The 144,179-nt window shown below is 44.4% G+C and overlaps 1 protein-coding gene across 1 annotated transcript; it reads right to left on the bottom strand.

Annotated features, from left to right (window-relative positions):
* Positions 1–46,036: 46,036 nt before the first annotated feature.
* LOC144683222 (uncharacterized) lies at positions 46,037–121,612 on the bottom strand. Its single transcript, XM_078546178.1, has 19 exons — positions 121,467–121,612; positions 121,126–121,247; positions 112,355–112,432; positions 92,780–92,881; positions 83,435–83,500; positions 81,273–81,335; positions 80,977–81,030; positions 79,950–80,021; positions 78,994–79,047; positions 71,682–71,732; positions 66,741–66,791; positions 62,657–62,722; positions 60,820–60,858; positions 59,708–59,773; positions 57,165–57,203; positions 56,052–56,117; positions 53,534–53,572; positions 52,418–52,483; positions 46,037–46,137 (listed from the first exon to the last, which is right to left on the bottom strand). The coding sequence occupies exons 1-19, from the start codon at positions 121,610–121,612 to the stop codon at positions 46,052–46,054; spliced, it is 1,326 nt and encodes a 441-aa protein (XP_078402304.1). The 3' UTR covers positions 46,037–46,051.
* Between the last annotated feature and the right edge of the window lie 22,567 nt (positions 121,613–144,179).

Raw genomic sequence — 144,179 nt, 5'->3', positions numbered from 1 at the left:
TACAATTATGGATGGGCAATAAATGCTGGCCTAGCCAGCAGAGCCCAGCAGCCCATGAATGAAAAATAAAGCTGCTTCATCAACGGCTTTCCCTCAGAAGTGAGTATGTTCGCTAATGTTGCACAGTGTCCAGTACCATTCACGACTCTCAGATACTTAAGCAGTCTGTGTCCATATGTAGCATGACCTAAACAACATTCAGGTTTGAGCTGGTAAACAACAAGTAACATAGGTGGCACACAAGTGCCAATGAATGATCATGTCCCCTTGACATTCAACCACGTTACCACTGCTGAATCCCTTACTATCAGCATTGACCAGAAACAGAAGTGGACCAGCCATATAAATACTGTGGCTACAAGGGCAGCTCAGAGGCTTGGAATTCTGTGGTGAGGAACTCCCCACCTTGACTCCCCAAAGCATGTCCACCATTTAGGAGGCACAAGTCAGAAGTGTGATGGAATAGTCTCTATTTGCCTGGATGAGTGCAGCTCCAACAACACTCAAGAAGTTTATAAGAACATTAAAAATAGGAACAGAAATAGACCCATTCAGCCCCATAAGCCTGCTCCGCCATTCAATAAGATCATGGTTGATTTTCTTGTGTTTCAATATCCACATTGCCCTCCAACCCCAATAACCTTTGATTCCCTTGCTTAACAAGAATCTATCTAACTCTGCCTTAAAAATATTCAATGACCCCACTTCCACCACCTTCTGAGGCAGAGAGTTCCAAAGTCACACAACCCACTGAGAGGAAAAAATTCTCCTCATCTCTGTCCTAAAAGGGCAACCCCTAATTTTAAAATAGTGCTGCTAGTTCTGGACTCACCCACAAGAGGAAACATCCTTTCCCATCCACCTTGTCAAGGCTGTTCAAGACCTTGTATACTTCAATCAAATCACCCCTCACTCTTCTAAACTCCAGTGGAAACAAGCCCAGTCTGTCCAACCTTTCCTAATGAGACAACCCACTCATTTCAGGTATCAATCTAGTAAACCTCCTTTCAACCACGTCCAATGCATTTACATCCTTTCTTAAATAAGGAGACCAAAACTGCACACAGTATTCGAGGTACAGTCTCACCAATGCCCAGTATAATCAAAGCATAACATCCTTACTATTATGTTCAATGCCTCTTGTAAAAAAGGATAGCATTCCATTGGCCTTCTTAATTACTTGCTGTACCTGCATACTAACCTTTTGTGACTCGTACTAGAACACCTAGATCCCTCTGCACCTCAGAATTACGCAGCCGTTCTCAATTTAACTGCTTTTTAGTTCTTCCTGCCAAAGTGAACAACTTCACATTTTCTCACATTAAACTTCATTTGCCAGATCTTTGCCCACTCACTCAACTTATCTATATCCATCAACAACCTCCTCATGTCCTCTTCACAACATACTTTCCTACCTATCTTTGTGTCATATGCAAATTTAGCTACCATGTCTTCACTCCCCTCATCTAAGACATTGATGTAAATCATAAAAAGTTGAGGCCCCAGCACAGACCCCTGTGGGACTCCACTCATCACATCTGCCAATCTGAAAAAGACCCATTTATGCATACTCTCTGCTTTCTGCCAGCCAGCCAATCTTCTATCCATGCTAGTATGTTGCCCCCTACACCATGCGCTTTTATTTTCCATTATAACCTTTGATATGGCACCTTATCAAATGTGGCACCTTGAAAATCCAAGCTCAGTACGTCTACAGATTTCCCATTTATCCACTGTGCATGTTACTCCTTCAAAAAACTCAAATAAATTGGTTAAACATGATTTTCCTTTCACAAAACCATGCTGACTCTTTCCAATTGCCTTGAGCTCTTCTAAGTGCCCAGCTTGACACCATCCAGGGCAAAGCAGCCCACCTGATTGAAACCCAATCCACCAGTTTTAATATTCACTCCCTCCACCACTGGCACACAGTGGCAACAGTGTGCACCAACTGCAGGATGCATGGCATCAACTCACCAGCTTTCTTTGATAGTACCTCCTATACCCACGACTTCTACCACCTAGAAAGACAAATACAGCAGGCACATGGGAACCCTCTCACCTGAAAGTTCCCTCCAAGTCATACACCATCCTGACTTGGAACCAAGTCCCCGTTCCTTCACTGCCACTAGGTCAAAAAACCTGGAACTTCCTCCCTAATAGCACTGCAGCTGTACCCACACCACATGGACTGAAGCAAACATACGAACATACAAATTAGGAGTAGGCGTAGGTTATTTGGCCTCTCAAGCCTGCTCTGCCATTCAATAAGAACATGGCTAATCTGATTATGGCTTCAACTCCACATTCTGCCTACCCCAATAGCCTTTGACTCCCATGTTCATCAAAAATCTATCTACCCCTTCCTTAAAAATATTCATTGACCCTGCCCCCACTGCTCTCGAGGGAAGTGAGTTCCAAAGCTTCACAATTCTCAGAGAATTTCTCTTCATCTCCATCTTAAATGGGAGACCCCTTATTTTTAAACTGGTTCTAGGCTCTCCCACACTAAAAACATCCTTTCAGAATCCACCTGGTCAAGTCCCTTCAGGATCTTATATATTTCAATGAGATGACCACTCAATCTTCTAAATTTCAACGGGAACAGACCCAGCCTGTCCAACCTTTCCTGCAAGATAGCGTCCCTATTCCAGGCATCAGTCGAGTGAACCTTCTCTGAACTGCCTCTAAAGCCCTATATCCTTTCTTAAATAAGGAGACCAAATCTGTACATACTAGAAACAGGAAGGGCGGCTACTGAACAGAGTCACAGGAGTCAGCTGATGAACTTTAACAAAGGAGTAAAACATTTATTAAAAAAGGAAAGATGAACTATGTTACAATACTCCTTCACCCACTACTATACCTTTACAGGTATATTCAGATTTGTACAGATAACACAAGTTACAAAAGCTATCTTATACTCTAATGTTCACACTAGCTACACAGTCCAACCAATAGGTGGCCTGTGGTCAGACACACAACATTCTGAAACCAAATTTGAGATGCCACCCCAAACAGATGCTGTGGATCCCCCATCAATTCCCCCCAGACGCTTGTCACACCATGAGCCAACCGGTCTCGCTGAACTCCGTCTTTCACATGAGAGTTTCCACTCTCAAAAAACCCGCTTTGGAAACTTCTCCCAAAGGATGCTTTCTCTCAGATGCCTGAGACAAGGGTCCACCTCTAGAGTTTCAAACTCTCCTTCTGATGTTCCTCTCCCCTGGATTGCATGTGCATTCAAGCTTCCTTCTAAGCACTCCCTCTCAGGTACTCAGCCATGCCAACAGAACACCACCGCTTCACATGCTCACAGTAAGGAGTCACCAACCTTTGGCTGTCTCCTCGGATCTTCTGGCTTTTCACAAGCCCACGTTGCCTTGATTCTGCTCCCCGTAGCTTTCTCTCTTTAATTTGGAGCCTTTTACTCTGTTCCTCACTTTAATTTCCACTGAACAGGATTTGTTCCAGAATCCTTTCTTGTCCTTTGACTTAACTATCCTCTTGGGACCTTTCCTGTTCCATTCCCTTGCTTTGGGGACTTTCTTATTTGCTCTTTGAAGCCTGTCTCCTGCAGTTCTCTCTCCTGTGTTCAGCTTCTCCTGGCACCTGCTTCCATCTAAACTAAAATTCCTTTCCTGTTTCTTTCTGTAGGTCTCGTGTTGCTAGGCAACAACACAGGTTTCTCAACTTTGTTTTAACTTCCCTTCAAGAGTCATGAAACCTCATCAGTTTGCAGGCATCTCTTAAAGTGAAACCAAAACTCAAGTTCCCTCCCCCTTTCTTAACACACCAATACAGAAACACAAATCAAACTTAAACTTAAATCTAAAACTCGTTCCTAACACCCAAAAATATAAATATAACTTACTTAAACTACTTCTAGTTCCTAACACCAGGAATGTCCATGTTCTGTAGTCGCAACACATCACCTGACCTGCCATCTTCACAAAAATCACAGAATGGTGGAGGCCATTCGGCCCATCATGTTTGCACCAGGTCTCCAAATGAGCATCTTCATTACGTATTAATAAATTTATTCTTAATTAATTTATAATTAATAAGAACTTCTAATCCCAATAACCGTTACTGCTGATAGAAAACCTTACAATGACTGATTAAACTTTACAACTACTAATAAATTACGAGTATGGAAGATAAACAAGCAAACTTTTCACCATTCAATCACTTATCTGTTTTCCTGTGATGTCACACTGTGATTTCTCTCACAGTGTGGCTGCTCTGGAGCTGCAGGTTTAAGAAGGCATCTCACCACCACCTTCTCAAGGTCAATTGGGGATAGGCACTAAGTGTTAGCCCAGCTAGTGAAGCGCACATCCCGTGAATGAATAAAAGAAATAAGAAACAGAGCATCATGAGCTCCTCTCTCCTGTATAAAGAGCATCTGTCACTTCTCTGATGCAGCAGTGGATGATGAACCGGGAGCCGTTCCACATTTCACCTGCTGCGATCTGAATGGATCATGACATGAAGAAACTCAGGATCGTGGTTCCCTTCACAGTCACTGACAGCACCGACCTTACCCTGCTCTGAGGCTGCAGGTCTGGTTCCAATAGGTGGCAGAGTTCTGTGAACACCTCCTTCATAAAGAGCAAATGATGCACATCCTGCACAAAAACAAAATTACCTGGAAAAACTCAGCAGGTCTGGCAGCATCGGCGGAGAAGAAAAGAGTTGATATTTCGAGTCCTCACGACCCTTCAACAGAACTGAATATAGTTAGGAGAGGGGTGAAATATAAGCTGGTTTAAGGTTGGGGGGAGGAGATAGAAGTTGAGGGTGGCGGTGGGGGGGTTGTTGTAGGGACAAGCAAGCAGTGATAGGAGCAGATAATCAAAAGATGTCACAGACAAAAGGATCAAAGAGGTGTTGAAGGTGGTGATATTATCTAAGAAAATGTGCTAATTAAGAATGGATGGCAGGACACTCAAGGTACAGCTCTAATGGGGGTGGGGTGGAAAGACTGACAAGGTATTAGTTGTAGATTTAAAAATAATGGAAATAGGTGGGAAAAGAAAAATCTATATAAATTATTGAAAAAAACAAAAGGGAGGGGGAAGAAACGGGGTGGGGATGGGGGAGGGAGTTTAAGATCTAAAGTTGTTGAATTCAATATTCAGCCAGGAAGGCTGTAAAGTGCCTAGTCGGAAGATGAGGTGCTGTTCCTCCAGTTTGCATTGGGCTTCACTGGAACAATGCAGCAAGCCAAGGACAGACATGTGGGCAAGAGAGCAGGGTGGAGTGTTAAAATGGCAAGCGACAGGGAGGTTTGGGTCTTTCTTGCGGACAGACCGCAGGTGTTCTGCAAAGCGGTCGCCCAGTTTGCGTTTGGTCTCTCCAATGTAGAGGAGACCGCATTGGCAGAAACGAATGCAGTAGACTAAGTTAGGGGAAATGCAAGTGAAATGCTGCTTCACTTGAAAGGAGTGTTTGGGCCCTTGGACGGTGAGGAGAGAGGAAGTAAAGGGGCAGGTGTTGCATCTTCTGCGTGGGCATGGGGAGGTGCCGTGGTTGGGGTTGAGGAGTAGGGGGTGATGGAGGAGTGGACATGGGTGTCCTGGAGGGAACGATCCCTACGGAATGCCGCCGGGGGGGTGAAGGGAAGATGTGTTTGGTGGTGGCATCATGCTGCAGTTGGCGGAAATGGCGGAGGATGATCCTTTGAATGCGGAGGCTGGTGGGGTGATAAGTGAGGACAAGGGGGACCCTATCATGTTTCTGGGAGGGAGGAGAAGGCGTGAGGGCGGATGCGCGGGAGATGGGCCGGACACGGTTGAGGGCCCTGTCAACGACCGTGGGTGGAAAACCTCGGTTAAGGAAGAAGGAGGACATGTCAGAGGAACTATTTTTGAAGATAGCGTCATCAGAACAGATGCGACGGAGGTGAAGGAACTGAGAGAATGGGATGGAGTCCTTACAGGAAGCGGGGTGTGAGGAGCTGTAGTCGAGGTAGCTGTGGGAGTCGGAAGGCTTGTAATGGTTATTGGTGGACAGTCTATCATCAGAAATTGAGACATGAGAAATTGCTGGCTTTTTTATCTCAACCAATCAACTTCACCGGTGATTACCAATGGATCGGTGGAGAGAGCTGAGTGTAGGACGGGAGGGGGTCATTGGAGAGCAGGGTGGAAACAAGAGCAGGAGGTTGGCTTCCTGAAGGGCTTCCCCACCAACTCTGCCCCCTTCATTTGTGATGCCAGGATCCTCTATTGGGCGCAGAGTGCCCAGAAACTCTGTAAGTCACTGGCATATCTGAACAGGTTTGCTGAATGCTGAGACCTCGTCTGCCGCTGGCAGCAGAATGAGGTCCTTGAGTGTGTCAATTGGCCTCGAGGTGGGAAAACTGCCACAAGACTTCCTGCCCTGGTCTTCATTGCTGGGAGGCAGGAGGGTGGTGGGAATTACAGCCCGCATCATCACACACCACCTCTTTCAGCCTCACCCAGGTGGGTTGAGGTGGGAGGCAGCCATTAAATCCTGCCAACTCTTTCTGATACTCTGAAGCCTGTATTTCCCAACAAGGGGAGCAACAATTCTATCTCTCTCCAGCTGAATAAAACCCCTCCCAAAAATAATCTCCATGGAATTCGCAACGCTCTCCGCAAAGTCTGGACTGAAGAGCATCCTTCCTACAACACCCCCGCTCCACACCACACCACACCAATCGCCAGCCCCCTAGTTAACCAGACAATTGGCCCCTAGGAATTAAACTTTCTCCATCCTCCTCACTGAGCAGCAATTCCAAGGTACTGAAAGTTTTCCTCATCCCCAACTCCCCATTAAAGAGGAAACTGGGCCCTGGGACTAAGAGAGAAGATTTGTACCAGAAGTGAAAATCAAAGAATAAACATCGCTCAACACAATCCCGAGTTTTTCCTGCCGCTTCCATTTACCCACCCCACCCCTACTTTCGCTCCACCAATCAACACATCCATATCCCATGTCCCCTCTGTCCATCTTTCTTGCCCATCCATTAGCTCCCTCTTCTCTCCTGTCCTCCTCCCATTTGATCCTTCCTGCCCCTCACTCTTCCTCTCCTGGGCCCAGTTCTCCCTTCACCTTCTCATCCTGCTGCATCTGGGTACAGCACAGTCCCTGCAGCTCTGCAACTTACTTATAATTATTTCTTAACGCAATTGCATTTATACATTGAAAGTAAAATGCAAATGAATCAACAGAAGATATTATACAATTCAAATCAGCAGATTGGCAAAAGCAGTGACATTGTCCCGTATGTTTACCTGGCATTACTTTTTCATTTGGCTTTTTTACCTCAACCAATTCTGCACGGACATAAGAAAAATATCTTGTTGAACAAAACCGTCTGCTGTCAGAATAATTTTTACAAATTACAACTGTTGGGTTGAAGTTACCAGCCCTCAGGGGACAGGCTGGGAGCCGGGAACGGGGTGCTGGTGGGGTGCTGAGCGTGCTGTGAAATGGCGAGGTAAGGGTCGGGGGTGGGTGGGGGGGTGAATTGCCCACCGTCTTCCTGTCGCCATGCCACTTTGCCAGTGGTGTAGAAGGAGGTGGACTATCCTTCCGCCCAAAGCCAACTGAAATAATGAACAGGCTTATTAAGGCCTTTACCCACCACTATAGGCATTTTACCAGCAACTGGGTGAACCTTCTGCCTCAAGGGGTGATAGCCATTGGTGAATCCTGGCAGGCTCCCTCCTTAGTGATGGTGGGGGTGGGGGAGGGGCCTCCGATTCTTCAGCAAGCTGCACAGCCCCATCTCACAGCTTCTGCCAAACTGCCTGCTATTCAACTATGACAGCCATATCACCTAAGTATAGTGCTCCACACTCACTGACATATTTCAATCTCTGTTGCACAACAAGGTGATGCACAACTGGAGGCAGCAGGAGCGAGTAGTAGGGGGACAGACAAATCTGCATGTTCTCACTTCCATGGGTGAGACAGCAGTCACTAGAATTGGAGTCGCTGGTGCTGAGGCCGTGGTCAGTGGTGGGGTTTAGACCATAGAAGATGACGGGGCACTCTCATTTCTCTCATCCCCTTCCTCCTCATCCCATAATCACTTCTGATCCCCAAGCTGCAGATGCTGTGAGCCTGCATCTCTTACTCAGTCCCTTCCCCCACCACAACCCAATCCCTAGTTTTAAATTCACTTCTGGAACGTGAGCATTGCTGAAAAGGCCAGCGTTTGGTGCCCATTCCTAATTGCCCCTGATCAGGTGGTGGTGAACTGCCTTCTTCAACTGCTGCAGTCCATGTGGTGTAGGTATGCCCAGAATGACTTGACCAAGTACTGACTGCGTGTGGTATCAAGGAGCCTTAGCAAACTTGAAGTCAATGGGAATCAGGAGAAGCTCTCCACTATTTGGAGTCCTATCTAGTACAAAGGAAGATGGTTCTGTTGTTGCAGTCCAATCATCCCAGGACATTGCTGCAGGAGTTCCTCAGGGCAGTGTCTTAGGCTCAACCATCTTCAGCTGCTGCATCAATGACTTTGCCCCTAACATAAGATCAGAAGTGAGATGTTCAGTAATGTTGCACAATGCTTAGTATCATTTGCAACTCCTCATATACAACAAGACCTGGACAGTATCCAGGCTGGGGCTGACAAATGGCAAGTAACATTTGTGCCACACAAGTGCCAGGCAATGACCATCTCCAAGATGACAGAATCTAACCATCGCCCCTTGACATTCAATGACATTACCATCACTGAATCCCCTACTACCAACACCCTGGCCATTACCATTGACCAGAAACTGAACTGGACTAGCCATATAAATCCGTGGCTACAAGAGCAGGTCAGAGGCTGGGAATCCTGCGGCAAGTAACTCACCTCCTGACTCCCCAAAGCCTGTCCACCATCTACAAGGCACAAGTCAGGAGTGTGATGGAACACTCCCCACTTGCCTGGATGAGTGCAGCTCCAACAACACTCAAAAAGCTTGTGAAGCTCGATGACAAAGCAGCCCAAGTAATCGAAACCAAATCCACTAGTTTAAATATTCTCCCTCCGCCACTGGCTCACAGTGGCAGCAGTGTGCACCGACTGCAGGATGCACTGCAACAACTCACCAAGCCTTCTTTGATAGCACCTCCTGTACCCACGACTTCTACCACCTAGAAAGACAAATACAGCAGGCACATGGGAACAATACCACCTGTAAGCTCCCTCCAAGTCACACACCATCCTGACTTGGAATTAGATTGCCTTTCCTTCATCGGAACTGGGTTGTAATCCTGCAACTCCCTCCCTTACAGAACTCTGGGTGTATCTACACCACATTCACTGAAGTGGTTCACCTTCTCAAGGGCAATAAGGGATCGGCAATAAATGCAGGCCTAACCAGCAGCATTCACATCACTTGAATGAACAAAAGAAATAAGAAAGAGAACACTATGAGCTCTTCTCTCCTGGTACAAAGAGCATCTGTCACTTCTCTGATGCAGCAGTGGATGATGAACTGGGAGCTGTTCCACATGTCACCTGCTGCGGCCTGAGTGGATCACGACATGAAGACATTCAGGGTCATGGTTCCCTTCACAGTCACTGACAGCATCGACCTTACTCTGCTTTGAGGCTGCAGGTCTGGTTCCAATAGGTGGCAGAGTTCTGTGAACGCCTCCTTCATAAAGAGCAGATGATGGACAGGCTGCTCCTGGTTTAGGTGGAGGTAAGTGAAATGCTCTCGGAAGACCCTGGGGAGATAATGCCTTATCTGTGATCGCTACCCCCATTCGTCCTCCCACACCCTCTACAAACAGGTTCTCCTCTTCTCTGCTGCCTCTGCTCCATCTCCCTCATTCTGCAGCCCAAGGGGAATTGTGAAGGTAACACCCAAGGCTGGGAGTGAGGGCTGCACCCAGAACCCTTGCAAGCACAATGAACCCCTTCTCCACAGGCAGCACTGCTTCCCTGAAGACCTCAGCAACTGACACATTTCCTCCACACCCAGCACTTCCACCAACTCAAACAGAACCTGTAGAAAGTAGTGAACAACTAACCTGCAAAATTTGATCACTTAAAATAAAACTGGTGGGCATGGGTGGGAGGTGGGGGTGGTCCTTCCTGCAGCTGAACACGTGTGCAGCTGTGTGGCTAAGAGTGGCTAAGAGAACGCAAGGTTGAAAATGGCAGTGCTGCTATCAAATCAGTGTCAGATGCTGAATGACATCACAATCTGCCAACTCTGCCTGCTTCCAGCCCACACTCTTAACAGTCACATTAATACCCTCATCAAGACGGCGTCCAACACACATCCTGCCGATCATGTGCATGAGACATGGGCACCAAGGCGGCATGAAGAGCAGCAAAACCACAGGAGCAACGGAGCCCAATATTGCAGTAACTATGCTTTTAGATAACAATGTAGTTTTTACACCCGCTCTTTAGATAAATCTGGTACAAGATCAATGTAATTGTAAATTTCTGGGACAGGAATTAATATACATCAGCTCCAAAACAATGACTGGGATTAATGTGAGTGATGGAGGTCTAGTCCAGTATTTGGAGAACCGGTGGGAGCTCTGTGTCGCTCTTCCTGGGGAGGCCCGATGCAATTTCATTCCCATCAGCCACTTACCTAGATAGCTCTCCAGTACCGCCAGCGCCTCTGGGGGGTGGAGGGTGCTGCTGGGATGACAGTGGGAATTTCACCAGGGATTACTAATAGATCATTGGAGAGATATGTGTGGGGGGTGGGGGGAAGGGGGTCACTGGTGGGGGAAAACAAGAGATGGGGGTGGCTTCCTGAAGGTTCCCCTCCTTCCTGAGGCCATGATCCTTGATTGGGCAGAGCGCCCCTTGTAGACCACTGGCAAATGCAACTGTGTTTGCTGGTGGAATCTCCAGATTGCAAGACCCCGCCTGTGAACGATGGTGGGATGAGGCCCTTAAGTATCCATTTAACGGTGTCAATTGACCTCCAGGCGGGAAGGCTGTCCAAAAGCCTTCCCCTCCTGGTCTTGGCTGCTGGGAGATGGGAGGGTGGCGGTACGATCACACATCCCCAAACTCATGCTTTCGAACACGCCCTGGGGCTCGGTTGCCATTCATTTCCATTGACTTTTTCAGATGTTCTGAAGGTTGCATTTCCCAGCAGAGCAAGTAGTTCCAACTCCCTCCAGCTGAGTAAAGCTCATCCCAAAAATAATCTCTCTCTCCAACTCAGCATAAAGTCTGGACCGAAAAGTACTCACCCCTCCACAGCACCCCATTCACCACCACTCACTCCACCACGAGCTAAACAGGCAATTGGCCTCTAGGAATCAAACATTCACCACCCTCCCCAGTGAGCAGCAATTCCAAAGCTCTGGCATCAGGAAAATTTTCCTCAATCCCAACTCCCCATTAAACAGGAAATTAGTTCCTGGGAATATGAGACTATTTTTCACAGAAGTGAAAATCACAGAGCGAAACATCACTCAACACAATCCCTATGAGTTTTTTCTGCCACTTCCATTTACCCACCCATTTCGCCCATGACACCGACCTTCCACGCTCCCAATGAACACTTCCAGACCCCATGTTGCCTCTGTCCATCTTCCCTGTGCTCCCCAGTTCTCCTTCTCCTCTCCTGTCCTCCTCCCATTAAATCCTTCCTGCCACCTCAATCCTTCCCTTCTTCACGTGGGCCCAATTCTCCCTTTCCCTTCTCATCCTGCTTCATCTGGGGACAACACAATCGCTGCAGCTCTGCAACTTACTTTTAATTATTTATTAACACAATTGCATTTAAACATTGAAAATAAAATGCAAATGAATCAACAGAAGTCATTATACATTCCAAATCAGTGGTTAGCAAAACCAACGACATGGTGCAGGATCTTTTCCTGGTATTTCATTTTCTTTTTGCTTTTTTAACTTGACGACTCCTGCTTGGATGTAAGAAAAATATCTTGGTAAAGAAAGTCATCTGCTGTTATAGTAAATTTTACAAATTACAAATGTTGGGCTGTTCTCTTTTCTGCTCCCTCTGATTCTGCAGCCCAAGGGGAATTGTGAATATAACACCCATGGCTGGGAGTGAGGGCTGCACCCAGAACCCTTGGAGTCACAATAAACCCCTTCTCCACATGCAGCACTGCTCCCTGCAGACTTCACCAACTCCTCCAAACACCCAGCACTTCCTCCAACAAAAACAAAACCTGTAAAGTAATCAGCAACTAACCTACAAATTGTTGTTGGTCACCAAATAATAATTTTTGGCATGAGGCAGTCCTTCCGGCAGCTGAACACCTGATCAGGTGTATCAGCTTAAGAGAGGCCAATAGCTAGAGCAGTGAGTTTGAAAATAACAATGCTGCCATCAAATTAGTGTCTCACTCTGATTGAAGTCACAATCTGTCTGCTCCGCCTGCTTCCCATCCACACAACTAATACCTGCGTTAATGCCCTCATCAAGATGGCATCTGTGATACGTTGTTATGGTCATATGCGCTTACACCTGTAGTTTTGCTGCTATGAGCAGCAAAGCTACAGGTGCCATGGAGCCCAATTTTTGCAGCAACATCAGTTCTAGATAATAATGTAGTCTTTCAATCCGCTCTTTCAGGTATCTCTGATACAAGTTCAATGTAATTGTAAATTAGGAATTAAAATACATCAACTTCCAAAACCGTGGTGGAGGTTTGATATGGGCAATGGAGGTATTGCCCAGCAGTTGGAGAACCGGTGGGAACCCTGTGTCGCTTTTCTCCGGGAGGCCCTTCACAGTTACATTCCAATCGGGTGCTTACCTAGGCAGCACTCCAGGACCAGCAGTGCCACTGGGAGTGGTGGACACTGCCGGTATTACAGTGACAACTTCACCAGGGATTACCAATGGATCCATGGAGAGAGGTGAGTGTTGGATGGGAGGGCATCACCAGTAAAGGGTTGGAAACAAGAGCAGGAGGGTGGCTTCCTGCAGGGCTATCCTCCTGCCCTTCCTGATGCCGAGATCTTTGGTTGGCACAGAGTGCCTATGAACGATGGACAACCCCTTGTAGGCCCGGTAAATCTGACAAAATTTGCTGGGTGGCCTCTGCAGATGGCAAGGCTCTGCCTGCCACTGGTATTTAACCAATGGCAGCAGGACGAGGCTTTAAGTGGCCTATAAGTAGCCATTTAAAGTGTCATTAGCCTGTGGGTGGGCAGGTTGCCCACAAGCCTTCCTACCCTGGGCCTGGTTGCTGAGAGGCAGGAGGGTGACAGGATCGCCTCCCACACGATCGCACACCACCCAACCTCACGCTTTTGAATACGCCAGAGGGAGTGGTGGGAGGGGGTGGGAGTGGTGGGAGGGGGTGGGAGTGGGGATGGTGGCGGCCATTAAGTTCTGTCCACTCTTTCTGGTGCTCTGAACCTTGTATTTCCCAGCAGAGAGAACAATTACAACTGCCCCCAGGGTGAGTAAAACTCATCCCAAAAATAATCTCCTTGAATTCCCACCATTCTCAACCCTTAGCACAAAATCTGGATTGAAAGACACCAACCCGCCCATCCCCATCCTCGGCACCCCATCCACCGCCCACCCCCCTCCACGGCACCCCATCCACCGCCCACCCCCCCTCCACGGCACCCCATTCACCGCCCACCCCCCTCCACGGCACCCCATCCACCGCCCACCCCCCTCCACGGCACCCCATCCACCGCCCACTCCCCTCCACGGCACCCCATCCACCGCCCACCCCCCTCCACGGCACCCCATCCACCGCCCACCCCCCTCCACGGCACCCCATTCACCACCCACCCCCCTCCACGGCACCCCATCCACCGCCCACCCCCCTCCACGGCACCCCATCCACCGCCCACCCCCCTCCACGGCACCCCATCCACCGCCCACCCCCCTCCACGGCACCCCATCCACCGCCCACCCCCCTCCACAGCACCCCATTCACCACCCCTCCCCCACCCCGCTCCACACCACCCCATTCACCACCCACTCTCTACAGCACCCCATTCACCACCCACCAAACCCCCACCCCCCTCTACAGCACCCCATTCACCACCCCTCCCCCACCCCGCTCCACACCACCCCATTTACCACCCACCAACCTCCCAACGCCACCCCATTCACCACCCCTCCCCCCACAATCCACACCACCACATTCATCACTCCTCCCCCAACCCACTCCACACCACCCTTTTCACCATCACCACCCCAGCTAACCAGACAACTGGCCTCCAAGAATCAAATATTTCCCACTGAGCAGAAATTCCAAAGCCCTGGAGTATAAAAAATGTTCCTCCACATTCAACAGAAAATTGGCCCTGGGAATATGAGAGACTTTCTAATGGAAGAAATCACAGGAAGGAAACATCACTCAACACAATCACCCCAATAAACTTATCAACTGCTTCCATTTACTCAGCCCATTTCCCCCCTGCCATCTACGTTCCCTGTTCCTAGTCACCACTTTCAGACCCCACCACCCCTCTCTCTGTCTATCTTCCCTGTCCTGCTCCCATTTAATCCTTTCTGCACCTTCACTCCTTCCCCTCCTCACCCGAGTCCAATTACCCCTTCACCTTCTCCACCTGCTTCATCTAGGTACAGTCACTAACTTACTTATAATTATTTCTTAACACAGTTGCATTTAAACGTTGAAAATAAAATGCAAATGAATCAACAGAAGTGATTATACATTCTGAAACAGGTTAGCAAAAACAACAACCTTGTGATCGATGTTTACCTGTTTTTGCTTTCTCTTTCGGCTTTTTTACTTCAACCAATTCTGCATGGACATAGGAAAGATACCTTGGTTAAAATCATCTGCTGTTATAATAATTTGTACAAATTACAAATGTTGGGCTGTTTCTCTTCTCTGCTCCCTTTGATTCAGCAGCCCAGGGGGAATTGTGACTATAACACCCATGGCAGGGAGTGAGGGCTGCACCCAGAATCCTTGGAGACACAACAAACCTCTTCTCCACATCCCTGCAGGCTTCACCAACTTAAGCAACTCCTCCAAACTCCCAGCACTTCCACCAACCCAAACAGAGCCTGCAGAAATTAATCAGCAGCCAACCTGCAAATTGTTGATTGCTTTAAATAACACTGGTGGGTGTATGTGGGGGATCCTTCTTGTGCTGAACTTGTGATCAGCTGTGTGTGGTTGAGAGAGGCCAATAGCTAGAATGCGAGTTGAAAATGGTAGTCCTTCCATCAAATTAGTGTCACACGCAGACTAACATCATAATCTGTCTACGATGCCTGCTTCCACCCCACACTCCTAACACCGGTGTTCATGCCCTCACCAAAATGGCATCTGGGGTATGTAGTATAAGGGTGTTTGGCATGGCAAGGGTTAATGTGGGACTGGAGAACAGTACCGCCCACAAGTATGATGTAGAGAGTCACATAACAGTAGATAGGAGACAGAGTTGTATGGAGAGATTGCTGAAAAAAGACATTTTGTCAAAGCTTTTCGTCTTGCACTCATCAGGACAATCACAAGAATACCAATGTTAGGGGAAGCAACAGCTTTATACTGTATGAGAAGAGAGTGCTGATTGGTTGGGAAGTGGACTTTGATTGGTAGATTAGTTGGTGTGATCAATAAACACTGCTGTTCTACCTTACAAGCCTCTGAACCACTTTGTGAGACCTGCTGAACAAACCCTTACAACAGGGCGCACTGTGCCGGCCATTCATGCCTGAAATGGGCAGCAAAGTGACACTCATTGCGACAAAGCCAGGGCACTACAGTGCCCAATTTTGCAGCAACGGAGTTTTGAGATAACAATGAAGTCTTTTGAGTATCTTTGGCGGAAGATCAATGTAATTCTAAATTCCTCAGACCAGAATTGATGTGCATCAACTTCCAAAACCTTGGAGGGGTTTTGATATGGATGATGGAGGTCTCACCCAGTGGTTGGAGAGCCAATGGAAGCTCTGTGTAACTTTTCTCCATGAGGCCTGATGCTACCACATTCTAGTCAGTCATTGACCTGGGCAGCACCGGGTCTCCCATCTGATTAAACATCAGTAGGGTGCAAATCCTGCCCTCCAGAACTGACAGCTAACCAGAGCGGTGGCCACTGCTAGTATTAAAGGGGGGCCTTGACTGGGGATCACCGCTGGATTCCTGGAGAGAGGTGAGTGAGGGCAGAATGGGATGTGGGGAGGGGATCGCCAATGAGTGTGGCTGGAGTTTTTTTTGTTCGTTCATGGGATGTGGGTGGCGCTGGCTAGGCCAGCATTTATTACCCATCCCTAATTGCCCTTGAGAAGGTGGTGGTGAGCTGCCTTCTTGAACCACTGCAGTCCATGTGGTATAGGTACACTCATAGTGCGGTGAGGGAGGGAGTTCCAGGATTTTGGTCCAGCGACTGTTAAGGAACATATATTTCCAAGACAGGATGTGTGTGATTTGGAGGGGAACTTCCAGGTGGTGGTGTTTCCATGTATCTGCTGCTCTTGTCCTTCTAGATGGCAGTGGTCATGGGTTTGGAAGGTGCTGTCTGAGGAACCTTGGTGAATTCCTGCAGTGCATCTTGTAGATGGTACACACTGCTGCCACTGTGCGTTGGTGGTCGAGGGAGTGAATGTTTGTGGATGTGGTGCCAATCAAGCGGCTGCTTTGTCCTGGATGGTGTTGAGCTTCTTGAGTGTTGTTGGAACTGCACTCATCCAGGCAAGTGGGGGGGCATTCCATCACACTCCTAACTTGTGCCTGTAGATGGTGGACAGGCTTTGGCGGGGGGGGGGGGGGGGTTTCAGGGGGCGAGTTACTCATTGCAGGATTCTAGTCTTTGACCTGCTCTTGTAGCCACAGTATTTCTATGGCTAGACCAGTTTTTGGTCAATGGTAAACCCCAGGATGTTGATAGCGGGGAATTCAGTGAAGATAATGCCATTGAACATCAAGGGGAGGTAGTTGTTTACTCTCTTGTTGGAGATGGTCATTGCCAGGCACTTGTGTGGCATGAATGTGGGTTGGAAGGCTCAGGGCAGTAGCTTCCTGTGGGCTCCACCACCTTCCTGATGCTGGGTCCATCAATGGGGCAAAGAGTGCCCATGAATGAGGGACACACCTGGTATGCCGCTGGCAAACCTGGCCAGGTTAGAAGGGCAGACTCCCCGGATGGCAAGTTACCTGCCTGCCATTGGTAATTGTTCTGACACAGCAGTTGGTAAAGGCTGAGTTGTTTAAATCCCAGAGGGAAACTTGAGCAACTGTCAGAACCTATATTTTCAATTGGTATGTTTGAGATGCAGCTCTGAATTCAGGAATAAGACCACCGAGCCTCCAGAGGTTTTTTATATAAAATTAAATTAAACATTTATTAATTTAACAACAGATTAAACACATACACATGTCTACAAATTACTACCATAATAACTGTTAAACAAATCCCCAAATTAGTCACTCCCAGGTAAATCTCCAAAAAGGCAACAGTAATCAATAGACTTTAAACAGACACCAGGCAAAGCACATTTGACCTTATGAGTTCAAAATGAGGTTCCTTGCAATTTGGTTCCTTTGCAGACAGTTGTACAGGCTGGTTAGATCTCAAATGCCTCTGCCTTACAGACACAAACTCCTTTCTGTTTATACGTAGCTTCCCCTTTGAATGTAAATTTTCCATTGTATCACCAGGCTGTTAAGGTTACATATCCTAACAATAATATCCTTTCATTCCACTAATTTTATTAGCAATATACACACATTGCTTGGCGTCTTCTAACTAGGTGCAACATTTTACTCCCACTCTTGAATGCTTTCTTCAACAAATGCAAATTTACACTTTACCTTCTATCCTGCTTACTGTTTAGCCAATTATCATCTCAAACTACTATGCATCAAAGCACCCAGACTAGCTGCCTTTAATCCAATTAAGACACACACTGTCAAACACATAGACACAGACCTGACTACAATTCCATTTAAAAAATAATTTCCAATAACATTATAGACATTAATATCGCTTCATGAGAGTAATCAACTGGCCGCTCAAGGGCCTCAATTGACCTCTGGGTGTGAAGGCTGCCTGAAAATTGTCCCAACACAGCCATGATTGGAGGAAGGGTGGATCTCCAACCAGCATGATCACCTGGCACCAAACGCCCACCCCCCCCAGCTTTCGAACTTGCCCAGGAGGGAGCAGATTACATTAATTTCTGCCCATCATTTCTGATACTTAGCAGATTGTAGTTCCCACCATAGAAAGAGATTCCAATTCCCTCCAGCCCAGAAAAACACATCCCAAAATAATCTCAGAACACCTCCACCCTCGGCATAAAGTCTGAACTGAAAAGAAACCCCCCATGCCCACTCCACGCTGCCCCATTTGCCACCTTCAGCTAATCAGGCAATTGGCCCCCAGGAATCAAACCTTCCCCTGCCTCCTCATCGAGCAAGAATTCCAAAGCCCTGGGCCAGGAATTTTCCCTTGCCGGGCGAGCTTGGCGGGGGCGGGCGGGAGCCAATTAAGGCCCGCCCGGCGTGAAATGCGTGCTTCAGCGCTCAGTGCTGCCTCTGTAGAAGGGGGGGGAAGGAGGCCGAGTGCGCAACTTCACGCATGTGTGCAGGTGCGTGCTGGAAAAGCTCCGAGGCACATAGCTACCTCAGGGAGATGAAGTGTTTAAGAATTAAAAATAAACAATTTTGAATTGTTAAAAAAACATGTCCCCTCATGTGACTCTGTCACATGTTCTTAGGGACATGTTCTTAACGAAATGTTAACATTTATATTTTATTTTTAATTGCTGCTGGAAACCTCATCCCACCCGTGGATGAGATTTCCTAAAAAGTGCAAAGGCCGCTTTGCCTTTTCGCCTGCCCGCCATTCATAAGGTTGGATGGTCAGCGAAGAATAACATTTAATTAAATCTTTAATGGCCTTAGTAGACCTTACAATTGTCGGCGGGCGTGTTGCCGATATCTGCGCACGCCCGCCAACCGAAACATCGCACGAGCGCACAATGACATCAGGACGCTCACCCAACGTTATTGTGCATCATTTTACGCTCGAGCGGGTCGGGCATGCGCCCGCCTGCTCAGCGAAAAATCCTGCCCCTGGAGTGGGGAAACGTTCCTCATCACCACCTCCCCAGGAAACTGGCCCCTCAGAATATGAGACACGATTTCTCACAGGGGAGAAAATCACAGAGTGAATCATCACTTAACAAAATCACCCTGAGTTTTTTCTGCCAATCCCATTTAGCCACACCATTCCCCCCTTGCCAGCTATCTTTCCTGCTCCTAATGATCACACCCATACTGCAGGACTCCTCTCTCTGTCCATCTTCCCTGTCCTCCCCATTCCTTCCATTTCTCGCCTGTGCTCCTCCCATTTAAACCTTTCTGTCCCCTTACCCCTTACCCTCATCACCAGGGCCCAACCCTCCCTTCACTTTCTCATCCTGCTTCATCTGGGTACAGCACAGTCCCTGCAGCTCTGCAACTTACTTTTAATTATTCCTTAATGCAGTTGCATTTAAACATTGAAAATAAAACGCAAATGAATCCACAGAAGTCATTATAGATTCCAAATCAGCAGGTTAGCAAAACCAACAATGTCGCCCTAGACCTTTACCTGGAATTAATCTTTTTCCTGGATATTTTATTTCAATCAAAGCTGCATGGACACAAGAAAAATATATTGGTTACTGCCTGGTGTTGTTAAGTTTTCTACTTTAAGTTTTCCAACTTGTTCCGAGTTGACTTGTCTCGCTGTCAATTCGCTTGTCAAGTTTGAGCCTGAATTCCTTACCCATCCCCTCATCACTTGGGCTCAATTAACCCTTCGCCTTCTCATCCTGCTGCATCTGGGTACAACACAATCGCTGCAGCTCTGCAACTTACTTTTAATTATTTCTTAACGCAGTTGCATTTAAACATTGAAAATAAAACGCAAAAGAATCGACAGAAGTCATTATACATTCCAAATCAGCAGATTAGCAAAACCAACAATATTGTCCTAGATGTTTACTAGGCATTCCTTTTTTTGCTGGCTTTTTTATCTCAACCAATTCTGCATGGACATAAGAAAAATATCTTGGTTAAGAAAATCATCTGCTCTAATAATATGGGGAGGTGTGATGTAGTGGTATTGTCACTGGACTAGTAATCCAGAAACCCAGGGTAATGTTCTGGGGACCAGAGGTTTAATCCCACCACAGCAGATGGTGGAAGTAAAAGTCTGAGATGACCATGGTCGATTGTCATAAAAACCCATCTGGTTGACTAATGTCCTTTAAGGGAAGGAAGTCTACCAACATGTAACTCCAGATCCACAGCATTGTGGTTAACTGTTAAATGCCCTCTGAAGCCACTCAGTTCTCAAGGGCAATTCAGGATGGGAAATAAATACTGGCCTAGCCAGCGATGCCCACCATCCCATGAATGAATAAAAAAAAGTTATTTTTTCTATCTTTCTCACCCTGTAGGATTTGGTTCTTGCTCTAATACAGGTGAGGATCTGGTTAGTGGGTGAGTTCTATTCTATCCCTAAGGTTTAAAATAATACACAAATTGGTGGTAAAGTTAATATATAAAAAAGCAACACAAATAAATGATTAATATAATTAAATAATTATTTAAAACACATTAAGGATGGGAGTACAGATGATGTGTCAAGGCTGCAGCATGTGGGAGCTCCTGGATAACATTGTGATCCAGGGTAAACACGTCTGCAGTAAGTGTTTGCAGCTTGAGGAACTTCGCCTCAGAGTCATTGAGTTGGAGGCTGAGCTGCAGACACTGTGACACATCAGGGAGGGGGAAAGTTACCTGGATGCTTGATACCAGGAGGCAGTCACACCTCTTAGGATAGGGTCTTCTGATTTGATCAGTGGTCAGGGACAGGAGGGTGCAACTGCAAGTGAGGCAGGTAAGGGGATGAAGAGGGCAGGAGTGCAGGAGTATCAGCCTCTTCAATTGTCCAATAGGTTTGAGGTTCTCTCAGTTTGTTTGGTTGAGAGTGGGGGATAAGCAAACTGACCATGGTGCAGTGGTACAGATAGGCATTCAAGTTGGGGAGCAAACAGGAATGTAGTGGTAGGAGGAGACAGTATAGTGAGGGGGATCGACATTATTCTCTGTAGCAAAGAATGAGAGTCCAAATGTTGCCAGGGTTCGGGACATCTGCTCAGGGCTGGAGAGGAACTAGCGGTGGGGGGAGGAGGATCCAGTTGTCATGGTCCATGTAGGTACCAGTGACATAGGTAGAACTAGGAAGGAGGTTTTGTGTGGAGTGTATGAGGAGCTAGGCACTAAATTGAAAAGCAGAAACTCAAAGATTATAATCCCTGGATTATTACCTGAGCAGCGTGCAAATTGGCATAGGGTACATAAAATTAGAGAGATGAATATGTGGCTCAAAGGCTGGTGTGGGAGAAGTGGGCTCCAACTTGTGGGGCACTGGCACCAGAACTGGGGGAAGTGGGGGCTGTACCTTTGGGATGGTCTACACCTGAACTGGGCTGGGACCAGTTTTCTTGCAAACCGCATAACTAGGGAAGTAGAGAGGGTTTTAAACTAAATAGTGGGGACAAGGGACCAAATGTGGAAAGATAAAAACAAAAAGCTAAAAGCTACTGCGGATGCTGGAAATCCAAAACAAAAACAGAATTACCTGGAAAAACTCAGCAGGTCTGGCAGCATCGGTGGAGAAGAAATCAGTTAACGTTTCGAGCCTTCATGGCCCTTCGGCAGAACTGATGTGGTATATCAAAGAGTAGAGACAAGGTAAGAGAGGAAAATAGAAATATGGGAAATGAGGGTCGAAGAATGACAGGAAGGGGCAGAGAGAAAAAACCTAAGGATGCACCAAGAATCAAGACTAGATGTCACAAAGAGAACAAAAAGACTAAAGTAAAGGCTCTGTATCGGAATGTGCGTAGCATTCATAACAAAGTAAATTAATTGATAGCATAGCAAACAAATATGATCTGCTAGCCATTACGGAGACCTGGCTGCAAGATGACAAGGATTGGGTCCTGAATATTGAGGGGTATATGACTTTCAAGAAGGATAGGAAGCTAGGTAAAGGTGGAGGGGTAGCACTGTTAATCAAGGATGGCATTTGTGCAATAGTTAGAGATGCCCTTGGTTCAGGAGATCAGGATGTAGAATCGGTTTGGGTTGAGAGAGGAATAATAGGGGAAATAAGTCACTAGTAAGAGTGGTCTACAGGCCGCCTAACAGTAACCACAATGTATGACAAAGTATACAAAAAGAAATATTGGGTGCTTGTGATAAAGGGATGGCCATAATCATGGGTGACTTCAATCTACATATAAACTGGAAAAATCAGATTGGCAGTATTAGCCTGCATGAGGAGTTCATAGGACGCTTTCAAGATAGTTTCTTAGAGAAGCATGTTCTGGAACCAACCAGAGAGCAGATTATATTAGACTTGGTATTGTGTAATGTGCCGGGATTAATTGGTGGCCTCAGAGTGAAGGCACACCACAATATGATTGAATTTTACATCCAGTTTGAAAGGGAGAAGTGTGAGTCTAAGACTAGTGTTTTAAACTTAAATAAGGGCAACCATGTGGGCATGAAAGCTGAGCTGGCTGAAGTGAACTGGGATACTAGGCTAGGGGATGGATCAATAGAGAAGCAGTAGCAGACATTTAAGGGGATGTTTCCGAATACTCAGAATAAGTATATTCCTACTATAAGGAACAACTCTAAGGGGAGGACACACCATCCGTGGTTAACTAAAGAAGTTAGGGAAAGCATTAAACTTAAGGAGAAGCATATAACTGCACAAAGATGAGTGGCAGGTCAGATGATTGGACAGAATATAAAGAACAGCAGAGAATGACTAAAAGGTTAATCAGGAGAAATAAATTAGAGTATGAAAGGAAGCTAGCTAGAAATGTCAAAACGAATAGCAAGAGTTCTACTGGTATTTAAACAGGAAAAGAGTAAGCAAAGTGAGTGTTGGTCCTCTAGAGTGTGAGAATAGGGTGTTATAGTAGATAATAAGGAAATGGCGGATGAAACGAATAAATATTTTGCTTCTGTCTTCACTATAGAGGATGCAAAAAACATTCCAGTAATAGCTACAAATCAGGAGGTGGAGAGGTGAGAGGGACTTGGTGAAATTACAATCACGAGAGAAGCAGTACTGAGCAAACTGATGGAGCTGCGGGCTGACAAGTCTCCGGGTCCAGATGGAATTCACCCTAGGGTCTTAAAAGAGGTGGCTAACGAGGTAGTGGATGTGTTGGTGTTAATTTTCCAAAATTCCCTAGATTCTGGAAAGGTTCCATCAGACTGCAAAGTAGCAAATATACCCCCTCTATTCAAGAAGGGAGGGAGGCAGAAAATAGGAAACTATAGGCTAGTTAGCTTTACATCTGTCATAGGGAAGGTGTTAGAGTCAATAATTAAAGAGGTTCTAGCAGGGCACTTAGAAAAGCTCAAGGTAATCGGAAAGAGTCAGCACGGTTTTATGAAAGGGAAATCATGTTTAACCAATTTATTAGAGCTCTTTGAAAAAGTAACGTATGCATTGGATAGAGGGGATCCTGCAGATGCACTGTACTTGGATTTCCAGAAAGCATTTGATATGGTGCCACATCAAAGGTATTGCGGAAAATAAAAGCTCAGTGCGGGGAAGTAACATATCAGCATGGATAGAAGATTGACTGGCTGGCTGAAAACAGTATGCATAAAAGGGGCTTTTTCTGGTTGGCAGGATGTGATGAATGGAGTCCTGCAAGGGACTGTGCTGGGGCCTCAACTTTTTACAATTTACATCAATGACTTAGATCAGGGAGTGAAGGCATGGTAGCTAAATTTGCAGATGACACAAAGATGGGTAGGAAAGTATGTTGTGAAGAAGACATGAGGAGGTTGCAGACGGATATAGATAGGTTGAGTGAGTGGGCAAAGATCTGGCAAATGGAGTTTAATGTGGGAAAATGTGAAGTTGTTCACTTTGGCAGAAATAATTAAAAATCAGAGTATTACTTAAATGGAGAATGACTGCAGAATACCGAGGTGCAGAGGGATTTAGTGTTCTAGTACATAAGTCACAAAAAGTTGGTATACATGTATAACAATTAATTAAGAAGGCTAATGGAATGCTATCCTTTACTGTGAGAGGGATTGAACATAAAAGTAAGGATGTTATGCTTCAGTTATACAAGTTATTGGTGAGACCGCATCTCGTGTGCAGTTTTGCTTTACTTATTTAAGGGAGGATGTAAATGCATTGGAGGCGGTTCAGAGGAGGTTTACTAGATTGATACCTGGAATGAGCAGATTGTCTTATGAGGAAAGGTTGGACTGACTGGGCTTGTTTCCACTGGAGTTTAGAACAGTGAGTGGTGATTTGATTGAAATACATAAGATCCTGAACGACCTTGACAAGATGGACGTGGAAAGGATGTTTCCTCTTGTGGGTGAGTCCAGAACTAGGGGGCACTGTTTTAAAATTAAGGGCTGCCATTTTAGGACAGAGATGAGGAGAATTTTTTTCTCTCAGTGGATTGTGCGACTTTGGAACTCTCTGCCTCAGAAGGTGGTGGAGGTGGGGGTCATTGAGTATTTTTAAGGCAGAGGTAGATAGATTCTTGTTAGGCAAGGGTATCAAAGATTATCGGGGGTAGATGGGAATGTGGAATTCAAAACACAAGTACATCAGCCATGATCTTATTGAATGACGGAGCAGGCTCAAGGGGCCTACTCCTGCTCCTATGTTTGTATGTTTATGAATTATAAATGTTGGCCTGGATGTTACCAGTCCCCTGGGATGGGCTGGGAGGTTGGGAGTGTCAGGTGCCATGCTGTAAAATGATGAGGAAAGACATGGGGTGGACAGCCATTTTGCGTTGGCAGGAGACACAGTATACTTTCAATTATTTCTCAACACTGCTGCATTTAAGCAATTAAAATGTAAAGCAAATAGATGAAAAGCAGTCATTATATATTCTGAAGCAGCAGGTTAGTAAAATCAAAGGAGTTGAACTGACTGTTTACCTGGTTCTGCTGCATGTGTTGGCTTTTGTATCTCAAGTAATTCTGCAGGGATGTAAGAATAATAGGAATGGTTATTATAACAACAGATGGTTTTGTTAATTCTCTAACGAGTTACAAAATGTTGGTCTGCCTGACTGGTCCCAGCATCCCCAGACTCCTCTTTCCTTGTTGCAGGATGGCCTGCTCCTGTATTGTCCTCCTCTTCCAGGTACAGTTCCTGCACTGGCCACTAATCCCATTGGCACAGTTGAATTGCCAGCCCTCCAGGTGGTCTGCAGTCCTGGAGGCACATAGCCATCCTTTTAATAGATGGGAGCCCAAAGGCAACTAATTAGTTGCCCGACTGCCACAAAATGCAGCCGGGGGTCTTGCAAATGGCAAAGGCAGGGTCGCCTCTCCCCACCCCCAGCTTTCAGCTCATTGTGTGGGTTGTAACTCTCTACCTGAAATTGCATTGATGGGCTCTGCCAATGGGAAAACTCATTTTAGAAATTCCAACATTTACCTGCAATATCCATTATACCCTGTAGGTGGCAGCATGCTTAGTATTTACTGGGTAAACGTCTGTTACATAACATTAGATGCAAAATCCATCAATGGTACAGTGTTGTGGCAATTAGACTTGGCATAAATCTCCAGTGCATAGCAGAGCCTCCAACATCTCATTCAAAACAAAGCACCAACAATAATGTAGTGCTCCCTCAGTACTGCATTGAGAGTCTCAGCCTAAATGTTGTGCTCAAGTCTCTGAAGTGGGACTTGAACCTTGTGACCCAGAGAAGAGGCTGCCACTCACCAAGCCATAACTGACAGGTCTGATAGCAACAGCAGGTCTTCAAATTACTTTGGGAAGCTGCAAATGACGGTACCAGAACTGAGAGGTTATAATTATCAGGAAAGAGAAAAGGAAAAGCTGAGGAATAACCTAACCAAGATTATTAAGATAATGAAAGAGTTTGATGCAGTAGATATGGAAAAGAAAATGTTGTTACTTGTGCACAAGCTCAAAACTAAAGGTTGTATATAAAAATTAATCACACATAAATCAAATAGGGAAATCAGGAAAAACCTCTTCACCCAAACTGTGGTAAGAAGGTGGAACACATTACCACAGGAGTATTTGAGACAAATAGCATAGATGCATTTAAGGGGACGCTAGATAAACACATAAGGAATAAAGGAGTTTTCCCATTGACAGGAAGATTGCAACCCACCCAAGACTGGCAGTTGATAGGTCTAGAGGAAAAGGAGTGGCAGGAGACACATGTGAAGTGGAGGAGGCTCCATAAATATCCCTATCCTCAATGATGGAGGAGCCCAGCACATCAGTGCAAAAGATAAGGATGAAGCATCTGCAACAATCTTCAGACAGAAGTACCGAATGAATGATCCATCTCGGCCTCCTCCATAGGTCCCCAGCACCACAAATGCCAGTCTTCAGCCAATTCAGTTCACTCCACGTGATATCAATAAATGGTTGAAGGCACTGGATACTGCAAAGGCTATAGGCCCTGATAATATTCTGGCAATAGTGCTTAAGACTTGTGCTCTAGAACTTGCCACGTCCCTAGCCAAGCTGTTCCAGTACAGCTATAACACTGGCATTTACCCGGCTATGTGGAAAATTGCCCAGGAATGTCCTGTACACAAAAAGCAGGGCAAATCCAACCTGGCCAATTACCGCCCCATCAGTCTACTCTCGATCACCAGTAAAGCGATGGCAGGGGTCATCAACAGTGCTATCAAGCGGCACTTGCTTAGCAATAACCTGCTCATTGACACTCAGTTTGGGTTCGGCCAGGATCACTCAGCTCCTGACCTCATTAAAATCTTTTTTCAAACATGGACAAAAGAGTTGTACTCCAGAGGCGAGGTGAGAATGACTGCCCTTGACATCAAGGCAGCATTTGACTGAGTGTGGCATCAAGGAGCCCTACCAAAACTGGAATGAATGGGAATCAGCAAGAAAACTCTCCACGGATTGCACAAAGGAAGATGGTTGTGGTTGTCGAAGGTCAATCACCTTAATCCTAGGACATCACTGCAGGAGTCCCTCAGGGTAGTGTCTTAGGCCCAACCATCTTCAGCAGCTTCATCAATGACCTTCCTTCCATCATAAGGTCAGAAGTGGGGATGTTCGCTGATGATTGCACAATGTTCAGCACCATTTATGACTCCTCAGATACTGAAGCAGTCCATGCCCAAATGTAGCAAGATCGGTATCATATCCAAGCTTGAACTGACAAGTGGCAAGTAACATTCGCGCAACACAAGTGCCAGGCAATGACCACTTCCAAGGGAGAGAATCTAACCATTGCCCCTTGATATTCAATGTCATTACCATCGGTCTATCCCCCACTTTCAACATCCTGGGCATTACCACTGACCAGAAACTGAACTGGACTAGCCATATAAATACTGTGGCTACAAGAGCAGGTCAGGGAATCCTGTGGCGGGTAACTCACCTCCTAACTCCCCAAAGCCTGCCCACCATCTACAAGGCACAGGTTAGGAGTGTGGTGGAATATTCTCCACTTGCCTGGATGAATGCAACTCTAACAACACTCAAGAAGCTCGACACCATCCAGGATAAAGAAGCCCCCTTGATTGGCACCCCATTCACAAACATTCACTCCCTCCACCACTGACGCACAGTAGCAGCGGTGTGTGTCATCTACAAGATGCACTGCAGGAACTCACCAAGGCTCCTTTGACAGCACCTTCCAAACCCATGACCACTACCATCTAGAAGGACAAGGGCAGCAGACACATGGGAACACCACCACCTGGCAGCTCCCCTTCAAGCCCTCACCATCTTGACTTGGGGATATATCGCCGTTCCTTCAATGTCACTGGGTCAAAATCCTGGAAATCCCTCCCTGACAGCACTGGGGGTGTACCCACATCACATAGACTGCAGCGGTTCAAGAAGGCAGCTCACTGCCACCTTTTCAAGGGCAATCTGGTATGGGCAATGAATGCTGGTCTAGCCAGCAATACCCACATCCCATGAACCAATATAAAAAAATAGTATAATCTTTGGCATAGACCTGGTTGACTAAGTAAGCTCTTTCTGTGCTGAAGGCTCACTGTAATTTGATCTTTTTCTGAGCATTTTTTATGTTTAGCTTTGGAAATGAAAGAAAATGAATTAAAATAAATCATTTTGTTGACTGGTTTTACATTATAAAGATGTTGTTTACCTTGTTTTGTCGTCTCTTCAGTCAGGAATTCCTTTTCCGTGACTCTTTCCGGGCTTACTAAAACTAAACCTGCATTGAACAAAATTATCTGCTGTTGGAAAAGGCCATTATAAATTGCTGAATAATAGGCTGCAGCTTTCCATTCATGTCAGTTTCTGACTATCCCAGGAGCATCCTGGAATGCAAAAATAACCCCCAGCTTCTTTTCTCGGCTACAAACCGTCTTCTAAAAACACTCTTCCATGTTCCCTCCACCCTCGCCTCTCACCGATAGGCGTGTAAGGAGCTCGTGGACTTTTTTGTCACTAACATTGAGAGAATCCCATCAGCTGCCTCTGCTTCCCACTAGCCCACCGGGCCAAACTTTCTCTAATGCTCCTCCCACCTGAGCCTTGATTTCACACCTTCTCTAGTTTCTCTCCTATCTTCCTCATGCCGTCTCTGAGCTCATCTTGTTCACAAGACCCACCTCTTGCTCCCTCGATCCTATTCTCACTAAACTGCTGACTACACAGTTTCCCTTCCTGGCTCCCGCTTTAGCCAATATTGTAAATGGCTCTCTCTCTTCAGGTGTTGCCCCTCTCTGCCATCTTCATCCTTCCCCAAAAACCAACCTTTGACCCCCACTATCCCTGCTAACTATCTTCCCATTTCCAACCTCACTTTCCTCTCCATGATCCTTCAATGTGCTGTTGCCTCCCAAATCTGGTCCCTTTTTCCCAAAACACCATTTTTAAATTGAGGAAGGCTCTGAAGAAGGGCCATCCAGACTTGAAACGTTAACTCTGTTTCTCTCTCCACAGATGCTGCCAGGCCTGCTGAGTTTTTCCAGCATTTTCTGTTTACATTTCAGAATTCCAGCATCTGCAGTATTTTGCTTTTACCATTTTTAAATCCCTCCAATCAGGCTTCTGCCCCTGTCACAGTCAGCAAAAAGCCCTTAACAAGGTCATAAATTACATCTGAGGTGACTGTGACAAAGGCAACCTTTCCCTCCTCGTCCTTCTCAGTCTGCCTGCAGCCTTTGACATGCCGGACCACATCATCCCCCTCCAACGCCTCTCCCTTGTTGTCCAGCTGGATGGGACTGGTCTCACCTAGTTCCACTCATATCTATCTAATCATATCGAAAGTATCACTTGCAATGGCTCAATGGCTTCTATTCTGCTCTCACACTGCTATCACTAGTGTTCCCCAAAAATCTATCCTTGGCACCTCCTATTTCTCATCTTTATGCTGTCCGTCAGCGACAACATGCAAAAGAACAGCAACAGTTTAGTTTCATGTGTATGCTGATGATACCCTGCTCTACCTCACCACCACGTTTCTCGACTCCTCCATTGTTGCTACTTATCAGGCTGCTTATCCAACATCCTGTAGTGGATAACCAGAAATTTCCTCCAATTAAACCTTGGAAAGGCTAAAGCCATTGCTTTCGGTATCCGCTTCAAACTCCATTCCCTAGCTACCGACTCCAAACCTCTCCCTGGCAACAGTGTTGAGATTAAGCCAGTCTGTTCACAATCTTGGTGTCACGTTTGACCCTGGGATCAGCTTCTGACCTCATATCGATGCTATCACTAAGACTGCCGATTCTTAACTCTGCAATTTCGCCCAACTACACCCATGTCAGCTCATCTGCCATTGAAACCTTCATTCTTGCCTTCATTACCTCTATACTTGACTATTCCAATGCACTCCTGGCTGGGGTTAGCATTCTACCCTCCGTAAACATGAGGTTCATTCAAAACTCTGCTGCCCATGTTTTAATGTGCACCAGGTCAAATTCACCTATCAGCCTTGTGCTCATTGACCTACAAAGGCTTCTGGTCAATCAATGTCTTGATTTAAAATTCTCAGCCTGGTTTTAAAATCTGTCCATGATCTCACCTCTCCCTATTTTTGTAATCTCCTCCAGCCCCACAACCTTCTGAGGTAACAGCACTCCTCTAATTCTGGTCTTTTGAAAATTCCCGATTTTAATTGTTCCACCACTGGTGGCCGTGCCTTCAGATGCCTCGGCCACAAGCTCTGGAGTTCTCTCCGCCTCTCTACCTCATTTTCCTCCTTAAACCCTGCCTGTTTGACTAAGCTTTTGGCTATTTGATCTAATATCTGATATGTGCTTGGTGTCATATTTTGTTTTATAATGCTTATGTGAGGTGCCTTAGGATGTTTATTAGATTAATAGCACTATATAAATATAATTTGTTAATATTATAAACTCCTTTTAATGATGTCAACATTTACCCGCAGCACCCCTTATGCTCGTAGGTAGCACTATCCTTGACATTTTCAGGGCTTAATGCCTGTTACTTAATCTTGGGTGCAAAAAGGAAAAAAGTGAAAGTCTTGCATTTCTATAGAGCCTTTCATGACCATTGGATGACCCAAAGAACTTTTACAGCCAATGAAGCACTTTTTGAAGTGTAATCAATTTTAATGTTGGAAATACAGCAGTCAATTTGTGCATGGCATGGGTCAGTGCTCTGCTATTCTGCTATTAACACATTCTGCTATCTTACCTTTATGCCACTTTAGTCTTTACCACGACCATTAAAACTCCCTTTGTCTTGTGCCCATGACATCATTGTCAATCTCTCCTTAGCTCCCACCTATCCCTGACCTTCTATCTTGCTCCACCTACTCCAACCTCTCTTAAACAGTATAAAATCCATCACATTTCTACTTCTCTTTAGCTCTGAAGAGTCATATGGTCTCAAAACTTTAATTCTGTTCCTCTCTCTCCACAGATGCTGCCAGACCTGCTGAGTTTTTCTCACATTTTCTGTTTTCATTTCAGATTTCCAGCATCTGCAGTATTTTGCTTTGACCATAAATATGATAGTTACTAATAAATCCAATAGGAAATACAGGAGAAACTTTACCAAAAGTGTGGTAAGAATGTGGAACACATTAACACAAGGAGTAATTGGGACAATTAGCTAGATAAACACATGATACTCTTTCGAGTTATCAACAGTCACAGATTGCATCTCTTTTCGAGTACAATCACAGTTCTTGGTTTCCGGGAGTGGGACATGAACCCACAACCCTCTGATTCAAAGGCAAGGGTGCTATGAACTGAGATAAACACATGATGGAGGAGGGAATAAAAGGACATGTTGATAAGGTGAGATGAAGAGCAGAGGGAGGTGGCTTAGGTTGTGCATAAATGTTGGCATATATCGAACGTATATATCAAATGCACTGTGGCCTTGATTCAACTCAACTTTTTCTGAGCACATTTTGCATTTAGCTTTGAAAATTGCCATTGGTTTCCTGATTTTGCATTAAGTTTGCAAACAAAATGGTGATGTTTACCATGTACTGGTGCACTCGTTGTCCTTGTTCTCCGGACCTTCACCTTCTTTGCGGCCATTTCCGGCTGTACAATAGTTATATCTGCATGAACATGACAAACATGTCGCAACAAAATGGTCTGCTGTTATAATTTACTACAAATTACAAATGTTATATATGTTGCAATTTTCCATTTACAAATTTTACAAAAGTCCCCAAAGTCAGGCTCTGTCAATGGGAAAATTCCTTTTACAAGTGTTAACCGTTACCTGCTGTATATGTAGATAATGCTATGTTTGGCATTTACAGAGTTGCTCCTACTCCTCTAGCACTTTCTCCTCCTTTAAGCATCTCAATTGGTTCCACCCCTCTTACCTTTCATTCAAAATCATCATTCTTCACTGCTCTCCCAAGTATGATAAAAATATTCTCAGGGATACCTTCACTGCTTTCCTCCTCAGCCTCTACACTGAGAATTCTCATCCTCAGTGATTCCAACTCACCATCCTCTCTCTCTCTCTCTCTCTCTCTCTCTCGAGTTGACTGCCCGCTTATCCTCCCTGAATCTCTTCCTCCATGTAAAATCCCCAACCCATGTTCATGGATCACTGCTGTGGCTGTCTTGCCAGCTCCATCATATCAATCACAGAGAAAGCCATCTCTGATCACTTCCTTGCATCACTCTCCACCCGAATCTCCCTTCCATTCCCTAACCCTCCGTCCTTTTGTATCCGTCACTGAAAAAAACCATCCCCCAATTCATTCCGAAAAAATGATCCCCAATTCGTTCCAACTGCATTTTCAAAGTCCCAACTATCCAACCTTTGGCCCATTTGTCACAACATTTCTGCAGCTACTGATTTGTTCAATCACACCCTCAACTTCACCTTTGATGCTCTAGACCCCAATAAAACCATTACTCACTCTCACCCTGGCCATCCCCCTGCCCCTGGCATGGCCCATATTTCTGCTCTCCTACGTCCATGGTAAGCAGAATTGAGGGATATGCCAGACACTTGGCTTAACCACCTGTAGCAGATCTGGCTGGATGACATAAAACACCATCAACTGCTGCTCTCAAGTACTAAAACTGTCCACTATCCCAGAATCATCCTGGGGCACAAACTTTAGCTTGATGTTTGTTGTGGGGAAGGTGTTAGAGTCAATCATTGAAGAGGTTATAGCTGGGCACTTAGAAAAACATAAGGTAATCAGGAAGAGTCAGCATGGTTTTGTGAAAGGGAAATAATGTTTAATTAATTTATTGGAGTTCTTTGAAAGAGTAACATGTGCTATGGATAAAGGGGATCCTGTAAACACACTGTACTTGGATTTCCAGAAGGCATTTGATAAGGTGCCACATCAAAGGAATTGCAGAAAATAAAAGCTGATGGTGTAGAGGGTAACATATTAGACTGGATAGAGGATTGGCTGGCTGGCTGAAAACAGAGTATGCATAAGTGGGTCTTTGCCTGATTAGCAGGATGTGACTAGTGGAGTCCCGCAGGGGTCTGTGCAGAGCCCTCAACCTTTTACAATTTATTTCAATGACGTAGCTAAGGGGACCGAAGGCATGGCAGCTAAATTTGCAGGTGACATAAAGATAGGTCGGGAAAATATGTTGTGAAGAGGACATGAGGTCACAGACGGATATAAATAGGTTGTGTGAGTGGGAAAAAATCTGGCAGATGGAGCATAATGTGGGAAAATGTGAAGTTGTTCGCTTTGGCAGGAAGAATCAAAAAGCAGAGAATTACTTAAACAGAGAATGACTGCAGAATTCCGAGCTGCAGAGGGATCTAGGTGTTCTAGTGCATGAGTCACAAAACTTTAGTATGCAGGAACAGCAAGAGATCAAAAAGGCTAATGCAATGCTATCCTTTATTACGAAAGGAATTAAACACAAAAGTAAGGATGTTATCCTTCAGTTATACAGGGCATTGGTGAGACCGCATCTTGAATACTGTGTGCAGTTTTGGTCTCCTTATTTAAGGAAGGATGTAAATGCATTGGAGGCAATTCAGAAGAGGTTTACTAGATTGATACCTGGAATGAGCGGATTGTCTTATGAGGAAAGGTTGGACAAACTGGGCTTGTTTCCACTGGAGTTTAGAAGAGTGAGGAGTGACTTGATTGAAGTGTACAAGATACTGAATGGTCTTGACAAGGTGGGCGTGGATAGAATGTTTCCTCTTGTGGGTGAATCCAGAACTAGGGGGTACTGTTTTAAAATTAGGGGTCGCCTTTATAGGACAGAGATGAGGAGAAACCTTTTCTCTCAGAGGGTTGTGCGACTTTGGAACTCTCTGCCTCAGGAGGCAATGGAAGCGGGGTCATTGAATATTTTTAGGTGGAGGTAGATTGATTCCCTTACTTAACAAGAATCTAAGGAGATGGGAATGTAGAACCCGAAACACAAACAGATCAGACATGATCTTATTGAATGGTGGAGTGGGCTCGAGGGGCTGAATGGCCTACTTCTGCTCCTATTTCGTATGTTTTCCCTACTACAAACTGTTTTCTTAAACCCCTCTCCCCTATTCCCTCCATGCTCACCTCCAACAATAAGTGCGAGGAGCTCATGGGCTTCTTTGTCACTAAGTTCGAGACCATTTCATCAGCTACCTTTGCTGTGTCCCTCCCTTCCAATAGCTCAGCCAGGCCACAACTTCCACTAACATCCCATCCCTCCCCCCCTGCTCTTTCCCTGTATCCATATCTTTCTCTAGTTTTTCTCCTGTCATTTTTCATGCCCACTCGGTGCTCATCTTGTCCATGAGACACACCTCCTGCTCCCCTTATTAGGAACTGGAGATAGTTTAAGTAAGCTATGTCTGTATTTATGGGTGTTAGGGAGCAGTTTTAGCTTTAAGTTTAATTTGTGTTTATGTATTGGTGTGTTAAGAAAGGGAGGGAAACTTGAGTTTTGGTTTCACTTTCAAAGATGCCTGTACTCTAATGAGGTTTTGTGACTCTTGGAAGGAAGTTAAAACAAACACAAGGTACAAAAAAACTACGCTTTAGCCTAGCAATGGGGGCCCAGAGAGAGGGGCCCACAGAAATAGAGAAAAACAGAAAAGTAGTTTCAGGTCAGTTGAAAGGAGTTTCCAGGAGAAGCAGCATGGGAAGGGGACAGATAGCAAGTCCTAAACTAAAGAAGAAGCCAAAACCAGGGAATGGAACAGGAGAAAGGTCCCAAGAAGACTTTCTAGACAAAGGAAAAGAACAGGAATCTGGGAAAGGTCCTGTTAAGTGAAGTTAAGAGTGAGGAGGAGAGGAAGGTACCAAGCTTAAAGGGAGAAAGCTGCAGGACACAGACTTAAAGTAAAATAGGCTTGCGAGAATCCAGAAGATCCAAGGAGGCAGCCAAAGGTTGGAAACACCTTAATATGGGCATGTACAGCAGCGCTGTTCCATTGGCATGGCTGAGTATCTGAGACAGAGTGCGCAGAAGGCAAAGCTTGAATGCACGTGGCAATCTAGGGGAAAAGAACATTGAAGGAGAGTTCAAAACCCTGGAATGGACCCTTGTGGAAGACGTCCAAGAGAAAGTGTCAGATGGGAGAAGATTCCAAAGTGGGTTATTCGAGAATGGAGATTGGAAACCCTCGTGTGAGAGACGGAGTTCAGTGAGACTGGTTGGCTCTCGGTGTGATAAGCGTCTGGGAGGAGTTGATGAGAGATCCATTGCAGTTGGTTGAGGTGACATCTGTCACTTGATTTCAGAGTGTGGTGTGTCTGACCACATGGTGCCATAGATTTACATGGACTGTGTACCTACTGGGAGCATTAGAGTATAATATCGCTGTTGTAACTTGTGTTATCCTTACAAATTTGTATATATCTATAAAGGTATAGTTGTGGGTGAAGGAGCATTGTAATATAATTCATCTTCTTTTGTTTAATAAATGATTTATTTTTTTGTTAAAAGTTCATCAGCTGACTCCAGTGACTCTGCTCAGGAGCTACTCTCCCCATATCTAAAGAAACAAATAAAAGTTAGGATCTATCCGCTGGGTTCCACTTTGGGATCAAGTTTGTCCAGTGGTAACCTCAGCTGGGATCATAAAGTGGGGGCTCTTGCGGGATTTGAAACATGGACAACGGATGATTGGACACGGAATAATAATTGGTCCAGGATTATCGATTATAAGGTGGTATTGAAAATCCTTGAACATTGGTGGGATCTGTGAATCCTTATAAAAGGAGTACGTGAAGGTACTGAGGTACTGGACATAGGGATTGGAGTTGCTGTGAGGTATTACGCGGGTTGGAATTCGAGCTCCGAAGAGGAGTCGTGCGGACTCGAAACGGTAACTCTGTTTCTCTCTCCACAGACGCTGTCAGACTGCTGAGCTTTTCCAGCATTTTATGTTTTTATTTCATATTTCCAGCATTCACAGTATTTTGCTTTTATCTATGGCTGATATGTAGGGTGGTCAATCGGCATGATGGCAGGTCCATGTAACATGGGAATGGTAGAAGGAGGAAGGACTCTACGGAATGCACTACCAGGAAGAGTAATATTGACAATTAGTATAGATACATTTAATGGGAGGCTAGATAAACACATGAGGAATAAAATTGATAGGGCGAGATGAAAGAGCATAAACAACAGCGTAGGTCAGTAAGGGTGAAATGTTTGGTTCTGTGCTATACGCTTGATTTTAGAAACTGAATCAAAAGAATCCATGTTGTTTCCTGGTTTTACATCAACAGGTTAGCAAATCCAATGGTGGGGCATTTACCTTTTATTGGTGCACTTGTCTCTTTCCTGAACTCCAACTCATTCTTGACCATACCAGGGCTTACAAAGCCTAAATCTGCATGGATATGACAAAAATATCTCAATAAATATATCTGCTGTTGTAATAGTCATTATAAATTACAAATGCTCTATCAGTTGCAATCTTGCATACAAGCATTTAAATTACATTGAAACCCCTTAAGTCACTCAATGAGAAAATTTATTTTAGAAATGTTGGGCAGAATCTTCAGTTGAACAATGCACAGCAGCTCTTCACATTATTTTTCATTTTTTCTTAGCACAGTTGTGTTCAGCATTAACAATGAAAGAAAATGAATTAAAAGCAGCTGGTTTGTATCTTGATTTTGCAGCAATTGGTCAGCAAACTCAAAGATGATGAACTGGATGTTTACCTGGTATTGGGGCCATAGTGGAAGCTTCTGACTTAATATCAGCTAATTCCATTTCAGGGCTTACATAGCCTATATCTGCATGGACATAAATATATCTCTGTTAACAAAACCACCTTCATTGTTCATTGTTCAGCCCTCCACAGACCCTAACCTCATAGCCCCCAACCCCGTACAGCCCGCTTCTACCTCCTCCCCAAAATCCACAAACAGAGCTTTCCTGTTCATTGTTTCAGCCTGTTCCTGCTCAATGGAATTTATTTCTTCCTATCTTGAATCTATTTTTTCCTTCCCTTGTCTAGTCTATTCCTACCTACATTTGTGAATCTTCTGACACCCTATGTTATTTCAGCAATTTACAGTTTCCTGGCCCTAACCGCCTCCTCTTCACTATGGGCATCCAATCCTTCTACACCTCCATCCCCCACCAGGACGTCTGAGGGCTCTTTGTTTCTTTCTTTAATGGAGGCCTGAACAATCCCCATCCACCACCACCCTCCTCTGCCTGGCTGAACTTGTTCTCTCATTGAACAATTTCTCCTTTAATTTGTCACACTTCTTCCAAATAAAAGGGGTGGCTACAGGTACCTGCATGGGCCCTAGTTATGCCTGTCTTTTTGTGGGGTGTGGAAAATACCTTATTCCAGTCCTACTCAGGCTACCTCCCACAACATTTTCCCCGCTACAACGATGACTGTATCGATGCCGCTTCCTGCTTTCATCTGGAACTTGAAAAATTTATCAATTTTGTTTCCAATTTCCACCCTCTCTCACCTTCACGTGGTCCATCTCTGACACTTCCCTTCCTTGACTTCTTTGTCTCCATTTCTGGGTATAAACTGCCAACTTATATTCATTACAAGACCACCGACTCCCACAGCTACCTCGACTACAGTTCTTCATCACTGCTTCCTGTAAGGACTCCATTCCATTCTTCCAGTTCCTCACTCTCCGTTGCATCTATTCTGATGAAGTTACCTTCCACAACAGCTCTCCCGACATGCCTTCCTTTTTCCTCAACTGAGGATTCCCCATCACTGTGGTTGACAGGGCCCACAACTGTGTCCAACCCTTTCCTGAACTTTTGCCCTCATCCCTTCCCAACCCTCCCAGAACCATGATAGAGTTCACCTTGCCCTCACTTTCCACCCACCAGCCTCCGCATTCAAAGCATTATCCTTCACTATTTCCGCCAACTCCAGCATGATGCACCACTAATCACATCATCTTCTTCTCTCCCTTATCAGCATTCTGTATGGACCGTTCCCTCCAGAACGCACTGGTCCTCTCCTCCATCACCCCCAACACCTCATCCCCTTCCCACAGCACCTTCCAATGCAATTGCAGACAGTGTAACACCTGCCCCTTTACCTCCTCACTTCCCAAGGCCCCAAATAATCCATCCAGGTGAAGCAGTGATTTACTTATACTTCCTTCAACTTAGCCTATTGCATTCACGTCTCACAATGTGGTCTCCTCTACATTGAGGAGACTAAATGCAGACTGGGTGACCGCTTTGCAGAGCACCTCTGCTCGGTCACAAGCATGGCCCCGGCCTTCCGGTTGCTTGCCAATTTAATTCACCACTGTGCTCTCATGCTCACATTTCTGACCTCGGCCTGCTGCAACATTCCAGTGAAATTCAAAGCAAGCTTGAGGAACAGCACCTCATCTTCCAATTACGCACTTCACAGCTTTCTGGACTCAACTTCAGGCCTCCGTTTTGTAGTTTTTCCCCTAGTACCAGTCTGTACCTTGCATTTTGTTTACAAACAGCAGTGACCTTTAATCTGCTATTAACCCATTCTGCTCTTTTCAGACAGTGCCAACCTTTATTCTGCTATTAACACCTACACTGGACCAATACTTTGTTCCTTTAGTACTAGCATTCCAACTCTCTTTGCCTTTTGTTCCATGACAAACTTTGACATTTAATCTCCCCATGCCCTCTAACCTATCCCTGACCCACCCCTTTTTTCAACAGCATAAAACCCATAACATTTCTGCCTCTCCAGTTCTGACCAAGAATTGTTTTGGATTTGAAATGTTAACTCTTTTTCCCTCTCCACAGTTGCTACCAGACCTGCTGAGTCTTTTCCAGTACATTTTGTTTTTATTTCACTGTACTTAATTGGCTATAAAGCTTTTTGGATGCCCTCTTGTCATGAAAGGTGCCACATAAATATGAGTCTGAGTCTTTCTTTCTTCCTTTCTGCTGTTGTAATAAACCATTAAAACTTACAAATGTTGTGTGGGTTGCAACTTTCCACCTCAAATTACATTAAAACTCTCCTAAGTCAGACTGTCAGTGGGAAAACTACTTTTAAAAGTGTTGGCATTTACCTCTGGTATCTGTTAGTGGCACTGTGCTTGTTATTTTACAGGGTTAAGTATCTAATGCATAACATTAAGGATAAAGCCCACCAATGGTACAATGTTGCAGCAGGGAGACTTGGCATCAACCTCCAGGGTAAAGACATTGGGCGGGATTTTTCGGGACCCGGCAGGAATGTGGAGGCAGAACCAGAAGCGGCTAGCAAAGGCCCTCCTGTTCCGACCTTTGCTCAGAGCGCGATCTCGTGCTGGCCAGTTAGTTAACAGCTTGCAGGCGGGGTCGCTGAGCACTCAATTTCCGGAGATGGGCCTTTAGGCAGTGGCTGTGTCATCACCTGATGCAAAAGGAAGTGCTGGCATGAGATGGACCTCGATATTCTAGCCAGACCGCAATGAAATCGCAGCTTCAGTGAGTGTTGAAAATGCAGTGTGCTGACGGTGCAGAAAAGCTCTGAAGACACAGGGCTGAGATAGCGTTTGACCTCTGCCGTGGCGGGTCCCCAGAGCATTACCCTGGGTCTCTGAATTACTAGTCCAGCAATAATATCACTATGCCATCATCTCCCCAATATGTCAAGCACAACTGTTGCACACACTCCAAGTGCTATTTTCAGTTCATTTGATGTGCCTAGAGAGATCATTACGGATTATGGTCCACAATTTATTGGTAAGCCATTTCAGATTATGTGAGAAGTGGAGTATCAATTCTCCTCATTACCCAAGATCCAACAGCCTGGCTGAATGTCTCATTCGCATGGTGAAATCCCTAATTCTCAAATGTAGACAGACCAAGCAAGACCTATGTATTGTGATGTTACATCTGAGAGTGACATCTTTAAGTGCTACTATTCCATCGCCGGCAGAGCACATGTTTAGCAAACCAGTGCATACCAATTTACCTACTCTTACCCATTCTACTCTCTAGGAACCTAGAGCTCAACTTTTAAACCTGCAAGAGAAGATGACCAACATGCATGATAAAATTACGGGTACCTAACTGCTAAGTTTACAGTTGGGACAACAAAGTGACATCTAGGATCCCACAGAAGGCAGCCAGCCCAGGTGACAAGTATTTACTCAGAACCAAGGTCCTATGAAGTCATTGCACACAAAACCACAATGGTGAGGCGTAACCAAGGACAAACCAGATCCATTTCAGCTCCTCAACCACCGTACAGTCCTATTCCATCTAGGACAAGGTCCCAAGTGCAATCAGGTACAACATCTAAGAAGGACAATCCCGCGGATCACTGTGAGGAATCAAAGAAACCTGCAGACTAGGTTACCATTACGAGATCTGGGTAGGCCAGCAGATTACCTCTACACTTTAAAGACCCATGGGTCCACCCATCCTATACACTTATGGAATGGTAACTAAAATGAATATGTATTGTAAATAGTTATACTTCCGTGGAAGAGGGAAAGCATCTTTAAAAAGGGCAATGTTGCAATATGTCTTTAAGGGATAGCAGCATACCATTGCTAGAAGGGAAGTGTGCCATGTGATCCACCCTCAGTTTCACTTTGGCCTGTAGCAGAGCACAGCACACACAGCCCTGCCGCTGATGTCTTCAAGCTTTCTATTCATGTATAAATGTTCTCATGTGTCTAGTCTCAATAAATAAACACACGTTTACCCAATCTCTTACGAATGATTGGTGTCTTTACGTCATGATTAAAAACATGACATGTGACCCCTCCAAAGAGCCAGTGGTCTGTAACATCCCAAACAGGCAGCACATGCGACATCCCCTCCACCCTACTCCCCCCAACAGCCAGTAGTCTGCAACTCCCCATGATCCTCACGAGGAAGCCACAGTGGAAACCCGCTGTGGGCATGGCAGAGGTACAATCCCAGGTGGCCCCACCGTTCAGTGATGAGTCCCTGAATGTCCTCCTCCAGGATACTTTGATCAAGGTAGAAGGTCCTTTTCCCCAGGGACATGGGGAAGGAGGGAAGTTTAACCAAGCCAGCCTGGATGGAGAAAACAAAGGAGGTCAGCAGCCATGGAGTCATCTGGAAAACCTGGCAGCAGTGCCGCAAGGTCAACGACCTTCTCAGCTTTGCCAGGATGAGTGGCAAACCTCAGTTCCCTATTTGTGGCTGGTAGGGAGGGTGGGGGCGGGTGGTGGTGTGCAAATGGATAAGTGCTGGTGTGGATACTCAGGAGGGACAGCCCACTATATTGTGGCTATGGATGGAGGCTGCAGCATCTTCTGGGAAAGGAATGACTGTAGCTCATGTAGGATTATGGGGAGTTGCAGACTAATGGCTGTTTGGGGGAGCGGGGTGGGGGGTCACTCCAGGGAGGCCCAGTGCCACATGTATGTCATTTGAAATAGATGCTGCAGCAAGGATGCAAAGTGATTAGGTGTTGTGTTTGCTCTAATGCAAACACTAACATCACTCTCATATTTCCAGCCGGAGAAAAGGGCCCAGAATGTCAGAGAGAGGGCCCTGCTGGTTACAGAGTCTCGATTATCACCATCCTGACTCCCATGGAGGTGGTGGATCTAGAGCTGGCGGGTATCAGGGCGACTGCTCCATCACTGACAGTGAGGCTGGAGGTCAGTCACAGGAGAGCGAGTTGCCTCATGGCCGTGAAGGATGACGTTCATGTGTCCTCCAATGTACAGATGTGAACTGCAGCCAATTCTCCAGATTGAGCTCCAGATTGGAGGGCTGATTATTTGTTTTCTCTCATTGGTCAATCACGGGAACAGAGAGCTGCTATCTCCAGAGGACACCCTTCAACCTCTGAGGAAGAAGGGGCATCAGAGGGTGCAGTGCTACATCACTCCCCCACATCTTTCACCAGTGCAGATACTGTCATAACTTGATACAAGTACAACACACACAACTGGCCAGCTGTCGGATGCTCTGACAGCTGAGACCTCTGAAACTGCTAACAGTTTGGGAAACCAGGCCCAGGCTGATGACGAGCTTCTGGGGGTTGTCCATAAGGTGGCAGATGCTGGATATACAGCTTGAGGTTTGTAAAGATCTGGATGCATTTCCAGAGGGCAAGGAAGTGAAGGAGTCCATCCAGGCCACAAGTGGTCCGATCTCCTCCATCGAGAGATTGGCGATGCTCATAGAGAGCCACATCCAGCAGACCAATCAGTGCATGCTGAAAATATACATAGACCAGCGTGCCATCATCTTGGTAAGGCAAGAGGGGGATGAGGTGCCTGGAGTTTCCACCAGGCTCTCCTCCTTCTCAGGTCAGCAGGGAGGTACAAGTGTGCCTTACAATGGAGGAGGAGTGACCGCCTTTTGCATCTGGGGGGGGCGGTTCTCTCAAGGTGCTCTGAGTGTGAACAGCACTTCCTCAGCCCCTCTGTCAGTGATGCTGGCACCTCAAGTTGCCATGACAACAGAGAAAGATCCTATGCTTGTGCAGGACCCTCAGCATTCCAGGGCCCACCATGCCTTAGGCAGCCAGAGGACAGTAGCCAAGGTCATCCCAGGCAGGACAGCAAGGTCAGCAGCCTGCCTCTAACACAGTTGGCAGTGAAGGAGGAGCATATTTAGCAACACTGGTAAAAGAATTCAGGAAATCCACAAAATGCACTTGGGCCTCGAGGGTGATTGGACAGTTAATGATTCTCTGCTTGTGTGTAATTATTAATGTAATAAATGTCTGATTTTAGTTTATGAAAGCATCCATCCAGTGTTCATCCAGCAGTGTAAGGGTGGCATGCGTCGACCCTGGGGTTGCCCGCAGGCGACCAAGTTGTGTGTGCTCATCATTTGCACATTCTAGAAGCACCAGGGGTCAGTGACCGAAGGGGGTCCGGACTTCCAGCAAGTGAGAGTGGCTTTTGTGTGCTTGGTTTATGGGCGTTTATTTGGCTTATTTGGCTGCAGTGGTAAGGGTCAGCTGACGTGTGTTGGTAAAAGTGCCTCCTCAGCCTAGATCTTGGCACCCCCAAGCAGTCCCTCATGCTTATCAGAATGATCTGGCTCCTCTTTGACTTCACCCTCCTCGCCTGAGGGTGCTTCACAATCCAATGTCTTCACTAGCCAGTGCTCTCCTCCTCATCAGCGCTGGGTTATTAGACCACCATTATCTGGGAGACCCTTGCTGGGTCATATTAAATAACTCCACCCAATCGATCCAAGTACTGGAATCTCATTTGAAGAGACTGATGGTTACTCTAGTCATTGTGTGGCTGATGTTATAGCATTCCTCTGCCTCGGTACTTGGGTTCCTCACTTGTGTCAGCAGCCATCTCTTCAGTGGATATCCCTTGTCACAGAGCATCCATTCCTGGAGGCTGCAAGGGCGTAGGGTGCAGGGTGAGAAGTTGTAGCACCTGGGAGTGTCGGAGAATGTAAGCATTGTGACTGCTCCCAGGAAAGGGAGCACACACTTGCAGGGTGTGTTGGCAGTGGTCACAGACAAGCTAGATGTTGAGGGAATGAAATCCCTTTGAGTTAATGAAGGCCGCTGGCTGGCCTGTGGGAACTTTGATGGCCACATGCATTCAGTCTATGTGACCTTACACCTGGGGGAATCCAGCCATTGAGCTGAATCTTCTGAATCTCTTGGCCTGACCGTCTGGATTCCCCCCGCCCATGCACCCCTCCCAAATAATTAATTGAAAATGTATGCACTGGTTGCCGTTTCTGAAGAGGGCATCTGTCAGGACTTTGATAGAGCTATGTCTGACTGATTAGGACACATCACACAACTCTATTGGGCCTCTGGAATTAACCTTAAGTGTAGAAGTTCAAGGCCGCAGTGACCTTCAGAGCTACTGGTAGTGAATGCCCACCAATACAACCGGAGCTCACCTCCTCCACAATCATGGCACACAGCTTGGTCAGGACAGGTGCAATCTTTGGTGAGGCTGCTCCTCCAACTTCTGGAGGTAGCTCATCCTTTGTGGACCCTGGCTACAGGGTACCTTCATCTCTGCACTGGTGCCTCCTCGCAGTCCCCTCTGTGGTCTTCTGTCGCTTATTCATCACCAGGCTGCCCTGCAGCTTGCTTGGGTGTTGCTGCTGTCTGGATCCATTTGCATTTACAGAATCACAGAATCAGAAGGCTTGAACTCTCTCTTCAAAGTTCTTTTCAACTTTCCCTTCCAGTACTTGTTGACTATCGGTCTCGTGCCAGTATTTAGCCTTAGATGGAGTTCACCACCCACTTTGGGCTGCCCTGCTCTCAGGCTTTCCTCCTCACTTTCTTCTGGAATGTACAATGCCCATGACACCTGGGCACTGTCAGACTGACTGGTAGGTACTGCAACACTGTCAAGCCCCCCTCCACCCCAACCCCTTCTCAAATCCCTCTTCAGTGAGCCTTGTCCAGGAGCCGCAACTCAAATCAATCATCTACTCCTTTCTGGGAAAGTGAGTAAAAAGCCTCACTGCACAGCTCACAAGTACAGCAATAAAAACAGTTACGCCCCATTGCCAACCTTTAAAAGCTACAGAAGCTCTGACTCACTGTGTTCCCCTCTTGCGTTTCAAATTTGTGAGAGGCGTCCCCTCGCGGCTTGTCTTACACTGCTCATAAAATTGTGACTCTCCATCCTAAACACAAAGTCTGAGCTGAGAAGAATCACCCTCTCTTCCTCTGATCAGATAACTGGCCCTTAGGAATAAAACAAGCCCCATCCAGGAGAATTTCACGACTGTGAATTAGTGCACCTGTTCCTCATCCCCAATGCCCCCATTAAGCGGGAGGCTGGGCCCTGGGAATATGAAAATTTATTCCTCAGCGAAAAAGAAATGCAAGCTTCAGGAAGGGAAAGGTGACTCAATGCAATTTCCTCACCAGGAGATTTTTCCATATGCTTCCATGTCCTTGCCATTCCCCAGCCTTCCCTGTTCCCCCTTTTCCAACTATCCGCCACCCTTCCACATCCTAGTCAGACATTCCTTAGGTCCATCTTCTTTTCCATCTTCCTTTCCCCACTCCCTCCCTCTTCCTCTTCCTCTCCTCTCCTGCCTTCCCATTCTCTGTCCCCTCACCCGTCCCCCTCATCACTTGGGTCAATTATTCTCGTTTTCACTATGCTTCACCTGAATTGTGCTCAGTTGCAGCAGATCTGTAACTTATGTTTAATTAGCAAACCCAACAATGCTGAACTATGTGTTTACCTGGTATCGGTTCATGCAATGGTTTTTCCTGGCTTTGTTTTTTAGTTACACTTGTTACAAAGTGTTTTGCTGTATGGACATTAAAAAAAAATCTCAGTTAACAAGGTCATCTTGCTATTATAATAATCCATTTTAAATTACAAATGTTGAGTGGATGGAACTTTCCACCTCAAATTGAATTGATAGTCTCCAAAGTTAGGCTCTGTCTATGGGAAAATTCATTATCTGAAAATTCAGTATCTGTTGTTCACATTAAAGGTATCAACATTTACCCACATTATCTGTTGTATCTACTGGTGGCACTGTTCTTGCCATTTACAGGGTTAAATCCGATACATAATATTTGGTGTAAAGCCCATCAATTGTACCATGCGGTGACAGTGAGATTTGGCATTAAGCTCCAGTGTAAATTTTAGATAAGTGTGCTTTTTCAATCCATTCTTTCAGATAACTCTGATATTGGGAAAGGAGGATGTGATTTTAACTCCCCGACACAGGAACTCAGACATCAGCTTCCAAAATACCACTCCTGATATTTTGAAAGCTGCCATTTCCACTATAGACAGAACTTCTACTTCACTCCAGCCCAATAAATCTCATCCCAAAAATATGATCTCTCCACTACTCTCCATTCTGAGCACAAGAAACAATTCATCACTGAAAAATCCTGGTTTGATAGAGGGAAAGCTAACTCAAGAAAACCCCACCACCCTCCAAGGGAGTTTGCTGCTGTTTCCATGTCCCACCCCATGTCCTTCACATCCCCCCTTCAACGGCCTTTCTTGATCCCCCCATCACAACTTTCATATGCCTTCCTAAAGTTCAATGTCCCTCTTTATCTTCCTTTTCCCTCTCTCCTTTTCCTTCTCTTCTCCCCTGCTCCCCCATTCCCTCCCATTTCACCCTATCTCCCGCTTCACTTGATCCAATTATTTGCTTTGGCTTCTCACTGTGCTTCAATGGAATCATGCTGAATCACACCAGAACTGCAGTTTATGTTTAATTAGCAAACCCAATGTTGTTGAACTGTATGTTTACATTTTGTCACAAGCGTTGGCCGCTCCAAAATCAATTTTATTTCACTGGGTCCTGCAAGAAAATTGCAAAAACATCTCAATGAACAAAATCATCTTCTGTTGTATTAATCAATTATATATTACAGAACCATAGAACCATAGAAAAGTTACAGCACAGGAGGCCATTTGGCCCATCTTGTCCATGCCAGCCCGAGGACACCCAGGTGCCCTTTCTAATCCCACCTTCCTGCACCCGGCCCATAGCCCAGCAGCTTACAGCACTTTAGGTGCAGATCCAGGTACTTTTTAAAAGAGTTTAGAGTTTCTGCCTCTACCGCCAACTTGGGCAGCAAATTCCAGACACCCAATACCCTCTGCGTAAAAAAGTTCTTCCTCATGCCCCCCCCCAACACACCTTCTGCCACTTATCCTGAATCTATGTCCCCTGGTTCTAGAATTCTCCACCAAGGGAAACAATTTTATCCTGTCCACTCTATCTATTCCCCTCATAATTTTGTACACCTCAATCAAGTCACCTCTCAGTCTTCTTTGTTCTAAGGAAAAAATAACCCCAACCTATCCAATCTCTCCTCGTAGTTACACTTTTCTAACCCTGGCAACATTCTTGTAAACCTCCTCTGCACTCTTTCCAGAGCTATTACGTCCTTCCTGTAATGTGGTGACCAGAAGTTCTGAAAGTTGCAACTTCCCATCTCAAATTCTAATGAAACTCTCCTAAGTTTGCTAAGTCTAGTCTTCTTTCTGAAGTGAGTTCAGGAGAATTTTCTAGATCAGTACGTTTCTGGCCCAATGAGGAAGGAGGCAATGCAGGATCTGGTTGTGGGGAATCAACTGGGTCAAGTGGTCAAGTGTCAGTAGAGGAACGTTTAGGGGGCAGTGACCACAGCATTGTAAGGTTTAGATTAGCTATGGAAAAAGACAAGAAGCAAACCAGAGTTAAAAACAATTCACTGGTGGAGGCCAATTTCAGTTAGGTGAGAACAGTCTGGAGCAGATAAATTGGACTCAAAGATTGGCAGGCAAAATTGTAATGGAATAATGGGCTGCCTTTAAAGAGGAGATAGTTCAAATACAGTCAAGGTACATTTAACTAGGGAGAAAAACCACAGCTCTCTGGATGATGAAAGAGGTAGAGGGTACGATGAAGCAGTAAAAGGGTGCATATGATTGTTTTCAGGTTGATAATGTAATTGAAAACCAGGCTAAATGTCCGAAGTTTAGAGGGGAAAGTGGAAAAAGAAATTAGAGAGCAAAGAGAGAACATGAGAAGAGACTCACAGCTTACATAAGCAAGAATCCTAAAGTCCTCAACAGGCATATAAATAGTAAAAAGGTAGTAAAAGGAGGAGTGGGGAAGTTTAGGGATCAAAACAGTGATTTACACATGGAGGCAGAGGGATAGCTGAGGTACGAAAGGAATACTTTGCATCTGACTTCACCAAGGATGAAGAGGAGGTGGTTGAATCAAGGAATGGGCTAAAGATTGATAAATAGGATATAGTACAAAGGCTGGCTGCACTTAAAGTTGATAGATCACTAAGAACAGATGGTGATGTTGCAGAGGATACTGACAGAAGTAAGGGTGGAAAATGCAGAGACACTGGCCATAATTTTCCAATCCTCCTTAGATACAGGGATGGCGCCAGAGGACTAAAGAATAGAAAATGTTACGTCATTGTTCAAAACAGTAAATAAGGACAAACACAGCATTCATTTGAACTTCATTGGTGGGAAACATTTTGAAAAAAGAATCCATCAGAAAGTTAACAGATGATGGTGTATTGGTATTGTCGCTGGACTAATAATCCAGAGATCCAGAGTAATGCCCTGGAGGCTCGGGTTCAAATTCTGGCACAGCAGATGGTGGAATTTGAATTCAATAAAAATCAGGAATTTAAAACTGATGATGACCATGGACCATAAAACCATTGTTGTAAAAACCCATCTGGGTTCACTAATGGCATTTAGGGAAGGAAATCTGTCGTCCTTACTACACGTGACTCCAGACCCACAACAATGTGATTGACTCTTAAATACCCTCTGAAATGGCTGAGCAAACCGCTACAAAGTCACAAACCGGATGGACCACCTAGCATTGACCAAGCGCTGGAACAGGCTCCATCGACTCTGCAAAGTCTTCCTTACTAACATGTGAATCCATCAGAGCTGTCTCACAGACTAGTCAAACAACAGCCTGACATTATCATCCTCACGGAATCATACCTTACAGATAATGTCCTAGACATCACCATCTCTGGGTATATCCTGTCCCACTGGCAGGACAGGCCCAGCAGAGATGGTAGCACAGCGGTATATAGTCTAGAGGCAGTTGCCCCAGGAGTCCTTAACATCGACACCGGGCCCCATGAAGTCTCATGGCATCAGATCAAACATGGGCAAGGAAACCTCCTGCTGATTACCACGTACTGCCCTCCCTCAGCTGATGAATCAGTGCTCCTCCATGTTGAACGCCACTTGGAGGAAGCACTGAGGGCGGCAAGGGTGCAGAATGTACTCTGGGTGGGGGGGCCTCAATGTCCATCAGCAAGAGTGGCTCAGTAGTATCACTACTGACCAGGCTGGCTGAGTCCTAAATGATATAACTGGGTCTGTGGCAGGTGGCGAGGGAACCAACAAGAAGGAAAAACATCCTCACCAATCTGTCTGCTGCAGATGCATCTGTCCATGAAGGTATCAGTAGGAGTGACCACCGCACAGTCCTTTGGGAGATGAAGTCCCACCTTCATATTGAGGATAACCTCCATCATGTTGTGTGGCACTACCAATGTGCTAAATGGGACAGATTTCAAACAGATCTAGCAACTCAAGGCTGGGCATCCATGAGGCACTGTGGGCCATCAGCAGTAGCAGAACTGTACTCGAACACAATCTGTAACCTCATGGAATGGTATATCCCCCACTCTACCATTAGCAACAAGCCAGGGGATCAACCCTCGTTCAATGAAGAGTGCAGGAGGGCATGCCAGGAGCAGCACCAGGCATACCTAAAAATGAGGTGTCAACCTGATGAAGCTACAACACAGGACTACTTGTGTGCCAAACAGCATAAACAACAAGTGACAGACAGGGCTAAGCAATCTCACAACCAATGGATCAGATCTAAGCTCTGCTACATTCAGTCGTCAATGTGGTGGACAATTAAACAACTCACTGGAGCAGGAAGTTCCACAAATATCCCCATCCTCAATGATGGAGGAGCCCAGCACATTAGTGTAAAAGATAAGGCTGAAGCATTTGCGACAATCTTCAGCCAGAAGTGCCAAGTGGATGATCCATCTCGGCCTCCTCCAGAGGTCCCCAGCATCGCAGATGCCAGTCTTCAGCCAATTCAATTCACTCCATGTGATATCAAGAAATGGCTAAAGGCACTGGATGCTACAAAGGATATGGGCCCTGACAATATTCCCACATCAGTACTGAAGACTTGTACTCCAGGGGAAGGTGATGGCGCAGTGGTATTGTCACTGGACTAGTATCCCAGAGGCCCTAGGGGTTCAAATCCCACCACGGCAGATGGTGAAATTTGAATTTTTTTTTTAAAATCTGGAATTAAAAGTCTGATGAAGACCATTGCCGATTGTTATAAAAACCCATCTGGTTCCCTAGTGCCCTTTAGAGAAGGAAATCTGCTGTCCTCACCCTACATGTGACTCCAGACCCACAACAATGTGGTTGACTTTTAAATGCCCTATGAACAAGGGCAACAAGAGCAATTAGGGATAGGCAATAACTAGCCAAAGAGGCCCACATCCCATGAACAAATAAAATTTAAAAACTTGCCTCGCCCCCAGCCAAACTGTTCCAGTACAGCTATAATAACACTGGCGTCTACCCAGCTATGTGGAAAATTGCCCAGGTATGTCCTGTACAAAAATTGCAGGACAAATCCAACCCGGCCAATTACCGCCCCATCAGTCTAGTCTCCATCATCAGTAAGGTCATGGAATGGGTCATCAACAGTGCTATCAAGTGACACTTGCTTAGCAATAACCTGCTCACTCACGCCCAGTTTGGGTTCCGCCAGGGTCACTCAGCTCCTGACCTCATTACAGCCTTGGTTCAAACATGGATGAAAGATCTGAACTCCTGAGGTGAGGTGAGAGGGACTACCCTTGACATTAAGGCGTATTTGACAGAGTCCTGTCTGTCAAGGAGCATCAAGGAGCCTGGCAAAACTGGAGTCGATGGGAATCAGGGGGAAAGCTCTCCACTGGTTGGAGTCATTCCTAGCACAAACGAAGATGGTTGTGGTTGTTGGAGGTCACCAACCATCTTCAGCTGCTTCATCAATGACCTTCCTTCCATCATATGGTCAGAAGTGGGGATGTTCGATGATGATTGCACAATGTTCAGCACCACTCGTGACTCCTCAGATACTGAAGCAGTTCATGTCCAAATGCAGCAAGACCTGGACAATACCCAGGCTTGGGCTGACAAGCGGCAAGTAACATTCGCGCCACACAAGTGTCAGGCAATGACCATCTACAACAAGAGAGAATTTAATCATCGCCCTTTGATGTTCAATGGCATTACCATCACTGAATCCCCCACTATCAACATCCTGGGGATTTACCATTGACCAGAAACTGAAATGCACAAATAAATACTATGGCTACAACAGCAGGTCAGGGGCTAGGAATTGTGTGATGAGTAACTCACCTCCTGACTCCCCAAAGCCTATCCACCATCTACAAGGCACAAGTCAAGAGTGTGGTGGAATACTCCCCACTTGCCTGGATGCATACAGCTCCCACAACACTCAAGAAACTTGACACCATCCAGGACAAAGCAGCCCGCTTGATTGGCACCACATTCACAAATATTCATTCCCTCCACCACCGATGCACACTAGCAGCAGTGTGTACCACCTACAAGATGCACTGCAGGAATTCACCAAGGCTCCTTCGACAGCGCCTTCCAAACCCACGACCACTACCATCTAGAAGGACAACGGCAGAAGACAGATGGGAACACCACCTCCTGGAAGTTCCCTTCCAAGTCACTCACCATCCTGACTTGGAAATATATCACTGTTCCTTCACTGTCGCTGGGTCAAAATCCTGGAACTCCCTTTCTAACAGCACTGTGGGTGTACCTACACCACATGGACTGCAGTGGTTCAAGAAGGCAGCTCACTACCACCTTATCAAGGACAACTAGGGATGGGTAATAAATGCTGGCCCAGTCAGCGAAGCCCACATCCCGTGAATGAATAATAAACAACTTGGACAAATGTAGATTCATTAAGGAAGGCTAACATGGATTTGTTAAATAAAAGCAAAATACAGTGGATACTTGAAATCTGAAATAAAAACAGAAAATGTTGGAAAAACTCAAGGTCTGGCAGCATCTGTGGAGGGAGAAACAGAGTTAATGTTTCGAATCCGTATGACTCTTCAGAGCTAAAGAGACGCCGAAATGTGATGGATATGAAGTTCACTGAGTGACATGAAACAGAATGTTTGTTTCTCAGACTCAAGGACAGTACATAGTCGGGTTCCCTGGGGGTCTATATTAGAACCACTGCCTTTCTTGATCTTTATTAATGGCAGTGCTTGGGTATGCAGAGAAAAATTTCAAAATTTGTAAGCATTGTGAACTACAAGGAGGATAGTGATGGACTCCGAGAGGACATAGACAGGTTGGTGGAATGTAGATAAATGGTAGATGTAATTTGATGCAGAGAAGTGTGAAGTGATTCATTTTAGTTGGAAGAACGATGAGAGACAATATAAAATGAAGGATACAGTTCGAATAGGAGGCTGGAGCAGAGGTACCTGGGTGCGGGGGGGTAGCGGTGGTATGTGCACAAATTGTTGAATATGTCAGGGCATGTTGAGAAAATGTTTAATAAGGCACATGAGAACGTGAGCTTTATAAATGGGGGCGTAGCAGGAATTCGGGCCCTGGGAATATGATAACTTTCTACTAATGAAAAGAAAACCCAGGTTTAACATTGGAACGGTAAGTCTATTCGACCCCGTAGGAAAGTTTGTCACCTGTTTCCCTCTGCCTGTTCCCCATTCACCAACCTTCCATACGATTTCCCATCCGTTTACAATGCCATTCCAGTCTTGGTCACACCTACCTCCCTTTCCCAAAGTTTCAGCTCCCTACTGATCTTCCTTTCTCTCCCTCTTTTTCTCTCTTCTCACCTGCCCTCCCATTCTCTACCCCTCACTCATTCCCCTCTTCACTTGGGCCTATTACTCCCACTTGCCTTCTTGCTTTGCTTCACTGCTGCACAGTTGCAGCAGATCTGTAACTTAGGTTTAAGTAGCAAACTCAATGATATTGAGCTAGATGTTTACCTGGTTTCGATTTACGTGTTGGCTTCTCCTCAACTGGTGGTTTTTTTCGAGTTATAATGCGCATTGCTGCATGGACATAACAAAAATATCTCAATTAACAAAGTCACCTGCTGTTATAATAACCCATTATCGAGTACAAATGTTGTGTGGGTTGCAACTTTCCACCTCAAATTTAATTTAAACCTCTCTTTATGTCAGGCTCTGCTAATGGGAAAATTCATATTGGAAGTGTCAACATCTGCCTGCAGTATCTGTTGTATCTACTGGTGCCACCATTCTTTGCATTTACAGGGATAGTGTTTGACATATAACTTTACATAACTGTGGGAGTGAGACTTGGCATTAGGCTTTGGTCTATATTTGTGTGAGTGCTTTTTCCAATTCATTCTTTACGATTACTCCAATATTGGAGGAAAACAATGTGATTTTAATTTCCCAACACACACACTTCCAAAATACCACTCCTGATGTCCTAAAAGCAGTAGCTGGGATAGACGGAGATTCCATCTCACTCCAGCCCAGTAAATCTCATCCTCAATATAATTATCCCTAACCACTCTCATTCTTAAGTACCAACACAGGAATGATAGGCCATCACCCATCCTCACTTGTCCCACCCCCTGCTAATAGGATATTTGCCTCTAAGAATAAAACACTGAGCAGAAGTCTGGGGCTATGGACATAGGCACCTATTCTAATCACCACCTTTTTCCCATTAAAGAGGAAGCCTGGCCCTGGAAATATCAGAAACAATTCCTCAATGAAAAGAAAATCCTAGTTTAATAGAGGGAAAGCTAACTCAAGGCACAACCCCCCTGCTCCTCCACTACCCCAGAGTTTCTGGCATGTTTTCCTGCCCCAGCACAGCCCATTTCCATTTACCCTTCCCTGTCCCCTGGTCACAACTTCCATATCACTTCCCAACTTCCTTTTCCCTCTCTCCCCTATTCTCTCTTGCCCTCCCATTCCCTGCCCCTTTACCTATCCCCCTCTTCTCTTGGGTCCAGTTACCCACTTTGTCTTCTCATTCTGCTTACCCTGAACTGTGGTCAGTCACAGCAGATCTGCAACTTGCGTTCAATTAGCAAACCCAATGATGTTGAGCTGAATGTTTACCTTTTGCTGTCTTCTCAGTCGTTTGTGTTTCAGAGGTTTCTGCATGAATATCACAAAAATGCCTCATTTAACAAAACATTTACTCTATATGTTTTACAAATGCTGTAAGAGTTGCAACTTTCCATCTCAAATTCCATTAAAACACCTCTAAATTCTCAGTCAACACTTCTTTCTAAATTGTGCTCAGGAGAATTTTCTAATTTAACAACAACAACTTATAGTTATATAGCGCCATTAATGTAATGAAACCTCCCAAAGTGAAAGGAGACACTGTTGGATCTGTTTCTGGAGAATAAGGTAGATCAAGTGGATCAAGTGTCAAGGAGGGGAATATTTAGGAGACAGTGATCATAGTATCAAAACATTTAGATTAACTATGTCAAAGGACAGGAGCAATGCATTGCACAGTCACTACACTGGGAGCAACACATGGGGCAGAGGTAAGAAATACTTCTCCTTGCATTATTTCTTATCAAAGCACCAAGTTCCTCTTCCGCTCCATGCGATTTACAGTTCTCATTTTCCTGTCAGATTCCATTCTCTGAATGCCTGGTAAATGAAGAGCCCTTTGGCATATTATTTCCATATGTTTAAAGGAGCAGCTGTGGTTTGTAGTGGGGTTCCACAGGGGTCAGTGTTGGGAACCTTACTTTTCCTGATATATATTAATGACCTAAACCTTGATGTACAGGGCACAATTTCAAAGTTTGTGGATGAAACAAAACTTGGAAGCATTGTTAGCTGTGAGGAGGATAGTGTAGAAGTTCAGAGGGACATAGTTGGTGGAATAGGAAGACAGGTGGCAGATGAAGATCAATGCAGAGAAGTGTGAGATGATTCATTTTGATAGGAAGTACATGTAGAGACAATGTAAAATAAAGGGTCCAACTGTAAAGGAGGAGCAGAGGTACCTGGGTGTATATGTACGTAAATCACTGAAGGTGGCAGGACAGGTCGAGAGAGCAGTTGATAAAGCATACATTATCCTGGGCTTTATTAATAGAGGCACAGAGTACATGTGCAAGGATGTTATATTGAATGTTTATATGTCACTAGTTCAGCCTCAGCTAGAGGATTGCAGCTAGTTCTGGATGCTGCACTTTAGGAAGGAAGTGAAGGCATTAGAGAGAGTGCAGAAAAGATTCAAGAGAATGGTTCCAAGGAAGAGAAACCTCAGTTATGAAGATAGATTGGAGAAGATAGGATTGTTTTTCTTAGAGATGCTTGAGGGGAGATTTGATGGAGACATTCAATAGTATGAGGGGTCTGTACTGAGTAGATAGGAGGAAACTGTTCCCACTCATGAAAGAATGAAGAACGAGAGTGCACAGACTTGAAGTAATGAGTAACAGAAGCATAGAAATATAGAAACATAGAAAATAGGAGCAGGAGTAGGCCATTCATTATGATCATGGCTGATCATCCAACTCAATAGCCTGCTCCTGCTTTCTCCCCATATCCTTTGATCCCTTTTGTCCCAAGAGCGATATTTAACTCCTTCTTGAAAACATACAATGTTTTGACCTCAACTGCTTTCTGTGGTAGCGAATTCCACAGGCTCACCACTCTCTGGGTGAAGAAATTTCTCCTCATCTCAGTCCTAAATGGTCTACCCCGTATCCTCAGACTGTGACCCCTGGTTCTGGACTCCCCCACCACCGGGAACATCCTTCCTGCATCTACCCTGTCTAGTCCCATTGGTGACATGAGGAAATTTTTTTTCACACAGTAAGTGGCTAGGGTTGGAATGCACTACCTGAGACTGTGGTGAAGGCAGGTTCAATTGAAGCATTCAAAAGAGAATTAGACTGTTATTCAAAAAGGGAGAATCTTTAGGGTTATGGGTAGAAGGCAGCAAATTGGAACTGGATAAGTTGCTCATTTAGAGAGCTGGTGCAGACATGATGCAGACCCTCCTTCTGTGCCATAACAATTGTGTGGAAAAATAAAGACTGGACTGAGAAGGCCCCGTAATTCCCTCTTTATCAGCTTATCAGATAATTGACCCCCAGGAATAAAACAAACAATCATCACAGAGCAGAAACATGGGACTGTGGAGTGGGGTGCATATTCCTCATTATCAACTCACATATTAAGCAGGAATTCGGGCCCTGGGAATATGATAACTTACTACTAATGAAAAGAAAACCCAGGTTTAACATTGGAAAGGTAACTCAATATGACCCCATAGGAAAGTTTGTCACCTGTTTCCCTCTGCCTGTTCCCCATTCACCAACCTTCCATACGATTTCCCATCCATTTACAATGCCATTCCAGTCTTGGTCACACCTACCTCCCTTTCCCAAAGTTTCAGCTCCCTATTGATCTTCCTTTCTCTCTCCCTCTTTTTCTCCCTTCTCACCTGCCCTCCCATTCTCTACCCCTCACTCATTCCCCTCTTCACTTGGGCCTATTACTCCCACTTGCCTTCTTGCTTTGCTTCACTGCTGCACAGTTGCAGCAGATCTGTAACTTAGGTTTAAGTAGCAAACTCAATGATATTGAGCTAGATGTTTACCTGGTTTTGATTCACGTGTTGGCTTCTCCTCAATTGGTATTTTTTTTCGAGTTATAATGCGCATTGCTGCATGGACACAACAAAAATATCTCAATTAACAAAGTCACCTGCTGTTATAATAACCCATTATCGAGTACAAATGTTGTGTGGGTTGCAACTTTCCATCTCAAATTTAATTTAAACCTCTCTTTATGTCAGGCTCTGCTAATGGGAAAATTCATATTGGAAGTGTCAACATCTGCCTGCAGTATCTGTTGTATCTACTGGTGCCACCATTCTTTGCATTTACAGGGATAGTGTTTGACATAACTTTACGTAACTGTGGGAGTGAGACTTGGCATTAGGCTTTGGTCTATATTTATGTGAGTGCTTTTTCCAATTCATTCTTTACGATTACTCCAATATTAGAGGAAAACAATGTGATTTTAATTTCCCAACACACACACTTCCAAAATACCACTCCTGATGTCCTAAAAGCAGTAGCTGAGATAGACGGAGATTCCATCTCACTCCAGCCCAGTAAATCTCATCCTCAATATAATTATCCCTAACCACTCTCATTCTTGAGTACCAACACAGGAATGATAGGCCATCACCCATCCTCACTTGTCCCACCCCCTGCTAATAGGATATTTGCCTCTAAGAATAAAACACTGAGCAGGAGTCTGGGGCTATGGATGTGGGCACCTATTCTAATCACCACATTTTTCCCATTAAAGAGGAAGCCTGGCGCTGGAAATATCAGAAACAGTTCCTCAATGAAAAGAAAATCCTAGTTTAATAGAGGGAAAGCTAACTCAAGGCACAACCCCCCTGCTCCTCCACCACCCCAGAGTTTCCGGCATGTTTTCCTGTCCCAGCACAGCCCATTTCCATTTACCCTTCCCTGTCCCTGGTCACAACTTCCATATCACTTCCCAACTTCCTTTTCCCTCTCTCCCCTATTCTCTCTTGCCCTCCCATTCCCTGCCCCTTTACCTATCCCCCTCTTCACTTGGGTCCAGTTACCCACTTTGTCTTTTCATTCTGCTTACCCTGAACTGTGGTCAGTCACAGCAGATCTGCAACTTGCGTTCAATTAGCAAACCCAATGATGTTGAGCTGAATGTTTACCTTTTGCTGTCTTCTCAGTCGTTTGTGTTTCAGAGGTTTCTGCATGAATATCACAAAAATGCCTCATTTAACAAAACATTTACTCTATTAGATATTACAAATGATGTAAGAGTTGCAACTTTCCATCTCAAATTCCATTAAAACACCTCTAAATTCTCAGTCAACATTTCTTTCTAAATTGTGCTCAGGAGAATTTTCTAATTTAACAACAACAACTTATAGTTATATAGCGCCATTAATGTAATGAAACCTCCCAAGGTTCTTAGTGTATTTCTGGACCAAAGTGAAAGGAGGCACTGTTGGATCTGTTTCTGGGGAATAAGGTAGATCAAGTGGATCAAGTGTCAAGGAGGGGAATATTTAGGAGACAGTGATCATAGTATCAAAACATTTAGAATAACTATGACAAATGACAGGAGCAATGCATTGCACAGTCACCACACCGGGAGCAACGCATGGGGCAGAGGCAAGAAATACCTGTCCCTGCATTATTTCTATCAAAGCACCAAGTTCCTCTTCCGCTCCATGCGATTTACAGTTCTCATTTTCCTGTCAGATTCCATTCTCTGAATGCCTGGTAAATGAAGAGCCCTTTGGCATATTATTTCCATATGTTTAAAGGAGCAGCTGTGGTTTGTAGTGGGGTTCCACAGGGGTCAGTGTTGGGAACCTTACTTTTCCTGATATATATTAATGACCTAAACCTTGATGTACAGGGCACAATTTCAAAGTTTGTGGATGAAACAAAACTTGGAAGCATTGTTAGCTGTGAGGAGGATAGTGTAGAAGTTCAGAGGGACATAGTTGGTGGAATAGGAAGACAGGTGGCAGATGAAGATCAATGCAGAGAAGTGTGAGATGATTCATTTTGATAGGAAGTACATGTAGAGACAATATAAAATAAAGGGTCCAACTGTAAAGGAGGAGCAGAGGTACCTGGGTGTATATGTACGTAAATCACTGAAGGTGGCAGGACAGGTCGAGAGAGCAGTTGATAAAGCATACATTATCCTGGGCTTTATTAATAGAGGCACAGAGTACATGTGCAAGGATGTTATATTGAATGTTTATATGTCACTAGTTCAGCCTCAGCTAGAGGATTGCAGCTAGTTCTGGATGCTGCACTTTAGGAAGGAAGTGAAGGCATTAGAGAGAGTGCAGAAAAGATTCATGACAATGGTTCCAAGGAAGAGAAACCTCAGTTATGAAGATAGATTGGAGAAGATAGGATTGTTTTTCTTAGAGATGGTTGAGGGGAGATTTGATGGAGACATTCAAAAGCATGAGGGGTCTGTACTGAGTAGATAGGAGGAAACTGTTCCCACTCATGAAAGAATGAAAAACGAGAGGGCACAGACTTGAAGTAATGAGTAAGAGAAGCAAAGAAATATAGAAACATAGAAAATAGGAGCAGGAGTAGGCCATTCATTATGATCATGGCTGATCATCCAACTCAATAGCTTGCTGCTGCTTTCTCCCCATATCCTTTGATCCCTTTTGCCCCACGAGCGATATCTAACTCCTTCTTGAAAACATACAATGTTTTGGCCTCAACTGCTTTCTGTGGTAGCGAATTCCACAGGCTCACCACTCTCTGGGTGAAGAGATTTCTCCTCATCTCAGTCCTAAATAGTCTACCCCATGTCCTCAGACTGTGACCCCTGGTTCTGGACTCCCCCACCACCGGGAACATCCTTCCTGCATCTACTCTGTCTAGTCCCATTGGTGATACGAGGAAAATATTTTTCACACAGTAAGTGACTAGGGTTGGAATGCACTACCTGAGACTGTGGTGAAGGCAGGTTCAATTGAAGCATTCAAAAGGGAATTAGACTGTTATTCAAAAAGGGAGAATCTTTAGGGTTATGGGTAGAAGGCAGCAAATTGGAACTGGATAAGTTGCTCATTTAGAGAGCTGGTACAAACATGATGCAGACCCTCCTTCTGTGCCATAACAATTGTGTGGAAAAATAAAGACTGGACTGAGAAGGCCCCGTAATTCCCTCTTTATCAGCTTATCAGATAATTGACCCCCAGGAATAAAACAAACAATCATCACAGAGCAGAAACATGGGACTGTGGAGTGGGGTGCATATTCCTCATTATCAACTCACATATTAAGCAGGAATTCGGGCCCTGGGAATATGATAACTTATTACTAATGAAAAGAAAACCCAGGTTTAACATTGGAAAGGTAACTCAATATGACCCCATAGGAAAGTTTGTCACCTGTTTCCCTCTGCCTGTTCCCCATTCACCAACCTTCCATACGATTTCCCATCCATTTACAATGCCATTCCAGTCTTGGTCACACCTACCTCCCTTTCCCAAAGTTTCAGCTCCCTATTGATCTTCCTTTCTCTCTCCCTCTTTTTCTCCCTTCTCACCTGCCCTCCCATTCTCTCCCCCTCACTCATTCCCCTCTTCACTTGGGCCTATTACTCCCACTTGCCTTCTTGCTTTGCTTCACTGCTGCACAGTTGCAGCAGATCTGTAACTTAGGTTTAAGTAGCAAACTCAATGATATTGAGCTAGATGTTTACCTGGTTTTGATTCACGTGTTGGCTTCTCCTCAATTGGTATTTTTTTTCGAGTTATAATGCGCATTGCTGCATGGACAACAAAAATTTCTCAATTAACAAAGTCACCTGCTGTTATAATAACCCATTATCGAGTACAAATGTTGTGTGGGTTGCAACTTTCCATCTCAAATTTAATTTAAACCTCTCTTTATGTCAGGCTCTGCTAATGGGAAAATTCATATTGGAAGTGTCAACATCTGCCTGCAGTATCTGTTGTATCTACTGGTGCCACCATTCTTTGCATTTACAGGGATAGTGTTTGACATAACTTTACGTAACTGTGGGAGTGAGACTTGGCATTAGGCTTTGGTCTATATTTACGTGAGTGCTTTTTCCAATTCATTCTTTACGATTACTCCAATATTGGAGGAAAACAATGTGATTTTAATTTCCCAACACACCAACTTCCAAAATACCACTCCTGATGTCCTAAAAGCAGTAGCTGGGATAGACGGAGATTCCATCTCACTCCAGCCCAGTAAATCTCATCCTCAATATAATTATCCCTAACCACTCTCATTCTTGAGTACCAACACAGGAATGATAGGCCATCACCCATCCTCACTTGTCCCACCCCCTGCTAATAGGATATTTGCCTCTAAGAATAAAACACTGAGCAGAAGTCTGGGGCTATGGACATAGGCACCTGTTCTAATCACCACCTTTTTCCCATTAAAGAGGAAGCTTGGCCCTGGAAATATCAGAAACAATTCCTCAATGAAAAGAAAATCCTAGTTTAATAGAGGGAAAGCTAACTCAAGGCACAACCCCCCTGCTCCTCCACCACCCCAGAGTTTCCGGCATGTTTTCCTGCCCCAGTACAGCCCATTTCCATTTACCCTTCCCTGTCCCCTGGTCACAACTTCCATATCACTTCCCAAATTCCTTTTCCCTCTCTCCCTTATTCTCTCTTGCCCTCCCATTCCCTGTCCCTTTACCTATCCCCCTCTTCTCTTGGGTCCAGTTACCCACTTTGTCTTTTCATTCTGCTTACCCTGAACTGTGGTCAGTCACAGCAGATCTGCAACTTGCGTTCAATTAGCAAACCCAATGATGTTGAGCTGAATGTTTACCTTTTGTTGTCTTCTCAGTCGTTTGTTTTTCAGAGGTTTCTGCATGAATATCACAAAAATGCCTCATTTAACAAAACATTTACTCTATTATGTTTTACAAATGCTGTAAGAGTTGCAACTTTCCATCTCAAATTCCATTAAAACACCTCTAAATTCTCAGTCAACACTTCTTTCTAAATTGTGCTCAGGAGAATTTTCTAATTCAACAACAACAACTTATATTTATATAGCGCTATTAATGTAATGAAACCTCCCAAGGTTCTTAATGTACTTCTGGACCAAAGTGAAACGAGGCACTGTTGGATCTGTTTCTGGGAAATAAGGTAGATCAAGCGGATCAAGTGTCAAGGAGGGGAATTTTTAGGAGACAGTGATCATAGTATCAAAACATTTAGATTAACTATGACAAAGGACAGGAGCAATCTGGAATAAAAATAATTCCAATTTCAGTGGGGTGAGAACAGATCTAGCCCAGGTAAATTGTAAACAAGGATTCATGGACAAAACTGTAACACAATAAGTGTCTGCCTTTCAAGAGGAGACCATTCAGATCCAGTTGAGGTACATTCCTATGAGGGGGAAATATGGGAGAAACAATGCCAGAGCTCCCTGGATGATGAAAGAGATAGAGAGTAAGATGAAGCATATGACAAGTATCAGGCTGATAATTAGAGGGAAGAAAAAAAAGGAGCAAAGAGAGAGCATGAGAAGCGAGTGGCGGCTAACATAAAAGGGAATCTGAAAGTCTTCTATCGGCATATGAATAATACAAGAGTAGTAAAAGGAGATGTAGGACAATTAGGGATCACAAGAGGGAATTACACACAGAGGCAGAGAGCAAGGTGAGGTACTAAAAGAGTACTTTCATCTGAGTTCACCAAGGAAGAAGATGCTGCCAAAGTTATAGTGGAAAAGGAGATAGTTGAGAGACTGGATGGCTTAAAATTGATAAAGTGGAAGTATCAGGAAGGTTGGCTGTTCTTAAAGTTGATAATTCACCAGGATTAGAAGAGATTCATCCAAGGATGCTGAGGGAAGTAAGGATGGAAATCGCAGGAGCCCTGGCCATAATCTTCCATTCTTCCTTAGATATAGGCGTGGTGCCAGAGAACTGGAAAATTGCAAATGTTACACCCTTGTTCAAAACAGGATGTTAGGAAAGGAAAACAACTACAGAATGGATTTGTTGAAGACAAATTATGTTTGACTAACTTGGTTGAGTTTTTTTCTGAGACAACAAAGATGGTTGATGAGAATAATGCAGTTGATGTGGTGTATATAGACTTTCAAAAAGCATTTTGAATAAGTACCACATAACAGGCTTGTCAGCAATATTAAGACTCATGGAATAAAAGGGACAGTGGCAGCAGGGATATGAAGTTGGCTCAGTGACAAGAAACAATGAGCAGTGGTAGACAGCTGTTTCTAAGACTTGAGGACCGTACAAAGTCGGTTTTCCCAGAGGTCAGAATTAGGATCATGCCTTTCTTGATTTATGTTATTGACTTTGACTTGGGTACATGACTAAGCCCCACCTAAGAAAGACTGTCACGTCATTCCTTCTGCTCATTCTCTTTCACCAACCTTCTATGCTCTGCCTCGTCCATCTACACTGCTCCCCCCACACCCTTAGTCACACCAACTCCACTTTCCCCAGTTCCAGCTCCCAATTGATCTTCCTTTTCTCTCTCTTCCTCTCCTCTGCCCTTCCCATTCCCTATCCCGTCTTCACATGGGTCTATTACTCCCATTCTCACTCTCCTTCACCTGAATTGTGCTCAGTTGCAGAAATGCATGCTTAATTAGCAAACTCAATGATGTTAAGCTATGTGTTTACCTGGTTTTGATTCACGTGTTGGCTTCTCTTTAATTCGTTTTTTTTTAGGGGTTACAAAGTGTGTTGCTGCATGGACATAACAAAAATGCCTCAGTTAACAAAGTCATCTGCTGTTAGAACAATCCATTATAAATTACAAATGTTGAGGAGGTGGGAATTTTCCATCTCAAACTGAATTGATACTCCCCAAAGTCAGATTCTGCCAATGAGAAAATTCATTTTAAAATGGTCAACATTACCTGCAATACCTATTGTATCTGTGTGGCACGGTTCTTGGTAATTACAGAGTTAAATGTCTGATATGAGTCACAGAGTCATTAGAGCAAAGAAGGTGGCCATTTGGCCCCTCGATTTCATGCCAGCTCTCTGTAGAGCAATCCAACCCTGTAGCCCCGTAACTTTATTTTGCTCAAATGCCCATCCTATTTTCTTTTGAAATCATTAATCGTCTCTGCTTCTACCATCCTCTTAGGCAACCAATTCATGGCCTTGACCACTTGCTGCATAAAAAAGTTCTTCCTCACATGCCACTCTTGCTCCAAACATTAAATCTGGGTCACCTAGTTCTTGTTCGTTTATTCATTCGTGTGTGCTCTGCCTGTAGGCAGGGTCTTGGCTCATTGTCTGCTGATGCTTCATCCTGAGCTGTTTTCTTGGCAGTTTTTATCAGTGGTGGCTTGATGTTGCTTTCCACTCTCAGGGACAGGGTGAGAAGACAGATCCCAAGTCCACCCCAGCTAGAATGGGAATCAAACTCATGCTTTTGGCGTTATTCTGAACCACACACTAGCCATCAAGCCATGTGAGCTAACCTCCCTGCTCCGGTCCTAGTGCTTGTAACATCAGTTAATGGGAACAGATTTTCTTTGTCTACCTTACCTAAGCCCGTCATCATTTTGTGCACCTCTATCAAATCCCACCTCAACCTCCTTGGCTAAAAAGTGACTAATCCCAGCTTCTCCAACCTAACCTTTTAGTTAAAATCCCTCATTTACCAGGACCATTCTGGTAAATCTCTGCACCCTCTCAAGAAAGCTCAAATTGTCCTCAAATGTGATGGCCAGAAATGGATGCAATACTCCAGCTGTGGTCTAACCAGAGCTTTCTATAAGACAATAAGACCATAAGACATAGGAGCAGAAATTAGGTCATTCAGCCCGAGTCTGCTCCGCCATTCAATCATGGCTGATAAGTTTCTCAACCCCATTCTCCCGCCTTCTCCCCGTAACCTTTGATCCCCTTACCAATCAAGAACCTATCTATCTCGGTCTTAAATACACTCAATGACCTGGCCTCCACAGCCTTCTGTGGCAATGAATTAATTAATTAATCTACTGGTTCACAGAATCACAGTGCAGAAGAGGCCCTTTGGCCCATCGAGTCTGCACCAATAGGTGAGAAACACCTGACCTACCTACCTACCTAATCCCATTTACCAGCACTTGGCCCATAGCCTTGAATGTTATGACGTGCCAAGTGCTCATCCAGGTACTTTTTAAAGGATGTGAGGCAACCCGCCTCCATCACCCTCCCAGGCAGTGCATTCCAGACCATCACCACCCTCTGGGTATAAAAGTTTTTCCTCACATCCCCCCTAAACTTCCTGCCCCTCACCTTGAACTTATGCCCTCTTGTGACTGACTCTTCAACTAAGGGGAACAGCTGCACCCTATCCACCCTGTCCATGCCCCTCATAATCTTGTAAATCTCGATCAGGTCACCCCTCAGTCTTCTCTGCTCCAACGAAAACAACCCAAGTCTATCCAACCTCTCTTCATAACTTAAATGTTTCATCCCAGGCAACATCCTGGTGAATCTCCTCTGCATCCACTCCAGTGCAATCACATCCTTCCTATAATGTGGCGACCAGAACTGCACACAGTACTCCAGCTGTGGCTTCACCAAGGTTCTTTCCAACTCCAACATGACCTCCCTACTTTTGTAATCTATGCCTCAATTGATAAAGGCAAGTGTCCCATATGCTTTTTTCACCACCCCACTAACATGCCCCACCGCCTTCAGAGATCTATGGACACAGACGCCAAGGTCCCTTTGTTCCTCAGAACTTCCTAGGGCCATGCCGCTCATTGAATACTTCCTCAAATTACTCCTTCCAAAGTGTATCACCTCACACTTTTCAGGGTTAAATTCCATCTGCCACTTATCTGCCCATTATGCGAGTCTACCTATTTTCTGTTGCAGTCGACTAGAATTATCCTCACCATCAGCCACACTTCCAAATTTGGAATATTTAGCAAATTTTGAACTTTTACTCTGTATTCTAATATCCAAGTCATTTATAAATAACAAAAAAGTAATGGTCCTAGCACTGACCCATGGGGAACACGACCATCTACCAGTCTGAAAAACAACCATTTATCATGACTCACTATTTTCTGTCCTTAAGCTTATCCAAGTTGACACTGACCCTCCTATTTCACAGGCCTCAATTTTGTTAACCAGCCTTTTATGTGGCCAAAGGCTTTCTTAAAATCCAAACAGACAACATCCATTACTTTCCCTTCATCAAACTTCTCTGTTACTTCAAAAAATTCAATTAAATTAGTGAAACATAATCTTGCTTTTACAAATCCATGCTGACTCTCCTTAAGTAACTCAAACCTCTCCAAGTATCTGTTGATTGTTTTCCCCAAATTATTTTTTTCTAAAACCTAGCTCTAACCTGCACCATGCCTCAAGCCACACATTGATCCTCCTTATCTACCTGTATTTACTGTCACTAGTGCGTGACACTGGGAGTAATCCAGAAATTACCACCTTCAAGGTCCTACTTTTTAAATTCCTCCCTAGCTCCTGAAAACCTGATTGTGGCATCTCAATATCTGCCACCTCTCTGTCATTGGCACTGACGTGTACCACAAGTTCTGGATCACTCCATGCCCCCTGCAGAATATTTTACACCCTCTCCGAGAGATCCTTTATCTGGGCACCAGGGCAAAATGCACCATGCAGCATTCATGAAGACAATTACAGAAACGTCTATCTGTATCCCTGACTATATAATCTCCTATAATGACTACATTTCTGATCTTTGTTGGTGCTTTGGGCTGGACTGCACTCCTTCAGATGTTGTCAGTCCCAGCAGTCTCCAAAGCTGGATACCGGTTCGAGAGAGGCACACACCCTGAAGACTCCTGTACTTCCTACTCTTCCAGATGGCCACCCACCTACCACCCTGAACTCTCTCTGCTGTGGAGTGACCTACTCCTGGAGCATATGATGCAGGAAACTCTCATCCTCCCATAGTGATGCAGCGTAGTGACACCAGCTTCCCCTCAAACTGGGAAATGCTGAGCTGAAACAGCTGGACACACTTCCTGCACACGTGATCCCCGAGACATGGGAGTGTCCTGAAGTTCCTGCAGGGCCCAGGAATTGTAAACAACGGGTCTCAGGTGTAATGGTATTTTGCTGTGGCAATGACACTTGGCATTAAGCTCCAGTGTAAATTTGATATAATAATGTGTTTTATCAATCCATTCTTTCATGCCAACATTTTAACTTTGTGCAACAGAACCTTAGACATCAACTTCCCAAAATACCATTTCTGATATTCTGAAAGTTGTAATTCCTGCACAGACAGAAATTCCATCTCACGCCAGCACAATGAAGCTCATCAATAAAATTCCATCATATCTCCCTAACACACACCACCCTAAGCACAAAATCAAGACTGACAGGCAACCCACGCACTCCTTCTCCCTTCCCTTGCTATGAAGGTATTTGACCCCAAGGAATAAAAGAACTGGCAGAAACTCAGTGCAATGGAGCAGGGTACATATTCCGATTACCACTTCCTCCTGTTGAGCAGGAATTCCCACCACAGCCCACTTAACCTTGCTCCCCTAGTCACAACTTAAATACTCCTTTCTCAAATTCCCTCTCCTTGTCCATCTTCCTTCTCCTGCTTTCCCATTCCCAGCCTCATTACTCTTCCCCACTTCTCTTGGACCAATTACTCCCTTTCTCTTCTCAATCTGCTATCCTGAATCATGCTCAGTCACAGCGGATCTGCAATGTGTGCTTAATTAGCAAACCCAATGATGTTCAGCTGAATGTTTACCTTTTGTTATATTTGTTGGCTTCTCCACTGCCGACTGTGTTGCATGAGGTTCTGCATGGACATTACAAAAATACCTTGATTAATAAAATAATCTACTGTTGTAATTATCTATTATAAATATGACAGTTGCAACTTTCCATCACAAATTGCATCAAAATTCCTCTAAGTTCTCAAAACTCATTCCTCTTGCTGAATTGTGTTCAGGAGCATTTTCCAGATCAACAACAACAACTTATATTTATAAGTACATTTCTGGCCCAATGAGGAACCATAGAACACTACAGCACAGAAAACAGGCCATTCGGCCCTTCTAGTCTGTGCCGAAATATTATTCCGCTAGTCCCATTGACCTGCACCTAGTCCATAACCCTCCAGACCTCTCCCATCCATGTATCTATCTAATTTATTCTTAAAACTTAAGAGTGAGCCCACATTTACCACGTCAGATGGTAGATTGTTCCACACTCTCACCACTCTCTGAGTGAAGAAGTTCCCCCCAATGTTCCCCCTAAACCTTTCCCCTTTCACCCTAAAGCCATGTCCTCTCGTGTTTATTTCTCCTAATCTAAGTGGAAAGAGCCTACTCGCATTTACTCTGTCTATACCCCTCACAATTTTGTAAACTTCTATCAAATCTACCCTCATTCTTCTACGCTCCAAGGAATAAAGTCCTAACCTGTTTAATCTTTCACTATAACTCAACTCCTTAAGACCCGGCAACATCCTAGTAAATCTTCTCTGCACTCTCTCAATCTTACTGATATCCTTCCTGTAGTTAGGCGACCAGATCTGCACACAATACTCCAAAGTTGGCCTCACCAATGTCTTATACAACCTCACCATAACATTCCAACGCCTATACTCAATACTTTGATTTATGAAGGCCAGTATGCCAAAAGCTTTCTTTACAACCTTGTCTACCTGTGACGCCACTTTCAGGGAATTATGTATTTGAACTCCCAGATCCCTTTGTTCCTCCGCACTCCTCAGTGCCCTACCATTTACTGTGTATGTCCTACCTTGGTTTGACCTTCCAAAATGTAACACCTCACACTTTTCCGCATTAAATTCCATCTGCCATTTTCTGGCCCACTTTTCCAGTTGGTCCAGATCTCCCTGCAGGCTTTGAAAGCCTTCCTCGCTGTCCACAACGCCTCCAATCTTAGTGTCATCAGCAAACCTGCTGATCCAATTCACCACATTATCATCCAAATCATTGATATAGACAACAAACAACAATGGTCCCAGTACAGATCCCTGAGGCACACCACTAGTCACAGACCTCCAGGCTGAGAAGCAATCATCCACTACCACTCTCTGTCTTCTCCCACACAGCCAATTTCGAATCCAGTTTACAACCTCTCCATGGATACCAAGTGTCTGAACCTTCTAAGGAGGCATTGTTGGATTTGGTTCGGCAGAATAAGGTGAGTCATGTGGATCAAGGAAAACATTTAGAGGATAGTGAAAATAGCATCATTAGGTTTACATGAGTTATGTGAAAAGACGCGGAGCAATCAGAGTAAAAAATAATTCATAGGGGCAGACCAGTGTCATTGACAGTGCTGTCAAGCAGCATTTATACAGCAATAATCTGCCCAGTTTGAGTTTTGCTAGAGCCAAACATGGACAAAAGAGCTGAGTTCAAGAGGTGAGGTGAGAGTGACTGCCCTTAATAACAAGGCAGCATTTGACCAAGTGAGGCATCAAAGAGCCCCAGCAAAACTGGTTTCAAACAGGAACAGGAGGAAAACTGTCCACTGGTTGGCATCATAACTAGCACAAAGGAAGGTGGTTTTGGTTGTCAGAGGCCCATCATTTTAACCCCAGGGTACCATTGTAGGAGTTCCTCAGGTTAGCATCCTAGGCCCAACCATCTTCAGCTGCTTCACAAACGATCTTCCCTTGAAAGTATGATCAGAAGTGGGGACGTTCATTGACGATTGCAGTGTTCAGCACCATTTGCAACTCCTCAGATACAGAAGCAGCCCATGTCCATTTGCAACAACAGGATCAAACCATCTCCCCTTCACGTTCAACAACGTTACCACCACTGAATGACCCACCATTAACATTCTGGAGGTTACTACTGACCAGAAACTGAACTGGACTGGCCATATGAACTGGACTGTGGCTACAAGAGCAGGACAGAGGCTAGGAATCCTTCAGAGAGTAACTCACTTCCAACTCCCCAAAGCCTGTCCACCAAGTCAGAAGTGTAATGGAATATTCTCCACTTACCTGGATGACTGCAATTCCAACAACAGTCAGGAAACTCGACAACATACACGACAAAGCAACCCACTTGATCAGCCATCCACTATCTTAAATATTCACTCTCTCCACCACCGGTGCACAGTGGTAGCAGTGTGTATCATATACAAAAGGTCCTGCAGCAACTGGCCAAGTCTTCTGTGACAGCACCTTCCAAACCCACAACCTCTACCACCTAGAATGGCAAAGGCAACAGATGCATGGGAACACCACTACCTGTGAGTTCCCCTCGAAGCTACATCCTGATTTGGAACTATATTGCTGTTCCTTCACTGTCACTGGGTCAAAATCCTGGAACTCCCTCCTCCCTAACAGCACTCTGGGTGTACCTACACCACATGGACTGCAGCAATTCAAGAAGGCGGCTCACCACCACCTTCTCAGGGGCAAATAAGGATGGTCAACAAATGCTGGCCTTGCCAGCAAAACCTACATCCCATGAAAGAACTAAATTCTTCTAGTCATACCTCCCACTTCTTTCTCCAAGTTTTGGTTCCCTATTGATCTTCATTTTCCCACTCCCTCTTTGTCTCTCTCTTCTCTCCTGCCCTCCCATTCCCTGCACGCTCACCCATTCCCCTCTTCACTTGGGTTCATTACTCATATCTGCTTTCTCACTCTGTTCTACCTGAAACATGCTCAGTCGCAGCAGATCTGTAACTGATGTCCAATTAGCGAACCCAACAATGTTGAGCTACATGTCTACCTGGGGTTGACTTACGTGTTGGCTTCTGCTTGATTCGTTTTTTTTTAGGGGTTACAAAATGTATTGCTGTATGGATATAAAAAATAATCTCTGTTACCAAATTCTGTTTATGTCATAATAATCCATTGTAAATTACAAATATTGAGTGGGTGGGAACTTTCTACCTCAAATGGAATTAATACTCCCCTAAGCCAGGCACAGTCAATGGGAAAATGTATTTTAAGAGTCAACATTTACCTCCAGTACCTGCTGTATCCACTGTTTCTCTTGGCATCAACAGCATTAAGTGCCTCATACATAACATTTGGTGTTAAGACCATCAACGGTATTGGGCTGTGAGGCTTTGCATTAAGCTCCAGCGTAAATTTTATATAGCAATGAGCTTTTTCAATCCATTATTTCAAGTTGGAATAGAATAATGTCATTTTAACTTCCTGAAACAGGATCTTGAAGCAGAATCTTGTCGTGGCGTCAGGAGCCTCGCCTGTCAGCTGGAGAGCCGGCGAGAGAGCCCCCGATACCTCTTTTCAGGAAGGCCTGCTGAATCAGAAGTCAATCAGGCAGCGGCGAGATCACCAGTGGGCCTTCCCCTGGAACCAAGAACCGAGAGGCAGAAGTGTCACCGAGCAAGAGTTGTGGGCCAATCAGAGGCAGGGAGCTCTTGTACTCAGCAGTGCCACTGAGAAGGCCGTGACTGCTGCTGGCACCAGAGTCCCAGGATCATGGAGTGACCCAGGCCACAGATAAGTAATGTGGTGGTGGGTGGGAGGGGCTTTTGTGGGGTGGGGATCAGGGAGAGAGGGGTGCAGGGGAGTTGGAAGCAAGGGTAGGGGGTTGGTTCTCAATGCCCCCAATCCCCCTTCTTCCCAATGTTCAGACTCTTGATCAGGCACTGAGTGCCTTTGATTGAGGGACCCCTACTCCCCCGAGGTGACAAAGGGCTTGCACAGTTCAACCTGCTGTGCACACTGCATGGCGACAGGCCCACCTGCTTGCAGATGGGTTAACCCCAGCGGCAGTGGGTTGAGGCCCTTAAGTGGTCATTAATTGGCCACTTAAAGGCTTCAATTGGTGGTCGGGCAGGAAGGTCGATCATGGGCCTTCCTGCCCAGAACTTAATTCTGGTGGAGGCGTGAAGGCAGCGGCATTCGGGAGTGCCACCAACCCATCTCATTACATGTCCTACCCACCTCCAAGCTGGCCACCAGCCAGAGCAGAAGATTCCATCCTTAGGCATCAACTTCGCAAAAATACCATTCCTGATATCCTAAAAGTAGTACTTCCCACACCGACAGAAATTCCATCTCACACCAGTCAAGTAAATCTCATCAAAAAATAATCCCATTTTATCTTCCACTACTCTCCATCCCCCCAGATCAGGAGTGACAGGCCAGCCCACACTGCACACTCCCACCACCACCAACCCCCACCCCACACACCCACAACATTCCCCCTCCCCCACTTGCTAATAAGATATTTGATCCCTAGGAATAAAAAAGCAAGCAGAAATTCAGGTCTATGAAGCAGGGCACATTGGTCCAAACACCTCCTCCTCCCATTCAGCAGGAAGTCGGATACTGCAAATTCAGGAAACAATTCCTCACTGAGGAAAAAGTGCTGGCTTGATAGAAGGAAACCTTCTACCCCGCAAAAGATTTAGCTAAGGGTTCCTTGTCCCACTCCACGCCCTTCCCATTCTCCCTTCAACAACCTTCCCTGTTCTCCAAGTCACAACTTCCATACCCCTTCCTCGTTTCCTCTCCCTCTCTATCTTACTTTTCCCTCTCCCCTTTCCACCCTCTTCTCTCCCATTCCTTGCCCCATTATCCTTCCCCCCTTTCACTTAGACCAATTACTCCCTTTCTCTTCTCACTCTGCTTCCCCTGAATCGTGCTTAGTCACAGCAGATCTACAGCATACATTTAATTCAGAAGATCAATGATGTTGAACTGAATGTTTACCTTTTGATGTGGTTGTTGGATTCTCCGTTGTCGATTCAGTTTTAGTGGGTGCTGTTTGAACATTACAAAAATATTTTAGTTAACAAAATCATCTACTGTTGTGATAATCTATTACAAATTAGAAATATTCTGAAAGTTGCAACTCTCAACCTCAAATCTCAAATTACATTGAAACTGCTCCATGTTCTCTAAATTCACTCTTTTTGCTGAAGTGAGTCCAGGAGAATTATCTAGTTCATCATGTTCCCACCCAATAAGGGAGAAGGCACTGATGTATCTGATTCTGAGGAATGAAGTGGGTCAAGTAAAGTGCTGGTGAGGAGTATTTACAAGACAGTGACCATAGCATCATAAGGTTTAGATTAGCCATGGAAAAAGACAAGGAGCAATCCAGAGTAAAAACAGTTCACTGGGGAAGGGCCAATTTCAGTCGGGTGAGAACAGGTCTGGGCCAGATAGACTGGAATCAAAGGTTGTAACACGATAATGGGCTGCTGTTAAAGAAGAGATAGTTTGGGTGCAGTTGAGATACATTCCCACGAGCGAGAAAGATAGGACAAACAACAGCATTGTTCCCTGGATGATGAAAGAGATAGGGAGTAAGATGAAGCAGAAAAATGGTGACAGATGACAGCTTGATATTACAAATGAGAACCAGGTTAAGTTCAGAGGGGAAGTGAGAAAAGAAATGAAAAATAAAGGAAGAGCATGAGAAGCTACTGGCAGCTAACACAAAAGGGAATCCTAAAGTCTTCTATTGGCATATGAATAGTAAAAAGGTAGTTAAAAGGATTAGGAGCCAAAGAGGGATTTATCCAAGGAGGCAGAGAACATGGCTGAGGTACTAAATAAGTACTTTGCAAATGTCTTTACCAAGGAAGAAGATGCTGCCAGCTCATGAGGAAAGAGGATGTAGTTGAGACACTTAATGGGCTAAGAAATTGACAAACAGGTGTTATTAGATAGGCTGGCTGTACTTAAAGTTGATTATTCATCCAGATAGGTTGCTCTGAGGATACTGAGGGAAATAAGGGTGGAAATTGCAGAGGCACTGGCCACAATCTTCCAATCATCTTTTGATGCAGGGGTGGTGCCAGAGGACTAGAAAATTTCAAATGTTTCCAAACAAGGTGTAAGGATAAACCCAGCAACAACAGTCAATTTAATCTGAGCGATGGGAAAACCTTTAGGAATAATAATCCATGGCAAAATTAACATTTACTTGGACAAGTGCAGATTAAACAAAGCCAACATGAGTTTATTAAAGGCAAATTTTAACTAACTTGATTGAGCATTTTGATGAGCTAACAGAGAAAGTTGATGAGGATAATGCTGTTGATGTCATGTATTTGGACATCCAAAAGGCGCTTGAGAAAGTGCCACATAACAGGCTTGTGAGCAAAGGTGAAGCCCATGGATTGAAAGGCAAAGTAGCAGCATGGATATAAAGTTGGCTGAATTACAGGAAACAGAGAGTAGTAGTGAATGGTTGTTTCTCAGACTGGAGAAGAGTATATAATGGGTTTCCCCAGGGGTCAGTATTAAGATCAGACTTTTCTGGATATACATAAATAATCTTGACTTGGGTGTACAGGGCACAATTTCAAAATTCGTGGCTGACACAAAATGTGGATGTATTATGTATTATGGGCTGTGTGGTGGATAGTTATGGACTTCAAGAGGATATAGGCTGATGGAATGGTCAGACACGCGGTGTATGAAGTTTGATGCAGAGATGTGTGAAATGGTGCATTACGGTGGGAAGAATGAGAAAATGCAAGAAAATATACAATTCTAAATGGGGTGCAGGAACAGTGAGACCTGGGGGTATATGTGCACAAGTTGTTAATGGTGGCAGGGGAGGTTGAGAAAGCAGTTAATCAAACATACAAGATGCTGGGTTTTATAAATAGAGGAATAGGCCAGGTTCTTCTGGTCCTGCCAAAAGTCAATGGACTTTGGCTGGTCCATTGCATCCCCCACGACGGGTTCCACCACGGCAGGGCTGAAAAATCCCGGCCCTGGAGCACAAAAGCAAGGAAGTCATGGTGAACCTTTACAAAACACTGGTTCGGACTCAACTGGAGTAGTGTGTCAAATTTGAGGCACCACACTTTAGGAAGCACGTGAAAGCTTTGGAGAGGGTGCAGGAAAGTTTATTAACAATGGTTCTGGGGATGAGAGGCTTTAGTTCCGTGAATAGATTGCAGAAGCTAGGGCTATTATCCTAAGTGAAGAGAAGGTTGAGAGGAGATTTGATAGAGATTTTCAAAATCTTGAGGGCCTGGACAGAGTAGATAGGGAGAAACTGTTCCTATTAGCGGAAGGGCAGGGACCAGAGGGCACTTATTTAAGGGAAATGGCAAAAGAACCAAAGACGGCATGAGGGTAGCTTTTTACGTTGTAAGTAGTTAGGATCTAAAATGCACTGCCCGAGAATGTAGTGGAGGCTGATTCAATTGTGGTTTTTTTGAAAGGAAATTGGATAATTATCAGAATGGAAAAAAAGTTGCGGTGCTATGGGGGAAAAGGTGGGGTAGTGGGACGAATTGAGTTACTCTTGCAGAGACATGGCAAGGATATGATGGGGTAAATGGCCTGCTTCTGTGCTTTAACCATTCTATGATTCGATGAAGTGAGGCTCTGTTAATGGGATAACTCATTTTAAAAGTTTATACATTTACTTGCAGTACCTGTGCCCTTGCTCCCACCGCCCCTTTAGAATTCTATCTTTTTTTGCATTTTCTTGTTCTTTTACCAAAATAACACAGACATAGAGGCCAAGAGTAATGTATCTAATTTTGCTTATGACACAATGCTAGGTTGGAATGTAAGATGTAACAAGGCACAAAGAGGTTGGAAAGACACTTAGATAGGTTAAGTGAGTGGGCAACAAAGTGACAGATGGAGTATAATGTGGGGCAGTATGAGGTTAATCACTTTGATAGTAAGAAGAGAAAAGCAGAATGGGTAGAATCATACGAGGCGCCAGATTCCCTGCATCCCCCGCCCCAGCTAAAAAGTCAGGGGAGGGGGGGAACCCTACATTGGGGAACATCAGCTTCCATGTTAGGCTGGAACGTGGATTTCCGCCCCTCAGAAACAGGATGTCCTGCCTCAAAGAGCTACCTGCCAATTGGAGGTTGGCATCTCTCCAGAACTTTGGATGGAGGCATGCGGTGCCCTCTGTTGTAGGGTTGTGGGTCTTAATGAAGTCTTCATAGTCTTAAGTCGGTTAACTATGTATTTATTAACGACAAGGACTATGTACATATATACAGTAAAGGGTTCAAGCTAGGAACTGTCTCCATGCTTGCTTGGGCACACAGCTCTGTGCAACACTAAACTGACCCCTAGGTTCAGATTGTGTTCTCTTCGGTCTTGTATCAGTCTTCACTATAGAGGATTCAAATGACATCCCAGAAATAGCTGTAAATCAGGAAATGGAAGGGAGGGAGGAACTCAAGAAAATTACAATCACCAGGGAAGTGGTACTGAGCAAATTGTTGGAGCTGCAGGCTGACGAGTCCCCAGGTCCTGATGGACTTCTTCCTAGGATCTCAAAAGAAGTGGCTAGTGAAATAGTTGATGCATTGGCATCAATTTTCCAAAATTCTCTAGATTAGGAGAAGGACCCATTCAATTGGAAAATAGCTAATGTAACTCGTTTATTCAAAAAGGGAGACAAAAAGCAGGAAGCTACAGGCCAGTTAGCCTAACATCTGTCATAGGGAAAATGTTAGAAGCTGTTATTAAAGATGTTACAGCAGCACACTCAGAAAAATTCAAGGTAATCAGGCAGAGTCAACATGGTTTTGTAACAGGGAAATTGTGTTCAACCAATTTATTGGAGTTCTTTGAAGAAGTAACATGTGCTGTGGATAAAGGGTGAATGCACTGTACTTAGATTTCCAGAAGGCATTTGATTAGGTGCCACATCAAAGGTTATTGAGAAAAATAGAAGCTCATGGTGTAGCAAGTAACATACTGGCATGGATAGAAGATTGGCTAGCTAACAGGAAACAGGGTAGGTATAAATGGGTAATTTTCTGGTTGGCAAGATGTAACAAATGGTGTGCCACAAGGATTAGTGCTGGGGCCTCAATGTTTTACAATTTATATAAATGACTTGGATGAAGGGACCAAAGGTATGGTTGCTAAATTTGCTGATGACACAAAGACAGGTAGGAAAGTAAGTTGCGAACAGGACATAAGGAGGCTACAAATGGATATAGATAGGTTAAGTGATTGGGCAAAGATCTGGTAAATGGAGTATAATGTGGGAAAATGTGAAATTATCCATTTTGGCAGGAAGAATAAAGAAGAAGCATATTATCTAAACGGCGAGGGATTGCAGAGCTCTGACATGCAGAGGGATCTGGCTGTCCTAGAGCATGAACCGTAAAAGGTTAGTATGCAGGTAAAGAGAGTAAGTAGCAAAGCTAGTAGCATGTTATCGTTTATTGTGAGGGGAATTGAACACAAAAGTATGGAGGTTATGTTTTAGTTATACAGGGCATTGGTCAGACCACATCTGCAATACTGTGTACAGTATTGGTCTCCTTATTTAAGGAAGGATGTAAATGCATTGGAAGCAGTTCAGAGAAGGTTTAGTAGACTAATACTTGGAATGGGCAGGTTGTCTTATGAGAAAAAGTTGGACGGGCTAGGCTTGTATCCGCTGGAGTTTAAAAGAGGAAGAGGTGATTTGATTGAAACATAAGAAGATAAGAACTAGGAGCAGGATTAGGCAATTCAGCCCCTCGAGCCTGCCCCGCCATTCAACACGATCATGGCTGATCTCATTTCGGCCTCAACTCCAATTTCCTGCCCTCATACATATAACATAACATATATGATAATATATATAACATATAAGATTCTGCGGGGTGTTGACAGGGTGGATGTGGAAAGAATGTTTCTTCTTATGGGAGAATCTAAAACTGGAGGTCATGTTTAAAAATAAGGGGTTGCCCATTTAAGACAGAGATGAAGAGAATGTTTTTTCCCTCAGAAGGTGGGGAGTCTTTGGAACTCTCTTCCTCAAATGCAGTGGAAGCAGAGTCTTTGAATATTTTTAAGGAATGTGGACAGATTCTTGATAAGCAAGGGGATAAAAGGTTATCGGGGTTGGGCAGAAATATGGAGTTGAGGTTACAATCAGATCAGCCAGGCCCTTATTGAATGGCAGAGCAGGCTCGAGGGGCCGAGTGGCCTACTCCTGCTCCTAATTAGTATGTCCATATGCTCTTACATCACTGTGTGGGCAGTACTGTAGTCAGTCCCACGTTAACCCTATATAATCATTTGGTAGCACAGAACTAGAGTATTGCTGAAAAAAGACATTTTGTCAAAGCTTTTCATGCTGCACTCAGCAGGACATTTTGCAAGAATACAATGTATAGGAAAACAACAAATTTATACTGTATGAGAAGCGAGTGCTGATTGGTTGGCAAGCAAATGGTAGAGGCATTGCCATGGAGAATGCACCGGTTGATGGTTACTGAGAGTTAGCTGCCAAGCATTGTTTGAAATTTAAACTAGGCAGCTTGACTCTGATTGGACAAAGCATTGCCCTGAGGAATAAACCAGCACAATGTGTGTACATATTCTTTCTGTCTGCAAAGAACAGGGCCCTGTGTCTTAATATAAGCAAATGTACACGCAAATGCACACGCAAATGCACCACACTGCAAGCCTGACTAACAATCTTAAATTAGTTGTCAGCATAATTTTTAGCGCACTGAGGATTATTGAGCAAATGTTGTCCAATCGTGGAATAACAACTAATGTTGGACACTGTGTTTTGAGTTTTGTAAGCACGGGCTGGTTGGATATGGTCTGTAACCTGTCCATTGCAAACAGCGGCTGGGACATGCTGTTTGATACGATCTGCCAGCCTTTGGGATGTGCGACCTACATACCTAGCATCACACTGGCACTGAAATTCATACACCACATTACTCATTTGTGTGATTGGCAGAACGTCTTTTGAGTTTGACAGCAGCATCCTGTTAGTGGCGAATACCACTCATGTTGCAACTGCGTAGTAGCAGCGTGAAACAGCTAGCTTCACCTGTTGCTCAAATTTTTGAAATACCTTATCCTTCCAGGGTAACTGAGGTGGACTGGGAATTTTTCAGGGCCAAAAGTGACAGCCTCACGCCATCATGAGTTTGTCCAATATACATCGCAAAATGATTTGATCAGGGTAGCCATTATCCCGCAGGATGTCTTTGATGTGCCCTATTTCAGCATCAAGCTTGCATGGTGAGCAAATGGCTCAGGCCCTATTTACGAGGTTGCCGATAAGGCCAATCTTACAGCGCGTGAAACTGTAAGAATCCCAATACGTATATTGACCAGTGAAGGTAAGGTTGTGGCAGACCATGGTAGAGAATCCCCTGGCAGATTTCTCAATTAGTACGTCAAGGAAAGGGAGTTCATTTGACTGCTCCATTTCAAAAGTGTACTTGAGCGCAGGAGTAATGTGCTAGATGAATTTCAGCACCAGTGTGATGCTAGGTATGTAGGAAATACATCCAAAAGAGTGGCGGTTTGCATAAAACAGCATGTGCCTTCCATGGTTTGCAGCTGGTAAGGTACAGATCATACCCAACTAGCCTGTGCTTGCAAAACACAAAACACAGTGTCCAATATTAGAAGTGATTCTGTGATTGGACAATAGTTGCTAAATAATCCTCAATGTGCTAAAAATTATGCTGTCAATCAATTTAAGATTGTCAGTCAGGTTTGTTGTGTGACGCGTTTCTGTGTACTGGAAGCTATATACATTAATACACAGGGCCCTGTTCTTTGCAGGCAGAAAGAACATGTACACATATTGTACCTGTTTCAGTTAAACAAAATAAGTGACAGGTGGTTCATTCCTCAGGTCAATGCATTGACCTATCAGAGTGAAGCTTCCTGGTTTAAATTTCAAACAATGCTTGGCAGTTAACTGTCAGTCACTGTCAATTTGTGCATTCTTTATGGAAACGTCTCCACCAATCAGAGTCCATTTGCTAACCAATCATCACTCTCTTTTCATACAGTATAAATTTGTTGTTTTCCCTTACATTGTATTCTTGTGAATTGTCCTGATTAGTGCAAGATGAAAAGCTTTGACAAAGTGTCTCTTTTTCAACCCTATACGTGCCAGAACCCTTAAACTACACTCCCTTACCCTTTCCACTCTTTTCTTGGGGCCAATTATTCCCTCCACTTTATTAACCTGAATCATGCACAGTCACAGCAGATCTGCAAATTATATATAATTAGCAAATGCAATTATGAGAAACTGGATGTTTACCTGGTATTGGCCTCTTCTCAATTATTTCTTCTTCAGTGTTTACAAAGTGTTCTTCTGCATGACATTATGAAATTATTTTGTTAACAAAGTCAGATGCTGCTCTAATAATCTATTATAAATTACAAATGCTGTCGATATTGTAATTTTCCATATCAAATTGCACTAAAATCCCCTGGGCAGAATGTTCCCTACGGGCTCCAAGACCCCACTGATACCCTGAATGCTGCATTTTCTCGGCAAAGATCTCCCTCCAGCCCAGTAAAGCTGCCTCTAAAAATAATTCCACAGTTCCAACCTCTCTCCACCCGAAGCACAAAGTCTGGATTCAGAAAACCCCCTAATCCCCCCCACCCCCCCACCACACCCACAACTTATCTAATTGACCCCCAGGGAAACAAACAATCGCCACAGAGCAGAAATCTAAGAACATAAGAACTAAGAGCAGGAGTAGGCAATTCAGCCCCTCGAGCCTGCCCCGCCATTCAATACGATCATGGCTGATCTCATTTCGCCCTCAACTCCAATTTCCCGCCCTCTCCCCATAACCTTTCAACCCGTTACTAATTAAAAATCTATCTATCTCCTCCTTAAATTTATTCAGCGTCCCGGCATCCACTGCACTCTGAGGTAGTGAATTCCACAGATTCACAACCTTTTGAGAAAAGTAATTCCTCCTCATCTCTTATTTAAATCTACCACCCCTTATCAATCTTCCATGCTCTGCCTCATCCATTGGCACCCCCCTTCTTTTCACACCTACCTCTCCTTTCCCCAAGTTTCCTCTCTCCCTTGGTCTCACTTCTCTTTTGACCCATTCCCAGCCTCTATATGGTTTCCCCTCTAGAATCTGAGCCAACTATTCTCTTTACTTTCTCATCCTGCTTCACTTGAATCATGCTCAGTCACAGCAGCTCTGCATAATTAGGTAGCCCAACAATGTTGACCTGGATGTTCACCTGGTACTGTCCCCTTCTCAATCACTGCTATTCCTGGGGGTGTAGAGATTGTAGAGGCTGTAGTGGGTATTCCTGCAAATACATTAGAAAATTTCCCAGTTAATAAAATAATCTGCCATTGTATTTTATCACAAATTACAAATGCTTTGTTGTGTAGCAACTTTCCAACATTAATTGCATTTTAACTTCCTAGCTGGGATTTTCTAACCCCGCCTGCCGCTGGGGTCTTCCCGTCCTGCTGAAAGTCATTGGCTTTTTGCTGGCCCTCTGCATCCCTTGCGCTGGGTCTCGCCACGGTGGGGCCTGAAGACCCTGGCCCCTAACTCAGGTTTTGACGATAGGAAAACTCATTTTAAAAGAATTAGCGGAACACTGCAATATCTATGGTACCAGTACGTGGCACTGTGGGTGGTGTTTAAGTGTCAAAGAATTCATAAAATTCTCACCACTTTCCACCCTAAACACAACGTCTCAAATCGGAACCCTCCCTCCTCTATTAATCAGTTATTTCACCCCTAAGGATAAAACAATTCCCATTCCCCATGGAGCAGAAATGCGGCTTGTGGAGTAGGGCACATGTTCCCATCACCGCCTCCCCCAGTTAAGCAGGAGGTTGGACCTTGGGAATGCAAGAAACAATTCCTCACTGAAAAGATAACAATACAAACCCCAACATGAGTTTGCTGCCTGCTTCCTTCCACCCACCCCATGCTCCTCCCATTCCCCCTTCACCAATCTTCCCTGTTTCCCTTTCTCCACCTACATTCCTCCTTCCACACTCCTGGTCATACCTTCCATGCCCCTTTCCCCAAGTCTCTTCTTCCAGTCCATCTTCCACTTCCCTCTCTCCCTCCCTCTTTTCTCCCACCCTCCTATTCCCTGCCCCCTTATGTGTTCCCCTCTTCACTTGAGCCAATTATCTCTTTTGCCATTTTTTATCCTGCTTCACCTGAATCATGCTCAGTCACAGCCTATCTGTTACGTACGTTTAATTACCAAACCCAATGATGTTGAACTGGTTGTTTACCTGTTACTGGCTTCTTCACAATCACTTCTTTTGCAAAGGTTTTAATGGGTGTTACTGCATAAAGATTACAAAAAAATCTCAGTTAACAAAGTCAGCTGCTGTTTTAATATATTACAAACTTTTTATGGGTTGCAACTTTCCATCTTAATTTGTACTGAACCTCCTTCCCTTGGGTCCAGTTAGAAAAATTACTCCCTTTCTTTTCTCGCTCTTCTTCCCTGAATCATGGTCAGTCATAGCAGAGCTACAACTCGTGTTTAATTAGTAAACCCCATGATGTTCAGCTGGATGTTTACCTTTTGCTGCTTGTGTTGGCTTCTCCTCAATTAAGTTTGTTACAGGGGTTTCAAAGTATATTTCTATATGGACATAAGAAAAATATTTTGGTTAACAAAATAATCTTCTGTTGTATCAATCTATTATAAATTACAAATGTGCGGTTGCAATTTTCCATCTTAAATTGCATTGAAACGCTTCAAGTCAGGCAGAGCCAATGGAAACAGAAGCACAGCAATAATGTGATTTGAATATGATCCAGAGGCCTGGACTAATGTTCTGGAGGCATAAGCTCAAATCCCACCACGGCAGCTAGGGAATTTAAATTCAATTAAATAAATAAGTCCAGGATACAAAGCTGGACCCAGTAATGATGACCATGAGACTATCAGATTATCATAAAAACCCATCAGGTTCACTAATCTCCTTTAGGAAGGAAACCTGCCAGCCCTACTTGGTCTGGCCTAGTTTTGTCTCCAGACCCACAGCAATGTGGCTGACTCATAATTACTCTCTGAAATGGCCTTGCAAACCATTGATGCAATTTCCCTCATCAGAAAAAAATCAAATAAGAATAAAACTGAATGAACCACACACTGGATATGACAAAGGCGTACCCTGCCCAATCGACCCTGCAAATTCCTTACTAACATCGAAGGGCTTGTGCCAAAATTGCATTTCCTTCATCAGCCTTCTCTGTTACCAAGACATTGAATTCGTCAAACACAATCTGCCTTTCACAAATCCCTGTGCTGGCCTTTCTTAATTAACTCAAACCTTTCCAAGTGCTTGTTGATTTTTTCCCCTCATTATTGTTTCTACTGGCCTGTACTTGCTAGGAATGTACCTTCTTTCTTAAAAAAAGGTTGGCACATTTGCCATCCTCCAGTACCCTGGCACCTCCCCGTATCTAGGTAAGATTGGAAGATTATGGCAAGCCCTTCAGCTATCTCTACTCACACTACCTTTAGCAAGCCATCCAGGCCAGGTGACTTATCCAGTCCTAGTATGACCAGCCTTTCCAGTGCATCCTGTTTATCAATTTTCACCCCATCCATTACCTCTGACATCCACTTATTCCACTGATATTTTATCAACATCCTCTTCCTCAGTAAACAGTGGCACAAAGTAATCATTAAATATTCTAGCCTTGTCCTGTGCCATCAAGCATATATCATGAACCTTGTTCCTAATAGGTCCCACCCCACCTTTTACTGTTTATGTTGATAAAAAAATTTTTGGCTCCCCTTTCAGGTTCAGTGCTATTCTATTCTTATACTCTTCCTTTGGCAGAAGTATTTGCCTCTTCATTTCCCTTCCCTATTTATTGTTTTTGGCCTGGTTCTCACTTAAAGAATTTACTTGATATGCAAGATATACCCTCGGTTTCTTTCATCATATTCTGTATCTGCCACTGTCATCCACAGAGCTGTGGTTTGGGTTCCCCTACCTTTTCCCTGTGTTGGGGTATGCCTAGCCTGTACCGGAAACATTTCCTCCTTAAAGATCACCCAATATTCCAGTACCGTTTTCCTATTATTCCTGGGTTCCATTTCACCCTGGCTAGATTCCCTCTCATCCCATTGAAGTTAGCTCTTTTCCAATTTGGAAGTTCTACTTTAGATTGTTCCTTGCTTTTTCCCATTGTCTTATGATACGATAATCACTCTTACTCAAGTGTTCTGCCCCTCCCACCCTTCCCCAGCACCTGATCCAGCAATCCCTTGTTTCTAGTTGGGCCAAGAGCATACTGGTCAAGGAAGCTCTCCTGAACATATTTCAGAAATTCATCCCCCTCCTTACCCTTCACTCTAATATTATTCCAATCAATATTTAGGTAATTAAAGTCCCCCAATATCACCACTCTATAGTTCTTGCAAGCCTTCCATATTCTTCTTTCTCCACCAACCAACCACCTTCCATGTTTCCCATTCACAACTTCTAGAACACCCTCCCAAGTCTCCTCTCCCCAGTCTCCTTTCTTTTCCCTCTTCTTTCCCCCCACCCCGGCCCTTTTCTCCTGTCCTTCCATTCCCTGTCCACTTACCCATTCCCCTCTTCACTCAGATCCTGACATTCCCTTTGCTGTCTCAGCCTGCTTCATCTGAATCATGCTCCACCACAGCAGACCTGTAATTTATATTGAATTAGCAAATCCAATGCTGTTGAACTGGATGTTTACCTAATACTGCTTCAGATGGCTTCGTTTTAATCGATTCTTTTGCAGGATGTACATCAAAGTATAGTCCTGCATGGGAATAGGAAAAATATCTTGGTTAATAAAATCATCTACTGTTATAATAATCTATTACAAATTACAAATGTTTTGTTGGTTTTCAATGAAATTCCTCCGAGTGTGGCCCAGTCAATGGGAAAGCTTCACATTTACAGGGGGAAGTGGCTGGTTATGGAATGGGCTAGAATTTTAGTCAGCAATGAGTGACCATCACTAGCTGTTCGTAGAATCAAAGGGCAGAATTTTTGCCTCGTCAGGCGGGCGCGCACCCAACCCGAACAGGGGGGAAATAGTGCATGATGACGTCAGACGAGCACTCCAATATCATCACGTCTTCGCGTGATATTTCAGTCAGCGGGCGGGCGTGAGAGGCGGCAGCGGGCCCACCAACAATAAGCAACTAATTGAATAGAACTTTTCGCTGCCCGGCCAACCTTACAGTTGGCGGGTGGGCGATTAGGCCAAGCAGTCTTTGTATTTTTGCGAAACCTCATCCACGGCCCCCTCAGGATCTTATATGTTTCAATCAAGTTGCCTTTTACTCTTCTAAACTCCAGAGGATGCAACCTTTCCTCATAGGACAACCCATCCATTCCAGGTATTAGTCTAGTAAACCTTCTCTGAACTGCTTCCAACATATTTACATCCTTCCTTAAATAAAGAGACCAATACTGTACACAATACTCTAAATGTTGTCTCACTGGTGCCCTGTACAACTGAAGCATAACTTCCCTACTTTTGTATTCAATTCCCATCACAATAAACGATGACATTCTACTAGATTTCCTAATTACTTGCTGTACCTGCAAAACAGCTTTTAGTCATTCACGTACTAGGACACCCAGATCCCTCTGCACCTTGGAGCTCTGCAATTTTTCACCATTTAGATAATATGCTTCTCTTTTATTCTTCCTTCCAAAATGGACAATTTCACATTTTCCGATATTATACTCTATTTGCCAGATCTTTGCCCACTCCCTTAACCTATCTATACCTTTTTGTAGCCTATATGTCAGTTAGAATATTTACTTCTAAGTCAAAATGTGTACAGAAAGCAAAACAATGATAGCTTGTATTTATACATGGCTCAACATGTTCCCTCTAGGGTGATAGGAAGGAGTAACAAGCCCAGAGAACCATGGATGACCAGAGGTATTCAGGATACGATGAGAAGGAAAAGAGAGGCTTTTTTTTAAGCAGGTACAAGGGGATCAAATCAGCGGAGGCATTAGTGGAGTACAAAAAGTGCAGGGTGGAGCTTAAGAAAGCAATTAGGAGAGCAAAGAGAGGATATGAGAAAGCTCTGGCTGGTAAAAGTAGGGAAAATCCCAAGATATTCTATAAGTATATCAATGGGAAGAGGATAATCAGGGAAAGAGTAGGGCCCATTAGGGACCAGGGGGCAATCTATGGGGTGGAGCCAGAGGACATCGCTGGAGTGTTGAACTTCACATCCGTCTTCATCCAAGAGAATGAGGATGAAGGTATGGAACTCGGGGAGAGAGACTGTGAGGTTCCTGAGCAAATTGATATAGGGAGTGACAAGGTATTGGAGGTGTTGGCAGGCTTAAAAGTGGACAAATCTCCAGGTCCGGATGATTTGTGTCCAAGGCTGCTGAGGGAGGCAAGGGAGGAGATCGCAGGGGCTCTGATCCAAATTTTTAATTCCTCTCTGGCCACGGGGGAGGTGCCAGATGACTGGAGAACAGCTAATGTGGTTCCGCTATCTAAAAAGGGTTGTAGAGAGAAGCCAGGGAACTACAGGCCAGTGAGTCTCATGTCAGTGGTAGGGAAACTATTGGAGAAAATTCTGAAGGAGAGAATCTATCTCCACTTGGAGAGGCAAGGTTTGATCAGGGATAGTCAGCATGGCTTTGTCAGAGGGAGGTCATGCCTCACAAATTTGATTGAATTTTTTGAGGAGGTGACCAGGTGTGTAGATGAGGGTAGTGCAGTTGATGTAGTTTATATGGATTTCAGCAAAGCCTTTGACAAGGTCCCACATGGGAGACTTATAAAGAAGGCAAATGCACATGGGATACAGGGTAATTTGATAAGGTGGATTCAAAATTGGCTTAGCTGTAGGAGACAGAGGGTAATAACAGAATGATGCCTTAGTGACTGGAAGCCAGTGTCCAGTGGCGTACCACAGGGATCTGTGCTGGGTCCCCTATTATTTGTCATTTATATAAACGACATAGATGACTATGTAGAGGGTAGGATTAGTAAGTTTGCGGATGACACAAAGATTGGCCGGGTGGTTAACAGTGAGGTTGAGTGTCTTGGGCTACAGGAAGATATGGACGGGATGGTCAAATGGGCAGATAAGTAGCAGATGGAATTTAACCCTGAAAAGTGTGAGGTGATACACTTTGGAAGGAGTAATTTGACAAGGAAGTATTCAATGAACGACATGACACTAGGAAGTTCTGAGGAACAAAGGGACCTTGGAGTGTCTGTCAATAGATCTCTGAAGGCAGAGGGGCATGTTAGTGGGGTGGTGAAAAAGGCATATGGGACACTTGCCTTTATCAATCGAGGCATGGATTACAAAAGTAGGGAGGTCATGTTGGAGTTGTATAGAACCTTGGTGAGGCCACAGCTGGAGTACTGTGTGCAGTTCTGGTCGCCACATTTTTGGAAGGGTGTAATTGCACTGGAGGGTGTGCAGAGGAGATTCACCAGGATGTTGCTTCACATCCTTTAAAAAGTACCTGGATGAGCATTTGGCACGTCATAACATTCAAGGCTATGGGCCAAGTGCTGGTAAATGGGATTAGGTAGGTAGGTCAGGTGTTACTCACAAGTTGGTGCAGACTCGATGTGCCAAAGGGCCTCTTCTGCACTGTGTGATTCTGTGAATCTATATATTGCCTTTCACAACCTTGAGATATCCAATAGCTCTTTGCAGAAAATGAAGTGATTCCAAAGTGTAATATAAAGGGAAGCAACAACTACAAGCTCCCGCAAACAGCAATGAAATAAATGACCAAATCATCTGTTTCAGTGATGTTGATCAAGGGATAAATACTGGCCAAGACACCAGGGAGAACTCCCCTGTTCTTCTTTGAATAGTGCCATTGTAGCTTTTTAAAAAAAATTATAGAGTGCTTCTCACAACCACTGGACATCCCAAATCGCTTTACAGCAAATGATATTCAGTGTTGTAGAAACGTGGCAGCCAATTTGCGCACAGAAGCTCCGTCAACCAACAATGTGACGATGACCAGTTATCCAGTTTGTGAGACATTGAGGGATAAACATGCCATGGGGACACATCCGATGCTGCCCCCCTTCCTCCATCTCCCCACCCCCCCCTCTCCCACCCACCACAAACCTGCACAGGGAAACCTACCAGGTTAGCTGCTTGGATGGGTTTTTCCTGCCGCTGGTTAAATCCTGATGGTGAAGGGATGAGGACCTTAAGCGGGCATTAATTGCCCATTTAAGGGCCTCAATTGGCCCTCTAGTTGAGTGGGCACCCAACGCCACCCAGCCGCTCATAAATTGCGGCGGTGGGAGGGGTGGATGGGTAGGTGGCAAACAGGCCACTTGGTGGGTTTTATATACCCCACCCCCTGGCAGGGGTGTATAAAATCCAGCCACTGGACACCATGATCAATTCTGGGGGAAGTGGGGCCTGTACAGGCCGGTTGGATAGCACCTCAACAGGACTGGGATCAATGTCCTCATAGGGCTGTTTTCCAATGCTGTTGGATTGGGTTTAAACTAACTTGGCAGGAGAATGGGAACCAGGATGTAGCATTAGAAAGGAGAAACAAGATGCATGAAGGATTGGGAGGGAAAAATAACACTACAGTAAGACATAGTAAGGTTTTAGATGGGGTTAGAATAACAGGGAATGTAATAAGACATAAATTGAGTTTACTGTGTATATATGTAATCAGACGTGGCAAATAAGATTGGTGAGCTGCAGTTGCAGATACCAACATGGGAATATGATGTCATGGCAATAGCGAAGGCCTGGCTCAAAAGCGGGTGGGACTGGGTATAAAATATTCCTGGATATAACATGTTCAAGAAAGATAGGGAAGAAAAGAATGGAGGAGGGGTAGCAGAATTGATTAAAGAGAATATTACTAGGCTGGAGAGAGATGATGTCCTGGAGGAATCAAGGAATGAATCTACCTGGTTAGAGCTAAGAAACAATCGAAGTGCCATTACATGAATGTGTGTATTCTATAGGCCACCAACTAGTGGGAAAGATATAGAGGAACAAATCTGCAGAGATTTTCAGAAATTACAAGAGGTACAAAAACTAGGTTACTGGTATTGGGCAACATCAATTATCCTAATACAGAGTCAGATAGTAATAGTGCAAAGGGCAGAGATGGGGAATTGTTTCTGAAGCGTGTTTAGGGAAGTTTTCTTGATCGGTTAGGTTTCTGGCCCAACAAGGAAGGAGGCATAGCTGGATCTGTTTGTTTACAGTGAGGCGTGTCAAGTGGATCAAGTGTCAGTTGGTAACATTTATGTAACAGTCACCATAGTATCACAACATTCAGATTAGCTATGGGACAGGCCAAGGAGAAATACAGAATAAAAAGGGTAAACTTCAACTAGGTAAGAACGAATCTGTCCCAGATAAATTAGAATCAAAGATTGGTAAGCAAAACTAATGGAAACAAGTGGCTGCCTTTAACAAGGAGCTAGTTCAGGTGCAGTCCAGTACATTTTCCCCTTGTGGGAATGTACAAGAAACAAAGCCAGAGTTCCCCAGATGACGAAAGAGACAGACAGTTAGATGAAGCTGAAAAAGGCATGACAGATGTCACGCTGATAATACAATTGAGAATTAGTCTGAATATGAAAAGTCCAGTGGGAAAGCGAACATAGGAATAAGAACAGCAAAGAGAGTATGAGAAGAAACTGGCAGCTAACGTAAAAGGGAATCCAGAAGTCTTCTATAGACATATAAGCAGTAAAACGGGTGGGACTGATTAGGTGCCAAAAAAAGAAATCTACCCATGTAGACAAAGGGCATGGCTGAGGTACTAAATGAGTACTTTACATCTGTCTTCACCAAGGAAGAAAATGCTGCTGAAGTCAAAGGTGGCAGATAAGTTCCTGTGCTAAAAATTGATGAAGAGGTGGTATTAGAAAAGCTGGTTGTATTGCAGTTGATAAGTCACTAGGATTGGATGCAATGTAACTGAGGGTGCAGAATGAAGTAAGGAGGGAAATTGTAGAGGCACTGGCCATAATCTTCCAACCTTCCTTAGAAACAGGGGTGGTGCAAGAGGACTGGAAAATTGCAAATGTTATACCCTTGTTCAAAGAATGGTGAGTGTAAATCCAGCAACTAGGGGACAGCCAATTTAACTTTGGTGGTGGGAAAGCTGTTAGAAACGATAATCTAGAGGGAAAAAATAACATCACATGAACAAGTGTGGATTAATTAAGGAAAGACAGCAAAGATTTGTTACAGTGGTAGGGAAGATTGACAAAATAGTTAAAAAAGGTGTATGGGATCCTGGTCTTTGTAAATTGAGAGAAGACTATAAAAGCAAGGAAATTATCACGAATCTTTACAAATCCCTGGTTCCACCGCAAATGGAATATTGTGCCCGAGTCTAGGGGCAGGATTTGCAGCTCGGTGTGGGGGCATACGTACGAGCATGAAATAGCGCACGTTGATGTTGGGAGAGCATCCCAACGTCATTGCGCACTTGCACGATATTTCGGTCGGCAGGTGAGAGGCCTATTAAGGCCCTTAAGCTGGTAATTAAGTTGAATTTTTCGCTGCCCGTCCATCCATATGGCCTGGCGGCCTTTGCGTTTTTTGCAAAACCTCACCCACAGGGGGGGATGAGGTTTCCGTCATTAAATGAAAAAAAAAATGTTTGGGCAGGATTTTAATAATCACCATGTAAAGGTGCATGAGTCCACTGTGCGGACATTTTTTCCGAGTTTTTAACATCTTTAATTTTGTTTGTAAAAATTTTCAGCTCCCTGAGGCAGCCTTCAGGGAGTTTTCAATGAGCGCACCCCTGTGCATGCGCAAACTTCAGCGCTCATGCTCCTCCCGCCCCCAACCTGCCAGTGCTAAAGCTCTCAATGCACATTTCACATTGGCTGGCTGTTAATTGGTCAGCCAGCGGGAAATCAATTTTGTTTAGCGGCCACTCCCGGGCCCGCCCGCCCGATGAGGGGAAAATTGTCTCCTAGGAACATACTTTAGGAAAGATGTGAAGACTTTAGAGAGGGCACAGGAAAGATTTATGAGAATGTTTCCAGGGATGAGGGACTTCAGTTATGTGGCTAGATTGGAGAAGCCCAGAGGAGATTTAATAGAGGCGATCAAAATCATGAGGAGTCTAGGCAGAGTAGATAGAGATAAACTGTTCCCATTGGTCAAGGTGTTGAAAATCAGAGGTAGCAGGTTTAAAGTGTTTGGCAAAGGCATCATGAGGAAAGGCTTTCTTACACAGCATGCAGTTGAGATCTGGAATACACTGCCTGAGAGTGTGGTGGAGGCAGATTCTATCATGGTTTTCAATAGGGAATTGGATAAGACCTGAAAGGGGAAAAATTTGCAGGGCTAGGGAAAGGGTGAGGGAGTGGGACTAATTAGATAACCTTTTTCAAGAGCAGGCACAAGCATTATGGGACCAATGGCTTCCTTTAGTACTGTATCATTCAAAGGTTTTGTTAAAACACCAACAAGACAAATCTGGTAAGCCTATTCAGTCTTTGTACATTAACATTTTCAACAGTATTAATCTCTGTTCCTATTTCACCCAGAAATGCAAAAGAAACATTTTTTTAATCATATCAATGCATATACTTTTATATCTCATGGTCAATATCAACTCTGAATTAGCACATCAATCCAATTTGAAATGTCAAGGCTCTTGGGCAATGTAAATTGGGCAATGGACAACAATATATGATAAAATTCAATAGGCTGAATTTCTTGGAGAACCTGCTTATGGTTAACTACTCTTCTGCTACAAAATGTACTTGCATCAGCAAGGTCTTCAATGCACAACACATGCCAACAATGGAAATATGGGGCAGGATTTTTCCGTCGGTGTGCGGGGGCGGGCCCAACACGCCGACGCGTAAAATGACGCGCGATGACATCGGGCGTGCGTCCCGATGTCATCGCACATAGTTCCGGTCAGCGGGCGTACGCCGGATATGGCTGCGCACCCGCTGATATGTAAACCGTCTATTAAGGCCATTAAGGATCTAATTAAGGTTATTGTCATTGCTGCCCATCCAACCTTAGGGTCGGCGGGCAGACGAAAAGGCCAAGCGGCCATCGCATTTTTTAGGAAACCTCATCCACGAGCGGGATGAGGTTTCTTAAAGCTTTTATTTAAACAAAAATACATTTTCATACAAATAAAAACATGTCCCATCTCCTGTGACACAGTCATGAGCGGACATGTTTAAATAAATTTATAAACCTTTTATTTCATAACTTCAGAAGTCTCTCTGAGGCAGCTCCATGCATGCATGCGAAAGAGTGCTGGCCCAGACTCTCCCTCCACCCCCTGTCCGCACAGGTAGCGCTGAGGGCTACCAGTTGCGTCTTACGCTGGGCGGGCCTTATTTGGCCCGCCCGCGTAAAATGGCGCGGGGCCGATCGCGGGCGGCAATCGGATCTGCACCCGCTCCCACCAAGCCCGCCCGCTATATGGAAAATTCTACCCATAGCTTTTGCAAGAACCCCGGAGGTTGACAGCTGGTGGGGCTTTTCCTATTGTGCCATGGTAACCTCGCAGTGCTTTCAGTGGCACAGCAGAGGTCCCATGGGGAAATTCAGTAATGCTTGAGCCAGTATAAATAACTAGAAAATGTAACATCAATATTTGTATGCATGTGACTATACTGAATCTTTTGAAGGTCTAAATTCCAGGGCAGATTTCTAGTTGTGTAATTTGGCTGCAATTTATCATTTACTTTAAACAGGTGGGCTGGGATTTTTTGGCCCCGCTGCTAGAGCCACTTAAAACTCTGTTGGCTTCGGCAGGTCTGGAAGATCCCACCAGCGGGAGGGTCTGGAAGATCCCACCAGCGGGAGGGTCTGGAAGATCCCACCAGCGGGAGGGTCTGGAAGATCCCACCAGCGGGAGGGTCTGGAAGATCCCACCAGCGGGAGGGTCTGGAAGATCCCACCAGCGGGAGGGTCTGGAAGATCCCACCAGCGGGAGGGTCTGGAAGATCCCACCAGCGGGAGGGTCTGGAAGATCCCACCAGCGGGAGGGTCTGGAAGATCCCACCAGCGGGAGGGTCTGGAAGATCCCACCAGCGGGAGGGTCTGGAAGATCCCACCAGCGGGAGGGTCTGGAAGATCCCACCAGCGGGAGGGTCTGGAAGATCCCACCAGCGGGAGGGTCTGGAAGATCCCACCAGCGGGAGGGTCTGGAAGATCCCACCAGCGGGAGGGTCTGGAAGATCCCACCAGCGGGAGGGTCTGGAAGATCCCACCAGCGGGAGGGTCTGGAAGATCCCACCAGCGGGAGGGTCTGGAAGATCCCACCAGCGGGAGGGTCTGGAAGATCCCACCAGCGGGAGGGTCTGGAAGATCCCACCAGCGGGAGGGTCTGGAAGATCCCACCAGCGGGAGGGTCTGGAAGATCCCACCAGCGGGAGGGTCTGGAAGATCCCACCAGCGGGAGGGTCTGGAAGATCCCACCAGCGGGAGGGTCTGGAAGATCCCACCAGCGGGAGGGTCTGGAAGATCCCACCAGCGGGAGGGTCTGGAAGATCCCACCAGCGGGAGGGTCTGGAAGATCCCACCAGCGGGAGGGTCTGGAAGATCCCACCAGCGGGAGGGTCTGGAAGATCCCACCAGCGGGAGGGTCTGGAAGATCCCACCAGCGGGAGGGTCTGGAAGATCCCACCAGCGGGAGGGTCTGGAAGATCCCACCAGCGGGAGGGTCTGGAAGATCCCACCAGCGGGAGGGTCTGGAAGATCCCACCAGCGGGAGGGTCTGGAAGATCCCACCAGCGGGAGGGTCTGGAAGATCCCACCAGCGGGAGGGTCTGGAAGATCCCACCAGCGGGAGGGTCTGGAAGATCCCACCAGCGGGAGGGTCTGGAAGATCCCACCAGCGGGAGGGTCTGGAAGATCCCACCAGCGGGAGGGTCTGGAAGATCCCACCAGCGGGAGGGTCTGGAAGATCCCACCCCACATAGATTTTTTTTTAAATGATATTTTTGTGAAAATGCTTCCTTTGTGGAGGGCTGACAAAGTTTAATTGCTGTGGAAACACTTTTTTGTGCAAGAAATCAGTTTTATCTTAAAATTGTACTTACGACACTTGTCGTGCAAGTTGTTTATAATATCTTGTAGTTTCTCTACTGTATCATTGCTTTTTAGGTTACTATATACTGTAACGCCCCAATGTTGTTCTTCATCTACACAAGAAAGAGTAACATGTCAAGGTTGTTCTAAAATATTCCAGATAAGTGACATTAATGCCGAGTTCGCAAAGAGTAACGCTAAACGGAGGGTGTAGTAGCTTCTACTCTTATCCAACAACTGCCTCAAATTATTCCACCCTTCCCCTCCCCACTGATTCAACCATAGAGAAAGAAACAGAGTTCATGTTTCAGGGTGGTGGCCCTTCACCGGAACTTTGCTGTTGCAGAAGATATAACTTACCTACGTACACCAGTTTTCACAGAGAGCAGCTGATCAGTTGGGACAAATCAGGTTAACAATTAAAGCTCATCATCAAGTTCCAGGTGTAAGGAAAAGAAGGAAATTTTTAGCCTGACATTCAACGAGCATGCCTTGGGAAGCAATGAAACTGTGCTGATGGACAAAAATTCTTGTTTTTCAATCTTTTAAAATTAAACTTGCTGAGCTGTGGTAAGGCAATGGAAGTAAACAAATGCTATTGGAAAGAACAGATAGTGCGGACAAAGAAGAGACATTGGTATTTGGATAGGCTTTGGAGACTTCCCAAACTAGATAAGAAAGGGCCGTTCAGGAAATGTCCTCTGCTCCCTTTCCAAGGTGGAGAAGAACAGGAGCCAATAAAATTGCTCATAATATTCTTTGGATATTATTCAGACAGCTGTCTAATTTTCCTAACTATCTGCCGTGGAAATAAGGCTCCTGATGTAATGAACACGTAAAAAAATATATAATTTGCAGCAAAATCATTGGCCTTACTCTTCCCAGTTGCATATTCTGTGTTTGAAATACCTCCAATAACCTACTGTCCAGACCACAGCTCTTCTTTCAGAAGCCTGGGACTGGGCTTCATGGAAATTCCTACATCTCCCAATCTGATAGTTGAGTAAAGAGGCTTGCCCAGATGCAGCAGCACTATCTCTAGAATGCAGCATTGTGTCCCCAAGAATGCACCGTTAGCCTCAGAATGGATTAATTTGTCAGTATTATCCCCAAAAAAGCATAAATTTATAAAAATGCACCAATGTTATCCAAGGGGGTGCTTTATTTATCCATTCAATGTATCAGTATTATCTTCTTTTTCCTTTATTCTTTCACAAGATGCACAAGTCACTGGGAGGGCTAGCACTTGTAGCCCATCCATAATTGCCCTAAGTGGCTTGCTTGGACAGTTCAGAGGGCAATTAAGAGTCAACATTTCTGTGGGTAACATATAGGTCAGACCAGATAAGGATGGCAGATTTTCTTCCCTAAAGGGGCATTAGGGAACCAGATGGGTCTTTATGACAATCGATGATAGTTTCATGGTCACCATTACTACTGGCTTATATTCCAGATTTATTATTGGAATTTAAATTTCACCAGATGCCATGGTGGGATTTGAACCATACCCCCCCCACCCACCACAGCATTAGCCTGGGCCTCTGGATTACTCGTTCAGTGACATTACCACTCTGCCATCATCTCCCCTCGGATCTTCGGAATGCATCAGTATTATCTTCAGAATGCATTATCATTATCAATGTTAGTCAGAGCTGTTAGCGGAGTTGAGAGAAGCTGCTAAACGGAATGGGAATGAGAATGTGATTAAGTGATTTCTAATTTAAACCAAGGGGCAACAGTAAGTGAGTAAGTAAGTAAATTGGGGTAATCAGTTAGATCTCAGGTAAATAAAATGAACCTAATAGAGGATTCCAACATTACAGGGATCCAATTTGCATTAAATAAAAATCTGGCACATCTAAATAACATAGAAGATGTAAGGAGGTACTAGAGCAAAGAAGTTAATAAACAAAAAAAAATCAATTAATTAATTACAAATTCAAATTGAAAAACCTCTGACTAAATATAACCTAGATCTCGACTAAATCTATTATATCTGGTATGAAATTGCTACTGGCAAATAAATAAGCACAATAAATAGCAGCAAATAAGTAAGTTAATGGGAACAGCGGTGCAGGCTGTGTGTTGGGACTATATGTGGGTATTTGTGAGATTGTCCCATACAGCCACATCTGCAGAAAATGTTTCTGCCGCGAGACATTTCAGCTCAAAGTTTTTGAGCTGGAATGTAATTTGGAGATATTCTCAAACAACAGGTAGCGGAAGCAGAGAGTGGAATTATCAATTAGCTGTGTCGAGGGAACTAAGGGGGGGTAGAGGAGGAGGCCCTGTAGACACTGGTCCTGTCCAATAGATACAATGTCCCTGAAACCTCTGAGGATAAGGAGAAAGATTTTGAGGGCAAGTGGCACAATGCTGACCTAGGGAGAAATTTTCCCCCCGTTGCGGGGGGGTGGGGGGGGAGTACGGGAGCGGGCGTGCCTCCGATCGGCGCCCCTGGCCGGGGGCGTGCCACCATTTTTTGTGGGCAGGTCAATTAAGACCCTATGCGCTCCCTGTGCGAGCCGGAGGATTCCCTCAGCCAGGAGTGCACTCTTTCGGCATGCGCGTGAAGGAGCGCACAGATCCCCCTGAGGCTAAGTGCTGCCTCAGGGAGATCAGCTCTAATTTAAAACTTTTAATAAACGTGTTTAAAAATTTTCCCTGCCATGTCCCCTCATGAGTTGGGACATGTCCATAAGTTTTACTGAAACCTTTCTTAAAAATTTAAATACCCTCATGAAACCTCATCCCGCCCGTGGATGAGGTTTCATGCTTTTTCTGAAGCCCACCAGGGCTCCCGGCCTGCCCACCAGCCTTAGGGTTGGACAGGCAGGTCCATTAACAACCTTAATTAGTTTTTCAATGGCCTCAATAGGCCATTGACAGGTCGGCGGCAACACAGCTGACTCCGCTGCGCCCCCGCCGACCTGAAAATGGAAATGACGCGGGGTGACATCGGAGTTTTAGCTGACGTCATCCCGCATCATTTTACACATTGGAGAGAGGGCCCCACCCCCACTTGCCGACCAGAAGATCCTGCCCCGAGGCACATTGGAGCAGAAGACTATCCAAAGTGGGGGAGGAGCAGAATAGAAATGTAATTGTTCACACAATTCATAATTAGTGGGATCAACCTGGCACCACAATTGAAAGTTTTAAAGGGTGTGTTGCCTATCTAGTACCAGGGTAAGGGATATCTCAATATGTGGTTGGGAATGAATTTGAAAAGAGAGGCGTAAGATCCAGTTGCTGTTGACTGTGCTGGGACTGCTGCACTGAAGAGGTCAGCCATCCAATGCAAATAGAGGATGAATGATCTAATTCGTGCAACCAGGGTGTGGCAACCATCTCATCGCTCTAAACTCACACACTCAAGCCCATCACACATTCACTGGCATCTCACTCACTGCCAGCTCAAGGGACATCACCACTCACTCTTTCAGACACACCCTCACATCTCCATCTAGCCTCATCTGCTCTGGAGACTACCTCCCCAGGCATCACCATCTTTAGGCCACTTGCACAGATCAACATGGGCGCCCCCCCCACACACCCTGGGATATCCTCCTTCCCCAGTACAGCCCTCATCCTGCAGCCTCTTCCCTTGCCTGAGGCCACTTCTCCCCCTTCCCCAATTAAGGTCTTGCCCTGCAGCCATTGAAAAGCCACCCACATATGGCTGGTCTGGTAGGTAGAGACCTACCTGTGAGCCCCCCTGTAAGTGATGTGGTGCTGTCTGTGGCCTGGCACTGATGAAGTCCCGAGCGAAGTGCAGCCTGCCGGGTGCACGCCGCTTATGTGCTTTGTGAAATACATCGGTGTGTTTTCCTGCCAACATGGGCAGATGACCCAGCAGGTGGGATGAGTCCGGCGGGCTGGCTCTATAATGATATGCCGATGTACGACAATGAGGTTCCCAATGTCTGATGGCGGGAAACGCAGCCTGCCATCGGTGGGCTGAGCAGACAATTGTAAACTGGTTTCACACCGTCGTGAAACCAATCCCGCCATATTGTCCACTTATGCCACCAAACGCGCCCGACACAGCTGGGCACGGAAAAATCCGGCCTAAGTCTCGGGAATTAATAATGGAAAATTAGGAGATGGCAGATGAATTGAATAGGTATTTTGTACCTGTCTTTACTATAGATAGAGCTGTAAATCAGGAATTGGAAGGGAGGGAGGAACTCAAGAAAATTACAATCATCAGGGAAGCGGTACTGAGCAAATTGTTGGAGTTGCAGCTGACAAATCCCCAAGTGATGATGCATTTCATTCTAGGGTCTTAAAAGGAGTGGATAGTGAGTTAGTTGATGCGTTGGTTTTAATTTTCCAAAATTAACTGGATTCGGGGAAGGTTCCATTAGATTGGAAAATAGCTAATGTAACTCCTTTATTCAAAAAGGGAGGGAGACAGAAAGCAGGAAACTGTAGGCCAGTTAGCTTAACATCTGTCATAGGGAAAACATTAGAAGCTATTTTTAAAGACCTTATAGCAGGGCACCCGAAAAAATTCAGAGTAATTAGGCAGAGTCAACATGGCTTTGTGAGAAGGAAATCATGTTTAACCAATTTATTGGAGTTCTTTGAAGAAGTAACAGGTGCTGTGGGTAAACGGGAAACAGTGAATGTATGGTACTTAGATTTTCAGAAGGCATTTGATAACGTGCCACATCAAAGGTTATTGTGGAAAATAAAAGCTCATGGTGTGGCAGGTAACATATTGGCATGGATAGAAGATTGGTTAGCCAACAGGAAATAGAGAGTTGGCATAAATGGGTCATTTTCTGGTTGGCAGGATGTAATGAATGATGTGACACAGCATTCAGTGCTGGGGCCTCAACTTTTCACAATTTATATAAACGATTTGGATGAAGGGGCCAATGGTATGGTTGCTAAATTTGCTGATGACACAAAGATATGTAGGAAACTAAATTGTGAAGAGGACATAGGCTACAAAAAGATATAGATAGGTTAGCTGAGTGGGCAAAGTTCTGGCAAACGGAGTATAATGTGGGAAAATGTGAAATTGTCCATTTTGACAGGAAGAATGAAAAAGAAGCATATTATCTAAACAATGAGAGATTGCAGAGCTCTGAGATTCAGGGAGATCTGGGTGTCCTAGTGCATGAATCGCAAAAGGTTAGTTTGCAGGTACAGCGAGTAATTAGCAAAACTAATAGAATGTTATCATTTATTGCGAGGGGAATTGAATATAAGCGTAGGGAGGTTATGCTTCAGTTATACAGGGCATCGGTAAGACCATCTGGAGTACCGTGTAGTGTTGGTCTCCTTATTTAAGGAAAGATGTAAATGCATTATAAGCAGTTCAGACAAAGTTTACTAGCTTAATACCCGGAATGGGTGGGTTGTCTTATGTGGAAAGGCTACGCAGGCCTGTATCCACTGGAGTTTAGAAGAGTAAGAGGTGACTTGATTGAAGCATATAAGATTCTGAGGGGACTTGGCGGGATGAATGTGGAAAGGGTGTTTCCTTTTGTGGGGGAATCTAGAGCTCGGGGTCACTGTTTCAAAATAAGGGGTCACTCATTTAGGACAGAGGTTAGGAATTTTTTTCTCTCAGAGGGTTGTGAGATTTTGGAATTCCCTTCCTCAAAAGATGGTTGAGGCAGAATCCTTGGATATCTTTAAGGCAGAGGTAGAAAGATTCTTGATAAGCAAGGGGGTGAAAGGTTATCAAGGGTAGGCAGGAATGTAAGGTTAAAATCAAATCAGTCATGATCCTATTGAATGGTAGAGCAGACTCGAGGGGCTAAGTGGCCTACTCCCACTCCTAATTTTTATGCTCATAAGTATGTTCGTGTGCTTGAAACCTACTATATCTCAAACTTTTCCCAGCTGTGATCAAAGGTCATGGACCTGAAATGTTAACTGTTTCCCTCCCCACAGGTGCTATCAAACCTGCTGAGTATTTCTATCACTTTCTGTTTTTATTATTAAAGTAACTAAAGTAGTGACAGCAGGAGGAACAAATAAGAAATCTGTTAAATGGCTTGTGAAAGGCAACATCAGGGCAGAAGGACAACTTAGTGTCTCTTTCCCAAATAAAAGTTTTCTATCCTAACACATGGAGTATAAGTGACAAACTGAGTAAACTAGAGGCTCAACTACAGCCGAGAGGGTACAACATGGTGACCATTGGCTGCCAACTAATGATTGGCAGTTATCATTCTACGTTATAAGGTCTTTAGAAACTGGAAGAGGAGGAGGGCTAGCCCTATTGAATAAAAAAACTATTATAACATTAGTAAAAGAGAATATAGATAAGGAAAAGCAATCAACAGAGATTCTGGGTGAGATTTAAATTTAACATATTCAACACCCATGCACCTAAAATCGGCCCATCAATGGTTAGAATTCAGGGTTAAGAGAGAACTTAAAACTGTAATGGGAGTTGTCTATAGGTCTTCAGCAATGAGGAGGCGGAACATATTAACTCAAAGATTAAAGAGGTTTATAGTAAAAGCAGTGTTGTATAATGAGAGATTTTAATTTTCATAGATTGGGAAGACCAAAGTAACTCAAATCAGAAAGGTAGTGAATTTCTTAAGTGTGTTTGAGATAGTATTCTGGAGCAATATGTTCTGGAACCAACACGAGGGCAGGCCATAGTAGATTTAGTAATGAACCAGGTTTAGCTAAAAATCTAACAGCAAGGGAACATGTTTCTAACAGTGATTATAATACGATTGAATTCAATAAAAGTGAAATATTGCCGATGCTGGAAATCTGAAGTAAAATCAAAAAGTGCTGGAAATACTCAGCAGGTCTGGCAGCATCTGTGGAGAGAGAAACAGTTTCAAATTGAACTGAAGAAGAAGAGTTCTGAAGAAGAGTGATATTAGACTTGAAACATTAACTCTGATTGAATTCAATGTTGGGTTTGAAAAGGAAAAACTTAACAATTATTAAGACTCTAGATTTTAATGAAGCTAATTTTAATGGGATGAGGTAGAGACCGACGGCAGCTAACCAGTCAAAACTGTTAACAGGTAAAACTACAGATGAGGTGTTTAAAAAACAAGAGTTATGTAACTCTAAGCAGGAGTGCTAATTGCCAAATTATTCAGCCATGGGCGACAAACAAGCTGAGAGATAACATTAAAACTAAAGGAAAGGCATATAAAAGTAGTGAATCTAACAGACTGGGGGAAACATAGGGGAGAATTTTCTCCCCGTCAGGTGAGCCGGTTGGGAGCAGGCGCGGGGCCAATCGCTGCCCATGATCGGCTGCACGCCGCCATTTTGCGTGGGCGGGCCAATTAAGCTCCGCCCAGCATGACGCGCATCTGGAAGCGCTCAGCGCTACCTGCGCGGGTGGGGGGGAGGAGGGGGAGTTGGGGCCTGCACTCGAAAGAGTGCAGAAATCTCCGAGGTATGGAGCTGCCTCAGGGAGATTAATTTCATTGTGAAGCATTGAAAAAAAGAGAACATAAAATTATTCAGACATGTCCCAGCTCATGTGACAGTGTCACATGAGCTGGGACATGTTTATGAATTTTGATAAAACTTTTGATTTCATTAATAAATCCTTCATGAAACCTCATTCCACCCGTGGGTGAGATTTCATGAGAAATGTGAAGGCCGCCTGGGTTCTTCGCCTGCCCCGCCAACCTTAAGGTTGGACGGGCAGCCCTGACAAGTACTTAAATTAGTTTATTAATGGCCTTAACAGGCCTATGAGAGTTCGGTGGGTGCGCAGCTAACTCCGGGGCGCCCCCACTGAACTAAAGATCGGAATGATGCGCGGTGGCGTCGGGACGCACGCCCAACATCACCGTGCGTCATTTTACACGTCAGCGTGCGGGGACCACCCCCACATGCCGACCAGAAGATTCTGCCCATAAAGAAGATGGGATTAATGTCCTCGTGGGGAGGTTAACTAGCACTGTGGGGGAGAGTTTAAATTAATCTGGCAGAGGGTGGCATCAGGATGAAACATTTGGGAGGAGAAACAAGGTGCAAAGAGCACTTAGAGAGGCAATTAGCACTAGACGAAAGAATAGTTCAGAAATATGACAAAAAACAAAGACAGAGGGCAAATGTCACACAGTCTATGATGGGCTTGGAGTACATGTGTAAATACACAAAGCATGTTAAACAAGGTTGGTGAGCTGCCAACACAAGTCATCACATGGGATATGCAATAATTAAGACTCAGCTCAAACAGGGGTAAGATTTGGAACTTAATATTCCTGGCTACAAGGTCATCAGGAAAGATAGGGAAGGGAAAAAAGTAAAACGGGTGGTTGCTGCAGTCATAATATCTCTCTTTCTTTCAGGTACCATGCCCTAAGAGGGCATTGTCGACTATGGACCTCCATCTTAATCTTACTCTAGAGGTGTGGATCATCTCCGTTGCTGGTACATTCATCCAGTTTGGTGAGGCCCTTTGAAAAGGTCGTTCTTTGTTGACCTCGATCTCTTTTACCATCAATCTTTCCCATCAGCATTACTTTCTAAATCATGATTCCTTATTACATACTCGAGAAATTCCAACTGTCACTTCCTGATGTTGGTCAGCAGGGTTCTTTTAGTCTCATATTTTACTAGCACCTCTTCACTGGCAGTGTGACTAGTCCAATATATCTTCATTATTCACCCCAAAAACCATGGCCAGGATTTTCCCGTCGGCGATTTGGGGGTGGGGCCCGCTCACCGACGGGAAAATGATGTGGGATTCCCCCAACGTCATCCTGGTCCCTTTAAATTTTCAGGAAGGCGGGCGGACAGCGAAATTAGCTGTCTGCCCGCCAACCTGTCAATGGCCAATTAAGGCCATTGACAGGCTAATTAAGATCGTTAAAGACCTGCCTGTCCAACCTTAAGGCTGGCGGGCAGGCCAGGAGCCCCAGCGCGCTCCAGATTATTTATGAAACTTCATCCACTGGTGGGATGAGGTTTCATGTCCGTTTTTAAAAAGTTTCATAAACTTTATGTGTTTCTTATTAATATGTCCCATCTCATGTGACATTGTTTTTTTTATCTGTCAGTAATCTCCCTGAGACAGCACTTGGTCTCAGGGAGCAGTGCGCTCTATGACAGCGCATGCGCGAAAGAGTGCACTTTGACAGTTGGGAATCCCATCCACATAGTGCTTCCTGTCGGGCAGGCCGCTGGGTGGGCCTTAATTGGCCCGCCCACTCAAAATGGCGGCAGGCCCCAATTAGGCGGCGGAGTTCGGCTGCCTGCCCGATGCCGAGCCGGTGGGGCCTGCCTGCCCACCAAGGGCAAAATTCTGCCCCATAACTCTGCAGCCTCGATTCTTCTCTGCACTGCTTCACTGATTGTCCAACACTCACTTCTGTATGTCAAAATTGGTGAGATGTAGCATTCCAGGATTATCAGCTTTGTTTTTATGGCTAGTTTTGAGTTGATCGTAATCTTCATTTTTTGAAATGCATCTTTGGCTATCCAATCCTTCATCTTATTTCTTGGTCGCACTTCCTGTCTGATATTAACGTACTTCCTAGATAACAAAGTTTGTCTACCCGTTTGATTTTTTTATTCTTCACTGTGATCTTACATTGTGGTATGGTTTTCTTTTTGGACACTACTAGATATTTTGTTTCCTTACAATTTATGCTCAGCCCTTTCTTCTCACTTTCACTCACTACTCTATCCAATTTCTCTTCAGAGATCGCAATAAGAACGGTATCATCAGCATATCTTATACTATTTAGGTTGTAACCTACAGCTAATAATCCAGGAAGGTCTTCAGTCTCTCTAAGAATATTTTGGCTATACAATCTCTGGGGAGAAAACACACCCCTGTCTGACCCCTCTTTTAATCTTCACAAAATTACTTAGATCATTCTCAACTTTTACAGCTGCAGTTTGTTCCCAATAAAGGTTTCTTATCACTCCAAGATCTTTGGTGTCTAAGCCCAGGTGAATTGGAATCAAAAAACTGGTAGGAAAACATGAATAATGGGAAGCCTTCAAAAAGAAGATGGTTCAGGTAGAGAGTAGACACATTTCCATGAGTGGGGAAAGGAAGTCCATCCGTAGTTAGAGCTCCCAAAAGATATAGGGGATCAGACTTGTTCACACAGCACAATTCAAGTGGTGTTACACAAACTACATCGATTTCCTGGGATCAGAGAGCATTGTGGACCACTATCTGTGGGTTGTTCCTCAAGGATATCAATGAAGAATGGAACAAAGAGCAAAGTAGGAATTGATCAAAGCCTGCGTAGCAAACAAATGTTCCCCATAGAGCTAAAAATGGCAGTTCTCAAAGTAGAAAAGTCATCTGGTATGATTAGTGCCTTTACTGTAATAAAATATCCCATGGTGTTTTGCAGGAGCAAGCTAAAACAAAATCTGACTCCAAGATACATAAGGCAATATTAGATCAGGTGATCGAAAGCTTAGTCAAGGAGGTGAGGGTTAAGGAGTGTCTTAAAGGAAGAGAGAGAGAGAGAGAGAGAGAGAGATAGAGAGGTGGCGAGCTATACGGAGGGAATTGCGGAGTTTAGAGCCCAGGCAGCTAAAGGCACAGCTGCCAATGATGGTGCGATTAAAATCAGGGATAATCAAGAGGCCAGAATTCGAGGAACACAGGCATCTCGGAAGATTCTGGGGCTGGAGGAGGTTACAGAAAAATGGAGGGACCAGGCAATAGAGGAATTTGAAATCAAGAATGAGAATTTTAAAATTAAGACACTGCTTAATCAGTGTAGGTCAGCGAGCACGGGGTGATGGGTGAATGGGATATGATGCAAATTAAGACATGGGCAGCAGAGTTTTGGGTGACCTCAAGTTTATTGACGATAGAACATGGGGGAACACAAGAACATGAAACAGGAGCAGGAGTCGACCATACAGCCTCTCAAGCCTGCTCTGCCATTCAGTACCCCATATCATTTGATTCCGAGAGACCAAAAACTTGTCTAACCCAGCCTTAAATACACTCAATGGTTGAGCTTTCACAACCCTCTGGAGTAGAGAATTCCAAAGATTTGCAACCTGTTGAGTGAAGAAATTTCTCTTCATCTCAGTCTTAAATGATTGTGCTCTTATCCTGAGACTGTGCCTCTGTGTTTTAGATTCCCCAGCCAGGGGAAACAACCTCCCAGTGTCTACCCGGCCCCTTCAGAATCTTGAGTTCCAAAGAAGAGTTATATTGGACTTTAAACATTAAATCTGTTTCTCTCTCTCCACAGGTGCCATCAGACCTGCTGAGTTTTTTCCATTTTGTTATAATTTCAAATTTCCAACATCCGCAGTGTTTTGCTTTTATTCCCTTCAAAATCTTGTATGTTTTAAATGAGATCATGAAAGGTTAGCCGCTAAGGGAGGTAAGGGTGTAAATTGTGAGGTTCTGACCACAACATTTCAATTCGCCCTAGGCATCAGGGTGGTGTCAGACCTCTGGAGGGTTGCAAATGCCACACCCCTGTACAAAAAAGGGGACAGAAATAAACCCAGCAACCATAGGCCAGTTAGCCTAACTTGAGAATGGTGAATACAGCAACATTATGTTGAAGAATGCATCACTTTTATCAATAAAAAGGCAAAAGCATTTTTCATGAGAATGCATCAAATTATCCACCAAGAATGCATTTATGCTATCCACAGGATTGGATCACATCATCCATCAGGAATGCATCAACGTTATCTTCAGAATGCATCAGTGTTATATCCGAGAATGCATCTGTGTTACCCACACAATGCACCAACATTTTATCTACAAGACTGCATCCAAGTTTTGCGTGAGTACGCATAAATATTATCCTCAGAATGCATCAGCATTATATTGAAATAAGCATCAATGTTATCCTTGGAGTTCCTCTGGATTATAACGAACAACGCAGCAGTGTCATCCTCAAGAACGCAGCAGTGTCATCCACATGAATGTGTCAATATTATGCTCGGAATGCATCAGCATTATAAACAAGACGTTATTCTGAAGATTGAAGTGTTATCGCCAAAAATAGATCACTGTTACCCATAGCAGTGCATCAGCATTATCTGCAAAAAGGCATCAAGGATAGCCCCATAAATGCAACACCCACAACAATACATCAGTGTTCTTCACAATTTATTTGCATCAGCCCTAAGAACACATCAATATTACCTCTAAGATTGTAAAAAAAATTATATTCAGAATGCATCCACGTTATCTGTAAGAATGCATCAGTATTATCCCAAGAATGCATTAGAATTATCCAAATACTGCATCAGAATTATTGAGATAATTTTTTGAGATACATTTGAGGTAGACCAGTGAAATGAATTCCCTTTCTTTGGCATACTAGTTGAGAAATCTGCCAGGGGGGTTCTCTATCATGGTCTACTTCAGGCCTACCTTCACTGGTCAATATACACGTTGGGACTCTTACAGTTCCACGTGTTATAAGATTGACCTTATCGACAACCTTGTAAATATGGTCCAGGCCATTTGCTCATCATGCAAGCTTGATGCTGAAATAGGGCACATCAACGGCATCCTGCAGGATAATGGCTACCCTGATCAGATCATTTCAAGCTGTATATCATACAAACTCATGAATGGGCCTAAGGCCATCACTTTCAACCCTGAAAAGTGCCCAGTTGTTGGATCCAGTACCCTGGTTTGTTGGAGCTAAAGGACCCGCGTTGCACGCTTGTTTTGGGGTGACCGAGTTGGTACCAAGACAGAGAAGATCAGTAGACCATTCTTAGATGAAACACATTGTTGATTTACAAAAGGAACTCAGCAGCTACACTTGTGTTCTCACAATTCAAAACTGTGTCTTTACTCTTCAAGCTCTAACTCAAGACTATTGACTACAGAGGTGGCCTGCGCTACTCTGCTATTGGGTATCAAGATCATGTGATCTTACATTACAACATTTGTCTCAAAGGTATATTACACATCAGATTACTACACCAGTCTACCTCAAATTACCCTGGAAGCACAATGTATCTCAAAGATTTGAGCAACAGATGAAGCAAGCACCTTCACACTGCTACTATGCAGTAGCAACATGAGTGGTGTTCAACACTAACAGGATGCTGCTGTCAAACCCAAAAGACGTCCTGCCTATCCCACTAATGAGTAATGTGGTATATGAATTTCAGTGCCAGTGTGATGCTCGGTATGTATGTACGTCCCAAAGACTGGTGGATCATATCAAACTGCATGTCCCTTCCACTGTTCGCAACATGCAGGGTACAGACTGTACCCACTCAGCCTGTGCTTGCAAAACTCAAAACACAGTATCCAACATTAGATGTGATTCCACGATTGGACAACACTTACTAAATAATCCTCAGTGCACTAAGAATTACGCAGACAATCAATTTAAGATAATCAGTCAGGTTCGTGATGTGGCGCATATGTGTGTACTGGAAGCTACATATATTAATACACAGGGCACTGTTCTTTGCAGACAGAAAGAACATGTACACACATTGTGTCTGCTTCAGCTAAACAAAATAACTGACAGCCATTCGCTGATTCATTCCTCAGGGCACTGCCTTTACCAATCCAGGTCAAGCTGCCTGGTTTAAATTTCAAACAATGATTGACAGTTAACTGTCAATCACCATCAACTGATGCATTCTCCATGGCAATGCCTCTACCAATCAGAGTCCACTTGCCAACCAATCAGCACTCTCCTCCTACAGCATAAATTGTTGTTCCCTTTACATTTGGTATTCTTGCAAATTGTCCTGATGAGTGCAAGATGAAAAGCTTCAACAAAAAAAGTCTCTTTTTTCAGCAATACTAAAGTTCTATACTATCAAACGGCCCAAGAATGTACTAGTTACCCACAAGAATACATCAGCATTATCTGCAGAATGCAACAAGGTTATTTTCAGCATTCATCATCAACATCCACATCCCAGATTAATGTTATCCTCAAAGCTATGTCAATATTATGCCCAAGAATGCAGTGTTATCTTCCAGAATTTCCTCTCTCTCTAGCAATCCCTCCAAGTGAGGAGGATGCTTGCCACAGAGCCCTTAGCAAAAGTTTGCGCATGGAGTCTTTTAATGTGGAGAGGTGTTACACTGCAGCTACCACAAGGTTCGAACTGATCAGGATGCTCTCCCGCTCTTACCACCTGCCACAGGCATATTGGAAAGATTTACAGGTCGATAATCAAACTGTTTGGCTATGTTATGAATGCACCTTCTGTGGCCATGAAGTCCTGGGGTGGAACTCGAATCTAGATCTTCTGGTTCAGAGGCAGGAATGCTACCCACTGCACCACAGGAATGCTACCCACTGCACCACAGGAATGCTACCCACTGCACCACAGGAATGCTACCCACTGCACCACAGGAATGCTACCCACTGCACCACAGGAATGCTACCCACTGCACCACAGGAATGCTACCCACTGCACCACAGGAATGCTACCCACTGCACCACAGGAATGCTACCCACTGCACCACAGGAATGCTACCCACTGCACCACAGGAATGCTACCCACTGCACCACAGGACCTCCTCCTCGAAAATGCACCAATGTTGTCTTCAGAATTAATTAGCATTATGCAAAGAATGCATCACCATAATCCACAAGAATGTATCAGTATTACCCACAGCAATACATCAACATTAACTTCAAGAATACAACAGCATTATTCCCAAGAATTCCTCAGAATTATACCCCAAAATGTATCTATGTTATCCACAAGACTACATCATTAATATCCACAATAAAACATCAGCATTAACCACAGCAATGCACCAATCTTATCTTCAGGGTACATCACTATTTTCTACTAAAATGCATCATTATTCTACAAATGTATCAGTGCACAGAATGCAAGATGCCACATCTCACTGATGCTCAGTTTGGGTTCCGCCAGGGTCACTAAGTTCCAGAACACATTACAGCCTTGGTTCAAACATGCACACCAGAGGTAAGGTGAGAGTGACTGCCCTTGACATCAAGGCAGCATTTGACCAAGTGTGGCATCAAGGAGCCCCAGCAAAACTGGAGTCAATGGGAATCAGGGGGGAAGCTCTCTGCTAGTTGGAGTCAAAGCAAGCACAAAGGAAGTTGATTGTGGTTGTTGGAGGTCAATCATCTCAGTCCCAGGACATCACTGCAGGAGTTACACAGGGTAGTGCCCTAGGTCCAACCATCTTCTGCTGTTTCATCAATGACCTTCCTTCCATCATAAGGTCAGAGGTAGGGCTGTTCGCTGAAGATTGCACAATGTTTAGCACCATTCACAACTTCTCAGATACTGAAGCAGTCCATGTCCAAATGCAGCAAAATCTGCATAATATGCAGGCTTGGGCTGACAAGTGGCAAGTAACATTCGCGCCACACAATTGCCAGGCAATGACCATCCCCAACAAGAGAGAATCTAACCACCGCCCCTTGATGTTCAATGGCATTACCATCACTGAATCCCCCACTATCAACATCCTGGGGGTTACCATTGACCAGAAACTGAACTGGACCAGCCATATAAATACTAGCAGGTCAGAGACTGGGAATCCTGCAGTGAGTAACTCACCTCCTGACTCCCCAAAGCCTGTCCACCATCTACAAGGCACAAGTCAGGAGTGTGATGGAATACTCTCCACTTGCCTGGATGTGTGCAGTTCGAACAATGCTCAAGAAGCTTGACACCATCCAGGACAAAGCAGCCTGTTTGATTGGCACCCCTTCCACAAGCATTGACTCCCTTCATCATTGACTCACAGTAGCAGCAGTGAGTACCATCTACAAGATGCACTGGAGGAACTCACCAAGGCTCTTTAGACAGCACCTTCCAAACTCAAGATCTTTACCAAGGATAAGGGCAGCAGACACATGGGAACACCATCAGCTGGAAATTCCCCTCCAAGCCACACACCATCCTAGCTTGGAAATATATTGCCATGTCTTCACTGTCATCGGGTCAAAATCCTGGAACTCTCTCACAGCGGGTGTACTGCAGCGGTTCAAGAAGGCAGCTCACCACCACCTTTTCAAGGCCAATAAATGCTGGCCTAGCCAGCAGCGTCAACAACCCGTGAATGAATAAAAGAAAAATCCCTAAGGATATGCTAAGTAGTGAAGTAACCCATGCAAAGAGACCAGCAGGGGCTCCAAAGCTCCGATTCAAGGATGCTGTCAAAAAAGACATGAAAGCCCTCAACATCAATCTCGACAAATGAGAAACTCTCACTGACGACTGATGCATATGGTGACAACAGCTGTGGGCATGAATTCGCCATGGCGACAAGTGGTTACAGAAACTTCAAAGCATACGTCAGCCCTGCAAGGAAGGCCTCAGCAGAGGTCATCCCACATGACAGGCAAATAAACAGCTTCACATGTGGCACTTGTGGCAGGCTTTGCCTTTCCAGAATCAGCTTGTTCAGCCATCAAAAGAAGTGCAGCAGATGATCTCATCTGAGCTCACCAAAATTCAGAGGCTGCATTCCTATCATGTCTCACAGAAGGAAAGATGCCAATCATTATCCTCATAATGCATTAATGTTTTCCACTAGAGTCATCAATGTAATCAAAAGTATTATCAGCATTACACATAATAAGGGAATGCTATCCTTAGAATTCACCTGTATTATGCCTAAAAATGAATGAATGTTAGTCCCAGGTGCTTTGTTATCAGCAAGAATGCAGTGATGGTGTCTTCAGGGTTGGTTTGCACCATCCCCAAGAACACAGCAGCATTATTCCCAAGAGTGCATCTATATAATCCCTACGAATTCTTCAGCATCATTCTCAGAATTTATGAGTGTTGTCTCCAGGAATGAATCAATATTATTGCTTAAAGGGGAGATGTGAGCTTTTTTGATGAGGTAACAGAGATGGTTGATGAGGGTAATATGCTTGATGTGGTGTACATGGGCTTCAAAAAGGTGATTGATAAAGTGCCACGCAACAGGCTTGTTAGCAAAGTTGAAGACAATTGGATAAAAAGGTCAGTGGCAACATGGATACAAAGTTGGCTGAGTGTCAAGAAACAAAGAGTAGTGGTGAAGGGTTAATTTTCAAACTGGAAGAAGGTTTATAGTGGAGTACCCAGGGGTCAGTGTTAGGATCACTGTTCTTCTTCTTCTGTATTAATGACTTAGACTTCGGTGTGAAAATTTGCAGATGACAGAAAATTTTAAAGTATTGTGAACTGTGAGGAACATAGTGATAGTCTTCAAGAGGAGGTAGACAGGCTGGTGGAATGGATGGACATGTGACAGATGAAATTTAATGCAGAACAAGGAATGGGATTACAAACCAAAGGGCACAATTCTAAAGGGAGCGCAGGAGCAGAGGGACCTGGGGGTATTTGTGCACAAAACACTGAAGATGGGCAGGAGAGGTTGAGAAAGCAGTAAATGAAGCATATGAATCCTGGGCTTTATAAATAGAGGCATAGAGTACAAGACAGTTATGGGGAACCTTATAAAATACTGGTTCAGCCTCACCTAGAGTATTGTATCCAATTCTGACAACATTCTTTAGAAGGATGCAGAGGCATTAGGGAGGGTACAGAAAAGATTAATGAGAACAACTTGGGTAATGAGAGACTTTAGTTATGTGGGTAGATTGGAAAAGCTTGGGCTCACTAGAGAAAAGGTTGAGAGGAGATTTGAGACAGGTATTCAAAATCATGAAAGGTCTGGATGGAGTAGATAGAGAGAAATTGCTCCCTTTGCCGGAAGGCTCGAGAACCAGGGGACACCAAATTAAATTGAATGGCAAAAGCACCAGAGACAACATGAGGAAAAGCTCTTTTAGGCAGTGAATGGTTAGGATTTATAATGCACTGCCTGGGATTATGGTGGCAGCAGAGTCAACCATGGGTTTAAAAAGGGAACTGGATAATTATCTGAAGGAAAGTATTTGTTGGGCCATATTGAAAAGATGGGGCTGTTGGACTAGCTGAGTTGCTCTTACAGAGGGCCAGCACAGACAAGATGGGCCAAATGGCCTCCATCTGTGCTTAGCCATTCAAAGATTCTCTGCCCCTACTTCTCTCTGGTCTTGTGGCTCAGTGGGTAGTACGCCTACCTCTGACCTTGAAGCTCTGGGCTTAAATCCTACTGCAAGACTTGTTGGCCACAGAAAGAGAATTAATGACATAATCAAATAGGCTGATAATCAATATACCAATCCTTCCAACATGCCCATGGCTGGCCGTAAGAGGTGGAGAGATTCCCAGTCAGCCATGCTTGATGTGGAGTGGGGCACCTCAAACTACAACCATTTGTGTGTTTCTCTCTCTCTAAACCAGAGGTAGATGCCTGCAGATTATGACAAACTACAGATGGACCTCTCTCCATCTAAATCCAATTTTTCTCACTTTTCCCCCTGTCATTATTCTCTCCTTTCCTGTGCTTTTTTTTTATTCATTCACAGAATGTGGGTGTTGCTAGCTACCCATCCCTAATTGCCCTTGAGAAGGTGGTGGTGAGCCACCTTTTTGAACCGTCTAAGTCCACATGGTGTAGGTACACTTACAGCCCCTATATAGAGGCAGAACCAGAAGATTAAGCATTGGAAATAACCAGAACAGAATATGTGAGTGATGCAATCCGTTGCCATTGTGTTGAATATTTGTTAACAAAAAAACTTTTGCCTAGAACGACTTGGATAATACTGCTGCTCAAAGCAACATCCAAACACCAGTGATCAAAGTAAAATACTGCAGATGCTGAAAATCTGAAATAAAAACAGAAAATGCTGGAAAAGCTCAGCTGGACTGGCAGCATCTGTGGAGAGAGAAGCAGAGTTAACGTTTCGAGTCTGGATGACTCTTCTTCGGAAGAGTTACACCAACTCGAAACATTAACTTTGTTTCTCTCTCCACAGATGCTGCCAGTCCGGCTGAGTTTTTCCAGCATTTTCTGTTTTAATCCAATCACCAGTCCCTGTCTGCTATCTCACACAGGTATTGACTCTTTTTACTTTACATAGGTTATTGTCTGTATTAAATTAGATGACAGAGCAATGTTATATGACAGTGCTTGTCATCCACTTGTCGCCTGAAATGGCCAGACATAATTTCAAGCCAAGAGAATGTTGATAAAATTGCTTTCTTGCGGCGGTGGGGGGGGGTGTCACAGGAGATGAAAAGCTTCCATCCTGGTGCTGCCCATCATTTAGTAACCCAAAGAGCTTTAGCCATTTTTTAACAGAAAGGAACATGGGGTGATGCGGGGGTGGGGGAGGTGACATGGTGAAACCCGAATTTGTCAGAGATGGTTATCTAGTGCCTGCCACCTTCATAGGTCCCGTTTGATGTGTATTTTCGTTGATGTAAAATTCATAGATGCAATGTCGCTGGTTTTGCCATTCTGTCCAAGCTGTGTATCCATTCCCCAATGTTCATTTACAGAGAGGTTGTGCAGATTTGAGGGATAGAACCATAGAACACTACAGCACAGAAAACAGGCCATTCGGCCCTTCTAGTCTGTGCCGAAATATTATTCCACTAGTCCCATTGACCTGCACCTAGTCCATAACCCTCCAGACCTCTCCCATCCATGTATCTATCTAATTTATTCTTAAAACTTGTTTTAAGAGGATGTTCGGAATCATTCCTAAAGCCTGCTTGTTCATTCCTTAATGTGCAATTCCCTTGCTCCAATGCCTTACCACTTGATGTTGGGTAACCGTTTTCAATATCCGCGCTGGGCGTACCCTCCACATGATACACAGGCAAAGATTTGGATCCTGCAGGGGGAAAATGAAAGCATTACTTTGCTCGTTTGCAATGATGACTTCTTTGGATTTGGTTTTAACATTCTGGATTCGGGGTTATTAGCTGTTGTTTTCGGAAGAAGAGGATGGGAAGCATCACTTACTGTTTCGAGCGGAGCCTTGGGCTGCTTGTGCATTTGCTCTGTGCTGAATAGATGCGGTGACTAGCAGGAAGCTGAGGAGAAGCGACCTGATAACCATGGGGAGTCGCTGCTGTGAAGCGACATGTGCTGCCGCTCGGGCATCTGCCCTTCAGCTGAATGTTGCCACCTGAGCACGCGAACCCGGTCACCTGGTAACTGCATTGTGACGTCAGCGCGCTGGATACAGCGGAGCCCCGCCCTTTGCTCGATTGACTTTACCTGGGCCAGGACTCAGGTAACAGAGTGTCCCGGAAGTGTACTGACTGTATCTATATAGGTAACAGAGTGTGTCCAAAAATTATGCTGACTGTAGCTGTTCAGGTAGCAGAGAGTGTCCAAAAACTATACTGACTATCTGTACAGGTAACAAAGAGTGCCCATAAACTATACTTACTGTATCTGTACAGGTAGCAGAATGTGTCCAAAATTATATTGACTGTATCTGTACAGGTAACTATGAGTGTTCAAAAATTGTACTGACTGTATCTATATCGGTAACTATGAGTGTCCAAAAACTATACTAACTGTATCTGTACAGGTCAGAGAGCGTATCCAAAAACTGTACTGACTGTATCTGTACAGGTAACTATGAGTGTTCAAAAATTGTACTGACTGTATCTATATCGGTAACTATGAGTGTCCAAAAACTATACTAACTGTATCTGTACAGGTCAGAGAGCGTATCCAAAAACTACACTGACTGTATCTGTACAGGTAGCAGAATGCATCCAAAAATTGTACTGACTGTGTATATGTACAAGTAACTATGAGTGTCCAAAAACAATACTGACTGTATCTGTACAGGTCAGAGAGTGTATCCAAAAACTATACCGACTGTATCTGTACTGGTAACGGAGAGTGTCCTAAAACTATACTGACTGTTTCTGTGCAGGTAAGAGAGTGTGTCCAAAATCTGTAATGACTGTATCTGTACAGGTGGGAGAGTGTCTTCATAAACTGCAATGACAGTATCTGTACAGGTAGCAGAGTGTGTCCAAAAACAACCTATAGGCTGTATCTGTGCAGGTAGCAGAGTGTGTCCAAAAACTATTCTAACTATCTATACAGGGTAGCAGAGAATGTCCAAATACTATGACTATCTGTACAGGTAACAGAGAGTGTACAAAAATTATACTGTCTGCATCTGTACAGGTAGCAAAATGTGTCCAAAAACTATACTGACTGTATCTGTACAGGTAAGAGAATGTGTCCAAAAATCTATAATGACTGTATCTGTATGGGCAGGAGAGTGTGTCCAAAAACTATACTGGCTGTGTCCGTAGGTAGCAGAATGTTCCAAAAACTATACTGACTGTATCTGTACAGGTAGCAGAGAGTGTCCAAAAACTACCTGCTGACTGTATCTATACAGGTAACAGTGTGTCAGAGAACTCTACTGACTGTAACTGTGCAGGTAGCAGAGTATGTCCAAGAACTAGACTGACTGTATCTGTACAGGTAGCAGTGTGTGTCCATAAGCTTTATGGACTGTATCTGTACAAGTAGCAGAGAGTACCCAAAAACCACCTATGAACTGTACCTGTATAGGTAGCAGAGTATGCACAAGAACCATACTGACAGTATCTGCACACGTAGCAGTGTGTCCAAAAACTATACGGACTGTACCTGTACAGGTAATAGAGCGTGTACAAAAACTACACTGACTGTATCTGTGCACATTGCAGAGTGAGTCCAAAAACTATACTGACTGTATTGTACAGTTAAGAGAGTGTGTCCAAAATCTACAATGACTGTACCTGTACAGGTAGGAGAGTGTATCCAAAAACTATACTGACTGTACCTGTACAGTTAACAGAGAGTGTACAAAAACTATACTACCTATCTGTACAGGTAGCAAAGTGTGTCCAAAAACTTTACAGGCTGTACCTGTACAGGTAGCAGTAAATGTCCAAAAAATATACTCCCTGTACCTGTACAATGTCATGAAAGTATAATAATTCTCATAATATTGTGATTTATTGTAAAAGTGGGTTAATAGTGGGGTTGGATAATTTATGTGTGTGTGTGTGTGTGTGTGTGTGTGTGAGATTTAATTGAATTGGAGACAGCTGGTCTGGAGGGTTTGATTCATCAAAAGAAGCTAGGTTTGAAATGCTAAATACATAAACATGGCTGAAGTCTCAGAATGTAAGGTGAGGAGGTTGCATTTTTAGATAAATCAAGGCAATTTGAATTTCAAAGAGATGGTAGGATGTTTATGCCTAGCCAGAGAAGCTAGGCTAAGCAGTGTGTTTATTTTTCCCAAGGGTTACTGACAATATTAGCACCATGAAAAGATTCATATTATGAGAAAGGTAAAGTTCCAAAGACATGGGGAATAATGGAATTTACATTAAAAGGGAGAAACATGAATAAAGGGAGAATGAAGCTATGTGTTAGGAAGGCATTGTAAGATCTAACAGAAGTGTGAGAAGCCTCCAGTATTTGTGCCTTAAGCCTGCTGTCTACAGAAACCGAAGCTGGGAAAAGCTACTTTGAGTTCTACTGTCTAGGGCATTGTGTTGATTTGCCTGGATCTGTTTAAAATCTATGTTTTTTTTCACTTTGCCTTAATGGGAGTGTAACTGGAAGCCAGATTAATTAGGGGTTTTAGGAGTTGTTATAGTAATTTGTAGACCTATGTATGTGCTTGAATTCTTTCTTTTCTGGTTAATAAATGTTTAATTTGGTTTTCTAAAAAATCTCTGAGGCCTTGATGGGCTTATTACTTCTGAATTCAGGGCATGCATCTTGAAATAAAATCAAATTGCAAATCTGTTGTGGTAGCATGATCAGGTTTCCCTTTTGGATTTAATCCACCTGGCACACATCATCTTCCATGTCATAACAGGTAACAATATGTGTCCAAAAACTATACTGACTGTATCTGTACACGTAGCAGAGACTGTCCAAAAGCTATACTGAATGTATCCATACAAGCAACTAAGTGTGTCCAAAAACTATACTGACTATCTGTGCAGGTAGCAGACTGTTTCCAAAACCTATACTTATTGTATCTGTGCTGATAGTCAAGAGTTCCCATAACTCTGCTGACTATATTTGTACAGGTAGCAGAGTGTGTCCATAACTCTATTGATTATCTGTATATGTAACAGAGTGTCTCCTTAAGCTACTTACTGACTGGATCTGTACAGGCAGCAGCCACTACACACTCTGTCCTTAAACTACCTAGTGACTGGATCTGTACAGGTAGCAGCACTACAGAATCTGCTTTTACAACCTACTGAACTCAGTGATCCAGTTGGACAGTTAGCAGCAATCTTCTTATAAGCTGTTCCTTAAAGGAGAGCCTAAAGCTACATGTTAAATTCAGAGTTGCAGTTGATCCTCTACTTTTACAGGTGACTATCAGTTCCTTTGGATGCTATTCCTTTAAGGTGGGGTATGTGGTTCCAGAGCTTTTTTTTTTAAGCATACCCATGTTCAAGTAAATGTGTCAATGGCAAAAGTTTTGTCAATCTCTGTAAAGTTAAGAAAGACCAGAGTTTGTAGCAATGCTACCGCTGTGGTGTAGATGTGGAGAACATGAGGGTGGTAAGAATTCTCTGGGAGTGTTCACGCATAGTGGACAGAATCACATCAGCTGTCTGCTATTTGCCATGTGGGACATGTAATTCCATTTGACTGAAGTGGATCTGAATCTTGGGTGGGTCCTAATCAGGTGACCGATACAATACAGCCTGTTGTTCATTAACAGCCAAGACAAATTTCTACTCCAATGTCTGACTGGTTGCCTTGTGAGGCCGAGGCGCTGATAATGTTAAACGAGTGGCATGATTTTCCAGTGGAGGAATGGGGGTTCGATTGCCAGGTCCGCCGCCTTCACCCGAGTGTGTGATGCAGCTAGCACACTGGGCGCCCAAAAACCCGTTCCTTCGGCTGAACGCACGATTTCTCTGGCAAAACGTAAGACGAAGGTGCACACGGCAACCCCCCCGCAGTTCTCCCGTGCGTGTGCGTCCTTCGCAGTGAAGGTACCCGTTTGTTGCACCGAGAGAATGTCTGACTGGTTAATTTCAACTTAAAGAAAGAGTAAAGACTTGAATTTCTGGAACACCTTTCCTGTCCTCATGACATCTGAACACACTTCACAGTTAATTAAAGACTTTTGTATTGTAGTCACTGTTGTGATGTTGCAAACAGGCAACCAATTTGTGCACAGTAAGCTCACACTTACCGCAATATCATAATGATCAGATCATTTTTTGGAGATGTTGATCAGGGGATAAATATTGACCAGAAGAAAACTTCTTTTGAATAATGCAATGGAAGCTTTTACATCTACTTGAGAGGCCAGACCGGGTGTCCACATAACATTTTGTTTAAAGAACAGGTGGACTCTGAACAGGAAACCGTGCTCTGTGCTCTGAATATAAATGTGACTAGCTGTGATTTGCATCAATTCTCTGAAGAAGATTATGTTTCACTTTAAACATCCTATAAAGCATTACATCTCAGTTCAGTACAACAGTGCAACAACTAAAATCAGGACTTTTTCCTTTTGGAAACTGGATCCTGAATTTCCCACCAGAGGGAGCTCTTAGCCTGAAATCACTCCACAACTTTGTTTCTGCGTGAGAGCAGTTGTCCTGTGTGAGGTTTTCTGCCAGCTAATTTTTCCCCTCAGCGGACTGTACACAAAGTGCAAAACTTCAAATGCAGTGCCGCAAGATCTAAAGTGGTTCCAGTCATATTCCACCCAGGCTCACCCAAGGAGTCAAACTCTCAAGGGAAAACGACACACCAGAATGCAACGCATCACTGTATCATGGCATTATGACACACATTTGGGAAACGGGGATGAAGTCAAACTCCTTTACCTTAGAGATGCGGGATTTGAATCCAGCGCAGACAGGTGGAGTAAAGGTATTCTCTCTGTGCCAGTTACATGACTGTCACATGATATGAGTTTCAGTGGGTGTAACTTAGTTCTTAATGGATGTGGATCAACAGCATGAAACTACCCATAACTCAGCCCAATTTGGTAGTTAAACCAGTAATCTTGTTCACAGGTACGAACAGATGCTGTATTGGGAAGCGAAACACAGGAATTGAGAAGACCATTCAGCCCCTTGCACCCATTCCGTTATTCAGTTCAATCATGACTGACCTGTATCTTAACTCTATTTCAGGGCGATCAACTGTCCCATATTTTGATTGTTTGTCCCGTGTCCCTTGAGCGACATGTTTTGTCCCCTATTTCTAGGACAGCTTGTGAGAGATTGATCCTGGGAGTCTCTAGGGTGAGTTTGAGTGATTCAAGTGGGACTACAAATAAGTGAGTTGTCCAGCAAAGAGATCATGATATTATGATTCAACAAGGCAAGTTATAAGTTTTAGCTGATTTTAATTCCCCCTTCCATGTTAATATCTAATAGGTTCTGTTGATGGATGTTAAATACCTAGTAGTTTAAGGTAATGAGGTGAACAGGTGTTGGGTATTGATCAGTTAATTATATTCAAATATGTTTATAAAGAAGAGTCAGCCAGCACTAGCTGTCTGCTGTTAGAGTGGAGAAGTCAGCTCTGTGACAAGCAATAAACAGTTTCCACCAAAGCGTCCTAGTCTCTGTGTCTTCTTCACAACCAGCCTTGGGAATTCCACTGCCCTCCCACACTAATGTGGTCTCAAGACCTCCTTCTCCACCCCTTGTCATGTTGAACCTCCCTCCGCAGCTTTCACACTTAGCAACCCACCACCCTCGTGGCCCCCTAACCCTCCTCAGTCACCAGCATCAGCTTCCTCCGCAATGTTGAAGTGTCTCTTATTTTATTTCATAAGAGTCGGCCACCCTGCTCCATTTATCCACCTTAGTTCCATATCCCTTGATACCTTTATCCAACAAAAATCTCAATCCTTATAATTTCAGTCGACGCTGCCCCCTCAACCCCATCTCCAGCCTTTAGAGGGAGAGAGAGCCCTAGTTTTCCATTACTCTTGTGTGAAGAGGTACTTCCTGATTTCATTTCTAAATAGCCTAGTTCTACTCTTGGGCTTGCTCAATAGAGGAAATAAATTCCCTGTATTTATTCGAGCAAATCCATAAATCATTTATATTTCCACAATTATATAAACACAAGGAGGGTAATTTGACTTTGTATTAGTGTAAAAAGTACTCTAATAAATTTGTAGCCTGTTTAGCATTTGTTCTGAATTTTAATTCCATTGAAGGGTTACCCCAAAGTTGTATTAATGAACATACGAGAATCCAGTTGTGTGCATTCATCTGATGGACAAATGATGTAGCTTAGCTTTTCGTTTTGAGTCTTGTATCATCGAGTGCCTGCTGGATCTGACTTTGGAAGGACATGTCAAAGGCACAGCTATCCGGTTCAAGTCACAAGAGAGTTTCATTGCTACACCTCAGGTTACACTATTGTGAAAAAAGGGTAGATAGAGCGAGTCAATTTTCATTAATGTGACAAGCTTAGACTGCATAATTGACCAGGGCACCTGGAGAGCTTCCAACAGTACCATGGGACCCACTGTGTCCATCTGATAAAGAAAGCATCAAAAAACAAATGCACTTTGGGTCTACTCTTTGTACCTGCCTACCAGTGTGAGTGAAACTCCTCGAGTTAGACAGTTTGGCTTTAGGACCAAGTTGAGGTGCCTATGCACTAGTTTTTTGGTTTCCTCTAAAACTATGAACATTACTACACAGGTGTGTCATTGATTAACACAATTCAGTGTTTACATGTCCATAAATGCCCTAGATTTCAGGGGAAGCTAAAATATACTTTTGTCAGGGTAACATGACCTGTTTGACATTATTTAGTGTCTTCCACTTGTACCTCAAGGCTAGGTATAATATGGGTATAAGTTACTTTTAGGAGTACTTCTAAAGAATTATGATAGTTTTCTTAAGGTCACAAGGGAGTGTGAGAGCTGCCAGCAACTGCATAATGTCAAACCAGCAGATCTTCGCTAATTTTCCACTTTAAAGGTGACCCAGATAAATTTCTTGGCTTGCTTTCTGATTTGATTTCCTCTGAGAAAGTTGTTTGTTCCTGTTTGTTTTTCTCTGAGTAGCTGAGCCAAGTTTAAGAACTCAAAAGTGAAGACTCATTCAGAGTTACGTAGCATTTTCAGCACAGAAACAGACCATCCGGCTCAGCTGGTCTATGCCAATGTTTATGTTTTACATGAGACTCCTCCCACTCTACTTCAAGCAACATCTTGATTTGAAAATTCTCATCCTTCTTTTCAAATCCCTCCATAACCTCGCCCCTTCCTACCTCTCTGATCTCCTCCAATCCCATAACACTCCGACATATCTGTGCTCCTCTAATTTTGGCCTCTTATGCATTCCCAATTATAATTACTCCAGTATTGGTACCGTGCCTTCAGTCGTTTAGGCCCCCAGCTCTGGAACTCCCTCCCTACACCTCTCTGCCTCTTTCCCCCGCTTTCCTCCTTGAAGACACAATTTAAAACCTACCTCTTTGACCAAGCTAACCTAATGGACTGGATTTTATGCCCCCGCCCCCACCACTGGGTGTGTTTTTGGTTGGGGGGAGCAGAGCATGTATAATATGACTGGTGGCTAGCCCACCGCCTTCCCACCCACATTTGATATCATTTGTGGGGAGTGGTGGTGGCGTAGTGGTATTGTCACTGGGCTGGTAATCCAGAGACCCAGGGGAAAGCTCTGGGGACCTGGGTTCGAATCCCACCACGGCAGATGGTGAAGTTTAAATTCAATGAAAATCTGGAATTAGAAGTCTAATGATGACCATGAAACCATTGCTGATTGTCATAAAAACCCACCTGGTTCACTAATGCCCTTTAGGGAAGGAAATCTGCTGTACTTACCTGGTCTGGCCTACATGTGACTCCAGACCCACAGCAATGTGGTTGACTCTTAAATGCCCTCTAAACAAGGAGCATTAGGGATGGGCAATAAATACTGGCCTAGCCAGCAATGCCCACATCCCATGAACAAATAAAGGAAAAACTTCTCCACCCCTTCTCCCCCACTCAACTCTCTGTATTTTCAGGCTCAGGCAATCTGGAGGCTTTATAATTCTTCCAGATCTTGTCTTTACAACAGTTGGAGGAGTGGTAGATTCTGTTGTACTGGATAAACCTTGATGAATAGGAAGTTGTTTTGGATTTTGGTCATTCTGGCATTTGGTTGGTTGACCTTAATTCTCTCCTTAATTCTTTGGAATTGAACCATTCCTTCTCAACTCCCCATCTGGTGTTATCAGTGGTCAATGATGTATCCCATTCCTCGCGGGGCGAACGTACTCGCAGCTCATCTATAGTGCTCATTCTGTTTTTCTTACTACCTGTGTGATTGGCCGTGATGCACGATGGAATGGAAGATGTCTCTTCCTATTGTGTGGGTGTGACTTATCAATGGGCTCACCTTGCAGTTTAGCTTCCTGTGCCTCACTGAGATGTGCTGCGGTTGGTTGATGGCTGCTTCTCTGTTCCAGCATTGCCCGGCTAACGGTTGCATCGGCCGGAGGTTGCAGCATCTTGAGCTATCTTACCAACAGATGTTGGAGCTGGAGGCTGAGCCTGCTCTTGCTGCCGGTTCACCTCTTGGTTGTCTTCCACTCGAGGCATCATGGAAACCATCTGAGTGGCCTGACCAATGAGGAGCCTCTGGCACCTGCAAAGAAAATGGACAAATCGGTTCCGTAAAGAGTAAAGTCAATTCAGAGCTGAAGTCCCAGTCGGGAGAATCTTTTCTGTTGGGGCTCTCAGGTACTTACAGTTTTCTGCAATTGATGACAGCACCTTTCTGACATCATCTGCCATTTTAAGAACGTTCAGGGCAGCACAGGCATCTCTGTTCAGAAGAGAAAAAGACTGGTTGTGGATGACGTACATGACTTCAAAGGTTTGTTTGCCGTCATACCTTAATGGTTCCAGAAACATCCCCATATCCGGAAGTCGGATTCCTACAGGCCCAAATGACACTCTTGTCAATTGAGTGGCGTATCTGTCACTCGTAGCCACAGGTCCCTCAGCCATGATTCCTTGTCCGAGTGTGTAACACTGGCCCCCATGTCCAATTTAAAGTTTGTGAGATGACCATTAACGGAGATTTATGCATTCCAGAACAGAAATCCCTGGTATTCGACCTCACATCAGAAGCATGGCTGTGTTTCCTCTTGGTGTGGTACGTCGACCTCCTGAATCATTTTGGGATCACTGGTGCATAGGGTTATGTTAGCTTTGCATAGTTTACTGAAGCGTTCTGTGTGATTGCAATTAAAATACTGTGCTGAGACTGCCGGGCGTGGGGTCTTGGCTCCACGGACCAGCATAATCGCCCACCCTCTAGTGGTTGGTTAGGGTGCTGCTTTCCTTGACCTGGAGTGTCCCTGCTCCTCTGCTGTTTTACTAGCTAGACATGGGGCTGCTCTGTGCCACAGCTTGCTTTCGCTGCTTAAGATGGATCTTTGCCATAAACAGATTTCAGCTTATCTGACAATCTAAGTTGCCTTTTCAAAAGGCAAATCTTTCTTAGCTTGAAGCATGTCTGAAAGTGCTTCGTCTGCCACTCCAACAACCATTCCATCCCTGATTATCTCTGATTTAAGGTAACCGTAGTCACAGCCTTCAGCCATTCTGCACAGCTCATTAATGAAGGGGTCAACAGGTTCTCCTGGCTGTTGGACACATTTGTTAAACTTTGTTATTTTAAGGATCTTGTTACTGCTCAAATTAAAATATGTGTCAAATGATTTTAAAGCTTCATTAAATTTTGCTGAGGGTGCATTGATTCATTGTCTAGCTATTATATCATCAGCTATTGGACCTACTGAATAAAGCAGTGTGTTAACCTGCTCAGCTTTTATCTTTTTGTCTAGGCCTGAAGCAATCATGCACCTAAGGAATCTCTTTTTCCAATGTTCACAATTTTGTGACTGGTCTGGGCCTTGGATGAGTCCAAACTGGTCAGGTGTCATGAAGCTATTAATGTATATAATATTATTGGAAAATATTTTTCTTTTAAAATAGAGGTTTAGTCTGTGAGTGTGTCTTAATTGGATTAAAGACAGCTAGTCTGGGTGCTTTGGTGTGTACTAGTTTTGATATGTAAGAGAGATAGCGTACATTTACATTTTTTGATTAGTGCATTCAAGATGTGGGGTGAAAACTACCACCTAGCTAGCAGAGACCAAGCAATATGTTTATATTACTAATAAAGTTGGTTCTATGAAAGGGGTTTTACTATAAAAGGTGGAGTTCAAAGAGGCTGGTGATACAATGAGAATTTACATTCCGTGAGTGGTGCTAGGTATAACTTCAGCAGTGTTGTGTGTGCAGAGCAGAGGCAATGTACGATCAAAGCCTGCAAGCCTAGCACTGTGTCTGCAAGGAACCAAAGTGAAAATAACTTTACTTTGAATTTGTAAAGTGAAAATGCTTTGCCTGGTGTTTGGTTAAGCCTATGGGTTGCTGTTGCCTTAATGGAGATTAGTTTGGGAATTTGTTAAAAGTTATGATAGTAGCAATTTGAAGCCATGTGTATATATATTTTAACCTGTGTTAATAAAATGTTTCATTTAGTTTAATGTAAAACCTTGAGAACTGGTGGTCTGATTCCTGAATCTAGAGTCACATCTCAAACATAACACTTGAAATTATAGGTTATGACAGTTGTTTAAAGTTTCCCTCTGGGATTTTTAAATAACTCAGCTTTACAAACTGCATCGGTCATAACATCAGGTAAGGTAGATTTTTGATCCATGGTCATTTTAAAGTTAGAAGTATGTATAGCTTTAAATTAGGTTAGGATATCCAAGATGGCACTGACTTATGCTCAATGAGGTTTCCCATGCTTGTCAGTTTTGGCGGTGTTCCACAGTAATGATGGTCGCAATTTCTGTGTTTTAAATTTTCAGCAGTGACTCCCTGGATTGCTTTTTTAGCGTGTTCCCCGCAGTATCTAGGTATTTTTGGGTTGATTCCCAACTTTTGCTGGGATTTTTAACTACCAATTATTTTTACTTTATTTTCGATCAGAGTGAGCTCAGCCACCATGTGTTCAGGTGCCGACTCAGGACTCGGGCTGTTAGTGGTGCATTTTAAAATGGTAATTTTGATGGCTGCTGACATAAAAGCTTTTTTAAACTTGTTCCGGCCAAGAAATTAAGTTTTATTTTTTTAGCTTACCCCTACTAGGTCTGCTGACTCTGCACTCTTTGGGTATTGAAGCTGAACTTCCATGGGATTCAATGGAGTCTTTTGCTGCAGTGTGGAGTTTTATTTCTTCCTTCTGCTTCCAGTCCTGCTTTGGAGCTTTTCTCTGGCAATCTTCTGTGCCTTCACTTCCGGTGCTTTTCGTCAGGCCAGAATGCTGCTTTTTGCAATCTTCCAGGTTTTAAATGTCTTCTCAAGCTTCTGCGAAATTCTAGTTTGTTCTGAAAGCTGCCACCATGTTGTAAGATGTTATGTGTAGTTTGGTTGATCTCACATGAAGAGGTTCTGATGCTTGTTTAATTTAACAATAAGTGTTTATTAACCACTTGTAACTATATGCATATATACAGCATAAGGTCTAAGCTAGGAGCTGTCTCCATGCTTGCCTTTACACATGTCTCTGTCCAGTACAAGACTGTCCTCTAGACTCGGGTCATGTGTTCCTTTACATCACACTGTGGGCAGTACTGTACCCAGTCCCACGTTAACCCTTTCTATGCCAGACCCTTATACGACAACCACATTCTCACCACTTTCTGATAAAGAAGTTTTTCCTAAATTCCTCTTTGGATTTATTAGCAACTATCTTATATTTATAGCCTCAAGTTTTGAATTATCCCACAAGCAGATGTATTTTCTCTGTGTCTACCTTATCACGATCTACCATTATGTTAAAGACCTTAATCAGGTCTTCTCTTTTCTAGAGAATATCGCCCCAGTCTGTTCACCCTTTTCTGATAAGAATATTTGCTCCTCTCTGGAATTATTCTTGTGAATATTTTTTGCATTTTTCCCAATTATTAATAATATGGACACCAGACTGTGCACAGTACATTGAGCCATCTAATTTGATAGACCATCTAAGGTTTGATAGAAGTTTAACAAAACCCCACTGCTTTCCAAATCCATGCCTCTAGAAATGAACTCCTGTGCTTCGTCTACTTTCTTTAACGGCCTTATTAACATACTTTTCGTGATTTATGAATCTGTATCCCTAGATTCCTTTGCTCCTCTATCCCATTTAAAGACTTATTATCCAAACTGTCTGTATCTGATGACCATATTCCTCTTACCAAAATACACTACCTCACAGTTATATTGGAATCTTGTCATTTCTTAAAACACCCTCAGTGCCAGAATACTCTGAACCACTGGACTCGTTGAAGCGACTGCATTGGTTCCATCTTCCAATGTTCACACACACATTTGCTTTGGAATCTTGAGTACAGCTGGTTAAAATGGAGCCACTGACAGCTTCGAGTGTTGATTTGCACTTCACTTCTAAGAATCCTAACTGGAATGTGCTGGAGGGCTGTACGTTTCATGTCAGAGTATCTCTGTCATTGTTCTTATCGAGTTTACTCAACCAACTGATATGTCAATGGTTCATAAAATAATACCTACTTGAGCCATAGAGATGCAAAGGCTACAATCAATCGCTTTTGCTTTGGGCCATCACTGTGTAACAATTTACTTTTTGTGCAAGTTTATCTGTTCTTTATATTTTCTGCCTTTATCTTTTTGAATTGCTAGTAATTCTCTGTATCATTTCTGGTCCATACAACTTATTTTTGTCCATTTCCATCAGATACACGATGAATAAAAGGATATGAAAGGAGGATGATTCACAAATGCTAAAAGGCAAATACAAAAATGTTCATCTTACATCCCCTGAATGAAGAACAAGATGTATAACAAGAACATTGTGTTCATGTTGGATTTATTTTGTGGGCTTATTAGAACTGGTGCATTCAGTATCATTCCCTCCATCACTGTGAGTGCAACTTGTACAATCTGCAGAATTGCAGAACCAGCTCATCCCATTACCTTCCTCCCCTGTGACCTCCACCACTGAAAAGGGCAAGGGGAGCAATGTTGTGGGAGCCAAGTTGCCCTCCAAGTTGCACACCATTCTTGGGCATTTTTCACCATTCCATCAGTATCTTGGAGTTCCCGGCCTAGTACAACTGTGATAGCACCTTCACCAAAAGAACTCCAGCAGCTCTAGGACAGGACCCACTTTAAAACATCTGAGGGTAAATAGGGATAGGTAATAAATGCCAGCTTTGCCAGCAATGCTCACATTCCAAGAGAAAATTGAAAATGCCAATATAGAAGCTACATTATTATAAACAATGTTAGTTTTTCTACAAAAATAAGATGCCTTTGTATAAAAGCTTTTTTGTTTGCTTCAGAGCAGTTCCTTGCTAAGTTGAAAATGCCTGAGACTTGAGCCCATGGCAGTAGCATTTGGAGAATTGGATATATATTTGGGAAGGGAAAATTTACAGGGCTATGAGGAAAAAGCAAGGGAGTGGCGTTAATTGCATAGCTTCTGCAAAGAACCAGCTCAAGCACAATGGACTAAATGGCCTCCTTCTGCGCTGTAAAATTCTATAATTTAGAATTTAGCACCAAATTTTTTCCTAAGCTATCACACCACATTGCTTTTGAAAGATTCGATGTGATGCTTTCCAAACCTGCGACCTCTACCACCGAGAAGGACAAGGGCAGCAGATGCATGGGAACACCACCAACTGCAAGTTCCCCTCCAAGCCACATGCCATCCTGACTTGGAAATATATCGCCGTTCCTTCACTGCTGCTGGGTCAAACTCCCTCCCTAACAGCACTGTGGGTGTGCCTACACTACAGGGACCGCAGCGGTTCAAAAGAAGGCAACTCACCACCACCTTCTCAAGGACAATGAGGGATGGGCAATAAAAGCTGGCTTTTCCAGCAATGATCACGTCCCGTGAGCAAATCAAAAAACGAAAAAAGGACAGGAGTGAATCTTTGTCACACAGCATCCCATTAAAACACTTATATAAAATCCTGTGCAAACTATAGAGGTGTGATACCACGTGACAGCAATGCTCACATTCCAAGAGAAAATTGAAAATGCCAATATAGAAGCTGCATTATTGTAAACAATGTTAGTTTTTCTACAAAAATAAGATGCCTTTGTATAAAAGCTTTTTTGTTTGCTTCAGAGCAGTTCCTTGCTAAGTTGAAAATACCTGAGACTTGAGCCCATGGCAGTAGCATTTAGTGACAAGGATATATATTTGGGAAGGGAAAATTTGCAGGGCTATGAGGACAAACATGGGTGTGACACTGGGTAACATTGATTATGGTGACTAAATAGGCAATCTTCTTGGTAATCCAGAGCCTCTAGCCTAACTGCATTGGGAGGCAGTGGTGTAGTGGCATTGTCACTGCACTAATAATCCAGAGACTCAGAGTAATGCTTTGGGGACCTGGGTTCAAATTTGAATCCAATAAAGTATCTGGAATTAAAATAATTAATGATGACCATGTTAAAAACCCTGGTTCGCTAATGAAATCTGCTGTCTTTACCTGGTCTGGCCGACATGTGACTCCAGATGCACCTCTGAAATGGCCTAGCAAGACACTTGGTTCTCAAGGGCAATTAGGGATGGGCAATAAATGCTGGCCTAGCAACATCCCCATTCCATGAACGAATAAAAAAGAACATCTGTGGATAAGACAACTGGAGGTAGCATTACAATAAACACTGAATCAAGAGGATCAGTCATATCACAACAATCAATCCACTTAATGACAAACGCAAACTGGGTATATTTATTCAGTGCGATGCAAACAGCTGTCAAAAAGAGCTAATTCATGGAAACTGTTCTTCTGAAAAGATGTCTGAGAATGACAAACCAACCTGCCATCAATGAATCATACCAGACTGGCATACAACAAATTAGGTTAAGAGCAAAAAAGGATTGCAGCGTAGTCTGAAAATAGCTTGTTGCTTGTTGACCTTATGGATTATACATTCTGTCTTCTCATAAAAATATTTGCTTAGAATCCTGTTCACCCATCACACCTATCCTTGCTGACCTATTGGCTCGCGGACCAGAAATGCTCAATTTTATAATTCTCATTCTCCTTTTCACATCCCTCCATGGTCTCCCTCTCCTTAGATCTGAACTGTCGAAGGTGTAGAGCTGAAGGAGTGCTGCATTGTCAGACCACACCACTCTGAGATCTCTGTGCTCCTCTAATTCTGGTCTCTTGGGTATCTTCAATTTTCATCGCTTCACTGTTGCTGCTGTGCCTTTAGCTGCCTGGGCCTTACTAAACTCTGCAATTTCACCAACCACCCCCCGCCCACACACATACAACCCCTCCCCAGACCTCCCCGCCTCTCCAACTCTCTCCTTTAAAATGCTCCATAAAATTAATCTCTATGACTAAGCTTTTAGTCACCAGCCCTAATAAAGAGCAAGCCTTGTTTTGGAGTGGATGGACAGAGCAAGGCTGAGCGCAGAGGACCTGAGAAAGAAGCGCTAATAAGGAGCAGTCAAAGTGGGAGAGGCCTAGAGTAGATTGGTCAGTGACGGAGAAGCCAAGAGTGAAGTGGTCAGTGAGAAAGAGGTCAAGAGTGGAGTGGTCATTGAGGGAGAGGCCGAGAGTGGAGTGCTCAGTGAATGAGAGGCTGGGAGGGTTGAAAATCTCCATGGATTTTGCTGTGTAAAGGAAATCTAAGAAGAGGTTTCCTGAGCACAAATTGTATAAGTAATGTGTGTTGCATTGACTGACGTGACATTACCTATGCTACAAGCAAGGAGCAGTTATGTGGAGATTGCAGCTTTTACCCTAGGTGTAATGGAAATGCTGTCGTATTGATACTACTGTACTGCTCAGACATTAGCATGGGTCTAGTCTTACTTGTCCATAATTAAATAAAACCATTCTCACCAATAAGGTTATCACTTTGAATAATTTCGGAACTTGACATTAGGGTTTTTTTTTCATTCACGGGATGTGGGCTTCGCTGGCTGGGCCAGCATTTATTGCTCATCCCTAGCTGCCCTTGAGAAGGTGGTGGTGAGCTGCCTTCTTGAACCGCTGCAGTCCATGTGATGCAGGTACACCCACAGTGCTCTTAGGGAGGGAGTTCCAGGGTTTTGACCCAGCAACACTGAAGGAACAGCGGTATATTTCCAAGTCAGGATGTAAGTGACTTGGAGGGGAACTTCCAGGTGGTGGTGTTCCCATGCTTCTGCTGCCCTTGTCCTTCTAGACGGTAATGGTCGTGGGTTTGGAATGTGCTGTCTAAGGAACCTTGGTGAATCCCTGCAATGCATCTTGAAGATGGTACACACTGCTGCTACTGTGTGTCGGTGGTGGAAGGAGTGAATGTTTGTGGATGTGGTGCCAATCAAGCGGGCTGCTTTGTCCTGGATAGTGTCCAGCTTCTTCAATGTTGTCAGAGCTGCACTCATCCAGGCAAATGGGGAGTATTCCATCACACTCCTGACTTGTGCCTTGTAGATGGTGGACAGGCTTTGGGGAGTCAGGAGATGAGTTACTCGTTGCACGATTCCTAGCCTCTGACCTGCTGTTGTAGCCACAGTATTTATATGGCTAGTCCAGTTTAGTTTCTGGTCAATGGTAAACCTCCAGGATGTTGATAGTGGGGGATTCAGTTATGGTAATGCCATTGAACATCAAGGGGTGATGGTTGGATTCTCTCTTGTTGGAGATGGTCATTGCCTGACACTTGGGTGGCGCAAATGTTACTTGCCACTTGTCAGTCCAAGCCTGGATATTGTCTAGATCTTGCTGCATTTGGACATGGACTGCTTCCGTATCTGAGGAGTCACGAATGGTGCTGAACATTGTGTAATCATCAGCGAACATCCCCACTTCTGACCTTATGATGGAAGGAAAGTCATTGATGAAGCAGCTGAAGATGCATGGGCCTAGGACACTACCCTGAGGAACTCCTGCAGTGATGTCCTGGAGCTGAGATGACTGACCTCCAACAACCACAACCATCTTCCTTTGTGCTAGGTATGACTCCAACCAGCAGAGAGTTTTCCCCCTGATTCCCATTGACTCTAGTTTTGCTAGGGCTCCTTGATGCCACACTTGGTCAAATGCTGCCTTGACGTCAAGGGCAGTCACTCTCACCTCACCTCGGGAGTTCAGCTCTTTTATCCATGTTTGAACCAAGGCTGTAATGAGGTCAGGAGCTGAGTGGCCCTGGCGGAACCCAAACTGGGCACCAGTGAGCAGGTTGTTGTGAAGCAAATGCCACTTGATAGCATTGTTGATGACCCCTTCCATTACTTTACTGCTGATGGAGAGTAGACTGATGGAGTGGTAATTGGCCGGGTTGGATTTGTCCTGCTTTTTGTGTACAGGACATACCTGGGCAATTTTCCACGTAGCTGGGTAGATGCCAGTAATGTAGCTGTACTGGAACAGCTTGGCTAGGGGCACGGCAAGTTCTGGAGCACAAGTCTTCAGTACTATTGCCGGAATATTGTCAGGGCATATTGCTTTTGCATTATCCAGTGCCTTCAGTCATTTCTTGATATCACGTGGAGTGAATCAAATTGGCTGAAGGCTGGTTTCTGTAATGCTGGGGACCTCTGGAGGATGCTGAGATGGATCATCTATTCGGCACTTCTGGCTGAAGATTGTTGCGAATGCTTCAGCCTTTTCTTTTGCACTGTTGTGCTGGGCTCCTCCAGCATTGAGGATGGGGATATTTATGGAGCCACCTGCTCCAGTGAGTTGTTTAATTGTCCACCACCATTCATGACTGGATGTGGCAGGACTACAGAGCTTAGGTCCGATCTGTTGGTTTTGGAATCACTTAGCCCTGTCTATCACTTGCTGCTTATGCTGTTTGGCACGCAGGTAGTCCTGTGTTATAGCTTCACCAGGTTGTCACCTCATTTTTAGGTGTGCCTGGTGCTGCTCCTGCACTCTTCATTGACCCAGGGTTGATCCCCTGGAATGATGATAATGGTAGAGTGGGGTTTACGCTGGGCCATGAGGTTACAGATTGTGTTCGAGTACAATTCTGCTGCTGCTGATGGCCCACAGCGCCTTATGGATGCCCAGTCTTGAGTTGCTAGGTCTGTTCAAAATCTGTCCCATTTAGCATGGTGGTAGTGCCACACAACATGATGGAGGGTATTCTCAATGTGAAGGTGGGACTTCGCCTCCACAATGACTGTATGGTGGTCATTCCTACCGATACTGTCATGGACAGATGCATCTGCGGCAGGCAGGTTGGTGAGGATGAGGTCAAGTATGTTTTTCCCTCTTGTTGTTTCCCTCACAACCTGCTGCAGACCCAGTCTAGCAGCTTTGTCACTTAGGACTCGGCCAGCTCGATCAGTAGTGGTGCTACCGAGCCACTTTTGGTGATGGACATTAAAGTCCCCCATCCAGAGAACACACTGCGCCCTTGCCACCCTCAGTGCTTCCTCCAAGTGATGCCCAACATGGAGGAGCACTGATTCATCAGCTGAAGGAGGGTGGTACGTGGTAATCAGCCAGGGGTTTCCTTGCCCATGTTTGGCCTGATGTCATGAGACTTCATGGGGTCCGGAGTCGATGTTGAGGACTCCTAGGGAAACTCTCTCCCAACTGTATACCACTGTGCCGCCACCTCTGCTGGGTGTGTGCTGGTGAGATAGGACATACCCAGGGATGGTGATGGTGGTGTCTGGGACATTTTCTGTAAGGTATGATTCCGTGAGGATGACTATGTCAGGCTGTTGCTTGCCTAGTCTGTGAGATAGCTCTCCCAATTTTGCCACAAGCCCCCAGATGTTAGTAAGGAGGACTTTGCAGAATAGATGGGGCCTGTTCCAGTGCCTAGGTCAATGCCAGGTGATCCATCTGGTTTCATTCCATTTTTGTGACTTTGTAGCAGTTTGTTACAACCGAGGCTTACTCAGCCATTTCAGAGAGCATTTAAGAGTCAACCACATTGCTGTGGGTCTGGAGTCACCTGTAGACCAGATTTCCTTCCCTATAGGACATTAGTGAACTAGATGGGTTTCTACAACAATCAACAATGGTTTCATGGTCATCATTGCACTTTTAATTCCAGATTCTTATTGAATTCAAATTAAACCATTTCCCGTGGCGGGATTCGAACCTGGGTCCCTGGATTACTAGTCCAGTGACAATACCACTACGCCATCGCCTCTCCCAAAGAAGGTTAATTGACTCTGATACCCCATGGATTCCATCAGTCTTCTTGAACCACTGTAGCCCGTCTGGTAGGTGCACCCACATGTTGGAAGAGAGGGAGTTCCAGGCTTTGATCCAGTGACAGTGAAGGAACGGAGATATAGTTCCATGTCAGGATGGTGTGTGACTTGGAGGGGAACTTTCAGATGGTGATGTTCCCATGCACCTGCTGCCCTTTTCCTTCTAGGCAGTAGAGGATGTGGGTCAAGGACGGATGCATCTGTGACAGGTAGTTTGGAGAGGACGAGGTCAAGTAGGTTTTTCCCCCTTGTTGGTTCTCTCACCACCTGCCGCAGGCCCAGTCTGGCAGAAATTGCCTTTCAGGACTTGGCCAGCTCGGCCTGTAGTGATGCCAATGAGCCACTCTTGGTGATGGATTGAAGACCCCCAGCCAGAGTACATTCTGCACCCTTGCCACCTTCAATGCTTCCTCCAAATGGCATTCAACATGGAGGAGCACTGATTCATCAGCTGAGGGGGGGCAGTAGTGGTAATCAGCAGGAGGTTTCTTTGCTCATGATCTGATGCCATGAGACTTCATAGGGTCCAGTGTCAATATTGAGGACTCAACAACTGTGCTGTGGGGAGTGGGACTAGCTGAGTTGCTCTTGTAGAGAGCTGGCAGGGACTCAATGGACTGAATAGCTTCCTGCTGTGCTTTAACCATTCAATGATTCTGTATCCCTTTATGTGGCTCGGTGTCAAATCCTGTTTGACAACACTCCTATGAAGCTCCTTGGGATATTTACAGGCGTTATTGATGTTGTAGAGAAGGAATAGGAGACTCAAGTAACAGGAACAAACTAAAAATTTCAAATTGATTCAATTACTTTAAGATCATAAGAAATAGGACAGGAATAGACCATTCAGTCCCTCGAGCCTGCTCCACCATTCAATAAGATCATAGCTAATCTGATTGTGGCCATAACTACACTTTCCTGTCTGACCCCATAACAATTGATTGCCTTGTAGATCAAAAATCTAACTCAGCCTTAAGTACATTCAAAGATCCAGCCTCCACTGCTCTCTGGGAAGAGAGTTCCAAACACTAACGATCCTCTGAGAGAAGAAATGCCTCTTCATCTCTGTCTTAAATGGGACACTCCTTATTTTGAAACTGTGCCCCCTAGTTTTAGATGCACCCATGAGGGGAAACATTCTCTCAGCATCTACCCTGTCAAGTCTCCTCAGAATCTTGTGTTTCAATAAGATCATCTCTCATTCTCCTAAACTCTAATGATGATAGGCCCTACCTGCTCAACCTTTCCTCATAAGACAAGCCCTTCATCCCGGGAACCAAGCTCATAACCTTCTTTGAACACCTCCAATGCAAGTATATCCTTCCTTAAGTAAAATATCCCTGAAGGTGTTTGATTTAGAAATCCCTAGAGATTTAACAGATGCTTGGAGTTTGATGGGATTGCACTCTAATGATTGAACAACAGTGGTTCCAGCACCGACCCTTGTGGAACACCACTCCTTTTATATGCCATATTGATGTGTATTATATATTATTATATGGATGCCTGATAGAGTCCTCTTACATGGGAAATTATCCCCTTTAATTGATATGAATGTGATACGAATGTTGCAGGATAATACTTGTCCTACTAACAGCCATACAACCGGAGTTGATATTGTGCAGAGGGGCAGTTGGGCATGAGGTGGTCAGGAAATGGCTTGGCTCATCCGCCCAATGATGTCAGCAAGAGACCTGGTGGGGCGTGCTGCTGTGGTCTCTTACGCTCTTGTTGTAGATCTCAAGGGATCTGTCTCCATGCTAAGCAAGATGTTGAGATGACAAGGGTTCTGCCGAACACAATCACATGAAGTTTATTATTAGTAACAACTATATACAGCTCTGGATAGGTCTTAATCTAGCCTGGGTCCTAACAGTTACATAGGCTGATTACTTGACTATATGCCTGACTCATAAGGTGTACTTAAAGTCTTCCTGATACAGAGTCACAGACAGTAGTGAACATCTAACATGGAGGCTGTACCTATTATCCTCCAGCCTTGCACATGGTGATATCATAGTGACATCACTATGCATGCGTACAATATCACAACATCCCCCTTTTCCTGCTTGATAAAAAGAAAAACTTTGTGAGAACGTACATAACAGTGAATATCAGGCATGACAAGATTGAGTCATGGTTTAGACTCTTTACGCATGAAGATAAAGTTTTCGTGGGGATTTGGTGACCGTATCTTGTTCTCGTGTAGTTTTCAGCGTTTTGTGTTGTGTCCTGGGGTTGTTTATTCTCAAGCTGTGTTTCTTGGATGTTCATTGCGGGGTCATCTTGCCTTACAGAGTTGGTACTGGCGTAGTCCTCTGCGAATGAAATAACACTCTATTGTCTGAGGTATGTGGACTTTCTTGCCTATGAAGATGATGCTACTGGAGATGTCCAGTTCATCTCTGGAGTGCCAAAATGATCGGATACTTTCGTGGACATCTTTGATGCGATCGGGCCAACCTGTAATAATAACTTGCTTCAGCTGTTGAAGCTGTGGGTCTGCTGGGGTGGCCTGTTGTATCATTTCAGCTTGACCTCCCCAAAATGGACCAAGTGGAGATTGTCTTCCACCTCATATTTGATACAGTCCACATGGAGGTCCAGAGGCACATCTTTGTTGTTGGCTGGGTTGAGTAACTGACTCAGGGACTGGGATTTTCCAGCCCCCCCCCACCCCACCCACGGCAGGTTTCCCCATGGTGGGGTCAGTGAGCCATTGAAATCCCCGTTCACATCAACGGGACTGGATGATCCCTCCAGTGTGAAGGGCTGAAAAATTCTGGCCAGTGTGTCAGAGGTTACCTGTGTGTCTCTTATGGAGTCAGTGCCTCCTTTGATGCTTTTCTGTGCAGTAGTAATAGCCACTGCCTGGTCGTGGGTAATAACCATGTGCATGTCACTGCACGCTGGTAGACCAATGATTACCAGGCCACTGGTTTCCACAGCTCTCCAGTGCCCACCTGGATCTTCCGTATTGCCATTGTATTGTGATGGCGCCATTGCATGGGATGTCAGACTCGTAGGCAGTAAGGGTGTCAGGTGCTGACTAGACTACACTCTGCTATTGTCTGGTGTAGGTGGCGTTGAGAATGTGCAATGGTAACATGATGGCACTTGCACTGGTATCGATTTTCACACGTGTGTTATACTGTCCATAGTGTTGTGAGTATTTAATGTTTACAGTGGAAAGTGCTTCAGCTTGTCTGACTCAGTCCACATGGTGAGCCAGGTCGACAATATGTGCAGTTCAGCCTGGATCTGTACACTGATGTTTTGGGGGTGTCTGTCACTTTGTTGACATGTTTATATTTTACAGGACGAGCCCTGGAACTGTCATTGGTGTTGGATTGTTGTGGATTCCTTCTTTGTTTTGAGGTTTGTACTTTGGACATATCTAGTTTTTTCCATTTGTGACGCATTTTTGCCCAATACCCTCTGGTGAAGCATATGTTGCACATGTTGAAAAGTGCTGGACATTGCCTGAGTAAGTGTGTAAGAGCACACCGCATGCTGGTTTTGGGTGTCTTTGATGTTTTGGTTATTGCGGCAATGGTAGATTTGTGATCAAAGTCTTGAAGGTGCTGTTTGCAGCCACTAATGCCTCAAATTTTCTACCTTCATTCAGTAGTGCACCTATTAAGTAACCTTTGGCTGTGTCTAATAGCGCTTTCCTGAAAGGTTTGATGGGCATTGAAGCGATGACAAGTTCAGTCAATCTCTCCATAAGGTCATTGGCATTGAAGTCTCATTTGGCTCCTTTGCAGCCGCACCTGTTTATAACTTGATAGATGCTTTCACGTTGCTGTTGTCAGTATCACGTGAACTCTAGCCTGTGAATTCTAAAGTTAACTCGGACCTTTAGTTGAGTTTCGATGAGCTTGAAAATTTTATCCGGGTCCTTTTGGCCTACATCAGATAGACCTGATGAGTTAGCCCCTCTTTGCCAAGAGTAATTGGTAATTTGGCGGCCTATTTCTCTTGTTCCTGTAGCTGCTGGTCAACAAAGTATAAGCGCATCTTCTATCTAAAGGATTGAAATTTTGTAAGAAGATCTCCTGCCATTGTGATGTTCTTGATTATTGGCTGCACTGGTTGCAAAACAAATGTAGTGCTGAATGCTGTATTTCTTTGGATGAGAATTTGCTCTTGCTTTCTGTCTGTTGTCGCTGCGCTGTATCACTGTGGCCTCATAACAGTGAACTGCTAAGGGAAAAAGCTTGCTTCTCCCTTAGCTGTATATTTTTGAAGTAGCACTTTAGATGCTTGGCTGTTTCTAGTCTGGCTTGAAATAAGGAGAAGGAATTTAAAATTGCAGATCTTTAGGTTGCAGAGATTTTGACTTGATTATTACATCTGTTGCAGTTTCAATTATGCAACTGTGCCATTTTATTCTGCTGCGTTGCTACCACGCCTCGATGGCCGGGGCAGGAAAGCTGGCTTTGGTGGCGAAACTGTAAAACCAAAATGGAGGAACCAACCAACAGTCATGCTGAGCTCTGCTGAGAGCCGTTGGAACTTGCCTCTCCCGGCCCTCAGCCTGGAGTGCGTGTGTTTTTTTTTCGAATAAACTCGATGCTCTGGCCTTCTCTGTTTGGATGAGTGGCTTGCAAATAGCTGATCCCAACATTCAGATAAAACAAAGCCTGCTGGCCTAATCACTGAACTCGGAGTGAAGTCTTCACTTGCTTCTGAACGCAGATGATTGTTGGAACTAGTTTCTGTGCCTAATGTCAGATGTCAAGTTCTTGTGGTTGAAGAACTGGACCATTTTTGGTTTTTAAACCGAAGCACCCGGACTGAGGTTCCCTTACCTTACGTGGTGATGACTTACATTAAAATGCTGCACTTACAGACTGTCCCTTCCTCGAGGAGTCTGGATTGGAGCTGGGTAAGTGGAATCACTACTGTTGGTGTTGTTGCTTAAGTAGTCTCCTGCCCTTGGGTTCTAGTATCTTCAGAAATGATCTTCGCTGCTGCCAGGTCTTTAGAAGCGACACCACTGCAAACCATGTTGTGGTCTCTTATGGTCTTCTGCCACCATACATGTTGACAGTCTTGATGTAGTCCTCAAGGGATCTGTCTCTATGCTATCTATGCTAAGCAAGATATTGAGACTGACAAAGATTCTGGTCAAACACAATTACGTGAAGTTTATTACCAGCAACAACTATATACAACTCTGCATAGGTCTTAATCTAGCCTGGGTCCAAACAGTTACATAGGCTGATTACTTGACTATATGCTTGACTCATAAGGTATTCATGAAGTGTTCCTGATACAGAGTCACAGACAGTAGTGAACATCTGCAGTAGAGATCACAGGCAATAGTAAGCATCTAATATGGAGGCTGTACCTTTAATCCTCCAGCCTTAAACATGGTGATGTCATAGTGACATCACTACACAGCTTCTTAAAGGTACATGACATTGTCTGCATTGGCATGCGTACAATATCACAACTGGTGCGGTCGGGACCTCATTGAAATAAAACAGTTGAGCAACTAGCTTTAATCATATTGCTTAGACAGCACATTGTACGAAGAGGTGGGAGATCGAGCTGACCTGTGTCACCTAAATGCAGTTGGCCACTCTTAAAAGGGTGGTCCAATTTTCAAAGATTGTCAATGGATAAAACGTGTTCCTGGTGTCAGCAACATTACCCTGATTGCCCAATGCAGCCATGGAGTTCAGTAGCTTACTGGCTGTGTCATATTTACAGGAAGCACTGAAGCAATTTGCAAGGCCTCTTCGGCAGCATCTCTAAACCCATGGCCTCTACCACCATGAAGGACTAGAGCATTAGGTAAATGGGAACACCACCACTTGCAAATTCCCATCTAAGTCACACACCATCCACACCATCTGTTGCAAACACAACTATGGAAATGATGTTGAGCTCCCCTTTTGGACAAACATGGTTATTGACTAAGATTCAGAAGGGATGGAGTTGTTAAGTGCACAGTTACGGTGTTCCCTTTCTCATGTAGGTTTTAGGTCGTCTGGAAATCAGAATAACTAAAATCAGTCCACTTAACAAAACCTGATCCATGTCCTCAATAATTTCCTGCCCGAATGTACAACATAACACATGGATGAGCTATGATTTGGTACCTTTTGAAGCATGTGGTGCTTAAGGGAAAATTGCTGTGTAAAGACTGACGAAGGTCTCATACATATTACATCAGCAGATCCGAATCAATTTGATCTCCTACACAAATGGAGAATCTGAACTATTTCCTGTCCTCTAGGTCCTGAGCAGGACTGTGAAAGTAGGCATATTTCATAAAGTGAGATCAGCTAGAAGAAAATGGTTATTTTAATGTATGAAAGAAAGAACTTTGATTTACATATACCTTCCACAACCTCAGAATGCCCCAGAGTGCTTCATATCCAATGAAATATTTTTGTACTGGCATCACTGCTGCAATGCAGGAAACACAGCAGCCAATTTGCACACAGCAAGATCCCACAAATAGCAATGTGATAATGACTGAATAATCTGTTTTAGTGACATTGGTTGAGGGATAAATATTTGCCAGGACAATGTGGAGATCTCCCCCTATGTTCATCAAAGTCACACCATGGGATCTTTTACATCCACCCGAGAGGGCAGATGAGGCCTCATTTTTAACATCTCATGTGAAATTCATCACTTCTCACGGTTTCCTTGGAACTACATCAGCGTAGCAGCCTAGATTTTATGTTCAATTCTCCAGAGCGGGACTTGAACCCACAACCTTCTGATTCAGAGGAGGGTCTATGGTCACTGAGTGGCAGCTGTACAGTAATTATTGCCTAAAGGCCCCGTTTCGTAGCAGGAGCGCACTGGAGCGCTGCTCCGGCACCTCCAACCAGGGGCTGGGAGAGGAGGGTGCAGATGGTTCCAAACACCGGGGCCAGGGGGCCGGAGGGGCAGGGGGGCCTGGGCTCGGTGTTTAAAGTGGAGTTCTGTCATCCACGCTGAGCAGCCAACGCATCGGACGTGACAGACCGGCTTTAAAAAAAATCAGGACGTTCAGGCTGAGAGTTGCGATTTTATACAGCCCGTCTGTCAGGTCACTTTCACTGCACTGCTGCAGGGAAGGTGGTGGGGGTGGGGGGGTGGTGTTGGGGGTTGTGTTGAGGGGTGTGGAGGGAGGGAGGTGTCAGGAGGATGGAGAGGGGGATGAGGGGGATTGGGTGGTGGGGAAGGGGGTGTTGGGGGAAGGGGAGTGGGGATGTTGGGGGTGTTGGGAAGGTTGGGCGGAGGGGTTGGGAGGAGGTTGGAGGGGGCCGGAGTGGAAGCGGAGGGTGGGGAGAAGGGCCAGGGGTGTATTGCTGCCAGAGTGCACCAGAGCGTCACCTATGTAAAGGCTTTAATATTCACGCTGGATGGTAAACTCTCCTTTGCTGATTGGCGGTCCATTCTACACCCCTCTTGGTTTTTTCTTTCCACCGATCTCAGTGGAATCTACTCCATTAATTGTCCGACTGGATTTTCAATCTGTAAGATTGGAGTTGATTTTAACCCTTATTACCTCCAATATTGAAGGAGTAACACATGCAGGGGGATTCGGCTCATCGATGGCAGCAATCAGAACTGGAGGGAAATCCTCTCATGACCACATGACTTGTGACGCAGAGGAGGACAGCGTGGGAACAATGTCAAGTGATTTTTACCTGCGTTATTATGTGGGGTGCAAGGGCAAGTTTTGCCACCAGTTCCCAGAGTTTGAGTTCAAGTTGGATGGTAAAAGTTTACCAGAATGTCCGGAGTTCAAGGTGTGGCTGTGAATCCAGAGCCTGGGGGGGTTAAGAGGGGTTAATTCCTTTGCCTAAATTCCTGGCTCCCCCTCAATTAAATTCAGCTGGAAGGATTATGGATGGCCTTCCTTCCTGGAGGCCACTTCAGGGCAGTAAGTGGCCACTTAAGGGTCTCAACCTGCCGCTGCTGGCATTCCACCAACAGCAGAGGGGGCAGGCCATGTGGGCAAACTGCAAGATAGCATGCCTGCAGCGTAGTGTGGCAATGGAATCACCGCCCCAAGCCTTCGCTCCCTGTTACATGGCCTCCCACCCCGCCCCCGGCCTCCCACCCTGCTCCTGGGGTGGCAACTTAATTCCACCCAGTTTAGCCATCATTAACACCAATGCTCTATGGGCTCAGGGATAGCAGTCTTCTCTCCAAGTCTAAAGTTCATGTGTTCAAATCCTACTCCAGCAATTTGATTGCACCACCAAAGGGTGATCCTTCAGTGCACTACTGAGGGTGTGCCGTATTAGTGAAGGTGCCATCTTTTCGATGAGATCGAAATCCCCAAATGTGGGGATCCCTCAGCGCAATTGTATAGGGCCTTGGTAGGACCATACCTGCAGATTGTACTGTACAGCTCTGGTGTCTTACCGAAGGAAGAATAAGGAAGAACCCTTAGACAAACTGCGACAAAGGTTCAAAAGACTGAGTTCTGCGATGTGAGCATTGTCCTATGAGGAGAGATTGAGTAATCTAGGTTTATATACCCCAGGATTTAGAAGAATGAGAGGTGGTCTCATTGAAATGTAAAATTCTGAAGGAGCTTTACATGGTAGATGCTAGGAGCTTGTTTACCCCGGGAGGGGAGTGAAGAACCAGGGATCCCAGTTTCATGATAAGGGGTCAGCTATTTCATACTAAGTCAGAAGAAATGTTTTCATTCAAAGGGTGATGATTCTTTGGAATTTTTCTACCGAAAGACAGCTGCAGATGCTCAGTCATTGAGTATATTGAAGATATTTGGACATTAAAGCAGTCAACGGATATGAAATAGTGCAGGAAGGTGGAATTGAGGTCGAAGATCAGCCATGATCTTAATGAATGGCAGAGAAGGCTCAAAGGGCTTTATGACCTACTCCTGCTTTTATTACTTATGTTCTTATATCCTCCTGTTTGGGCAGCCTCTGCCCAATGGAGGCTCCCACAGGTGGCAAGGGCTGTTCCCACAGGAAGACCACCCCTTGCCTTTTACACTGACACCCCCTCCCCTTTTGCTGAGGCTTCCCTAACTGGCCCTGATGGTCCCACCCACTTACTTGCGGGTGGGGGCTCCAGTGACGATCCTTCTCCTGAGCCCTACTGCAGTACCGGCAGTGGTCACTGCTCCCCGTGGCATTGCTGGTACTGATGAGCAGACTGGCAGCTCTCGGAGGCAGGACCTGTGCCCTGGAGGGCCTGGGAACCCCAACGGCAGGCAGCAGGCTACCAAATTGGGATTGAATCCCATCGGCGCACCCGGAAAATGCCATGGCAGGGTTGCCACTGACTTTCTAGCCAGGGTCCCTGCCGCACCCATTAAATTCCAGACATTCAGTGATGTTCCCAAATATGATGCTCCCTGCCAATGCGAAGCATTGTGCTGGAGTGCATAATCATGAAACCTATCCCTGTATTCCTCATTCTCTTGGATTAAAGATAATCACAACTGTAGCTTGTCCAAAACTTTAACTGATACTTTTTAGCCAGAGAACATATCGCTAAAGTTCAATGAGCAAGACATTGCAAGTGCGTAAACCTGTTTCTGAGAAAATGTGCATTTAATCATCCACTGACTTTTTGCATGGATCTCATCCTCGTGCTTTAGGATGTCCTGAAATGTTCTAGGGAAATGAAAGCCTTTCTTATTTTTATTCAGAAAGAAAATGTTGCTATAAACTTTGGAGAAAGGGAAAAAAATGGTCTTTGACAGGTGAGAGGATGTAAATCTTTTCTTTTCTCTCTTTCAACCTGACCATTTTCATAGAAATTTATGCCATTAGCAAAGATTTAAAGGACCTTGTAATGGCTTCACTTTCTGGACAACATTGTTTAAGCAAAACAAGAAAGTTTGCTTTGCACTGAAAAGCCAGCACTTCGCGAACAAGGCCAAGCACTTTTTTGTGATCATCAATGTTAGTAATGTTGGTACAAGGTCAATAAAAGTACCTGCTATAGATTTTCTCACAGTGACTGACAATCCGGGCAGAATTCAATTAGTTGGAAATGATAGAGTTTTCTTTGAGCAAGGTCAGAATTCTATGCCGCTGCAATCTTTAAACTGTCTGTCTGCACCAACACAATACCAGGCAGATGCATCAGTGGGCAAGTTAGGAAAGTAAGTTTCATAGTTTCCCCCAATATCTTGGCTCTGAAGCAATGTTCAGAGACTTAAGTTCAAGCCCACACCAGGTACGTGAGCAATTAAACTAGGCTGTCACTGCCAGTGCAGTACTGAAGGAGTTCTGCACTGTCAGAGGTGCTGACTTTCAAATGTGATGACAAACTGAGGCCCAATCTGTCCTCTTTTAAAACAGGGTCTTCAATTCAATAGTACATTTTTGGCTGTAAAGCAGGTTGGGTCCTTGTGAAAGGCGTTATATAAATGCAAATCTTTCTTTGTCTCAAGGAGCCATAAAAAAATCCTGGGGCACAATTTGAAGAATAATTGGGGAGTGTTCCTGGTGCCCTGGCCAACATCTCTCCCTCGACCACCGAAACCATTATATCAATTATTTCATTAATATTTGTGGGAGCTTGCTGTGCACAAATTTGCTGCCGCATTTCCTACATTACGACAGTGGCTGCACTTCAGAAGGACTTCATTGGCTGTAATACACTTTGGGAAATCCTGATTTTCACATAATCGCTTTTGAGGTGTGTAAGAATATTTTTTTTCCATTTAACTCTGGTGAAGGTTAGGGTGGGTTTACTATTTTTGTTATAAATCAAATTACAAAATAACACAATCAAAACTTTTTTAAAACAAAATGCGATAAAAAGCAGAAAACTCCTGAGTATCAGCGAACGTCTATGTATTGACACACACACACATTTAACAGCTTGTGGGTTTAAGTATGATGCATAACCATCGACCACAAATTATCCTCACTCTCACAAAAAAAGGATGTGTGTTGTCACTCTTGCTGATTTTAGCTCAAGGGTTTAACAAAATAAAGAACATTGAAATTTTCAGGAATGTATGCCAACTTCTTATTTCAGGCCTTGGCTTTGCACTTAAGATCAAAAGCAGTTAAAGGCACGTGCTTCATGGTATTTCTTGTCAGCTGTGGTTCTGTGAGTAGTACTCCTGTCTGACTCAGACGGCTGTAAGTTTAAGTCCCATTCCATGGAACACAAAATCAAGGCAGAAAGTACCGTGCTGAGGGAGCGTGGTGCTGTTGGCAGCGCTGTCGTCTGGGTGAGATGTTAAATGGAGACCCACCGATCTTTTCACATGGATGTAAAAGATCCCATGGCCACTGTTCTGCAGAAGAGTTGTCCTGAATGATATTGATCCCGTAGCTAACTTCACTATAAAAACAGATGATCTGATGGTTATTACTACTGCTGTTCGTGGGATCTTGCTGTGCATAAATTTGCTGCCATGTTTCGCCCATTACAATAGTGACTACATTTCCAAAGGAATTCATTGGGTAAAGTACTTTGGGGAATCCCGTGGTTGTGAAAGGTTCTATTTCAGTGTAAGTCCTTCTTTGACACTGATACTTTCAATTGGAGGCTTCTGCCTCTTTGCATTATTGTCCAGAAAGAACGGTTAGAAGTGAAGCATCCACCAGCTGATGAAAGAATTAATGACGCTCATGTGCTCACATATCATAAATAAAATATTGTTCAAGTTCCACTTATAAAGATGTGAAGTTTAAATTATGTTAAGGGAGATGCTTTTTTTTGTGTTGTACTCTGGAACATTTGGAATTTTTTGCACACTTTGGAAAGCAAAAACTTTGGCTCAGTTTTAGTTGCTATGTTTCCTGAGCAGAATTCAATCTTTAAAAGGTTAACCATCGCCTAGAAACGTTGCACTCTCAATGGAAGCCTTTCAAAAACGCCTCTGCTTCCTCATACCCTTTCCCATCTGCATTTCATTCCCTCAGCACCCACCACCATCTACCCACAGTGCCTCATTGTCAGCAAACCCTCCTTCCCTACAGTTAGGTTTGCAGGGAGCTGCCACGGGTACCAGAACAGGCACCTGCGTCCTTCACAAAAGGTTCGGGGTGGGGGTTGGGGGCGTGGGGAGTTGGCGGGGGGGGGGGGGGGGGGGGGGGGGTGGGGGTTTGGTGGATGTGGGGGCTGTGCTGGTAGGAGAGACAGATTGATGTATTGTGCTCAGAGGGAGGGGGGTTGCCATTGTCATCCCTGTGAACCAAAGGTTTAGGGGCAGTGGAGATTGACAATCTTTGTCAGTTCGCTTTCTTCCAATGCTCCGGCTTTTAATAGGCAGCAAGTCAGGGGCCCAGGGGTTTCACTGCTGCACTCCTTACAAGGCAATCATGGGCATTCAGCTCCAATCTCATTACAGATTTGAGTGGTGCTTTG

Source organism: Cetorhinus maximus, chromosome 8, assembly GCF_964194155.1.
Source record: "Cetorhinus maximus chromosome 8, sCetMax3.hap1.1, whole genome shotgun sequence".
In the NCBI taxonomy this organism is placed as follows: Eukaryota; Metazoa; Chordata; class Chondrichthyes; order Lamniformes; family Cetorhinidae; genus Cetorhinus; species Cetorhinus maximus.
Note: the sequence above shows the minus strand (reverse complement) of the source record. Positions and strands in the feature narration are given on the sequence as shown.

Coding starts and splice junctions, on each gene's coding strand:
- LOC144683222 (XM_078546178.1), bottom strand. CDS start 121,612: ATGGCTGAGGGACCTGTGGCTACGAGTGACAGATACGCCACTCAATTG. Junction 62,723..66,740: donor GCCAACAAATATAACAAAAG/GTAAACATTCAG, acceptor ATGTCCATGCAG/CAACACACTTTGTAACCCCT. Junction 46,138..52,417: donor AACACGTAAATCGAAACCAG/GTAAACATCTAG, acceptor ATTTTCTTGCAG/GACCCAGTGAAATAAAATTG.